The sequence below is a fragment of the Lissotriton vulgaris genome, chromosome 1_1 (assembly GCF_964263255.1).
Source record: "Lissotriton vulgaris chromosome 1_1, aLisVul1.2, whole genome shotgun sequence".
In the NCBI taxonomy this organism is placed as follows: domain Eukaryota; kingdom Metazoa; phylum Chordata; class Amphibia; order Caudata; family Salamandridae; genus Lissotriton; species Lissotriton vulgaris.
In genome coordinates, this window is record NC_141685.1 from 1,401,746,288 (window position 1) to 1,401,878,748 (window position 132,461).

Here is a 132,461-nt window from a genome sequence, read left to right on the forward strand (position 1 = left end):
CAACAGTCTCCAGCAATCCACCAGGCCTAGAGTGTCAATGAAGTCATGAAGCCAATTCTGAGGTCCCTAGGTGGGTGTCTATCAGAAACACCAGATACAACCGCATTGAAATCACCACCCAGTAGCAATGACCCCTCGGGAGAGCGAGGATAACCTGTCCCAAGTCCGCAAAGGTAGTTGACGGTAGGCCAGGAGGGACATAGACGGAGACCAGGGAAAGGGTCCTGCCCTCCCATCGACCTGTAAGAACGACATAGCGCACTCTATCATCGAGGACCGTTGCATCAACTTCTAGCGGGAGAGAGTTCTTAAGAAGGATACCCATCCCCCGGGAACCAGAGGAAAACCCTGCATGGGCAACCAAGCGATACCCTATTCATGGCATGACATGCATTTCCTATCAAGTGAGTCTCCTGAAGTAGGACCACATCCGGGGAGTGATGTTTTAATAGTTGCAGCACTACTCCATGCTTTATCCTATCCCCCAACCCATTCACATTCCAGCTCATAAGCCTCAGCCCCCTACCCCCTTCCCACAAGATAAGGAAAATCCAACCCCGAGTAGAAACCAGCACTTCAATCAGAAAGTCTTGCAATACTGTGCCTTGCAGGAACACAAACTTGACTACCAACAAATCCCCCCCTCGGCCCCCCACCAACAACCCGTTACAAACCCCCCCACCCTGCACCCCTGCGTAAGACTAGAAAACCACCCCAACTTGCAGTGTGCCTATCGCACCCACATCTAAACTAAGCTACAAAAAGTCGAGCAGAGGAGGAAAAAGACCCACCTATGGCCCCTCAACCCCCCCAAATGTTTCACAGAATAATACAACATAATTAGTGCACCACTGTTCGAAGCCCCTTAAAGACCCCAGGAACCAGACAAAGATAGCGCTTATTCCTGTTCCATCGATCCGCCCTCCGCACCACCAGTCTGTTCGTATTGTGGACGATGGGTCGGCAGAGTATCTAGCCAGTCGGCCACCACTTCCGGTCTATTGAAAAAATAGGTCCGCTCTGGATGCTCAATTCGTAACTTGGCCGGAAAAAGCATGGAGTACTTGAGGACCATCTCACGGAGTCTCTTTTTTACCCCAAGAAAACCAAGTCTCTGTTTCTGGACAGATTGGGTAAAGTCCGGATAAAAACTGATGGTAGAGTTCTCAAACTTTATAGGACCACCCGCCTGCGAGGCCTGCAGGATAGCGTCTGTAGCACGGATTTTTAACTTCCGTGATACAATCATAGGCCGCGGTGGGGCACCCGTCTTGGGTTTACCACCCGGAAACCTGTGAGCCCGTTCCACAGTGAAAAAATTACTCAGTCCCTTGGGTGCAAGGTGGCTAACGATGAGGTTCTCCACAAAGAGGTCAGCTGACGGATCCTCCGCCTTCTCCGGAACTCCAATGATACGGACATTGTTCCGCCTAGCCCTTCCTTCAATATCCTCCAGACGATGCGCGAAGAGGTCATTGGAGGCCCTTAAGTTGTGAACCTCCGTATGTATCTCAACAACGTCGTCCGTCAGACTGGAAGTCTTAATGTCCAACGATTTAACTTTTTAATTGGTTTTCGTTAGGTCCGTGCGGATCAGATTCACACCAATTGCCACCGTGTCGAGTTTGTGGGCGAGAGTCTCCATTTGTTTCCCAAGGAACGATCTGATCTCGTCGATAGCGGCCATAACATCTTGTAGGGTTGGCTCGGCTGCTGAAGTCAGTGGATCTCTCGTTCCCTCCAGCGACCTACCCGGTCCACTGGGCGACACCTTAGCCTGGGCATAGCGATCCATGATGTTAGTTTGGGTGTAGCCACCCCGTCGAGTGGTCTTAAACTTCTGTTTGTCCCCCTCCAATTTCCCCGCCATTGCGGGAAGTAGTAAGTATGGTCCCAAGCGAGGGTGGGGGGGACAGAGCGCAAACAAAGCAGCTGAAGAGTGGTAGGCTACGCCCAGCAGCAAACGACGGCGGCCGACTTGGAACAGTCACATTGAGTGAAAAGATGTAGGCATCAAAGGTCCCTCGAGCGGAAGTTCAGAGTCAGCCTGAGAACACGGCACGAGCGTCTCTCTAGAGCAGGTCAATCAATGAAATCACACACTCGAGTACCAAGTCAGACAGTTGTCTTCGGCGAGAGGGAGGCGCTCCCAGTCCCGGGTCTCTCCAGTAGGCAAAACCGAAAGTGGATGGACCGGCCACCCCCGCCACCTCAGGCCGATGTTATTCAATTACACCTCGGGTACCATGCAAACTCCACAGCCAGGCATCATGGAGGTGTAGGCCGCAATGTTCCGAGCACCATAACTCCGGCTCCCGGGGTCCAATCTGGATTCTGATTGCAGTTTTTGCCTCTCCTGTGGTTCGTCTTCATGAAGACATAAATAGGATTCAGGATAGACAACAGGATATATGCGGGAGGTTACGAGGGTCTCGGGAGCCCTGTGCTCATGCGGCCATCTTGGTTACGCGCGAAGCTCCTCCCGACACATTTATTTCTGATAGGCACAGGGAGATTAAGTGATTTGCCCAGAATCACAGGATGACACCAGACATTCCTTCTGTGATGCTGAGTTATCTAATCCTAACCAAGGTGCTTCAATGAAAATTTAGCACAGGAACCCTTTTTAATTTGAGTACACTCTATGTACACTAATTACTGCATTCTGAAGAATTGGTTTTAACACACAAGGATGACTTAAAAAAATAAAAATTGAACACGCACTAGCAAAGCCAATAGCTCTCCCCTTTATAACGCACATGAGCTGATAAAAACATTTACAAACACAAAAAAGTAGCAAACATCTTAAGGTTGTATTAATTTAATATTTTCAATATTTATAAACGTATGGTTTATATTTTGAATGCAGGAAATTTAAAGAGAATCTAATAGGATTGTTGCATGTCATCTAATTAAAAAATAACAACTTTCAGTTATTTAAAAGGAAGTAATAGATGTTTGAGGTAGTTAATAAGGAAGTGCCTGAATTTAAAATAAAACGCTTGCTTAAGGTCATTTACTTTTCACATGACTCTGAACTGGAAAAAGTGCTTAAGCCAACTGGTATGGCAGCCCATGGAGATAATTTGTGAGGCTCTGCCAGACAACTCCAACTGAGGTGAGTACAAAAGACCTCTAGCCTCCTCCTCCCATAACGGCTGCCTGAGGGTATGAAAGCCTGGGCTTTCATGCAACATATGGACCACAGGATATGAAATAACAAAATAAATCAACCCAATAAAGTTTGTTCTTTAGTCAAACCCCGGCAAAATTATATCAGTTGTTGTACTTCGAGGGAGAAACTGCAAGAGGGGTAGGAGGCTACATAGTGTTTGGGGGCAGGAATATTAGGGGGATGCAGCAGATGGGGACAGAGCATGAAAAAGCGTGCGCTCTAATGGAATGTTCAAAGAAAGAGAAAAAAAGTAATTACGGATTTGAGCTGTGCACAACTAAGCTCCGGGGGGGATCAACACAAGAAGAAAGAAAGCAAGGTAGCCATAGTGACAAGCAAGTCTTCGAATGACCAGCAATGAGCAGACTGAAAGCCCACTGCAAAGACTGATGTTGACTTCTGGCTCGCAGATTATCTCCTGCACATCGTGTGAAGGGAGTCCCCCTGAGCTGTTCTCAGTACTTTTTAGGTCTCGCTCGAGACCTATTGCTGCCGAGTTGCTTGTCAAGGGACATAGAGCTGGGCACGAGCGCCGATTGCACATCGTGGACGCGCATGCCCAGCCCCCCCCTCCCCCGGAGCCGTGCACATCTCCAGATTGCCAGCCATGCTTCTCAGTCACGCGCGCACACACACACACACTGGATACACACACGCACGTGCACACACCCCCAACCTACTCACGCGCACACACACGCACACGCAGGCACACACACACTGCATACACACACGCTCACACACACGTGCACACACCCCCCCCCAACCTACTCACGGGCTTACGTGCGCACTGTCACACACGCGCATACACACATTCGAAGTGCCCATCTCCTGTCTAGCTACCCTGATGCACCAAAAAACAATCCCCCTACTCACCGGGCTGACTCAGGACTCTCCCGCTGCTCTCTAGGCCGGTCTTTCCTCCTCAGGTGTGTAGGGTCAGCGGCTCAGGCTCGGCAGCAGGCGGGGCTCTCCATGAGCACGGGAGCCCCGACGTCCTATGTGCATGCTCACGGCACACGGAAATGCACGCAGCGTGACTTTGAGTGTGCGCCCGTACAGCTGAGGTGCATGCTCGCACGCTCACGACGTTATCCTTCACTTGTTTAATCTTTTTTATTTTTTAAAATGGCCTCCGTTTTAACAGGTTTTTTTGTCGCGGGAGACCGTTTCTTACTGCAGAATCCTCTTTATTGGCACAAGTGCGTCACTGAAATACAAATTAAGATAAATATTTTCATTTTGCCGGACGGCACGCGCTCCCGCCCGCCACGCCCCCTCCCGCGCTTGAGGCTGCACAAGGGGGAAGCACGTGGGCAGCTGGTGTTAGGAGCTACAAAGGTGCAGGCGAGCCCGTTGGTGAGATTTATGTTCCTTCGTGGGGAGCCCAGGGCTGGGAATGTTGTCTGTGCGGCTGATTCCGTGGTCTTGTTTGTAGAGAGGCAGATGTAACACCCATGTATCGCTACTCCACGACACTGCTTCGAGAAGTATACACACGATTCACGACGACAATGAAACAGCCCCACAGCTGCTGTCCACGCGTTTACATCTCGGAGCCTCCACTTGGAGTTAAACTACATTTTGTGGACATGTGACTTCGTTATTCATTCCATACCTAGGACGAAAAATACAGATTGCATCTCCCGCTCTGTATTCTTTCTGTAGTATTTTTCTCCGAACTGTAGCACTGTGTGGACCATAGTGTAACCCCCTCCATCCCTCTCACCCCCGCCCTCCGCATTATTATGATATTAGGTCTAGATTTTACTGAGACAAAGATTATGGCACACTTCTTTACCATAAGCTCTAGCAGCAATAATTAATTTTAAAAATCCTTAAAAACAAAGCACATTGTCAGAGTGCAAACCCATACAGTGAATCTCTTTTCGGCGAACTGGCATCGGATAGTGGTGTAGTTCCTACAGGACTTTGGTGCTCCCCGTTGGACCTGTCCCTCTTAATAAACAAACCAAAGAATGTACAGAAGGCACACCCGCCAATATGGGACCAAAACTGGACACTTCTTCAGAGTAAAAGGCTGCTTTATTAGGACAGGCAAGAGGTTGGCCTGTAACATTACATCAAATTGAATAATCTCCACCTCACTAATACATTGAATAAACTATCCTCCACCAACCTTAAACCTCCCCCCAACATGAAATAATCCCCCAACCGAAACAACTCATATTTCGGCAAACCCCTTTCTTCTCACTCATCATCCTTCAACACAAGCCCCAGCTGCTCCCTGCTCCTAGGACGCCCCCCCCCCCCCCCAGCAAGTTTCCAAACCTTTAGCAGTGGTACCTCTGAGGCTGAGGCCCACCTGCACCCTAATAAAAGAGACCACACCTGTTTGTTTGGAAGAGTAAAGGCTGCAGTTGATTGGCTGCTTTCACTTCTAAGCGATCCATTCAATTTGCTTTCCTTTGCATTTAAATAGAAGATAGGTTTGTAATATTTCCTAACTATGAATGTTTATTGCCGGGCACTCTTTTCTCTACCTGCTGACCACTGTACCAATACCAACCAATGATTCCTCCAGTCAGACGTACCAGGTGGCTGTGAAGTTGTTACCGTACAGTAACCATGCTTAATCATTCATGACAAACCAACAGACTGCGTTCATAGTCTAGACGGCGAGAAATTCATACACCTTCAGTTACTCTGGTAGTCGTAATTCATTCAGCCAGGCACACAAAGTGCCCCTTCACTTCCAGTGGCTGTGCTTCAATGGTCGCAATTGTACTCCCAACATGCTTTGTTACCTTCAGTCTATCAAGCTAGCCCATTGGCAGTTCACTTCCAAGAACCTTGCACCAGCAATACAGGTGTACAGTGTGGGCCTTCACTTCAGGTGGTCGTTCTTCAACATTCACCCGCAAGCATACACCCTGTTTCATTTGGCTTTTTGCAATCAGGCATGCCGGATGGTTGTCCACTTACTGTAGCCTTGTGTCAGGCTGTCCAGCACTCGGAGTGGCTTTCCACTTCCAGTGGCCATGCTTCACTCACCTTCAGTTCGAATATGGCTACACTAGGACTGTGCCACTCTCTATCCAAACTTGCCCTTACAGCTGAACGTTCACTGCTGACATTAAATGCCTTGCCCCATCATTTCTGTCATTGTCTCCCTGGCCATGTCATAGTGACTCATTGTATAGGTTGCTGTCCATAGATAAAGAAAAAGGTGAGACCTCTGTAGTAAAGTGAACAGCATTATTATAGGTTCATTTTGCTAACCATACTGTTTCACTTTAATCCTCTTCTTGCAACGCTGTTTGGTAGCTCAAATGTTGAGTTAACTGTCTGTCTGTCCATCCATTTGAGGGTGATAACTAGTAGACAGATGAGCTTGCTTGTTCAACAATTTATATAAGGCAACCCAGAATTTGAAATTAATTAAGAACCTTTATCTGTTATGAAAACTTGTGTCAGTCCATGTAACCAAATTATGATTTTTATTCACAGTTTAGAAGATGGCAACCAAGGAAATTCAATCGAATGTCCCAATTTTGTCAAATGATCAATGGTTACAATAATGACAGTAGAGGCTCTACCGCCCTCACTCTACCGCCCTCACTGTACCACTCTACCGCCCTCACTCTACCGCCCTCAGTCTACCACTCTACTGCCCTCACTCTACGACCCTCACTCTACTACTCTACCGCCCTCATTCTACCACCCTCACCCTACCACTCTACCGCTCTCACTCTACCACTCTACCGCCCTCACTCTACCGCTCTACCGCCCTCGCTCTACCGCCCTCACTCTACCGCCCTCACTCTACCGCCCTCACTCTACTGCCCTCACTCTACCACTCTACCGCCCTCACTCTACCACTCTACCGCCCTCACTCTACCACTCTACTGCCCTCACTCTACCACTCTACTGCCCTCACTCTACCACTCCACCGCCCTCACTCTACCAGTCTACCGCCTTCACTCTACCACTCTACCACCCTCACTCTACCACTCTACCGCCCTCACTCTACCACTCTACCGCCCTCACTCTACCACTCTACTGCCCTCACTCTACCGCCCTCACTCTACCACTCTACCACCCTCACTCTACCAACCTCACTCCTGCACTCTACCGCCCTCACTCTACCACCCTCATGCCCTCACTCTACCGCCTTCACTCTACCACTGTACCGCCCTCACTCTACTGCCCTCACTCTACCACTCTACCGTCCTCACGCCCTCACTCTACCACTCTACCGCCCTCACACCCTCACTCTACCGCTCTCACTCTACCGCCCTCACGCCCTCATTCTACCGCCCTCACTCTACCTCTCTACCACCCTCACTCTACCGCCCTCACACCCTCACTCTACTGCCCTCACTCTACCGCCCTCACGCCCTCACTCTACCGCCCTCACTCTACCACTCTCCCGCCCTCACATCCTCACTCTACCACCCTCACTCTACCACTCTACCGCCCTCACTCTACCGCCCTCACTCTACCAATCTACCGCCCTCACTCTACCGCCCTCACTCTACCTCTCTACCGCCCTCTCTCTACCGCCCTCATGCCCTCACTCTACCACCCTCACGGCCTCACTCTACCGCCCTCACGGCCTCACTCTACCGCCCTCATTCTACCGCCCTCACTCTACCTCTCTACCGCCCTCACTCTACCGCCCTCACGCCCTCACTCTACCGCCCTCCCTCGACCACTCTACCGCCCTCACTCTACCACTCTACTGCCCTCATGCCCTCACTCTACCACCCTCACGCCCTCACTCTACCGCCCTCACTCTACCACTTTACCGCCCTCACTCTACCACTCTACCGCCCTCACTCTACCGCCCTCACTCTACTGCCCTTACTCTACCACTCTACCGCCCTCACTCTACCACTCTACTGCCCTCACTCTACCGCCCTCACTCTACCACTCTACCACTCTACCACCCTCACTCTACCACTCTACCGCCCTCACTCTACCACCCTCATGCCCTCACTCTACCGCCTTCACTCTACCACTGTACCGCCCTCACGCCCTCACTCTACTGCCCTCACTCTACCACTCTACCGTCCTCACGCCCTCACTCTACCACTCTACCGCCCTCACGCCCTCAGTCTACCGCCCTCACTCTACCTCTCTACTGCCCTCACTCTACCGCCCTCACACCCTCACTCTACCGCTCTCACGCCCTCACCCTACCGCCCTCACTCTACCACTCTCCCGCCCTCACATCCTCACTCTACCACTCTACCACCCTCACTCTACCACCCTCACTCTACCAATCTACCGCCCTCACTCTACCGCCCTCACTCTACCGCCCTCATGCCCTCACTCTACCACCCTCACGTCCTCACTCTACCGCCCTCACGGCCTCACTCTACCGCCCTCACTCTACCACTCTACCGCCCTCACACTACCACTCTACCGCCCTCCCTCGACCACTCTACCGCCCTCACTCTACCACTCTACCCCCCTCATGCCCTGACTCTACCGCCCTCACTCTACCACTCTACCGCCCTCACTCTACCGCCCTCACTCTACTGCCCTCACTCTGCCACTCTACCACCCTCACGCCCTCACTCTACCGCCATCACTCTACCACTATATCGCCCTCACTCTACCACTCTACCGCCCTCACTCTACCGCCCTTAATCTACCGCCCTCACTCACTCTATCGCCCTCACTCACTCTATCGCCCTCACTCACTCTATCGCCCTCACTCTTTCTATCTATCTATCTATCTATCTATCTATCTATCTATCTATCTATCTATCTATCTATCTATCTATCTATCTATCTATCTATCTATCTATCTAATTATCTATCTAATTATCTATCTATCTATCTAATTATCTATCTAATTATCTATCTAATTATCTATCTCCCTCCCTCACTCTATCTATCGCCCTCCCTCCCTCACTCTATCTATCGCCCTCCCTCACTCTATCTATTGCCCTCCCTCAATCTATTGCCCTCCCTCACTCTATCACCCTCCCTCACTCTATCGCCCGCCCTCCCTCACTCTATCGCCCTCCCTCTATCTAACGCCCTCACTCTATCGCCCTCCCTCGCTCTATCTATCGCCCTCCCTCCCTCTATCGCCCTCCGTCTATCTATCTATTGCCCTCCCTCTATCTATCTATCGCACTCACTCTATCACATCACCACAGCATCACTCAGCACCACCACAGCATCACTCAGGGGCACAACAACATCACTATGCGTTACCACAGCATCACTGAACGCCACAGCATCACTCGTCGCCACCACACCATCACTCAGCGCCACCACAGCATCAATCTCTGCAACCATTCAACAACAACTGGTTCAAATACGTTCTCTCAATGTTTAAAGCTTTATTACAAATGTCACAAAAAGATGTTAATATTTCACTTCTGTTCTTGGATTTTCGTCACAATAAAACACACTGAACATAATCTTCACAAAAGTTATTTACAAAAGTTTAAGCTATTGCCATTGTAAATTACAAAAACTTTTATTTAAGTATTAATTATTAAAAATTAAAAACCATTGTTATTTGTAATATCAATACATCTAAGTCACGTAAATACAACACATATTGCATTACAAATGCTATAGTTGTCACATTTGCGAAAGTTAAAACTATTGGAATTGTAAATGACAAAGCTATTAATTTAGCTATTTTCAAAACCAACACATAAATAAAAAATGTGTCATTTACAATACCAATAGCTCAAACTTTCCTAATGCGAGACCTATTGCATTGCAGATGCTTGTCTCTTTTGGCCTCCTGAACAAGTTTTATCTTCAGATCAGCATGTCTTCGACTAAGAGGTCTCTATTTAGGCATTGTGACACCTGGGAGGAAGCTCAGGCTGCACTCGGAGGATCCCCACAAAAAGTGTATCTACTGCCTTCACCCTGACCACCAGTTGACTGTAAAATCTGCAGACTTTCTCTGAAAAAGCTTTTGTGGCTTCAGAAGTTAAATACCAAAGACAATCCTTTGTCTGATGATGACCAAGATTCCTCCCTCAAGACTACTGCCTCAAAAAGAGGATAAGTGAGGTGGAAATGGTCTCCCCTAAGGCGGCAAAGGTGCTTAAGAAGCAGAATTATTCATTGAAAACTGATGATCAGCCCTCCTCTTCCAGAAGGGAGTCTGCATCACACAAGGATCACTCTGTCCTCACTACACCTTCTACTACCTCCTCTAAGGTAAAGACAAATTCCAGGTCTCTACCAGGGACGATTTCATCACCTCAGAAAGATGCACAGTCGACGACGCCTTTGTCGGCGAAAGCTTCCGTCACCACTACTACTACGGTGACGTCGACCTTCTCATCTCCTCAGACTAAACTTCTACAAAGACGACAACGAAAAAAGGACTGTTGTTGAAAGATTTTTCGTCGAATATATAATATACCGCTGCGGTTGTCGGTGGTCCTCAAGAACAAGAATCTCTTGTTGATGACAGGTTTGTCGACGGTGGCTCCAGCGACAGACCTAAGGCCTATGTCCACAGACTTGCGTCGAAGAACATCATCGATATTTAAGACGTCGATGGAAGAATCGCCGACGAAGGCATCATCGTTGACAACCTCTGCAACAGTTTGCTTGACATTGACTATTTCGTCAACGTTTACTCAGTTGATGATCCCATCATCAATGATCTTGCTTGCAGCAGAGGGTAAGGGATCTGATGGCACTGTTTTTTCATCTGCAGTTTCCCAGCCTAAACAAAGCTTCTCAAGAAATCATACTGCCTATATTCACACTTCTCCTAGTAAGGTTTCCTCCAGTCCTCCAAAAGAACTTTTTAACTTTTTAACTATGGGGATGAAGAGGATAGGTACTCTGAAGAAGAGGGTATGTTTGGTGCGGCACACAGCTCTTCAGACCTCCGGATAAAATGCCAAGAGGATGACGATGAGTATTATTACTACCCTCAGGATCCCTACCGAGATAGACAGAGGGAGCAAACTAGTCAGATGCCTATTTCCCTAGTGTCAAATCTGCAGCACATGGTAGAAGATTACTACCGCAGATTCCCATCATTAGAACAGGCTACCTCACACCGCCAAACTGTGATTGCTAGGCCATCTTTGATCGTAGGATCTCCTCTTCAATCTCCATCACCTGTAGCACCTCAACTGCAAGAGCATCACTCTACAGACGATGAAGGAGAGGAAGGAGAACTGGAAGATGTATCCCTGCCTAATGAATGGGACGATTGACAGATACAGATGCCATTTCCGTCAACCCCACCTCGAGTAGATTCGTCAACGGAAGACATAGGAGGTTTTCATACCCTTATGGAAAGAGCGGGGAAGAGATTTAAGCTTCCCATGGTCACCAAACAATTGGACTTTTTCCTGTACGATTTTAAGGAATAGGCTCAGAGGCAGGTTCGTTCAATCCCCATAGTAGATTTCATATGAGAGGAAGGCCTAAAGGTAATGCGGACACTGGCTTCCATTCCAGCAGCCTTACCTAAGCTGGAATAGAAATACAAGGTACCTGACAACTCATCTGCCTGCTTCATAGGGTAGCCAAAGCCAGATTCAGTGATTTCCCATGCAGCTCAAGATTGTGCCAGAAATCCTGCTTCACCCCTGTCTGCCCCTCCTGACAGGGATGGGAGACGTCTTGACAGCATTGGCAAGAAATTATCTACTATGGCAGCAACCACGGTCAACCCAGCTAACTCACTCGCTATTTTAGATAGATAGATAGATATGACCACCAAATGTGGTTGGACAGTTCGCTGTTTATTGATCTTCTACCTAAGGACTCCAGGGCAGAAGCAAGAAAAATTCTTCAGGCGGGAGAAAGGAACTCGCTGAAATGTTTGTGCTGTAGGTGTTTCATCAACAGGTTTCCGTCAGTTGGCTGGGGCGTCAGTCTTAAGATGATAGGGATTGTTGAGAGCTACTTCTAACCACCAGGAAGTACAAACTAAGGTCATCAATATGCCTTATGATGGCGAATCCCTGTTTAGCCAACACAATAATGAGGTGCTACAAGCGATTAAAAAGGATACGGATGATACGGATACAACAAAGGCGTTAGGCACCCTGCAATTTAAAAGACAGCCTTTTCGTGGACCTAGAGGCCGCGACTTGTCTTCCTTTCGGGGGCGTTATAACCAATACAAACAGTTCCAGCTGTAAAGACAGCCTTCAGAGGCAGAGACACCTCCAAAAAGCAGTGACTAACCCCAGGTGTCGGTCACAAATCACACAACTCCTTAGAAATTGGTGGAAAGATTTCCTATTTCCTCCCCAAATGGTCTATGATAACAACGGACAGATGGTTCCTAAATATAGTTTCCAAAAGTAATGCATTGGAATTTCAACAGATTCCTCCAAATTGCCCACCTCGAGGTCCTTCGCCTTTTCATGTAACAGAACTAGTCTCTCAGACAAACATCATCTTGCAAAAGGGAGCTATCGAAGTGGTACCAAGTGCACAGTAAAGGACAGGATTTTATCATGATTTTTCTCATAAGAAACAAATGAGGAGAATGGCGCTCTATCTTGGACCTACATCACCTCGAGAAATTCCTGAAAAAAAAAAACTTTTCATATGTTGTCTCTTCAGGAGGCACTTACGTTTGTGAGTCAAGGAGACCACAAGACTACCTTAGATCTTCAACATTCCTATTTCCACATCCCTATTCACCTCAAACACAGGAAATTGTTATGCTTCAAAGTGGTCGACACAGACTATCAATTCCGGGTTCTGCTCTTTGGCCTTTGTTTGGCACCTCGAGTGTTCACCAAGATTTTAGTACCAGTGGTGGCTCATCTACGACATGCAGGGATTCCAATTTTCCCTTACCTGAACGATGGACTTATAAAGGCAAGCTGCTTTACAGAGGCAAACAGTCATACTTAGGCATGCTTATCTCTTTTCCATCTCTGGGTCTGTCCATCAACATTCCAAAGTCTCAACTAATTCCCTCAAGGGACAGAACGTTTTCAGGAGCAACTATAGACACTCTTCAGGCAAAGGCCTTCACGTCAAAGGAAAGGCAAGAAAAGATACGCAGGCTGGCAGCTCAACTCCTCTGAAAAAAGTCAATTTCAGTACGAAAGTACAAATCGCTACTGGGAATGCTGTCCTCCACAATTCCCCTCATTCCCAAATGCCGCTTGCACAAGACTCCTGCAGGAGGAACCAGACAGTCAATGGTTACAGATCTCAGGGTCCTTAGAGGATATAATTGGGATAGCACCACAGATGAAGGATGCGCTTCAGTGGTGGACTCACGTCCCAAACATTGCCTCAGGCTGCTCTTTCTTGATAGACTCTCCACAACATGTAATTACAACAGACGCCTCTCTCGAAGGTTGGGGAGCACATCTACAGGGTTTAACAGTCAAGGGCAAATGGGACAGCCAACATCGGTCCCTACATATCAATTTGTTGGAACTCAAAGCGGTTTTCCTGGCTCTGAAGTCCTTTCTTTCAAAAATCTAAGGAGCATCAGTTTTAATCCAGACAGACAATACTACAAGTATGCACTATGTAAACAAAAAGGGCGGAACAAGAACCACTGCGCTGGCTCTGTAAGCTCAACAAATATGGGAATGGGCAATTCAACACCTGATAATCCTAACAGCGGAATATGTTCCAGGAGTGGCCAATATTGTTGCAGATTCCCTAAGCAGGCCAAGCTTATTCAAAGGCATTCTCCTATCTTCTTGGCCATTCCAGGCGGCTTGATCATGAACTCATCAATGTCAAAAGAGGAGTGTTAAAGGAACCTGAAAATGTCTTCCATTAAACCAATCCTGAAGAAGGAAGCATTGGCCATTCTAAGCAGACAAACTGCATACCAAATCCAATGGTCCACTCCAAGGTGCACATGCAGAAAAGGCAGCTTTTTGCAGATTTCATTCTTCATTATTCAATTCAAATTCTTCTCAGACAGACAAGAGTCAGATCCAAGAACACTGTAGATTATAATAGAGTTGTTGTACTACAGCATTTGAAAATGTAGGCCACCAATTACTAGCCCAAATAAATACTCGAAGACAGAGGAATCCATGACTCAATCCCTCTACTGGATAAAACCCGACCTGTAGGCCCCATGGCAGAGACTTCAGGACGACCCACCTTCCTTATTGAGTCCACAGTAGTAGCAATACAATCAAAAGTGGTAGTAGAGTGTTTTATTTATTTATAAATTACTTTACTGCCACTTTCAATCTCAATCAAAAATCAATGAATGTTCACAACGGAGGAGGTTCTTTGCAAATCGCTTCTCCTGCAAAATTGTCTAAACTTGTCCATTTAATACGTTAGGTTGAAATATTTTTATTGGTTTAACAACGAACACGATGCAGTGAGAAATGAAGCCCAAGTCACAGCACCATCTTATTGCTTCACAGAGCACCAAATTAAAACTGAAATGAACCTTCCCGCTACCCTCCCTCCCTCTGCCCTCTCCTCCCCCTCCCTTCTCCTCCCCCCATTTGAGCTGCTTAGACATAAAAGTGGAGTTTGGGCTCAGCACCTTATTGCTCATTGTGGCGGTTTGTGTGTCGTGTCCTGGTTCTGCGCGGGAAGGCGCAGTAGCCGCAGGTATCTAGGGCAGGATAGTTTGCGGAATTCAGAGCACAGGAAAGTGACAAAGGGTCACCACACATCAGCAAAGGAAACCCCATCCCCTTGAAGCGAGAAAGAAATGAGCTCCATACCTAGCACTTGCCCTAGGCGGTGGAGCCATCCCTGTAGGGTTGGCGTTTTATCTGTGCTCCAGAGAGGATATATACTCTGTAATGCCGCCCCTAGAGATATACCTAGTAGCTTGGCTTTATGAGACTTGAGGGGAAAGGTAAGCCTGTCAGACACCCCCTAGGACCACATATGCAGGGAAGCGTAATAGCGTGGTATCAAAGTGACTGTCAATCTCGTCCAGTACTTGCGTCCAGTTGTGAGGTTGGGGCACTCCCACAACAGGTGTATAATGTGCCATCAGCCTCTCAACCTCTCCAGCAGGTGGTAGAACGGTCAGGGTCACTTTTGTTGAGTCGAGAGGGAGTGAGATACCAATACATCATAAACGTAGTGGATGTCTCTATGCTAGAAGTGTTGCGTGCTGAGTGTCAGGCTCTGTAATGAATATCTGCCTATTCTTTGCGGGTCAGTGTCCGTCCGAGCTCAGCCTCCCATCGTCTTTGGCCCGCTGACTTGACCACCTGTTCTTGGGGACGCAAAATTTGATATAGTTGTGTAATGAGTCGCTTTGTAGATTGTTTCGAGAGCAACCAGCGCTCGTACTGAGTGAGGAGCCTCTCCTCTACCAGACGAACCTGGGGCTGCAGGACTCAATTTCGTACTTGAAAGTAATTATAGCGCTCTGTTTCAGGCATGTGTCAAAGAAATGCCTTATTGTCCTGTGCCCCGCTTTGTCCCAGTGACTAAATGCCTACCAATCAATGCCCGGCGAGAAGTTTGGGTTTTCGGTAATAGGAGTGAGGGGCGATGGAAAGGTTGTCAAGCTATTGCGTATGGCTGTGACATCCCAAGCTTTCAATGCAGCTCATGCCACAGGTGAGCCAAACAGCCCGGGAGGTCTGGAGGTTTTGCAAAGAAAGGTGACCTTCCAGAGAGACTTTCCTGCCAACGCAAGCTCCATAAAGAGACAGTTCTTCTCGGACTCCGGTTGGGCCCATTCTAGTAAGATTCATAACTGTGTCGTTTTGTAATAGCGGTCGAGGTCGGGAATACCCAATCACCTCTTCATGGGGTCTGAAGCTTAGGTCCATATTTATTCGCGGGCTCTTATCTGCCCAGACAAACGCGTTAAATTCGGACTGAAGCGGTTTCAAAACCGCCGAGGGCGGTTCTACTGGAAGCGTTTGAAACAGATATAAGACTTTGGGGAGTATGCTCATCTTGAGAAATGCCACCCTACCCAGCCATGAGGGATTGAACGGCCGTCATCTTTTTTTAGCTCTTGTCTGGTCTGTCACAGTAACCGAGTATAGTTCAGGGATAGCGTCTCGGTGGTGGAAACTGACAGCAATATGCCCAGGTATGGGATGACCTTCTGATCCCAGTGAATGGGGCACGCCAGAGCTAAGTTAGGGACAGTTGTCTTCTGCAAGAAGAAGCCCAACGCTTGGGACTTAGTCACATTGACTTTAAATCCGAAGGCTGCTGAGAATTCCTCTAGCTCGGCCAGAAAAGCTGGAACTGAGGTCTGGGGGAACTCCAGCGTAGCGATGACATCATCTGCATACGGGCTGATGGTATGCCACTCTCCCCCAAAGAGGATCCCTTGGATCCGCTGATTTTCCCCAACCCTTGGAGTGAACGGCTCCATATAGAGAGCAAGCAGGAGGGGTTAGAGCGGACAGCCCTGTTGTGTGCCCATGGTGATATGGAAGGGGTCGGAGGTGAAGCCATGCACCCAAACAGTGGCTGAGGGGCAACTATAGCCGCTGACCCCCCATTGGGGAATTGGCTCCCAAACTCCTCCAAAACAGTCTCTAAAAAGGCCAATGGATCCTATTGATCGCCTTTTCGGCGTCTATCAATAGGAAGACGCGTTTCTCGGACTGATGATGTGACTTATCCAAAAGACATAGTAGCCTTCTGGTATTGTCGCTACACTTCCTAGTCGCAACAAATCCGTCCTGATCCGGTTCTATCAATCCCGGCATCATAGGCCCCAACCTGGACGCTAGGATCCCGTGAAGATTTTGAAATCTATGTTCAACAGGGATATCAGCCTGTAGGAGGCACAATATCTGTTGTCCTTCCCAGGTTCTGCTACAGACGCCAGGAGCATCGTGGGCGGCAGCTCCATGGTGCTGTCGATGGTATTAAAAAGCCGAGTCAGTATCGGGCTAGAATGGAACAAAAGGTTTTATAAAAAATGGCAGTGAATCCATCTGGGCTGTAGGATTTAAGGAGTTTTGGTCAAGCTATGAACGAGATGACCTCTTCATTCCTATTGGGGCTATCCAGGGCAGCCGGCTGGTCAGGTGTCAACCTAGAGTGTGTTAAGCCCTGGCAGTGAGATTCCAAGATGGCTGACAGGTGATGAGCTCTGGCCGGGAGCTCCCTGGCCAGGGATTGCCTTTTTGGCTCTCACTCCTGAAATCTTCCCCCCTCCCTGGATCTTTATACACACCTAGGTGTTATTTGGACTGCAGCCCTTTGACTCGCCAACTCCCGCGATTGAATTCGTAATCTTCTGAGGAACTGTGAATAATATACTGACCGCGGAGCCCGAGCAACATGGCTGATGCCCCGTGGAGCTGCTTAGATAGCTATAGAGGATATTGGCTCTGGTTCACCCCCTCAGAAGTTACCTACCCAGCCAGACATTGGGCACATTTTTCCTCGTCTTTCCGCTGTGTCTCCTTCCTCCCCCGCCTTCCGACGAATAACCGAGATTCCGCCGATGGTGGAGCCAATTTAAGCACGGCCGATGCCCGCTGGAGATGCTTGGATGACTGTGGAGGGGATGGACTGGGGATCACCCCTCCTCGCCGTCTCCTACCGTCCTGCCTTGATTGCTGTTGCTTGATCGCTTGCTTCGCCTCCTGAAAGACGCATGGGACGCGCAAGTCTTGTTTCCCACGGTGGGGGCGTAGCGGCAGTGAGTACCGCGGCACTGCGGACCAGTGCCCCCGAGCTTGTTTTTACTTTTCCCCGCTGCTGCCTCCCTTCCCTGGGGCTGCTGCCTAGGCACCCGAGCAGACTTTCCCCAGACTTTACTTCATGCTTAACAACGACACTGCTGCCCCTGTGGCGACTCGATTTTGATCAGCGATCTCCAGCCCTCCTTCCTTGATCCTGTGGCTCGCCTCTCCCTCCAGCCCTGCTCTGTGGAGTCAGCTCCCTTGTGGTTTCTTTGATTGGATTTTTGTGTATCCCGCCATTTTGTAATAACGCTATCGGTGCCCATGACTTGGGTCTTCCATCTTGACTGTTTTCGACCGATCCTCATTGCCGCTGGACTGCTCCCTGTTCGCCTGACTGTATTTTATATCAAGCCGCCCCCCCTCCTCCCTTAGGTCTTTCACTTTGACCGGTTTTTCCCCCTGAAGTACTTTCCCCCTTGCCCGTGTGTCTGGCGCGATCTGCATTCCTCACCCCTTTTTACATTCCCCCTTTACCTTCTATGCCCCATATGACGTTTGTATTTGTTTATGCTATGCTCTAGTTTCTCATGTTACTGTGTAACACTGTTTTTCTCCTATATTATACTTGGCTCCAGTAACTGATGTAATTTTGCAACTTGTTACTCGCTGATCCTCATGTAAAGAGCTCTTATACCTCCTGGGTCTAGCCAGCGCTATATAAAACTCTGCAAATAAATCAATAAAATAAACAGTACCTGCAAGAGTTCCGATCGGGCAAGGGCTGAGCAGTGTACAGAGTCGCGTAAAAGTCCCGGAATGCATTCGCTATATCCTCCTCTCGTGTAAGCTCCACACCCCCTTCAACAGGAGGAGCGGGACTGTTGCCGCCTGTCGCTGTGCCACGCAACTTATGAGCCAAAAAGTGGCCGCATTTGTCCCCCCTGGTAAAAAATGTATGCTTCAAGCGAAGGGAGGCATAATCCGCTCTATCAAGGTGTAAGCTGGCCAGCTGAGCCTGTGCTGCTTTTAGTTTCCTCCAGATTCGGGGGCCCCTGTCCTCTTGTGAATCCCTTCTAATTCCAATACTTGCTTGGAGAGTTTGTCTCTCTTCTCCCTGCGTGCCCTATTGTCTGCGGCTGATGTGGCTATGAGGTCACCCCGCGCTACTAATTTGAGGGTTTCCCAAAGGGAGATGATTGAGGTGTCTTGAGTGTCGTAAGTGGCTAAGAAGTCTTCTAGTGTTTTGGTAAGGCGTGTTACAACTTCAGGGCGGTGGAGGAGCGTATCTCTGAGTCTCCAGGAGTATGATGGGCGAAAGGTGAGGGGAAACCGCAATTTTGAAGTTAGGGCCTCATGGTCTGAAAGTGCTTTGGGTTCGATTTCTGAGCAATCAGGAGGAGAGACCGAGTCGATAAGAAGTAATCTAGTCTTGCATATGTCCACCGGGCGTGAGAATAGAAAGTTTAGTCAAGTTTATGGGGATGAAAATGTTGCCACAGGTCTTCTAACCCGAAGTCCTGTAACCACTGGCGATTGGTTTCAGAGAGAGCCCATGTTTGTCTCTGCCTCGGTGCTGAGTGGTCAAGCTGACTGTCGAACACAATGTTCAGGTCACCCCCTATAAAAAATTGCTGGTCAGGTGTTGTAGATGTCAAGTCTTCTATCGCCCTATGTAAAAATGTCTCTTGGCCGTCGTTGGGGGCATAAATGGTGGCCAGTGTTAGTGTGTGACTCCCTATGGTCACAGAGAGCGCCAGGAGCCTCCCTCTGATCTCTGACACCCTGAATCCCACCTTCCCAGGAAACATACGTGCGATAAGAATGGCAACCCCAACCTTCTTAGTGGGAAGGGAAGAGAAGTATTGCTGTGGGAAGGCCTTAGAGGGCATCCTATGTGTGTCGCTGGACAGCAAGTGGGTTTCTTGTAGTAAACAGATATGGGCTCAGGAATTTTTCAGATAAGACAGGATAGCTCTGCGTTTAATGGGGTTATTAAGCCCTTTCATGTTCAACGTCAGGATCGTGACACTCATCTACTTAGGTGGGGTGGGATTTGGGCTATGTAGGTGCATTAGGGCCAATCTAACCACTGTGAGCCAGGTCCTCCAGTGTCCCAGACAGAATGTCCATGGTGTGCAAGAGTAGCGCATTTGGGCACAGGTCAAGGTAGATGCAGCAGTGGGGAGGAGACCCCAACAATAAAAACAGAAAACCCCCCATTAAACATAATACAAATGAACAAGAGTCAGTGTCCAGAGCGTCCTGCTCTTAGGAAAAAGAGAGAAGGGTACCTGTGGCCCATGGCTCTCCGCTCCCACCAGGTAGGCATATGAATATATTATCGATACCATCGGTATAGGGCAAGGGTGCAATTTCAAAGTATAGAATGCAATTTGTGCGAGTTATGCCTCACTGGGAAGATGTCCCTGCAAGGGACGACAGAACTGTTTGCCGCTCCTTGGCCATAGTGTCCGGATCAGGGCGATCCGCAGAGCTGGGGGGCTTAAGGGTAGTCCATCCATGGCCGCTCCGGCGTCTGCGGGGGCGGGAGTCCTTGCTAAGCTGGTCTGCCGCAGGTTCTACAATGCCCAGGAGCTTGTAGGCCGCTGGAAGGGAAAGATCAACCTGAACGGGTGTCCCCAAGAGTATTTTATGCCAGATTCATGGAGATGGAGTGTGATTGGCCGGGAGGACTTGCGTTTAAGCAAAGTAGAGGAAGCCAGGTCCTGGAAAAGCGTGGGTTTCTGCCCTTGGTATGCAAAGTTTGGGTGTCGCCAAGACTCGTGAAGGATCGTCTCTTTCAACTGATAGTCGTGAACACAGCTCAGTATGTCTGCAGTGGGCGCAGAGGCTGCTTTCCATGGGCCCACCCTATGAGTACGATCCAGCTTGACCGGGAATTCTGGGGGTTCTTCGAGGATGGAACGGAAGAGGCCTGCCACCAGCACCTCAATATCGCCATCACCCTCATCATGCGCCATACCTCGGATGCGGATGTTGTTCTGCCGGGACCTATTTTCTAGGTCCTCGGTGTGGGCCTGTAAGTCCAGGTTCTGTTCTTGTAGACTGAGGACTTATTGTTGGAGGTTCTCAATTTCCTCGTCGTAGCTTGTTTCATGCTACTCCAGTGTATGGACTCGCTCACCCAGGGAGTCCACGTTGCGGCGTACCTCTCGTAGGTCTGCCAGCAGTTTGTGTTTCATTGTGGACAGATCATCTCGGAGAGAGGGAAAAAAAGCAACTCCAGGAAGGATCAGGTGATCGGAGCCACTGAGCTTTCACTCCCCTCTGTCTCGTCTGCGCGCCCCGCTCCTGGCTGACTCTCTGACTGTTGCGTTGGTTTAACCCTTTCCATGCTCATGACGAGCTCAGCTCGTCATGAGGCACAGTGGAGCTGTGCTGATGACGAGCTGAGCTCGTCATGAAACGATGTAAATCTGAAGTCTTCAGCACCGGAGGGGAAAATGTGCAGCAGCGATGTGGTTAAGCAAAAGGTCCTTCACTGACCTGTCCTTCCTGCCCTTGGGGGCAGCCATGTCTACTGTACATGCGGAATTCGCTGCTGAGTTGAGGGCTGAGTGTATAGGGATCATCAGATGTAAGAAGCTGTAAGAGAGAGCTGAAGGGCGATGTCACAACTGGAGGGCCTCTGTAGCACGCCCCTCCCCCATGGGTCCCCTGCTCTCACCTTGGACCAGGCACTGTGGGGTGTGAGCGATGTGGATATTAGAGGCCTGCCGCCGGGGCCCTGCAGTCCCAGCACCGTCGCAGGGTTGCATTCCTTCTGACAAGGCCGCCCAATGATGAGCTGATTTGTTCCTGGTGTCCGACTGCATACAGGGGATGTGGGCGTAAGGCGCAGTGGCCCCGGGGGTCCTCTTGATCAAGGCCGGCGGATGGGAGGGTGTCGCTAAGGCTCCACACTGGAGCGCCCCAGTCTGCAAATGTGTCTATGCCTGGGACAGGCCACTAAATTGCTCCGCCTGCTCACCCCTTTCACCAGCTTCCATGCATGCACCACCGCTTGTCGGCTAACCAGGACTCCTGGTGATGCACTGTGCCAGTTCAGGCGCTCCGCCTGAGTGTAGAACGTCGGTGTCCGTAGCAGCGATCCCGGGGGGCCCCTCAAGCCAGGCCAGCAGGTGGAGAGGCCCAGCCACGGATGCCTACCAGAGCCGCCAGTCTCTGTGGCCGCATACGTGCCCAAATTGGGCCTCCAGGCTCCACTGTCAACACACGCCTCTCCGCAGGCCCCTCCCCGAGATCAGCTCCAGAGGCTGCACTGACCTGGGCTTAGGAGAGCTGTCGGGCCGTCAGCAATGTGTTCCCCCTCTGGCAAATGGGGGGACGTAGCACTGGGCTCAACGGCAGCAGGACGCCTCGTGGGCAGCAAGCATGATGTCTCCTCCCCCACCTAGCATCCGGAATTAAGGCCTTCTTTCACCAGAGGAGCAGGGGCCTCGCGTGATATTCACTGCCTGAGGCTCCCTTCCCCCAGTGCTATGCGGTCTCGCCATTCGTCCTGCTGGGAGGTACTCTCAGCAGATTTCATGTTGCTGCGGCCCCCAGGTCGTGAAGGGACCGCCGCCCCTAGCCCTCTCCGTCGGAGGCCGCGCAATCCCTTTTGGGCGCCCAGCAACTCTGCAAGTCTCGATCCGCCGTGGCGTCTAACCTGGCAAGGGCCTTTAACGCTGCTGCCTCAGCTACCCAATGGTGCGGCACTGCTTGCGTGTAGACTTCTGCCAGTGCCGGCACCTACTTGCCGCCGATATTGCCGTGGAAGGCCCGGTGAGAGCAGAGAGCTCCGAAGCTGTGTCCTACCAAGATGCCATTTTGGCCACTTCCCCTACCCATTTCATACTTTAAAGAAACTCCTTTTACCTTTACCAGTTATAATTGTATAATGAATCTTCTTCAAGACCTAGATCATGATTCTGGTCATGTGGTGTGGGTGTACAGGGTCATGTAAACTTTCACATATGGCCCCTGCCTCCATAGTGGTTCTACCCTACTGGGACCTGCGCCACCGGTTACCAATCCACAACCCCCGCTGACATCGGTTGGGACTGGCTCAGGGGGCACCTGGATGAACTGGTACTGCTTGAGGTGTCATGATGTTGTCCTTCCTCTTCCCTTCCTGGCTCTGGCGTGTTGTATGTGGGTGGAACTGGCATGGCTGAGGCTCTACGGGCAGCTGAGTATGCTGACAAGAGGACAGTGGGCTGGAAGTGACAGGCGCACGCTGCCATCTCATCATCGGCCTCAGATCCGTCACCCAAGCTAGGCATCTCTGGTGCTGACCGTGTGGACGATGCTCGTTGACTGTGGAATGAGCGCACTGTTTTCCACCTTTCAGTTTCAGTAGCGTAGGTAGTTTCTGGTAATGAAGATAATTCCCTTCTGTGGAGTTACAGGCACAAAACTGCAGCTATAACTCGAGTAGGAGTCCTTTATCAACCGGTAAAGCCCTTGGCAGCTGGCTATAAAGCTATATCCAAGGCCACTGGAATTATGCAGCAGGGGAGGGCCAAATTATGCAACGGTGTTGACTAAATTATGTAGCAAGAAAAGGCAAATTATGCGGCATAATGAGGCACATTACCTGGTAGTTTTATTTCATTATTTTGTCATTTTTACACTTAATGCTGTCAGGGCATAGGTTGCACCTAATTACAACCAGTTAAACGCCCAAACATAGCAATAACCATCAGAAAGGAGACTAGTCAACCAACAGAATGGTGACCAGTCAACCTTTACAAAGTGCTTTTCACTGCGTGGTAACATGTGTTGCTGAGTTTTTAGTAACTTTTGAACAATTACCAGCTATTTTTTTTTATCTGCAGATTATGCAGCATATGATGAATTATGTGGCAACTGCAGCAAATCTATAACTAAGCGAAAAACGCATGTCTCATAATTCCAGTACCCGTGGCTATAGCACAGCTGTGACACCACAGCAAGACGTGGCTCTGAAAACATTTGTAGAATAAGAAAACTCTTGGCTATATAGAATTATATAAAATATTGAAACATGTAAACATTGAACAACTTTTGTTTGATCAGTTGTAATATTTAATTCAAACTTTTTCTATATCACCTTTACATTCTTGCACACTTCAAAAGTGACCCGGTGCAAACTGAAGCGGACTTGTATTGCTGTATTTCACGTTAAGATTGGTTAGTAGCATGTGAAGAAATTACAAACATGTAATGTTAACATGAGGTAATATTGCTTCTTCCTGTTCCACTCGGCAGACCAAGAGCCACAAGGCTACGCAGTTCTTACGGTTCTGTCTTTAAGCCATTTATTGTGTTGTTTTCTCCCGTTTTTACGCAGAGGAGCAGTAAAGCATCTATGCGTGTCCCAGATGTTACAGAAGGACCACACCTCACGCACATTCACACACCTGTGCAGGGCTGATGTTTAATACACTTCGAACAATACAAATGTGCGCGTGCGCAATCATTCAGCATTAACAATTGTGCATTAAAAGGACATTCCTTCTAAAGTGAATTCTTTTTCGAACAAGGCGTTGCAGTTGTGCTTCTTGTATTGGTGAGCTGGTTTCATTTGAAAGTTGCACTTGCTTTCTTTAACTTGTCCTTCCTAGAAGAAAAACAGACAATTGTGAACCCGTTTTATATTTTTAGTACACGTTATGAGATAACGCAGAGCATAGCTGTGCAAAGTGACGCAACTCAAGCAATGTGTCCTTTCACATGGGGCAAGCCCCATGTGGAAGGGCCTGCGTCAGTCTTATGCCTGCTGTGAGGCAGGCGTAAGATATTGATGCATTTGCACTCTAGAAGTGGCGCAGTGAAATCTCGTAGATTTCACTGCGTCACTTCTACAAGGCATACTTACGTGGGAACGCCCCCCCTGCTAACAATATACTTGACGCAGGTATAATGTAGCACAGGGGATTACAAAGTGACGCATCTCCTTAGATGCGTCATTTTGTAAATAGGGCGCAACCGACGCGTCACAAAAAGTGACGCAACGGAAGTGCAAAACTGTCGCAAGGCCTCATAAATAAGGCCCATAGATTTCATTGTGCCAATAGAGAAGTTCTTCCTCCTTGTGATTCCTGTGTCCCTTATTCTGATCCATCATCCACCCTGATCAAACCTTGTTGTCAGTATGGGAAATCGTCCAGGAGCTATTAGACAGCTTAAGATACACTTTTAATACTGGAAGCAAGGTCGTTTCCACGGACCCTCCAAAATGCCCCTGTTGTTTGTTTTGGCCATACCCAAGTCACAGACTCTGGGGAAAAGCGGGATGGTCACCTGGAATGGAAAAGTGGATATTGGGGTGGGGGGTGGGGGGTGGGGAGGTTGTGTTGGAGTGGAGCTCTGATCTGGGTATACAAGACTTGTCACTCACTCCAAGGAGTAACTTGTACTCACTCCTAGATTCACCCCCTTTCATCCTGACTGATGGACAGATTCTACAAATTTGAGTCATTCAATGAAAGGGCTGGCACTAAACACAAAATAGCAGAGGCAAGATTTCATATTAAGCGCCTCAACCAGAACTGATGTTCAGCAAACACTCCTTGCAAAAGTCTGAGGCAGGGCCCAAGGGGCTGCTTTAGAGATCACCTTCAGTGGGAACACTGCAGACAAGATTGAGGCCTGCAATTCATAAGTAAGAATCCGCCTGGGAAAGAAAGCCATATGAAAACAATCTTCACTCTACAATACTAGGAACTCCCAACACATACTGGATGCCTTAGGGTTCTGTTTGCCTTGGTTAGATTTATATGTAATGGAGGTCTTGTCAACTGACTCTAAGCACTCAGTGCAATTCAGAGCGAACCCAAGAGACCCTCTGACATCAAGGTTGTGAAGAATGCTTTCTGCAGCTGGAGAAGGATTCAAAATAAATGTAGGAAGAAGGGTGTATATGGAAATCAGAAAGTGCCTTTAATCAAAAGAATCTATAGGTCCTGAGGACAACTGATCACTGGGTAAGTAACTGGATTCAAATCTGAAGGCCAACATCTCTTTGTTCGATAAGTGGACCATCAAGACACTTAAGGTTCATCAAACTCAAGATCCTATGAAAAAAAAATAAACTTTTTGGGCATGTTCTAAGATTGCAGGCATCGCTGTCCACTAAAGTTATGATCCTTGCAGGGAGTTTTCCCACCTCCATGTCCTCCAGAACCCAAGGAATGTCAGCTGCTTGACCGGTACCAGGTAAGACATTCCCGGAAACCAAGTCAAAGGCCGAGCCTGCCTTTTTATCCACAGAGTATCGTTAGAGAAGGACTTCTTTGTCAAGCAGCTGTCTATGTTGAAGCATATGTGAAAACTCAGACACCTTAAAAAGGCATTCACTCCAATTGTGGCTGAAGAAATGAGAGATTGGAAGGGAGCATATTGTACTGTTCTTACTTCCAACAGCCACACATCTGAAAAATGTCGTGTGTGGGTGCCCAATAAAGATCTGGAAATATGCATCATTCAGCGAAATGATGCAGACAGACTATCCAAATGAAAAATAAGCAGGTGCAGTTTTCCAGAAATGGAGCTTCAGACCTTCGAGCAATCGCTCTGGGGAAAATGGATGAAAATAATTAGGGCAAGAAGCAGCATCAGGCAGCAAAAGACTGTACATCCGATAGACCTCAGACAGAAATAAAGAGAGACTTGCATGATCTGCCTCCAGGATTGATTAACAAAAGCTCCAACCTGAGTATCATGGTCTCTGTTCATCTGAACACATTTGTTTGTTCTCCTACTTTTCTCTTCCTTAAGTAAGCAAAGGGAACAACCCCCTTCAAAGGCCGTAGTACTTTCTTGTTCATTACGTGATCTGTTCTGTTAAAGAGAGGGGTTGGTGAGGCCACGAAATCCATAAGCGGGTCCACTTCTTTCTGTCCTCCAGGACCCCTCCATCCCTAAGAAGGCTTGGCAGAAATGATTACAAGGAATTTTGATGTCAGCATCGCTGTTTTACCTTGGTTAAGCATCTCAAATTCATAAAGAAGTGAGGATGAACTTACCATGGAAGAGCAAGTTCAGAACATGGTCATGGGTCTCCAACCAGAGCTATCACAAAAACTCTGGCGGTCGTGTCTATGTGATCAAAGGCAGATCTTAACTAAAATATGGCTGCTGTCTTATCGTCTGCCTCTCTGCCTACACATTTTGTTTAAGAGAAGTAGAGGAAGTGATCCCGTAATCTCAGAAAATACTTCCACATTTAAAGTTTGCAGTCTGCTAAAACCATGTCTGCGCTGCCATGAAAAAGGTGGCGGTCATATATTTGCTAGTTAAATTTTTCTGTTTTCCTTATGGGATCAATGGGATTCGTTTTCATGTTGGAGGGCAGGTTTTATAGTTGTCACAGTTGGCCCAACATGGCCGCTGAGCAGGAGCTCACAAGGGAAGCTCCGGGGCTCGGGATCACAAGTTTGTGAAAATCCCTGTTTGTGCCCCGCATCCAGCCTCTTGCTCGTTGCCCCTGCGTGGGTGAAGGCTGCAGCAATGCAATATATACATTTGAATCTTTCCAGTGGAACGGCAGTAACGACAAATGGGAACAATTGGCATAACCCTACCTGAGGTCTGCTGATCACATCAAAGCCCCTACAGGGTGCCTGGATATCTCGAAGGGGGATCGGAGCTTGGCAGATGCAGTGTCTTGGTGGAGTATCCACTTGGTGAGCCTCCCCCCTTGCTGGAAATGGCTCTGAGCACCCTGAACTGTGCCGATGAGCCTCGATCTCTATGAAATTGCTTCCTCCTCTTGCCGCCATGAACCTGGACACAGGACGACTGGATGGCTGCTGGCTGGACATAGTACTGAGTTCCCAAGACCGGGAAAATTAGCTTTGGTGCACTACCAGCTGAGCACCGCCCCTGCTGGTTATTGTCCTGTGCTCCCTATACTGCAACGGGGAGCCCGGGTCTTGTTGAGACGTATACCTCCCCTCTGCCACTGAGTCCTGGGAGTCGGGACGGGCTCGTGGGCTCGTACTACTCACCTTTATCCCACGGACCGGACCCCTAACTCCCTGTGGGAAAAAGATCATTTTGATCCTGCATGTCTCCCCGGTCTCCTCGCAATCTTGATCTCTCCCCCCTCGCATAGGCCTATTCTCCCCCCCCCCCACTTGGTTTACAACAGTGACTCCCCAAGTCGCTCTTACTAATCTTCATATCCCCCTTCCTCACTCCCCCTAATCTCCTTCTTTCATCCTAGCCATGCCTCCCCCCCCCCCTATCTTCTTCGGACCCAGCACTCTACAGACATGGCCCGACTCATGGAACATTCTATACCCCTCCAACGTTTCAAAGAATGGCAAGACAATTTTCAAGCACAAATTACTTACTCGTCACCCAGAAACCTTAATAGCCGATACCTTCCTTAGTCTCACCTCTTCCATTAAATCGAATTACATTTTCTGCACCTAACACCCCTCTAAATGGAAAAGCACTTTCCTCCGCCACCTTAAAATCTCTAAATCCACTCACATTCCATACAGTTTTAAACTGTCTACCTCCCCTTCCCCCCTCTTTCCCAGTGATATTGACATTTCCATCTTCAAAACTGGCAACATCATCATACAAGCCCCAGACCACCACCTCTCCCTCTTTGAGAAAAACTTCAGTACCTTGACGTACCAACTCTCTCTACCTACTCCAAACCCCACCCAGACCCAACTACCCGATGACCTCATTCTGTCCCCTCCCCCACTAGGGCTTCCCCTCCCGCCTCTACACATTAACCAAGTTCAGACTGTCATGCCTACTCTCCCGCTCACCCGCGACCAACCTTCACCTATCCTTCTCCCTTCCTCTAACCTCGCTCCTCTTATCCTGCCCTTACAACACCTACCTCATCCCCACCACTCCCTCTGCTAATCTCTCCCTCCCTGAATGGCTCCCCCTTCACACTGAAGTAACCCTTCCCCTCACCCCCAAACCACACTCACCACCTTCCTCTGCCCTAAATGACTCCAATACTAACCAATCTCTTTGCACGCCTTACATCCTGCAAAACTGCCGGAAGGTCTTTCCTACTGCAACCCCGGATCCCCCTCCCCTCCACACACTAGACATCCTCCCCAGACAAAAACGAAACCCACTGCATCCCCCCACACCCTTACAACCGCCGAACTTTCACGGCTCAGAAAGGACTATAACACCATCAGATCCCGGGTCCTCCCTAATTACAAGGACTACCCCTGTGCATGTTCCCGAAGCATGCACCTGCCCAACAAGGAGAAGTACACCCTTCCATGACCGAGCGCGTAGGCCTCTCCGCACTGTGAGCAACTTATCCTCTTCTGACCTCTGACACTTCTGTAATTCCTACCTTCCTAATCTATCGGATCCGACCTCCCCCCCCACATGCAAACATTCCCGTAATTATGGGTATCAACAGAATCCCCTCTGCACATCCTTCCCCCCGTCCCCCTCACCACCATCCAATGCAATCCTACATTAGACAGCTCCAATACCCTCTCCTGCATGCTTGTAAACTGCCGCTCGGCGGTCAGACGTGCAACCGAATTATCTGAAAATATACTCAGCGAAGACATTGACATCGCCTTCCTGACACAAACCTAATTCAAGGACCACTCGATGGCTTTTCTGGACCTAATCATCCCACCCGGCTTCTCTATCCTCAGGAAAGATAGGCCCATTAGGAAAGGTGGTGGTCTAGCTATAATATACAAAGACGTCCTTAATCTCTCCCCTCTCATGGACTCTGACCACCAAACCTTTGAATACCTTGGCACTGAACTCTTGACACAGGGCGCGCCCCCCATCCGACTACACAACATCTTCACCCTCCGGGCGAACCTCCTTTATTTGCCAATGAACTGTCCTACTTCATCTCACTATCCTCTCTTTCCAACTCTAAAAATCTTTTCCTAGGAGATTTTAACATCCACTGGAACAATGTCAAGGATCCCATAGTCATGCGTCTCATGAACCTCCTAGAGATTAACGATCTTAAACAACTATGTCAACATCCAACCCACATCAAAGGAGCAACCCTTGACACTATCATTTCTAGCACTGACCTTGTGTTCCTTTCCAGCATCACCCCCACTGACTGGTCGGACCATCACCTCATTCTTTTTAAGATCGTAACTAATCCCACTCCCCCCACAAAAATCTCCAAACCCTTAAAATGGACCAGAAACCTTAGTCAAATCCCCTCTGACGTACTTGAATCTGAACTCCAAGCCCAACTCCTTCTCACCCTTCTCTCTTACAATGCCAACGAGCTCACTGAGCATTTTAACAAGACAGTCAAATCTTGGTTCAACTCTGATCTGAATAATGAAAGACGTTCTCTTAGACAGACTGAAAGAACACGGAGACTACACCCCTCTCCCTCCCATCTAGCCCTCCTCAGATCAGCAAGATCGAAATACAAGAAACACATGTTCAAGGAAAAGGCCAGTTTTTTCCGAGCACAACTTGATCGTGCCAAAAATCGGCCTAGAGAACTTTTCAATATTGTTAGAAAACAAACATCATCCACCCCCCCCCACCCCCCCACCCTTCCCAGAGCTGAAGGCCTCTTCTGAAAGATGTGCAGAAATTGCTAACTTCTTCTGTGAGAAAATCATCAAAATCGAGCTATCTTTCCTCCCTACCCAGGCCTCGCCTTCCCTTCAACCTGCTGGCGATATCTTTTCAGACCTGCTGCCCACGTCGACCCGGCCCGTCATCTCAACACTCCAACACATTGTCCTGTTTCTACATCTCCTGGTTCTATCCCCTCCATCATACATCTGAAAAATAATGCCTCTTGGCTAAGTTTTCATCCGGTTTCTGAACATGAAGTCCTCAACATCATCTCCAAACTTAACCCCACTACGCACTCAAAAGATCCTCTCCTTTCCAGCCTCGTCCATGACCTCAAACATATAATTGCCCCTTACTGGACTTCAATCATCAACTCCTCTTTTGCCACGGCGTGTGTCCCTGACTCTCTCCAGCTCGGTCAAATCACACCCATCCTCAAGAGCCCATCGACCAACCCGAATGACCCTAACAACTTTCGCCCCATTTCGAACCTCCATCTGCTATCTAAAGTACTGGAAAAATGCGCTCTCAGACAACTCGACAATCACATCTACAACTTCAACCTACTTGACCCGCTGCAATCCGGTTTCAGAAAAGGATGCAGCACGGAAACCACCATGCTCAAGATTGTCAACGACCTCCACTGGTACCTTGACAATGGTGAGTCCTGCCTTCTCATTCTCCTTGACCTCTCTGCTGCCTTGGATACAGTTAACCACGCCTCTCTACTTTACTCACTCAAAACCCATTTTGGCATCAGCGGTCTAGCCCTCAAATGGTTCTCCTCCTTTCTCCAACAGAGAACACAACAAATCAAAATCAAGGACTGCCTCTCTAACCCCACTCTGGTCTCCCTAGGCGTACCCAAGGGCTCATCCTCTCTCCCTCCCTCTTCAACCTCTTTATGGAACCCCTTACCCTCATTCTGAAACAAGCAGGAATTAACTACCATCTCTACGCAGACGATACCAACTGTACTACAAGATCAAATCCCAAGCTGATATTATTCACCTTAACAATGCCCTGAGCATGATCCAATCCTGGTTCTTCTCCAATCACCTCAAACTGGATGTATGACGTTACAACGCATGCATTTACACCGCATGCCTTTACAACGCAATTATTACAACGCAGTCCATTACAACGCATAGTGCTTTGGGGCGCTGGATAGTGAATAGTTTAATTTACTATTCCAACTCCAGTCTCCGTGGACACTAGGGAAGGTTATTGGATAGTAAATTAACCTATTCCCTATCCTAGAGCGCCCCCCAGAGCAATGTGTTGTAATTATTTGCGTTGTAATGGTTGCGTTGTAAAGTCTCTGCGATGTAAAAGTTGCGTTGTAAGTGTTGTTCACCCCTCAAACTTAACCCCAATAAAACCAAAATCATTCTCTTCTCACCCAAAACCAACAAGCTCCCCATCAAGGCTGGCTCCCAGACCTCAATGCCCTTAACTGTTCGCTCTCCTTATCTAACTCAGCAAAATCACTTGGCTTCAACATCGACAACAAACTCCCTCTTACCAACCACATCAAAAACGCGGCAAAAGGAGCTCTCTGCATACTCCGACAGCTTAATAAACTCAAACCCTTCATTCCTGCTGAAACTTTTAAATGGGTTGTCCAATCCCTAGTCCTCTCCAAAATAGACTATGGTAATGCTATCCTCACTGGAATCCCCAAAACACACCTTGCCCTCCTCAGATCTGTGCTCATCTCAGCAGCCAGGCTAATTACCGACTGCTAACGCTTCGACCACATCTCTCCAGCCCTCAAGGCCCTAAACTGGCTACCCGTTGAGGTAAGATCTGCATACAAGACTGCCTGCATTACACACAAAGCACTCCACCAACAAACCCCGCTGGTTCTGTCCAACAAACTCGAAAAAGCTGGATGCCCCCGACAGACGAGAAGCTCAAATGCCCTACTTCTCGTCCCCACCCTATAAAATAGGATTACCACACAATCCTGCTCCTTCTAGGGAAACGCCCCAATAAACTGGAGCGCCCTCCCCAGAGACCTGCGCTGCAACCCCTTGTAACAGAGCTTTAAAAAAGACCTCAAATCCCACCTTCTCTCGAAATACTGGGGTCCTTAATCACTGCATCCAACCCTTTATTACTTCCCCGTTATTCATACCATCCTTGACAGTCTTTTCTGTCCGACTCTTCTCCCCTCCCCTCTCTCTTTCTCTCTCTCCTAGACTTTTATCTCCACTCTAATACCACCCCCCTCTTAACCTTTACCTCTAGCTCCTCCTCAACTCCCTCAAACTTGTTACTTCCTTCTTTTCCTCTTTTTTGCTCCCTTCCACCCTATTTTCACTCGATTTTTTTTCTTCTCTTCCTCACTGAATAGCCCCGATTTCTCCCTCGCCCCCAATTCGAGCGGAGATGCAGGTTTCTGACAATGTATATAGGATCAGCCCCATCCCATTTAACTGCATAAACGAAAGCCCTGTCCCGAATAAACAACCCTTCTTTGGCTCCCTTGCCTTTTCTGTGTAAACGGTCTGTCTGTCGCGACATTTTTGTTCTCCTCATGGCCATAACTATTAGCCTATTTGTTCATTTAAGAAGTGTTTTGTAATATGCAATGTCTGTATATTTTTTTGATCCTGCTGAATCTTTTGTACCGACTGGAATTTTATTGGTCATGTAAAGCGCTCTGCTACCCCTGGGTCTTGCAGCGCTATATAAAACTTTTCAAATAAATAAATTTAGACTGGTTAAGGACTGGTAGGAATACCATTAATTGGGAGGGTTTGAAGAGACACAAACCCATGGTCCTTCGGAGTCCTGGACTTATTGCTGAGGAGGTAAGTTTTGCCAGAACTTAGGAAGCCATTTTTAGGACACCCTTGTGAACCAAGAAGCAATTCTTCAAGGGAATAATATGGGACATAATCCACTTATTATTTGATGAGGTCTGAATTGACTATAATGTTGCCCAATAGAGGCATGGGAATGTCCAACTCCAGCTATGTTGTCCTCAATTCCTTGTCCAAAGCAGTCATCTATGCCCAAAGCCACCTGTTTCCAGCTTAGGCAGAGAGGAACGTCTAACACTAACCAGTAAGACCTGAACAGGATCCATTTGAGGGTCTGGGGAGGTGAGAGCAAGATCCAGGAACCAGATAATAGGTCACTGAAGAGGGCGGACCTGGAAAGCATCTGATAACTGACCTACTTAACAAAATATCAACATATTGGCAGACTTATTGAAAGCTTTAAGGTTTCAAGCAGAAGTCTGTAGCAGGTTTATTGACATAGGGCAGAAGGCTAAGGGTGAATCAAAAGATGCACAGGACGTGGAACCTGTCAGTAAAGGCCGATTTGCAACATAAGATAAAAGAGCTGAGTAACAGACCCAGCAGTCACAGCAGAGCAATACAGACAACTCTTGTCAAAAAACTCATGTAAGAGTAGGCAGAAGGAGGAAGCAGCAACGAGAGAGAACACTATAGGTCTAGAACACTAGACATCCTGCACATAAGCAGTTGAGGCGGAACAGGGCAAGTATCCAAATTCACTACTCCTTTCTGATATTTCTGTGTGAATCCAAGCTGGCTCGGAGCCATGGAGGGCGATGGGGATGGGGATGAGGATGGGATGGTTGCAATAATCCCTTCTTCCCATGAGAATAAAATAATGCCAACATTGATAAAGGAAGGCAGAGGCCCAGGAAAGCATGCTTCCTCTTAGCGACCAAGGAGTGAGGAATCTGATCTACCATATCAGCCATCGGCGTGCATTAGTGGGTGACCCACAGCACCTCAATGAGAGAGCAAATCTCTCTTTGAGGCCTTGAAAACCAAATCCACTGTACGGGATTTATTTTTTCGATGTAAATGGTCCTATTCAGTACTGTCAAATTCTACAGAGGACATACAGTGGTGAACTGGTAAGGTGAAATCCGGTCCTGCATCTATAATAAAAAAGATCTAAGAAGTTTTCCCAATGACTACAGGATCAATTACAAAAATATAGGAGCTTCTCTTCCATGCCCATTTTCTTTCCAGATCACTGATTGGTGTAGTAACTTTAGTTCTACGTTGCAAATGCAATATGCATTGGTTTAATGGTAGAACATATTTTATTTGGGTGATTTTTGCATATCAGCTATATGCAATTAAATAAATACTACTGAGTTAACATGTTTTTGCTGAAAAAGCTCTTAATGTGTTTAAAAACTAGGGGAAATGCACAGGCTGGCATCAAAATTTGAATTTTACCATTGCCCATCATTTGGGTTGCACATTCAGAAGAATGTACCAAGTGCCAACGGAGTGAGGTTTGTAGGACATTTTACTCGGTCATGATAAGCTTCAAAAACCTGAGTCCTACTCTTCCTCATTACTGTCCTTACATCACAATGGTCTGTAGTGTCAGGGAAACAGACAACAAAGCTATCCCTTTAAATGTAACATTTTCAGCCCTGCCTCATTGCCAGGAGCACATCCATACTTGCCCCACTCATCCAGAAGTCCTGTTTGTAATATCCAAGCAATATCGTAATGGAGTGTTACCCATTATTAAAGAACACGAAACCATTCATCCTCATTAGGGTAATGTTAATTATTATGGCAAATTGTACCCTCACAAATCATAGTTTGAAGAAATTAAACAATAAGTAAAAAAAAAATCCCTTTGTGGCTCATTAGTGTGCCAGATATAGGTGTACCCAGATCTCCTTTGCAGCATAGCGTTTCCCAGTTGAGACGCCTTCATCCAATCAAATTTGGTACCTTTGTTTTCTGCAACATTTCACCTATGCTTCAGGAAACAAATTGGCAAAAGCTGTTTGTTTCAATAGTCAATGATGCTGTTGTACAAATCTATGTAGTGATTTCTTTATTTGGTAGGATAAAGGCTGTGGCAGTCAGTTTTCTTCTCGCTCCAGATCCACAACTGAGTTCCATCTTGGCCTTGCCTCTCAAACATAAGCGTGGCATATTCTAGAGTCTCGTATTTTCTCATCAAGTTCCCGCCAAAGGCCAAGTGAGAAAAGAAAGATTTTGAAACCTGTATGTTGCTACCCATACATGCTAATGAAAATGAAAAATAAGAGATTTATCCTCAAGCTCGTTGATGAGGTCATAAAGAAATACATCTTCTAGTTATCTTCTCCAGTGGCATGCCAAAGACCTTTGTTGCACTTTAAACAAAAAATTATATCTGCTTACAACTTTAAGTTGTGAAGAGGGCCGTGGCCAAGATGGAAGCTCAAAAAGTCGCTCTTCAATGTGCTTCGTGTGGAAGCCACAACAATAAGAATCCCGCGACTGCCCGTCTTTTTCCTCTCCGGCTGGCACAGTGAGGACATGCCGCTATGAAGCGGAGTACATCCAGCGGAGTCAGGTGTTGCTACCATCTTATGCTGTAGAGCTCTGGCATGGCCTAGTCCCAGGCTTTTAACCGCAGGCTTCCGTGATTGGCAGGCCGAGCCGTGACAAAGCTGTGGCCTGCTTTTTGACCTGGTGGTACCTGTCGTGTGACCAGTCATGGGGTGCCTCGAGCCTGTATCTCTGTTTCCGTGTGGTACACCTGAGATGCTCTGAAGGGCCCCACGTGTGGCAAGGGGGATGCCGTCAATTCTAACCGGTGTTGCAGGCAACGGAGCAGGACGGCCCCACATGAGCCAACCTTTGTGCTTGCGGACTCAGGTGATCCTGCCTCCCTCCTTTCTCTACCCTTTACCATGGCCACCAGAGGGACTGTGCATTATAGATAGCACCAGACATCCCAGAAGGAATCAGCAGACTCGAGAGGAGGTTGAAGTGGCTTGAGACTGAGGAAAGTTGTGTGGCCTCCAATTGAGAGTGTGTGACAGGACCTGGTTGAGCTGCCTGCCCACTGCTTAGTTGCAGAAACAGGAGCAGAGCCAAGCTGAATCGGAAGAGACCTTCTGCTGTGGAAATTAACCATATGCAACAGGTGCCCGAGTGACTTGAGTCTGTATGTGTTTACATTGGGTGATCTGCCGAGGGACATGGACGGAGTCTAGACCTATGACTGACTACTCCCTACACCCATACACTCACAAAGTGGGCACACAGGTGCTAAAATACCTCTGACACGATGCTCTCTACACATATATGTCCACACATGGCAGTTTAAAATCCAGTTACCTCTTCCAAGCAATGGCATCGTAGGTGGTCGTGCTGGTTTGTGCGAGCTGACCGAACATTCGTCACAGGGTACCAGGGTATCTGGTGAGAAGGCGAGATCATGATGAACACATGAGGCTCTAAACCCGCGGACCCCACTAAAGCCACAGAACACTTGAGTGCAAACGTGAACCAAAGTCCTGGCCCCTCTGCTGGTGTGAAGAAAATGCTCTGGGAACACTTTAGTACATTCGAGGAGATCTGGCAAGCAGTGCTGCACATTATGGCCACATAGGAGCTGAAAATTAACACAATGGTGACCTAGGTGGTACTACTGCACACGGACCATAAAAAACCCACTGAAACAGTGAACATGAATGAGTCCATACCGGCGAAGATGCGCCCATCAGTTAAAGACATGCAACCTCAATTTAAAGAGTTACAGAAAGAGGTGAGGTTTCTGAAGTTGAAATTGGACGACGCAGAGGGCCATTCACACAAATAATCTGTGCATAATAGGACTGCGGGAGTGGGCTGAGTGACACAATATGGAGCTGTTTCTCGAACAGTGGCTTGTCAACACGATGCTAGATGGTAAAAAGATGACTTTTTTCTCTGTGGAGAAAGCTCATAGGGTTTAGCCCACGATACCCCCTCTGGATGCGACCCCGGAGCCGGAGGTGGTGCAGCTTTTCAACCACAGCGACTGAGACCACATCCTACAGGTCACTCGAAGTAAGGGCTCCTGGATGATGGACAATAGCAAAGTGAACATTTCTCCAGACTATACCATGGAGATCCAAAGGTGCAGAGAATCATTCCTGGAAATTAAAAAAGCTGCGCCAAAAGGGCCTGTGCTACTCCTTAATGCTCCTGGCTAAACTTTGTGATGCCAGCAGAGGCTTTAGCCTGGCTGGAGTTCAAAGTTGAAACAGATATTCCGGACCAAAAGGGGATGGCTGGCACTGCAGGTGCACAGGAACAGGCAACGTGCCACTATGAATCTTTGAGAACAGGCTGCCAGGAAGAGGGCAATAGCTGTGGAGGAGCTGGACTCAAAAAGCAAATCCACAAATGAGGTGACAATGGCGGAATCAGATCTGCGCAGTGATCATGCGAACGAGGACCTTCCTTACTGATATCAAACTGGAACTGAGACCGAGTCCTGCTCTCATCCCAATGACTGTGTCCATAGTTATCTGAACGGACTCTGATTATATCCTTTTGAACTGTAATGTGTGACTGAATATTGCGCGATGCGCCGCCACATGGTGGGGGCGGGGGCGCTGGTGTCCTTAGAACTGGGGGAGCCCGTTACGTGAGCCTGTCCTCATTTCCTCTCGGTTTATAGTCCCTCTGTATATAACTCTCTTTTTGGGCTCTAGTGAGCCATGATGCTGTATATGTTGGAGCACATGGCCCCCTAACCGAAAGATTTTTATTGGTGAAAAATGTAGCCAAGTTTGAAATGTTTCTTGATGAGATTCAACCACCTTTAGCGAAAACCTTGTATATAAAGTATAGGTACGGTATACTAAGAACTCGGGAAACCGAGTCTAAATGGGGGACAACCAGTAATGACAAATGCACTTTATGTACAAACAATGCAAGAGAAGACATTTTTCATATCTTGTTTTTCTGTCCAAGTTATGTAGAAACTAGAAAAAAATGGATAGTGCCATTGTGCCGTAATATTGGAACAACTTCATATAAGGAAGCAGGAAGAATATTACTTACGGACACTAGTCAAGTAATAGTGTTTGGTATCAGTAGATTCCTTTTGGCAGTAAAATTCACTAGGCAAAAATCATCACTGGCATTTTAAGTGTCTGGCTGTTATATATCAATTTAATGTTTTTTTAACCTTGTAAATATTTTAAACATCTTTTTAACTATATTTATTGATGATTGTTTTAAAGCTCACTCTCGTGATTTAACTAAGAAGGTTAGGGACAACATTTTGGTCATGCACTAGCACTTTCTGAATTATATATCATGTAAATTTGCTGATGACATTGTGGCCATGTATAATTATGTGTATTATGTATTTTCTTTTTATATGCATTATTACATATACTGTGTTTTTGTATATCTTTTATGATGCAATTGCAACGAAATAAAGATTATTGAATTGAATTGACAGGAGCACATAGTTGGCACATGTTCACAGTGCAGGTATTGTGGCAGGGCTGCTCCAAAAAGCCTGACCTGGGAGTTGGGAGCTTGACGGTTACAGAGTTGAGTTTCCTTGCAACAATACTATACTTTTGTGAAGGGTAGGGTTATGTTATTGGTAGGAGGCTGGACTTGACAAAGAGCTCCAACTCAGGTACAACATTCTTACTTGGAAAGTGCAGGGTTTGGCTTCACCCATGAAAAGGGTACAGGGTATGCCCTTACTTGTGCTGTTGCCATGTGCAGTTTGCACTCCTGTAGGAGATGCACATGACAGCCCAGGAGCTGGTCAAGCTACGTAAGAAATGGAGTGGCGTAGTGGTCAGAACCACGTACTTGAGCTATGCCAGGGAGCTCTCATCTGGTTGACACCTGGGACTCCAATTGTGCATAAACACACTAAGGTGCACTCAGAGGGTAGATTTGTAGTAGTAGGATGCTGTTGGATGGCAAACCAATATCCTTAATGGCAGCATATGTCCCGAGCCGAAATGTTGGTCCTATTCTTGACTATTCCAACCCCATCTTTACTTGACAACACTTGTGTCTGGGGAATCAACTTTAATTGCGCCCAAGGCTTCAACATGGATCGCTCTATGCCTTCAGGTTCGGGCACCTTCTCACCGACACCTCCGGCCACTTAACACAATGTGCAAGAGACCTCATGGGGACTGATACCTGGAGTGCGATGCATCTAAGAGGCAGGAAATATATCCTTTTACTTGGAACTGCATGCTCTACACACTCGGATACATCCGTTTTACTAGCATCTTGAAGCTGCTGTGAGGGTCATTGATACTGAATATTTGGAGCGCGCCCAGTCTGACCAAAACCCCTATACCACCCACATTCAGCTGGGGCAGACCTTCCCCAGCCAAACCGACTTGGAGACTCCAGAAAGGGGCGCTATGTGACCCACTCTTCAGATGTACTGCTAGGGAACATGTAGATCATTACTTTGCAAAGAATTCAGGGACAGTCTCTTTCATGGCCATAGAACGGGACATGTTTAAGGTGGTGTTGCAGGGCTTATGTATTAAGACAGCATACAATGTAAACATGTTCTGCATGCAGAGCTGACGTCATTTGAAGACCATTAGAATGTTGGAGATGAACTCGCTCGGAAATGATCAAGTTACACAAGTATTGCCTTAGGCTGGGGTAGAACACAGGGTATAATTAGACAGATTGGGTAAGGTAGAGTGTAGGGAATATGTGGCTCAACAACACGCTGAAGGAGATAAGACAGGACCAATGCTAGCCTGGCTCGTATGATCTGAGACCCCCAGGACCCCAGTAGTCGCCAGGGCTGGCTCTAGGGCAGTGCGACCGGTGCAACCGCACCGGGTGCTGGCTTCCTGGGGGCACCGTGTTTGCAAGTTTATTATGTTTTTGAAGCACCTGCCGCAACATTCCTTTCCCCCGGCAATTACCAGGCCTCACAAAAATTTCAAGATAACTCCTGTGATTAATTATCTTCCTGGAGAGAGATCAGTGTTTTCTATAGTTGATGTTTTGACTTATTTGAAGTTAGTACAGAGGATTAATATGCCTGCTGCAAAGAACGTGTACCAAGTACAGAGTGTACATAATGTGAACAGATCAGCAGGTTACTGAAAGAGACATCCTTTTGTTACTTGCGATTTATAACTTAAAGTCCTAATATACAACAGTGAGCTATTAACTTTCATCATAGAACTGCATACACACTGCAAAGTATACATTAGAACATTGATTAATGTTTCAAAAAGGGTTAATTTGGCTGGAAATCGATTCTTATTATTAAAGAAAACTCTCAACTATGCTGTTTCTTTTTCGACTCTGAGTTTGTGCTTCTCCACACCAAGCACCCTTAAACAATACTGCCTACCAGTATGAATGCCATGTGACCAGGGCCGGACTGGGAACCAAAACCGGTCCTGGCAAAGTGCTCGGGCCCCCCACCTTCCCCCCTCGCGGGGGTTGCCTCCGAGCACTTTGCCAGGGCCGTTTTTCTGCCTATTTTGTTACAGGGCCGATTTTGCTATGCTGCAAAAACGGCCCTGTAACAAAAATGGCCCCCAGGGACCCAAAACCGGCCACACCCGTGCGGCGCACCGGGGGATTGCCCGGTGCCCGCTACGGCCAGTCCGGCCCTGCATGTGACTCCTACACGTTTTGTCCTTTGGCTTATGTAACATTTCCTGTACACTGATTTACACACGTATGATTGATTGTCTCTGTGTAATGTGTGTGTGATGCTAAGTGCTCTGACACCCTACAATAGTATGCGTGGCGCTATATAACAAATTCAATCCATCTGAGAGAGAGTGGGTATGGAGACTTTGGGCAGGCTTTAGGGCTGGTGGTGTCCTGTCCGACAATGTTTGTTGGCGCCTCCCCCAATGAGCACCTCCACCATGGTTTCTCTCACTAGCACCCTTTAACAATGACCAAGGGCAGATGCACGATGCTTTTTAGCGTGCACAAAAGGGTCTTAGATCCGTTTGCGCACGCTAAAAAGCATGGGCCCATGTACAAACAGTAGTTTGCAACTTGCAAATAAATTGCGACTCGCAAAATACTTTTTTGCGACTCACTATTAGGAAGGGGTGTTCCCTTCCTAACAGCGACCGGAAAGCTATGTACCAATGTTTTGCAACCGCAATTGCAGTCGCAAAACACTTGCAAATTACCACCTACTTCAAGTAGATGGTAATGCATTCGCAAATGGGAAGGGGTCCCCAGGGGACCCCTTCCCCTTTGCACATGCAGGCAATATTATTTTTTAAGGGCAGGGAGTGGTCCCAGGGACCACTGCCTGCCCTTTCATCTTTCTCTTCCAAAATATATTCTTATTTAATGGAAGGAGTAGATGAGATGTAATATCAAGTAAACATGCTCTCTGGAAACACAAGGTGAGAATGAGAAAACCAGTAGGACAAGAGAGTGTTAAATACAAATCTTCCACTGTAAAAACAAATACTAAACGAAAGGGAGAAAACAAGTCATAAATCCTCAGCAAATAAAATAATATAAATATTTTTTGGAAGAAAACTAAATGAACCAGAAGCTCTACTAGGAGATCTCCACATGCTGACTGAAAAAGAATACACTAGCTCTTTTTAGGCTGCATGGCTCTATGTTTTAAATGTTTTTTTGTATGTCACTGGGATGTACCCAACAGTGTGAAAGAGATTTCCAAAGTTTGTGAATCTCAGAAAGATGACTGGATGGGAGAAGTACACTGACAAGGTTAGTGCCATGGGAATTTACTTTGTGTTTCCTTGACGCTGGCATAGTAGAAGTCATTTTGTCCCATGTATGCATGCAGTACATACAAAGTTGTTAAACTCATCTTTCGACCCAGAGTCTTAGGAGCACACACCATTTCTTTTACACATGGACCACTGTTAATGAGTCATATGCACATTGGACAAACAATGATGTGCATAACAATTGTGCATATGTACGCCTTACTTTTACCACATAAGAATAGAACTAATCATTTTTTGGGGGAAATACTTTCATTAATTTTGCAAAAAGATAAAAACATGAACTAATTAATTTTTTAGCAGAAATATTTAGAACATTTCTGCCAATTCCTAAAAAAGTCAGGTGATAGCATTTCCCATTTTTTCTTTTTATCATTAGGCAAATACCATTGTAAAAATAATGTGTTCCAGTACAAAAAGCAGGCGATCTCCACGTTATGAGTTGCTGTACTTAATTCAATTTAAATACACCCCTAAGCCCCAATGTATCTGTCTTATTTGTCATATTCAAGCTAGGTAGGTTTAAAAAAGAAAATATATCAAACCACTGAGAACACCACTTTTGGAATTTTACTAATGTTGTAACCCCTGCATTATAGTAGATGTTTATTAATCTAAGATAACTTACAGATCTTGCTTAAATGTTTCCCGGTTGATACTTTCCTCAGTATCTTCAAATGACAATCCAGTAGTGTTGACTCCCATAGTCGTAAGAGCTGCAGAATGTAAATAAGAAAACAACACCTTTATGTGAATGCCTCACCTGAATATTTGAGAAGTCATATGAGTAAGACTCAATTATTATTGAAATCACATTGACCCCTTCCATGCGGCCGCGATTCCCCTGGTGTGCTGTAAACAACACGAACAGGGGCGGGCCGTGACGAACCCCAGCCGTCATCAGCACACGAGCACCGTAGTGCATGACGGCTGGTGTTCGTCATCAGCATGGAAGGGGTTAAAATACTGGCATTTATGACCACTCACTCAGAGATGAACTCCACAAAAACAACAACAAATCATGAGGTATATTTTAATTTTTAAAGTTATGGTCCCAAAAATGTTACTGTCCTCACACTTTCCAGTAAGAACTGCTTTACTTATTTTTACTATATTTTTTGCTTGGTCAACTACAGAGCGAGAACCTGGTTTAGAGTCCCAGTTTAGGTTTACAGCGTCAGACTAGGATTAGGTTGGGGATGATTAGCTAAATTGACACCTGAAAACACACCAACATTTCTAACTGATTGCTATAAGTAAATAAATCCAGTATTGAAGTCGGAGGGCAGGGTCGTCCTACATGAGTCTGGAGCCATTTCAGTAGGAGGTAGGTTTTTTTTATTTCATGTTAGGCTCTTATGTTAAATCAGCAGCAGGTAGGTCCTGTCACAGTTACATCCTCCCTCACCTAGCTTCCACTCCAGACCATAAACCAAAATATTATTACATAATTCACTCTCAGCATTTCAGGCACAGCTCAGACACAGGGAATGGGGACACATGATCTGGTCTGGTCATTGCTGAGCGGCCATTCTTCAGGCTAACTTTGGTTCAAGGCACAGATTCGAATCCCATACCCCATTCTATTTTTATAATTGTTTGCAACAAGGTAGACATGGGTTTCAGCTGCTTGTATATAACATAATGTTTCATAGAGCAGTTTGATTACGTAACTCTGCGCTAAATAAATGTCCATTTGGGAAAACAGTTTCCCATTAATATCATGATCCACAAACCTAGCACAACACTAGATTTAATATTCTCTGCAATAACCAAGAAAGCCAAACAGTCCAGACTTTCATATGTTAATTAGCGAACAAAAAAGTAAACATGCCAAGATGCATCAATGCAAGAATCACACGAACTCCATCAATGGGTGTCTGAGACCCAGTGATATGGAGGATTCAAGGAAGGCTTCCACATCATTTTCTGTTTAAAAAAAAATATATATATATTGGTTTTTCCCCTTTATATGCAAGGATTCACATACATAAGGCAACAAGGTTATGGTACAAAACTGTAGAAAAAGAAAAAAAAACAACAACAGCATTGGACAATCTACATAATTATAACACAACTCATATAACAAAAACAGTACTGAAATGATAGGTAGATGGGTAAAGAAAGGTAAAGCACTGCACGACAAAAAAGAGAAATAATGACCAATTACATTCAATAACTTGCCCAGAGCAAAACTAGACCAATTTACACCTAAATCCAATCGGTTATGGCAGACAAAATCTTGACTCCCATTGCTCTCTTCCTCCTCCCATTTGTTTTGTAAATTGATAATTCTAAATTATGCATGGCTAACAGCCTTGAGCGCCAGCTCAAGAAGGTTGGTGGATCAGAACTGATCCAGTCCTTAGTAATGCAAGCCCGTAACACCGCCATACAGATAAACAGGAAAGATATAATGGTTCTTGATCTAGTCTGTGCAATAATGTCCGACCCATCCACTATTAAAAGCAATTCTCCAGTTATACTCACAGAGGATCCCATTATTGTACCCAAGAACAACTCAATTTCCCTAAAAAAATCCCCTAACTTAGGACATAAAAAGAACATGTGATTTGAATCCGCTGCATAAAGGCCACATCTATTACATTTAGCACCAACAGATGTCCCCCATTTAGAGATCTTACTTGGGGTATAGTACAAATTATACAGGGCCAAATAGTGTTGAGTGGGCATCCTCCTTGTCATCAGAACCTGATTAGCAAGCCCCAAGGATTCCCTAATATTAACATCCTCGATCCCCAATTTTCTTTCCCATTTTCCTTGACAGACATCTAGATCATCAGGAAATATCTCAACTAGTTGTGCATAAAAATTGACCAATAGATTTTTTTTTGTTCATTTTTCCGATAAGCGGGATCTTGGCAAACTGTTGTGCAAATCCGGATCCTTGCCTATTTAAAAAAACTATGGATTTGGAGATATTTAAAGAACTTGTGTTTGCCTAAACCATATTTCGCTTGCAAGTCTGCAAACAACACTAGTTGACCATCATCACATAAATCCCCTAGGCAATGAATTCCTTTTGATCCCCATCTGTTAGTCACCTGATCCCGGAAAATTATTATCGAAGAAGCCCGGGAGCTTTAAATGGCGTATAAGCATTCAGCTTAGAGACACTTAACTGACGCTTAACTTGCTTCCAAACAGAATAGGCGGCCTCAAGAATTTTGAATTTGGTTTTCTTAAAATAACTTGGTTCTATTATTTTAACTAGGTATTCATTAGTCTTGTCCCCCAGCCCAAATTCATATATTGATGGTCTATGACATGGCAAAATTTCAGCACTGTCACCGACTACCAAGGGACTAATACATTGCTGCATGGCTGCCCAATAATACAGCATAAAGTGTGGAATTCCCCAGCCACCACAAACTTTTGGTAGCACAATTTTCTTGTAGGCCCTTCTCTGTCGACTATACCCCATAGAAATCTAGAGCACATCCTCTCTAATCTCTTAAAACATGATACGGGGAACTCTAGGGGAATTGTTCTAAACATATATAAAAACTTTGGCAATACCATCATTTTTAATACATTAGATCTACCATAAAGAGATAGATGCAAGTGATCCAGCCGCTCCAATGTTGAGTTCACCTTTGTCAATACTGGATTCATATTTAGCTCTGGAATATTCTCTACAGGCATTGAGATTTTAATTCCCAAATATGAGACTTCTGGAACGGTGGCCACATTTACCGGATGGTCATCACCTGAATAGAGGACTTGGGTTTTAGATATATTTAATTTACATACAGAAAAACACCCAAACTGAGTTGCTAATATATTGATCGCAGGAAGTGCAGTAACGATATCTCTTGTAACAACAACAATATCATCAGCATATGCTAATGCGCCATACTCCATATGCCGCAATTGAACTGGTTTTATGTCTGCAAGCTGATTCAATGTATAAAAATAAAAAAATCAATATATAAGGCAAATAATAAAGGAGAACAAGGGCACCCTTGTCCTGTCCCTCGACCTATCTTAAACAAACCTGACTCTTGACCAGAAATTCGTATACTTTCTTCCGGACAGATATATAATGTCCTGACTGCCTGCCGGTACTTAGGGCCAAATCCCTTCAGTCTTAAAACCTTCCACATGTATGGCCAGGAAACCCTGTTGAATGCCTTTTCGGCATCCAACAGGATTACCCCCAAAGTGGTCTTGGGTGCTTGAGTCCAGTCCAAGAAAGAAATCAATCGCCTCACATGATCGGAAGTATCTCTTCCACGGATAAACCCATGTTGGAAATTAGAGACCAGTGCAGAAATAACTGCAGCTAAGAGCCTAGCAATAATTTTAGAGTAACTTTTACTGTCAGAGTTGATTAGTGAGATTGGTCTATATGACAAAGGCAGTAAATCAGGCTTATCCTTTTTCAGAAAAACAATAATGGTAGTTTTGTGCCAGGACTCTGGTGCGGTTCCTGTTTGCACGGCCAAAAATAAGGTCATAAATTCTAGTTTTAAAACTTGGCGAAAAGTCCTATAAAATTCAAGGGGGATACCATCAGGACCGACGGCCTTGCCGGCTGCTAGTGATGTTATTGCCGCTTCCACTTCCTCCCAAGTGATGTCTGCGTCTAATTCTTCCATTTGGTCATGTGTTGATCTTTGAATTTCCATATCCAAACAAAACTCCTCCAATTTCTCTTCTACTCCAATTAAATCATCTGCTGCGTACAGCTGATGATAGAATTTACCAAACACATTAAGCACTTCCTTTGAAGTATCCTGAACCTGCCCAAGATGATCCTGAATCTTATTGATCCTATTGGCTATCTCTTTGTGATGTAGTCTTTTCGCTAGGATCCGACCAGAGTTCTCACCGACTTAATACATTTCAGACCTATATGTGGCGATGTTAGTAGCTAATTTCACAGCAAAATTCTGATAAATCTTAATTTTTTGGACAGCGATATCACTTAAACTTTGTCCATGTTTTGAGCTCTGATTACTGCCCCCATAAGTTCAATTTCTAATAGCCTTAATTTATTCATCCCATCCTGAACCTCACCACGCACCTTTCGCTGTTTATTAATAGAGTAACTTAATGTTTCCCCTCGGACTCCCGCCTCAAATGCATCCCAGACAATAGAATCTGAAGCGGAACCCCGATTAGTTAAAAAAATTCAGAAATCCATCTACACATTTGTTCACAATATACTGAATCCAACAAAAGTTTTCGTTCAAAAGTCCAAGCTCTTGGTAACAGTCTGCTACTAATATCCAGTTCTAACACAATAGGATTATGGTCTGATATAATCTTAGGTTTAATATCAAACCTAGCATTTCTTATTTTCTCAGATGTTATAAAGAAATAGTCAAGACGTAGATGTTTTCTATGAGGTGCAGAATAAAAGGTGTACCCCAAGGCTCCCTTACCATTAGCACACCATAGATCCCCCAGCCCAAATTCTTTGACTAGCACTCTGGTAGTTTTGAAAACTTTAGTCTTCTTACCATTATATAAACGATCACTCGTTATAGTCAAGTCAAGTCAAGTCAATTAATTTATATAGCGCGCTACATACCCAGAGGGTCTCAAGGCGCTTGAAGAAGGGTGGGGAATTACTTGTCGAATATCCAGGTTTTAAGTTGCTTTCTGAATGCTAGGTGGTTCCGAGTGAGGCGAAGGTGAATGGGAAGTGAGTTCCAGGTTTTAGCCGCCAGGTAGGAGAAGGATCTTCCTCCCATGGTGGTTTTGTTGATGCGAGGTACAGCAGCAAGGGCTTGGTTGGAAGAGCGTAGCTGGCGGGAGGGGGTGTAGAAGGAAAGTATATCAAAACCACCCTCCACAAATGATCAACGGAGATGGCCATGCCGCCAATTCAAGACACAAAAAATGCAGCATATCTGGATCTGGACCATAAATTGAGCAAATCGTCATTGGGAAGCCCTTGATCCATAATTTAATAATAACCCAACGTCCCAACACATCTTCTTTAACCCATTTGCAAGCACCCAAACCAAATCTTTTCATGATCACTACCCCTCTAGTGGTCAAACTCTGCAGAGTACAGCCCAATAATTCCAGGTCATTCAACCACTTCCGTTTATTCCATGCAATGTGTGTCTCTTGTATACAGAGCAGATCCACCTGCATTGCAGTTAAAATTTGGGCCATAATCCCCTTTTTCTTTTTATCATTCAGGCCGCAAATGTTCCATGAGCACACAGAATGTTTACCCATCATTACACTGAGCTACATTGGACTTTCCTTGCTTGCTTTGCCCAAACCCTAAGCTATGTTCAAACTGTAGAAAAAGCATGGTTCCAAAAGGTTTATTCACCATAGCCTTGATACCAAACACCAACCCAACCCATACAGCACTGTGCCTTGCCCCTACCCCCCACCTCCCCAAGAGCTCCCACCCCCCTCCCAACCCCCCACCCAAAAGAGGCATAAGGACTGAATAGTCCTTTTGTGATGGAGAGAGAGTTTTGTGTACACTCCCCTTCCCCCACCCCAAAAAGAAAAAAACAAAAGACTGACTACTAAGCAATGTTCCCACTATATTGTGCTTAAAAATTCCTTCGCAGCAATCTCAGAAACAAAAAAAACATTTTGTCTCTGCGAATAATTTTAAGTTTAGACGGATTAAGGAGAAAGGAAATCAGCTGACGCAGATGCCATCTCTGTTGTACTGTAGCCTGGCAAACATCAGGACGAACTAAGAATTTGCAGCCCTTCCCAGCTCTCTTCCAGTCTGGCCTTGCTAGATCATACCAGGACTACCTTAGTAGAAAGTTATTCAGACAAATCAGTATGGCCCTTGGCTTTCCATGAGACCCCCTTGTACCACCCTGAAAATTAAAGGAAAATCTATGCACTCTGCATTCCACTTCCCACTTCCATTGACTCCATTCGGGGAAGGCCTCTTAGAATAAGTCAATAACAAATAGTTGTATATCTTTGCCTTCTTTTCCTTCTGGAACTCCTAGTACACGTATTGTTTTCCTTCTAGAACGGTTCTCTAAATCAACGAGTTTCCAATTAATATCATCTCTCACAGAATGTAGAGAAGTTACATCCGTTTTCTGCTGCACTATCTCATCCTCGATTATAGATATTCTTGCTTCCGCTTCCCCAATCCTTGGAAACATCTCTGTACAAGTCTTAACGACATGGCGCACAATATTTTGAAGCTTATGGACTGCACCCTGTGTGTGAAGACCCTCTGCTTTAGTTTCCTCCAGATGAGTCATTATGGCTTGATAAATAGTAGACAAGGTGATCTCCTTATCTGCCAAAGCTCCAGTACTGTTGGTATCTCCTGTTGCTCCAATGCCGCAGCCCAGACCTGCATTCATCTCCCCAAGCTGTGGTGAAAATGAATAGTCCCACACCAGTGACCCAGCTTTATCGGGTATTTCCTTAGAAGCCTATTTGGAGACATCCCTTGCTGTCCGCACAGTTCCTTTATCAGCAGGGGGATCCAAGCTTGTTTCATCGTCATCCTGCAGGGCAAAGCTAGTGTTGCTTCTATCATCTGCCCACTCTCCTCCAACACTCTCATTGTCCGAGGAATTTGATGGATCTGACATCGAGTAGAACTTTCCACCTGAGTCACCAGAGTCTAAGTCTTTCAAATCTCTATCTAAATTCTCCATCCTAGCTCCAATTTCTTGTTGTACATCTACGGGGTTCCCATGAACCAAAGATGAGGATGGGGATGGAACCTCCTGAAGATTAGCTGCAACTCCCGATGTTCGCTAAGGAAGAGCCACTATTTCAGGCGCCTCTAATAAATCCCCTGATTCCTTCTCCATATTCACATTGATATTGTTATTACTACCAGGGGGTATTATATTCTGATGAATGTCAGATCCGGCACCTTCATTGCTACATCCTAAGTCTGGCACATACACCGTATCTCCATTCACTGTTAGCACTGTTGCCCCTTGCTGCATTGAAGAAGATAGTGACTTTTGTTTCATTCTGGGCTCAGATGTGGCATTTGTTAGTGCGGATGGTGTTGCTACTTTGTTGCCAGATGGAGAAATTACTGAAGCACCCGGTGAAACAGTATCAAGGCTCTTACCTTTCCCTTGCATCTTTTGAAAGATCCCTGGAATTTTTAGTTTCACTGCGGCGCCATCTCCAGTCCGTGTGACCCCAGTAGGAGAATTAGTATTTTCCTGCTGTTAACCAGCAGCGCCGCCTCGTCAGTTGCCAGCAGAGACTGAAACATGTGCAGGGGGGTCGACCTAGTTGAAGCTGCCGCCCGAGTCTTAGGACCCTTGCTGGCATTCTTGGGCGCCATTGCCGTCTGCGCGCTCCGGTCTTGTATTTCCGGCAGACCCTCTGATTGAGCAACAACCGCTGCCTCTGCCTCTCGCCGCCGCCACCGGAAACCAAGCGCTCCGGAGCTCCACCGATATCCATGAGAGCCGCGGTAAAAATCGGCTCGCAGAAACCACGGGGATCCGTCCAAATACAGGTAATGCCAAAGCCACAGCATGCCCAGAAGTTCTTGAGCCGACTCTTACTTCATCAGTCGCCGGGAGGTTGGGCAGGGGGGGGGGTTAGCGCCGAGGAGCGTCCACAGCCTGCTCCACACGGTCACTGATGCAACCACCATCTAGCCTCGTCGCCCTCACTCAGGACTCACAACACATCATTTTTTCACTCACAGAAAAAGAAAGGTTTGCTCCCTGGATGCGGTGGGTTCACCATGGAGGCAAACGCAAACCTGAGAAGCGCAACTCAGGTCAACATGTGGCCAGGGACCTCAGGTCTTATTCTGCCACCATCATAATAAGAATGGAACATAGCTAGCGCTATCGTTTTCTAGTCAAAAAGCTAGAGTTTTAAAACTTGGAATATAGATACATGACCGTAAGGATGATATCAGCTGTTAAAATGCTACATTAATTAAAATCTTCCCATAAAGTACGTCTGATCATATGACCTATGTAAAATTATAGGTGTGAAATTCGAGCCATGTGTCTGCATTATAATATTCTCAGTGTAACGAATGAGGGTTCCAAATGTCATGCAGAACATTGGAATTAAGTCATCTATAAAGCTTCAATAAGTATTTCACTCCCCACGGGTGACTGTGATTTGATTGCATCTAGCTCCCTATACATTTTCTGGTAACTGGTCATAATATCGATTCCATAATATCGATAGGATAAAATATCGAGTCAAAAATATCGAGTATAGGGAAATATCGAAATAAAGAATATCGAGGACCAAAATATCGTTGATATTAACAGTAAAAAAATATTGAGAACAAAAATATCGAATCAAAAATATTGAGTAGTCATAATATCTATTTTTTAGTGTTGGTAAAAATATCGAGAATATAAATATCGATTGTTAATAATGTAATAAAAACCTTTAAAAAAAATAATATGTTTATAAAATGTAGAAATTGTTATATTTAGTAAATATTAGTAATGTTAGAAATGTGTAATTTATTAGAAAAATATATCTTTTATGGACGGGATATTCGGTTATTAGGGGATAAGGGTGGGGAGTAATTTAAAAAATAGTATGCAAATAATAATAAAAATATAATAAATAATTAGTTAGAATAATTTAAAAAAAATGAAATTTTAAAATAATTTAATCAAATATTTAAAAATATAATATGAAAAAAATATAATAGAAAGTTAATTTTTAAGAGCGGGATGTGAGTTACTAGGGGATAAGGGTGGGGAGTAATTTAAAAAAAAATAAGATACATTTTTAAAAAAATCAGAAAATATTTATTTGATTTTAAATAATATAATATTAAGAAAAAAATAAAATAAAATTAATATAAATACATTTTATAAAACAAAAAATTATATGTAATGTTTAGGAGCGGGATGTTGGGTTATTAGGGGATAAGGGTGGGGAGTAATTTAAAAATTATTATGAAAAATTTCACAAAATGGGATGAAATATAAAATAGAAAAAAAATTGAACAAATAAAAATAAAAATTGTAATAAAATGTTTTAAAATTGTTTATAATTTTTTTTATTAAAATTACAATATTTAGGAGTGGGATGTTGGGTAATTAGGGGATAAGGGTGGGGAGTAATTTAAAAATAATTAGGATAAAAAATAAAAATAATTAAAATATTCATTTTTAAAATTTTAAAAAAATTTAAAAAATTTTACAATTTAAATTTGAAAAATAATGAAATAAACACAGAAATTTAAAAATATGAAAGAATATTATGAATTACATATAAAAATAAAAAGTTAAAAACAATATTTAAAATTATAGAAAATTTTATATAATATTGAAAAAATTAAAATAAAATAAATTTAAAATACTAAAATTTGAATAAAACGAAATATAGGATTATCATATTATAAAAATGTACATTTTTTAAAATAATACATATTTAAGATGGGTCAGTGTCCAGCACCTTCCCTGATATTTGTTTGACTGGAGTTGGAATAGTAAATTATCATGGGTCAGTGTCCAGCACCTTCCCTGATATTTGTCTGACTGAAGTTTGAATAGTTAATTATCATGGGTCAGAGTCCAGCACCTTCCCTGATATTTTATAGATTGGAGTTGGAATTGTAAATTATAATGGGTCAGTGTCCAGCACCTTCCCTGATATTAGTCTGACTGGAGTTGGAATAGTAAATTATAATGGATCAGTGTCCAGCACCTTCCTTCATATTTGTTAGACTGGAGTTGGAATAGTAAATTATAATGGGTCAGTGTCCAGCACCTTCCTTCATATTTGTTAGACTGGAGTTGGAATAGTATATTATAATGGGTCAGTGTCCAGCACCTTGCCTGATATTTTATAGATTGGAGTTGGAATAGTAAATTATAATGGGTCAGTGTCCAGCACCTTCCCAGATATTTGTCTGACTGGAGTTGGAATAGTAAATTATAATGGGTCAGGGTTCAGCACCTTCCCTGATATTTGTTTGACTGGAGTTGGAATAGTAAATTATAATGGGTCATTGTCCAGCACATTCCCTGATATTTTATAGACTGGAGTTGGAATAGTAAATTATAATGGGTCATTGTCCAGCACATTCCCTGATATTTTATAGACTGGAGTTGGAATAGTAAATTATAATGGGTCAGTGTCCAGCACCTTCTCTGATATTTGTCTGACTGGAGTTGGAATAGTAAATTATAATGGGTCATTGTCCAGCACATTCCCTGATATTTTATAGACTGGAGTTGGAATAGTAAATTATAATGGGTCATTGTCCAGCACATTCCCTGATATTTTATAGACTGGAGTTGGAATAGTAAATTATAATGGGTCAGTGTCCAGCACCTTCTCTGATATTTGTCTGACTGGAGTTGGAATAGTAAATTATAATGGGTCAGTGTCCAGCACCTTCCCTGATATTTTATAGACTGGAGTTTGAATAGTAAATTATAATGGGTAGGTGTCCAGCACCTTCCCTGATATTTTATAGACTGGAGTTGGAATAGTAAATTATAATGGGTCAGTGTCCAGCACCTTCCCTGATATTTGTTTGACTGGAGTTGGAATAGTAAACTATAATGGGTCAGTGTCCAGCACCTTCTCAAATTTTTTGTCTGACCTGAGTTGGAATAGTACATTATAATGGGTCAGTGTCCAGCACCTTCCTTCATATTTGTTAGACTGGAGTTGGAATAGTAAATTATAATGGGTCAGTGTCCAGCACCTTCCCTGATGTTTGTTTGACTGGAGTTGGAATAGTAAACTATAATGGGTCAGTGTCCAGCACCTTCTCGAATTTTTTGTCTGACCTGAGTTGGAATAGTACATTATAATGGGTCAGTGTCCAGCACCTTCCTTCATATTTGTTAGACTGGAGTTGGAATTGTAAATTATAATGGGTCAGTGTCCAGCACCTTGCCTGATATTTTATAGACTGGAGTTGGAATAGTAAATTATAATGGATCAGTGTCCAGCACCTTCCCTGATGTTTGTTTGACTGGAGTTGGAATAGTAAATTATAATGGGTCAGTGTCCAGCACCTCCCCTGATATTTGTTTGACTGGAGTTGGAATAATACATTACAATGGGTTAGTGTCCAGCATTGTCAATGATATTTATTGGAATGTTTTTTGACTACTATATTGTATTGGGTAAGTTTACATAATTGTATCATTTTTTATGTAATTTTAATGAAGTGGCAATAGTGTGTTATATATATGTTAAATATGTATCTCATAAAGAATATTCTAAAAAAATATAACTAATTTATTTGTTTTCATGATATATGTAATGGTACATGCAGTTTGAAATTTAATTTTTTTTACATAATATATACATTTATTTATTAATACTTTATGCATTTATAAAAAATAAGTAGACATGGACGTTTTGAACATTTTTATTGTCAATTTGTATTTATAATATGCACAGTACAGTATACAATATTTGTTTCATTTTACACAATTATGTAGTTACATATTATATATTAAATTACATTTATTTATATTCATAAATGTTTTTTTTTTTTTTTTAATCCTCATTTGCCAAATCGCCACCCAGTTCACTAACTGTTCCACCTGCTGGGTTTTTTGTATCTCATACGCTAGTATATCGAGGAAGAGACATCAGGCTCACCTCTACCGAGTCCGGCCAGCATATTATCCAAGCCCTTATAGCCATTTGACCCGTCCGGTGTGCCCATTTAATCCTCGTTCCTGGAGCCTGAGTGTCAACCCAAATACTAGCGAGATAGGCGTGGGGCTTAATCATGGGATTGATGTTGCTTTGTTCGATAAACAATTCAAAATTTCCCCATATGCCAATCACCCAAAATGTAGAAGAAACGGTACCCAAAATGCTAGTTTTTTTTTGCTGGTGTGATTCAACATATCTAATTTAGCTGTATATCTCATTGACTTTATCCAGTCCAAAACATTTGGAGAGAGGGGAGAGACCCACAACTTACAAAGTTCTCTGCGTGCCAGTAGTATAGCATAAAAAATCAATTTCACATTGTCATTGATTCTATCTTCCTCTAGGTCATTCCTCCCAGTAATTATAAGTTCGGGGCTTACCTCTATTTGTAGGTTCAGAGCTTGAGATAGACAGTTACTCACATCTTGCCAGAAGCTTCTTATTTCTGAGCAAAAGACAAACATATGGAGGTCATCGGCGTTGGGGGTCTTACATTTTGCGCACTCCACCACTCCACTTGATTTAAGTTTCGCCAATCTGCGCGGAGTCCAGTAGGCCCTGTGGATTGTGAACAGAAGGTTTCTTCTTAAATTCGCGGGTTTAACCACTCTGTATAGTATAGCCATAGATACTTGCCATTGGTTTTCTGTTGCAATCTTTGGCAAGCTTTGCTTCCACAGGACCTCCGGAAGTGAGAAGGGGCCATCTTCCATCTCCAACATTGACCGATACCATAAGGCCACCTCCTTCTTAAAAGACCCCTCCATCGCCAGTTTTGCCTCAAAGTCATTCTGTATCCCAATTCGAATGTCGGTGCCCTTCGCCCAGCTCTGAATCTGTAGGTATTTATACCTTGAGAGGACTTGCCCCCACCTTTGTTGGCATTCACTCCATGCCAACAAATTGCCCTCCTGAAACAAGTCATTCCATCTCCGAACTGAACCCTCTCTCTTCAATGAAATTGCCAATAAGTCCTTTGTCCAAGACGGAGAACCTGGAGAGTCCCATATTGGAGCCATACAACTCAAATAAGGTATCTTTAGGAATTTCCTAATCTTATACCACATCTCCGCCAAATCATATAGAACTTTCAACCTAATCTTTTTAAAAAACTTAGGATCTAAGAACTTATACAAAAAAACAAAATCTGTATAGCCACCATTCTTTAACATCACACCAAATAAATCCCCTATTGGTGACTGAAAGCGGGTACCCAATAGCATCCTACAATTTTTCAACCCAAAAGCCCATGCATAAATTTGCAAGTCCGGGGCAGCCAATCCTCCTTAACAAAGCCTCCTTCTTATTTTTTTCCACGAAAGTCGTGACCCCTTTGATGCCCAAATAAAAGAAGCTATCTCACTCTGAAGCTTGGCTAACCACTCCTTTCGAAATCCAAGCGGAATAACCTCAAACAAAAAAGTTACCTTTGGCAGGATCATCATCTTCACTAAATTTGTTCTGCCATATAACGACAAAGGTAGATTCCTCCATCCTTTAAGCATGGCTGAAACTTCTTGTTTGACTCTAAAGAAATTTGTTTTTGCCAAATCCGCAATGTTTTGAGTAACCCTTACCCCCAGGTATCTCATATCCGCCTTAATGTCTAACCCCTCTGTGGGTAAGTTCCAAGTCATGATCTCAGTTTTTTCTTGGTTGATCTTGTAACCAGAGACAGTTCCAAAATCCTTAGTAATATCTATCAGTGCATCCAAAGAGCCATGCAAATTTGCAGAGAAAATAACAATGTAATCTGCATAGAGGCCTATTTTTTTTACCAATTTGCCACCCCAAAAGGTAGAATCCTGTTTGAGCTCCTTATTCTGCAAGCCAGTGGTTCTATATATAAGTTGAACAATAATGGTGACAAAGGACACCCTTGTCTCGTACCGCGCATAATTTGCACGGGTGGAGTTAATAATCCATTAACCAAAACCCTGGATGTCGGGAAATCATAGAGAGAAAAGATAGAGTCAGTAAACCTCTTTCCCAAATTAAGATGTTGTAAAAGAGTTTTTAAGAAAACAAAATTAACTCGATCAAAAGCCTTGGCGGCATCTAAAGCGATTACCGCCAAGGGAAGATCGTTTGTGACTGCCATATCTATACTGCCAATAAGAGCAAAAGTTAGTTCTTTTAAATAACGACCCCTAATGAAGCCTTTTTGATCTTGGTCTATCAACTTAGGAATCACTAGACTTAACCTATCTGCGAGAATCTTTGTAAAAAACTTATAATCACAATTAAGCAGTGATATAGGTCTATACGAATCTAATGATCTAGGGGATTTGCCAGGTTTAAGTAGCAAAGTAATAATGGCCTCATTCCATGTGCATGGTATAGCTGCTCCACCCATAAAGATGTGATTAAATAAGTTACACAATACCGGAGCCAATTCTTCTACTAAGGTCTTATAGACTTCAGAAGGGAGGCCGTCTGGTCCTGATGCCTTCCCCCTTTTACTCTCCTTAATAACCTTGACCACCTCTTCTACCGTTATGTCGTTATTTAGCACCACCTTCAGATCTTCAGCGAGGGGCTCCACCTCCAGCAGCCATCCCTCTATCTCTTCTAGCCTCGGGTGTAAATCCTCCCTATATATATCCTCAAAAAAGGTGTGGAAGGCTTCTGCTATCCCTTTACTCTCAGTTATCAGAGACCCCGTGACTGAAGTCTTAACCCCCTTAATTTGATTCCGAAGCAAGTCCTTTTTGGCTTTCCAAGCTAGCAATTTGCTGCACCCTTCACCATAAGAGAAATACGCTAGCTGACTTGCCTCCCATTTTTCCTTAACTCTTTGTGACAATATAGTTGTTAGTTCTAGTTTTAACTCAAACAGCTTGTTCTTTACCTCCTCCTCACCCAGTGTCCCCCCCCCCGAACCTAAACCTGCCTCCTCCCATGTGCGGATTTCCATCTCCAAATCCAAAACTTTCCTCCGATATAATCTTCTTTTCTTGGCGCCCTGTGCTCCCAACCTCCCTTTCAAAAAAGCCTTACAGGTGTCCCAAACGACTTCCGCTTTAGCCGAACCCTCATTAACCTCAAAAAATGCTTGCATCTCAGTCCTCAAGATACCTACATATTCCATATCTAAGAGGACTTTAAGGTCCATCCTCCAAGTCATAAATGTTGTACATTTCTCAAAAAGCATATTTTAGAAAATATTTTAACACTCAATGATAAAGAGTTCTTCTTTATATTTGGCCAAAAAATAGTAACATTTAAAACATATTTAAATTAATACTTTTATAAGCATATTATTAATTTATTTAATAATGTTAATATATAAGATATTAATATTATTAAATATATATGTTATCTATAGACATAAATATAAACTAATAAGCAATTCTATATTTATGTTTATAATTTTAAATGCAAATACAATTTGAAATACATTGGTACATATTAAATACAATGTTCATAATCAAAATAAGTTATACAAATAATAATTATTACATGTATATATATATTTGAGGAAACACCATTATTCCTAATGGTATATTAAATAGTACATCATTTAGTAAGTTGGATATAATGTTTCATTAGTCATTTTCAACAATTTACATACATGTTTTAAATTATTAATAATAATAATTAATATAGTATATTAATTATTAAAATTAATTTACAATGTTTGTAAATAATACAATTTTTAATAAAATCACATATATGCAAGGTACAACTATTTATTCACATTCATATTTCTCATTGTATTTATTTACAATTTACTTATATACATTTTATTAATAATAATAATAAATAATATTTATTATTTATTAATATTATTAATTTACAAATGGAATATAGTTGTAGAGTCACTTAAATAAAGGAATAAACAAATATATGTATACATTCACACAAAAATATGTTTAATGTATTTATTGCAATTTTTATATTTTTTTATAATATTAATATTAAATAATATTATTAAAATATTATGTAATATTGATTATTAAAGGGTATTTAATATAATTATCATTTTATATGTGTTACAAAATAGTGTATAAAATTATAAGTGTATTTATATATTTTATTTCAACTGAGAACATTGTATTTTGTATGTTTAACTTCCTAATATTGTTTACAGGGGACTACTTTTTTACCGCGTAAGGTTATTTTGCTTCATTCAGGACTGGAGAAGCTCGCGGTTGGAAGCTACGTCGCGTTGAGGAAGGTAAGGTGTATTTTAAGTAATATATCTTAGAGAATAGTAGTGTTTGAGTGTATATTATAGTTTTGTTGTACTATTGTGTGTATGTAGTAGTTGTTTTGCTATGTTTAAGGTGAAAAATCCTTTTGATGGAGGTGTCGTGTGTGTTTGAGGCGTAGTGTGCTTTAATGTTTTGGATATTATCATATGTGTATTTTAATGCTTTATATTAATGTTTATATATATATTTGGACATGTGTGGATTTTATGTGGGTGGGTTTGTTTTCTGAATGCTTTTTTACAGGTTCCGGTATTACGCTGTTTATTTCCGGAGAAGGAAGCGTTTTTTTTTTAGAAAAGAGTGTATTACTTTGTAATGTAATATTTAAAACTCTCTCTCATTTTTCGTGCTTTCATGGAGCGATTTTTATTGATTTTAATATTTTTCGGGTTTTTAAGGGTATTCTTTTGGAATGGACTTGGAGAAGATAATGCGTTTTTTTTAAGAACAAAGTGTGTGTATGTTCGTTTTTTGGAATTAAGTGTACACACTTTGTTTATTTTCGTGTTCCTGGAGCGATTTATATGTAATTTAACTTTTCTTCGAGTTTTGAGGATATTGTCTTAGATTGGGAGAAGAATATGCGTTTTTATTTTTAATTACGTGTGGGTATATTACTTTAAATTAAAAAGGGAGCACACTTCTTTTTTGGGATTTCTGGGAGCGTTTTTTTCATTTTTTAATTGTTTTCGGGTTTTTGACTGGTACGACAATTGGATTTGTAATGGATTGCCAAAGGATTGGATGGATTATAAGTGGATGTATTACGTCTTCTTCTGTGACATAAATTGTAAGTATTTTCATTTTATATTACTTGGGTGGGAAATGTAATTTTTCTTTCTGTTGTAATGTTTGATATTATAATAATTATTGCATATTTGTTTACAAATTGTTTTGTAAAAGTTTATAAATATGTACTACAAATATGTAATATTTTTTATGATACCAAAATATCAAGATATTTGAAATGTTTAAGTATATATCTGATAGTATAGTAAGTTTTTTTAAAGATATTTTACAGAAGGGTTTTTGCTATTAGGGATAGGTACTCTAGACCTCTTGTTGAAGGATATAGTGTGACCTGGCTTTGAAGTAGTCTGAACATTTGTTTTGTTTTTTTTGTTAGTTTTGGTCCTATTTCTGTTACAGATTGTTCAATGCGTAGTTCTTGGTAGCTTTGTTCTTTTAGTAAAGCTTGTATTAGATTGTTTTAGGGAGTCAATTGATGGCAGTTCACCTGAAGCATGGCTAGGAACTTTCAAAAGTTCCTCTTTTAGGATCTGTGTTGTTGGTTTATCAGTCCCTGTACTTGCTTCTTTGATACTTTCGAAAGCATCCCTGATCTCTATTTCTGTGACATTAGGGGGGTGATTGTGTTCTCTAGTAAATAATACATTTGCTTCTTAAGTAGTAGCCCTACCATAGCATTTATTTGAATAATATTTAGTACATTTCCAAAATACTTTCGTTCCTGTTTGTCTTTCCTGATTATAAACACAGCCCATATAGCATAGCAAACGTTTATTTTTCTGTGACATTACAAATTCAGCACCTTCAGTCATTTTTCTATTACTTGTGCTAGGAAAAAATAGTAAGAAATATATTTTAATGTCAAATATAGTTCTATAGGTGTTTTAGAAATTTATATTTCACAATTTATACTTACAGTTATATTTTCTTGTGAAGAGAAATGCAGAAAAGCTGTTTTCAAAATATTTCTTGTATGTTCTTCTTTTGTTTCTGTTGGTAGGAAGAGCAAGAATGTTAATAAATAATCTTTTATAATAATTGTTGCTTTTTCTAGGGGAAAGCTGTTTAGTAGGTAGCTTTTTAGGGCCTTTTAGGAAGTTAACAGATATACTTACTTGTTAGAATTGTGTAGTCTTTGCCTTAGGTGGGTTTAATTAGGATGTATTCTGAAGCACCACCAACTGATCCGCGCTGCCAAGAAAACTGCATTCAAGGACCGGCTGGACAACAACGCACACAACTGCAAGGAACTCTTCAACATCGTGAAAGAGCTCTCCAACCCCAACGCCGGAAACAACGACATCACCCCATCGCAAGACCTCTGCAACTCCCTCGCCTCCTACTTCCACAACAAGATCGCGGACATACACAACAGCTTCAGCATCCAACCGACGCACGCCACGACCACAGCAACGCCGCCCACCACCGCCCTCCGAGCCTGGACTCCGATCAGCACCGAAGACACCATCCGCATGATGAACTCCGTCCACTCCGGATCTCCGACCGACCCCTGCCCTCACCACGTCTTCAACAAGGCCGACGCTGTCATCGCAACCCACCTGCGGGACATCATCAACACCTCCTTCGACACCGCCACCTTCCCCAAGAGCTGGAAGCACGCCGAACTCAGCGCTCTTCTCAAGAAACCTACAGCTGACCCCACCGAACTCAAGAATTACCGCCCAATCTCGCTACTCCCGTTTCCAGCCAAAGTCATCGAGAAGACCGTCAACAAACAGCTGGCCGCCTTCCTCGAGACGAACGGATCCCTCGACCCCTCGCAGTCCGGCTTCCGAGCCAACCACAGCACCAAGACCGCCCTCATCGCCGCCACCGACGACATCCGAGCCCTGATGGACAACGGAGAAACAGCGGCCCTCATCCTCCTAGACCTCTCCGCGGCCTTCGACACTGTCTGCCACCGCACCCTAGTGCAACGCCTCAGCAACATCGGAATCCAGGAGAAGGCACTGGAATGGATCGTCTCCTTCCTCGACGGAAGAACACAGAGAGTCCCCCTACCACCGTACAAGTCAGAAGCCACCGAAGTCATCTGCGGCGTCCCTCAAGGATCCTCGCTGAGCCCTACCCTCTTCAACGTCTACATGAGCCCCCTCGCGGCCATCGCACGCCAACACAACCTCGACATAATCTCCTACGCCGACGACACCCAGCTGATCCTCTCCCTGACCAACGACCCCGCCGCCGCCAGAACCAACCTGCACGAAGGGATGAAGGAGCTAGCCGAGTGGATGACGACCAGCCGCCTGAAACTGAACTCAGACAAGACGGAGGTCCTCATCCTGGGCTCCACGCCCTCCGCCTAGGACGACACCTGGTGGCCCCCCGCCCTGGGCACCGCGCCCAAACCAACTAGCCACGCACGCAACCTGGGCTTCATCCTGGACTCCTCCCTCTCCATGACCAGGCAAGTCAACGCCGTCTCCTCGGCATGCTTCAACATCCTGCGCATGCTACGGAAGATCTTCTGGTGGATCCCCACGGAGACCAGGAAGACAGTCACCCAGGCCCTCGTCACCAGCCGACTGGACTACGGCAACGCCCTCTACGCCGGAACCACCGCCAAACTCCAGAAGAGACTTCAGCGGATCCAGAACGCCTCAGCCAGACTCATCCTCGACATCCCACGCAACAGCCACATCTCCGGACACCTGAGAGACCTGCATTGGCTCCCCGTCAACAAAAGAATCACCTTCCGTCTCCTCACCCACGCACACAAAGCACTACACGATCAAGGCCCGAGCTACCTCAACAACCGAATCAACTTCTACGCTCCCAAACGCCACCTCCGATCAGCCAGCCACGCCCTCGCCGCCGTCCCACGCATCCGCAGAGCGACAACAGGAGGAAGGTCCTTGTCCTACCTGGCCGCCAAGACATGGAACTCCCTCCCGACCGACCTGCGCCTGACCCAAGACCACCTCTCCTTCAGGAAGAAGCTCAAGACCTGGCTGTTCGAGCAGTGACGGCACCCCCCGTCCTTAGCGCCTTGAGACCCTACGGGTAAGTAGTGCGCTCTATAAATGTCTTTGATTGATTGATTGAATATCTGTCAAGAAGATAGAATTTAAAAAGATGTTTATTAGAAAAAGGCTAAAACTTTTTAGGGCTTTTTAGGAAGTTAACAGTTATACTTACTTGTTAGAATTCTGTAGTCTTTGACTTAGGTGGAGTATAATTAGGATGTATTCTGAATATCTGTGAAGAAGATAGAATAGAAAAATATTTATTACAAAAAGGCTTAAACATTTTAGTGCCTTTTAGGAAGCCAACAGATATACTTACTTGTTAGAATATTGTAGTTTTTGCCTTAGGTGGAGTACAATTAGGACTTATTCAGAATATCTGTGTAGAATATAGAAGGAAAAAAAATCTATTAGAGAAAATATTTAGCATTTTAGGGCGTTTTTGGAAGCAAACCTACATACCTACATTTTTAAATAGTGTACTATTTTCCTTTGGTGGAGTAGAGTTAGGATGTATTGTGAATATCTGTAAAGAAAATAGAATAAAGAAGAAAAGGCTATTATAAAAGATTTCTAAAGAAAAGTATTTTGTGTATTACAAAACATTTATATATACTTACAATGAGTATGTAGTGGATAAGAATTAGTCCTAGGTTATTTGATGATTTTTAGAAATTTTTAGAAATGTCTGTAGAAGGAATAGTAAAGTAGAAATTGGCTGTAGGATTGTAGGAATGTACTCCTTTTATAGTGTGTATTCCATGTGTTAATTCATTTTATTGGATGGTTTAAGAAAGGGAGCATTTCATTGGTTAGTTTGAATTTTTTTACATTTAATTGCTTGGCTTCTTGTTGTGAAAAAGCAAAATTAAGAAGAATTCAGCATTGAGGGTCGTTATTATTTTATTATATTTCAAAATAGGTATTTATAATGTTATAATATATGTTGACTAATTAGTATTTATTAATGTATGTGCTGCAATGTTTTGATAATATGTGGCAAAAATGGTAGAAAAAATTAATGTGTTTTTCAAAATGTTTATATTTCATTTTATATGTATTGCGGAGTGTATATAGTAAAAAAAAGCAAGATTTAAATATAAAATAAAGTATTAAATGTATTAATTCTATTGTCGATAATCATATATTTTCGGTATTTAGGCTATCTATATATATGCTGTCGATATTTTTGTAGTGTGACATATAATTTATCTTAAAACGATATTTTTGTACTCTATATATTTGCTATCTATATTAGTGTAGTCGATATTTTAAATAGTCGATATTTTGTCCTCGATATTTTAGTACTTTCTTAAATCAATATAGGAACTCGATATAATTGTAGTCGATATTTTTTCAACGATATTTTAGCAACTCAATATAGTGTCCGTCGATATTATGTCAGTGATCCACATTTTCTAGGTGCTATATTGGGAAACAAGTCCAGTTATTGGTAACTATATATTTTGGTGTATGAATGCTAATTGAAAGGTTTGGTGACATTTACAAATCACTCCTTTTTGGCATCTTGGTTTATTAACATGGCGCAAGGATGGAAAAGCCTGTAATATTCATAATACGGGTTTCTATAATGTATGTTGTAAATTACATATTTCTATTGGGCTCAATAGGCATGAAAACTAAAAGAAATTTCAAAAGGACATGTTGAATAGAAATAATAAATGACAGTAGTATTTCGCGGTCTGTAGTGGGGGTTAAGTGAAGATGGTTTTGCTGCCTTACCAAGCACATTGGTCTGGAGAAGTGAAAGGATTTGCAGCTGCTGTCTACAATGTTCATCCAACAATGGACCTCAAAGAAATGGAAAGTTGAGGTATTGTTGACCCTACGTTAAGAGAACGAGGATTGGAGAAAGATCAGTGATTAGGCCCGGCTATGTATTTCCAATGCCATCAATATTCAAATGCATTGTCAAGCTTAATCACTAATTACGCGAATTATGGAAAATAGTTCACAGGTATAAGTAACATCAATCCCCTGTGATAAGGGACTTGAAACCAGCATTTCTTGTTAAATAATCATGGCCAGAAGAGCTACATCTCTCTCCAAGGAAAACCTAATATCAGTGTTAAATAGATTTGCAAGTGAATGCCATACAGCCCCCATATTGGAGACATGATCAACTAAGCAAGTTTCCAGATATCACGCAAGAAGATACCTTTGAGATTCTTAAATTTTTTAAGTCAGGCTCTCCGCTGGACCCTGCCCCCCTAGCTATGCTGAAAGGTGGAATGCCAGTGATAACTATGCTAACAGATGTATTCAATGTCTCACTTGAAACTGGAATAGTCCAGCTGAGTTGGAAACTTGCCAAGCCACTACTAAAAAAACGAAAAAACTTTTGCAGACTCCACACAATGTGAAAACTATTGCTCAATATCCCTTCTCCCAGGGGGCTAGAAAAAGTTTAGAAAAATGTGTTAATAGAAACTTCTCAATTTACCTTGAAACCAATGATATTTTAGATCCATCACAAACCAGCTTTAGAGCAGGCAGCAGCACAGAAACAGCATTGCTGGCTGCCACAGAAGAACTCAAAGCCATTTTGGACGAAGGTGGGACAGCTGCCCTAATTCTGCTGGATTTAAGCATGGCGTTTGATACTGTGTCCCACCAGCCAATGCAAGTAAAGCGGTTAGAAGAGGTGGGGATAGGAGCACAAGTTTTAAACTGGATTACCTTGTTCCTCCAGCTTAGAAGAGGCAACTTCATTCTTGGAGAGTTACTCACTGGGATGTGGGGTACTACAAGGGTCCTCCTTGAGCCCCACATTGTTCAATCAGTATGTCCATCCATTGGCAGAAATTATACAGGCCCATGGCATTTCCTCAGTATCCTACGCAGATGACACCCAGATTATCTTCTCCTTTTCTCAAAACATGAATGGAGCCTCCAATCAGCGCAATGACTGCTTGAGAAAAGTTGTAGACTGTATGGCCTCTAGCAGTCTTAAACTTAATGGGGAGAGAACAGAGATCATGGTGGCAGGAAATAATCCTGCCAGGTGCATAGAGCTAAATTGACAAATTTCTATGGGTGAGCAACCCGTACCCAGAGTGGAGGTCAAGAGCTTAGGCTTCTGGATAGAAAACAAGCGCTCAATGACGACACAGGCAAAAAATCTAGCTGCAACTTGCTTTGGCCTATTAGGGTAATGGAGAAAGCTTCTGAAATGGTTACCTGAACCATCTGGCAAAGCAGTAGTGCTAGGTTTGGTCCTCTCACGTCTCAACTATGAGACTTCCCTCTACTTGGGTATCCCCAAGACAGTTGGACACAGACTCCAAGTCATCCAAAACGCAGCTGCATGTATATTACTGATAGTCCCCAAATACCAGTCTGTAACCTAGGCTCCGGCAAACCTGCACTGGCTCCCAATAGTCAAGAGAATTCAGTTTAAGACTCTGTGTATTGTGCACCTCATTATGTACAAGGAAAGCCTGAAGTTTATCCATAGACTACACGCCGTCTATAATCCTAGTAGAACGCTGCACTCTACTGACCAGAAAGTTTTCACAGTATCAAAAATAAAGAGGAGTGGAGGATATTCTTTTGTGTATTTGGCCCTGAAACTTTGGAATTCCATTCCTTTACAAATAAGGAAGACAGAGTCAGAACTTCAATCTCACAAACTACTAAAAACTGCCCTATTTAACAAAATCGCCAGACAGGAAGGATATCTGTAAGCTATTTCAGTGCTGGGAGGCCCAGATGGGTAGCCATGTGCTCTACAAATACCAGTGAATAGAATAGAATAGAATAAAATGCACTGAAATCCTTAGACTACATGGAGTGGCAAACTGGTTCCAAAAATAGTAACTGGAAATGTTGTCTGAAAGGTCTGATAGCGATTTTAACACCAGTATCGCTGGCAATTTTCTTTGGTGGGTAATCTGGAGGAGAAACCATCTAAATATTACTAACATAATCTAGTAATTAAAATATAATCAATGAGTGGATCTAGGAATTATTTTTCCGAACTGTGCTACCCATCCAAGTCATATAAATCTGCAGCTAGGCAGTTCCACTCATGATGCACCCAGATGATTAACTATGCGCAGCTCATTAGCTAAGGTAAAATGATTCAGTAGGGCAAGTCCTGATGGCATGATGCTAACAAAACCCCAGGGTATGAGCAGCACAGCCTGCCTAGTACAGCTGCATGTCACAGCTGGTTCAGTCTTGCTGCTCAGGGTAGGTAAGTGCCCCTGTGGACTGATCAGTGATCATGTGTATATTAGGTCAACCCCTTAACAGCAGATCTTGTCTGCCTCTTATGATAGCTTCATTCTGTTGTTTCTCTTCAAGAAAATGCTACATAATCAGTTAAGCAATTTTCAGCAACACTGCAATTCCTTGCCGATTGAGCTATATAAACTCCGAACAGATGTCCTTGCCCCTCATCTCCGTAGGATGTTCGAGGAAAGTACAGAGCGAGGGGAATTGCCACGGGACCAGAGGCTAGCCAATTTGGTAGTGATTCACAAAGAAGGTAAGACCCGTACAGAGTGCACCTCTTATAGGCCGATCTCTTTGCTTAATGCTGAACCCAAGATTTTGGCTAAGCTCCTGGCCACCCGATTGATCACAGTAATTAATAACTTGGTACATCCGGACTAATCGGCTTCATGCCCCAGCGAACACTGCCCTGAATTGACGCAGAGTACACAGGGTAATGGGGAGGGCAACCACAATCCAAGAAGAGGCGATACCCGTATTGCTAGACGCCAATATGGCGTTTGACATGCTCGAAAGGCCATATCTCTTCACAGTCCTCGAGAAAATGGGGTTTGGGCCCCGGTTCATTCAGTGGGTGCAGCTCCTTTACTCAAAACCTTTAGCCCAAGTGGCGGTTAATAATAAAAAGTGAGAGGTCTTTAGTCTGAGGAAATATAAATTTTTATGGTCAGAAATGTTCCCTAACGTGTACCCCACCGTCTCCATGTACGAGCTTAAAGTGCATGTAACTTCCCTTCTGTGCCAGCTATGAAGACGCAAATACATTTGCGTCCAACGTTAACATGTCCTCTTTCAGATCCACCATGAATGGGTCGGATATTCCGTTCCTAAGTGTGCCTTGCCAACGTCTTTTCATGGTGCACTTTTCACGTTTTCCCTGGCTCAGGCGAGTTAGGCCCTGATTTCTGTCATCAAGTCTTTGCCTGCCTTCTGTCTTTGGATACTGCAGCCTGGACCTGCATCTGTATCCCTGACCTTTGTCTTACTCCCTACGCGGCTAACGGTGCCTGGCTCAGCCTGTTTGCCTGCCAAGACGGTATTTTGCCTTCAAGTTATCTGCTCCGCTCCTCGAAAAATACATTCCTGTCTAGTAGTTTAGGAAAACATCCTTCCCAGCTGCAGAGCAAAGGGCCCGGCCTCACTGTCTCCATGCAAATACTTCATAGCTCCTGTTACCATGGTAGGCCCATGCCCCCCCCTTGCTTTACACGTAGACACGTAGACGCATATGCACGCACTAGCAGTCAGTATAGAATAGCCTCTGCCCGAGAGACCTTTCCTTCCAGATAATACAGTTCCTTAAACACAAGATATTAGATACGATTTGGGATTAGGTTGTTCTGACATCCCAGACTTCTGTCTCCTCATGTAAGGCTAAATGTCAAGTCCCCTTCACCCTCCAGTTACACGTCAATTACACGTCATGCTGCTGCGCGCGCATTTCTGCCATGTATTTCTGCTGACATTGTAGGATTCTCTTATGGATCCACCCACCTGTGACATCTCATAATGACGTTTCTAGTACATGCCCTCATGCACGCCTTCTGTTACACCTTTTTCATTACGTATGTGTATTCTTAGCTCTCCTCTCAGCTGTTATGCCTTCTGCATCTGCCTTTACTGTAATGCATTGACTATATATATGATAACCTGTCAATAAAGTATTGTCTATCCCTTCCTGAACCTTCGTGGTGATGGAATGCGATTTGCCTGGTTCGAACCATATATCCAATTCCTTTTTAAGGAATAAAACCCCTTTTAAAACTCAAATGCCCCGGATTCTGCCTCTTATTTTTGACTGAGTTATTCTTATTGAACTTTACCACATAAATTAAGTATAGGTAATTTATATTTACCACATAATTGGCGCCCGAACAGGGACCCCTCCCCCACCTTACGCGCCGGCGGTGCGTTGCAGGCCCGGTCCCCTGCCACAGCCGGACGGACAACTACGCGTACCCGCAGGATTTCCTGTATCTCCCTCAGGCCAACGGAGGTGACTGAGGCTGCGATCGACACCCAGACGAGGCGGTGAGGAGTGCGGAGGATCCCGACCAGAGCCTAGCTGAGAGAGCAAAGTCCGAGGTATTCAGAGGCCCACCAGGTTCCGAAGTTCTGAAGTACCTACATCACGAGTCGAGTCCAGTCCAGTCCAGTGTCGAGTTTCCGAGGCCTTCTGTTCCGTGCTTCCCGGTGAGTACCGTTGCTGGGGACGCATCTAGACGAGCGCATTAATTTGTGCCGGTCAAGACGGGTTTGGGTACACAGACCCGGTATGCACTGTTTTTAGCGGTGTATCTGTACTGTTTAGCAGTATATCCGGTCTGCACTGTTTTAGCGGTGTATCTGTACTGTTTAGCAGTATATCGAGTATGCAGGTAGTTAGTTTTCTCCTAATTGTTATTGTTCGTTTTACATTGTGGTAATGTGTTTTCAAATGTCGTGGTATGAGTGATTGTTCAATCTTCATTACTGTGTTTATTGTATTAACTGTGTTCAAGTTCGCGTAAGTATCAAGCAGCAGGGTTCAAGATGCCGCTGTTCTCCAAATTAAGACAGATAAAAACTAGAAAAGGGATACTCGAGGAAGCTGTTCCTATTCCACCTAGGGACACTCCAGGGTACTTTATGTACCATAAACATGGCCTAGATGCCGTATTATATCTCGATTTGTGGGTGGATTACACCAAAGATTTAACAGAGAATCAGAGATGGCCCGCTGCTGGGACATGGGATGCTGATTGCATCATGAGAGTAGAAGAAGCATTATGGAAAAAGAAAGCCAGACAGTCACAGAAGGATGCCATTGAATTATGGCGTAAAGAATCGCATAGACGCACAGAGAAAGCACTCAGAAAGGCAGAAAAGAGTAGAGAGGATTCAGACAAAACCCGAGAAAACGTATTAGTGGAGGAAGGTATACGAGTAAAAGCAGAACAAGTAGATAGACAACGAAACACTCTTATGAATGGTATGTATCCTCTTATGGCCGAGGGTTTACCTAAGGCCACCCCGGAAGTACCAAAAGATCTGCCACCTCCATTACTCCCGACTAAATTACATCACAAGACAGCAAAGGATATATTCCTTTCTTCCTATTTAGACGATGTAGCCCCCGAATATGTTAATATTCCGCGCCACATACACCACCTGCTGACGGCACCCCACCCCGAGATAATCTGCACCCACTTCCACAACAACGAACTCCTCCGCCCGGTCTACATCCTGCGCCCGTTCCTCCAGCCCCCGTCCTTCCTGCACCTATTCTCCCTGGCATGAATCCACTAAATCCCTTTTTACCTGGCACCTCAGGAGGTGCGGCAGGAGGTTTCCAGACACCGCCACCAACACATCGAACGACTTATAGGGATTTAGCACAACAACGTCCACCGCAAACAGCGGGTTACGACATGTTTAAAGAGCCTCTTCTAGACTGTAGATATGATCCAGTACCCGGTAAAGACGACAGAATGATGCTATCATCACTACGTCTACGACGAGTTGCAAACTATTTAATGTTACTACCAGGAATGATTGATCATCTAGACCGAATATATCTCTTTGTCCAAACGGGGCAAGGCCCGGAAAGTATTGGCGAAGCTATGGCACACCAGAAAGTTGACACTCAAAAAATGATATTACGTTTCTTCATAAACTGCTTGATAAGAGATCGAGATAGGCCTGATGTAGACCCGGAAGAAATGAAAGCACTTAACAAATGGGGCCAGAATATAGCAGATGGAAAGCATGATAAACAAAGTTGTATAGAAAATATGTATCGACGGATCCGAAAAACAGTAGAGCAAATACACGAAAGAAGACAGCCGGAAAGGGAAATAGATACAGACAAGAATGATTCCTCGGAGGAGGAACAACCAGAAACAGCAACAGGAACAGTGCAGTTACCAGCTAGAGAGATGATAGCATATGTAGGTAAGGGAAGATACTTTAATAATAGTATGCGTCCAGTACGTCCAGAAAGTAAGAGAGTTTTTCAAGCAGCCATGTCAAATCCAAAAACACCTGAATACCTATTTCAGGCTACCGATAAAATACTTCAAGAACGAATGGGGTACCATGTACTCGATTCCATGGATGAACAAGAATTGGCCAGGTCAGCAGTACAATGGGCTGACAGTCCTGATAAATATAGTGATGACACGTTAGCACAAACGTTTTTGAATCTTTCCCCAGGTGAACAGCGTCTAGCTGGTATGTACATGATACAACACCTCCTTATATTGTATAAAAGCCAACACTCTGATCCTGGTCCCCTACCTGACATATTAATAGAACTACTCATGAATAAATGGAGAGGCCTAGGTACCGATTTAATTAAAGTAATTCTAGAACATCGACACAGATATAGCGCCTTCCTGTGTCCACAGTTTGATCCAGCTACACCCATCGAAAGAAAAGCGTATTACATAGACAGACAGAATCCCTTACGAGAAGTGCACCCAGTCAGGAATGATGATAATACTTTTAGACGCATGTTTGTATACACACCCATAACTAAAATAGAACTATTGGAAATGAAGAAATTAGTGCCCAGTCATGACAAAGATCCGGCAGGTTTCCACCGTGAAATAAAAGACATGTTACTCATGGGTGATTATACCTATCCCGATATCATGAAAATATTGAAAGTATTATTGCCTGCCGGTATTTACAAGAAACTCAAAGAAAAAGAATGGGAGGTGGGAGAGCAAAAGATTGAGTGGGCTGCATTAGAAAACGAAGAAAACACTCGAACTCCAGGCCTAGGGCTTGGGGACAAAACTAAAGCATTACCAGGATTGTTAGTACAAGTATTACCACGTTTATTGGCAACGAAAAAGGAAGACTGGGATGCAATCTCAGCCTGCAAACAGAAACCCGATGAAGACACTAGTGATTTTTATTCCCGATTTGAGAAATGTTTTGGTATTAATAGTGGCCTGAAAGCAAGTAGTGAGTCATATCCACATCTTTTTGTATCCAAATTAGTCGAGAATTCCCTGCCCCAAGTTAAGAATCGTGTTCTGAAAGTTGAGAGCACATGGCAGGCTAACACCCCTTCACAAATGTTACAAATGTTACAGTACCACCAGAATAGAATTAGAGAAGAACATGAACACGAACAAAGACGTATGAAAGACACGAAAAGGAAAATGCTAGTTGCTCAGTCAGTCCAGCTGACGGTCAGAAAAAGGGTACGACACAGTCCAATAATTCCGCAGGTCCTGTTAAAGGGACATGTAACTACTGTAAGCAGCCAGGTCATTATATAAACGATTGTGCAGTTTTGAAACATAATATCTCTACGGGTAAAACCAAAGAGAGACCACGTCCACCTAGACAAGACCAGGTCCAACAACAAGTACCACAGAATATCCAGCCTATGCAAGCCTCACAACAGACAGTACAGACCGTAGCAGTGCCACAGTCACAGCCCATCACCGCAAGACAAAACACGACACAACAGATGTACCAGTATGCACAAAATGACTATCCTGACTATCAGCGATACACATGAAACAGCCTAGAGAGGGAGGTTGGCTTGCCTCTTATTGAGGTTCCTGTAGATCAAGAGGGTCCTTATGTACATAGTCAAGTATTAGGGAAAGACAGAAAGTTTTTAATTGATACAGGGGCAAGCAGGACAACTATCAGTCACGACGAGGTTCCAGGGGCACCCCTCTCAGGCTCACAGAATGTTTCCCTTGGATTTTCAGGAAAGCCTATTGTTAACGAAGTATCGCAACCACTTCCCCTTGCAGTTGGTCCATTGACACGTACTACAGACTTACTACTTACAAAATCATGCCCAGAAAACTTGCTAGGTATAAAGACACTGAAAGCTCTAGGAGCTGTGATTTGCTGTTCTCCGGAAGGAGTGAGATTGTTCTTACGTGACTTTAAGGGTCACTATGTGTTGAGAGATATTGATCCCAGATTACAGAATGTCCCTGCACATTTATGGGCGCAAGGCCCCACTGATGTAGGTTGTATGCACATCACACCATATCGAGTTACACTCAAGCAAGGAGTGGTATTACCACAAATGCGACAATACAAGTTACCCCCAGATGCTGTAGTGGCTTTACTGCAAATCATTGACGAGCTCATTGCACAAGGAGTGGTTGTGGAGACCGACTCCAATGTATGTAATTCCCCTATCATTCCAATTCTTAAACGCACCGATCCCAATGCACCTCCAGTTTATCGATTAGTTATTGATTTGCGCGAATTGAATAAATGCATTGTACCACAGTATCCGGTGGTTCCAGATATCTCCTCTCTATTGACAGCCATTGATTCCGAAGCAGCGTTCTTTACTGTAATTGATCTGAAGAACGCTTTCTTTAGTGTTCCAATTGATCCGGAAAGCCAATACTTGTTCGGATTCTGTTTAAATGGACGAAGCTTCAAATTTGCACGCGCACCTCAAGGATTCACAGAAAGCCCCAGCATCTACAGCCAAGCACTGAAAAGACAACTTGACAGTATTCATATGCCCGATAACACTGCTCTGCTTCAGTATGTCGATGATCTGCTGATCACCGCCCGAAGCGAACCTGAATGTGAAAAAGCATCACTGACGGTTTTACATTTTCTGGCCGACAAGGGGCACAAGGTGTCCCCTTCGAAGCTACAATTCTGTGTTCAGCAAGTTGTTTACCTTGGGCACTTGCTGTCCAAAGGGGGGAGACAGCTCACACCTGATCGCATCCAGTTAATTGTACATATGTCACGACCCAAGACACAAAAGGAGGTACGGGCCTTCATAGGCCTCACTTCTTACTGCAGACAATGGATTCCCCAATACGCATTTCTAGCAAAGCCACTCATTCAGTTGACAACCCAGGAGGCAGCGTCTTCGACTGTCCTCCCTTGGACTCAGGAACATACACAAGCTTTTGAAGACTTAAAGAAAGCCTTATGTCAAGCACCTGTTTTAGCAACACCATGTTACAGTAAGCCTTTTACACTTTTTGTCACAGAACGCGAAGGTACTGCCTTGTCAGTACTCACCCAGGAACAAGCAGGCTCACACAAACCGTGTGCTTACTTTTCTAGCACATTAGATCCAGTAGCCCAGGCTCTGCCTGCGTGCTTGAAATCAGTTGCAGCGACAGCTCTAGCAATCAGACAAAGTGATTCTATAGTGTTAGGACATCAGTTGACAGTACAAGTTCCACACTCCGTGGAAGTTCTTTTAAACCGAACACAGACCCAGCACTTGACTATAGCACGACTGACAGGTTATGAATTGACATTGTTTCAGCCACACATAGAGATCAGACGCTGTAGTACATTAAATCCCGCTACACTTTTGCCGTTAAGTGGAACAGACCCATTGGCACATGATTGTATTGAAGTCATTACTATTACGACGAAGCCTAGACAAGACTTGACAGACACTCCATTACCAGATCCAGACCTGACACTTTATGTGGATGGTTCATGTATGAGAACAAGAACAGGAGAGTTAGTGGCCGCCTACGCAGTCACGACAGACACTGAAGTCACAGAAACAAATTGTATTGACACTCTGTCAGCTCAAGCAGCAGAGCTCATCGCTCTGACACAAGCCTGTATTCAAGCCAAGAACAAGAGAGTTAACATATACACATATTCCCGTTATGCATTCGGAGTTGTGCACGACTTCGGTGTATTATGGCGAGAGAGAGGTTACTTAACTTCTCACGGTGCCAACATTCAACACGGACCCCTCATTCAAACTCTGTTAGATGCAATACATCTGCCTACTGCTATATCCGTCATGAAGTGCAAGGCACATACAAAAGTCACCGATATCGTTTCCCAGGGTAACGACCTGGCAGACCGAACAGCCAAGCACACAGCTCAGACTCACGCAACTGACTTGACAAAGACAATAGTTCCGACACCGACACACTGCATGACAGTTAGGGATCCCGCCCATGATGTAATTGACATACAGACACATGCTACACCAGAGGAAATTAAGAAATGGACTGAACTAGGAGGGATCCAAACAGATCAGGGATGGATGACGAAGGGAAAATCTACATGGTTTCTCCCCGACTCTATGGTTCAAGTTATCATTAACACCGTACACAGTCCTGCACATCTAGGAGAAAAAGCTATGCTAGACAGTATTCAAAACATCTGGTTCAATAAACACTTACGAACAGCAGCCAAACAGAAAGTGCGTACTTGCATGATTTGTTGTCAGTTCAACCCAGGTAAAAGCATTCCTGTAGAGCAAGGTGGATTTCATCCTCCCGATCACCCTTTTGAAGTCCTCCAGATGGATTATATCCAGATGGAACGTTGTCGAGGATTCAAATATGTCCTCGTAGTTGTATGTGCACTCTCCCGATGGACAGAAGCATATCCAGTCCCAGATTACACTGCTCCGACCACTGCCAAGCAGCTGGTTTGTGAATTTTTCCCACGGTATGGTTTACCCCGTATCGTATACTCAGATAACGGTCAGCCATTCTCATCCGAGCTTGTAAAACAAGTTACACTCCTGTTAGGCTATCAGTGGAAATTCCACTGTGTCCGACATCCAGAGGCAGCAGGTCTCGTGGAGCGTCATAATCAGACTTTGAAAATCCGACTTGCCAAAATCTGTAGAGAGAAAGGAGTTGATTGGATAGTAGCTTTGCCAGTCGCACTCTTTTACCTAAGAATGGTCCCACACTCCAGAACAGGGCTATCCCCGTATGAGGTGGTCTTTGGTAGGCCACCGAATATGTGGGGGACGCCTTTGCCTCGAAAAATTACCGATGTTGATTGTATTATGCTGACCGATTACCTTGCCTCCTTGATGTCTGCACTACAATCTTGTCGTTCACAGGTAGCTGCAGCCTTTCCCGACAACACCGAGGTGAAGCCCCATGAAGTTGTTCCAGGCGACTTTGTCTTCATAAGAAATTTCGAGTCCGCTGGAGCCCCGCTGGCAGACGCCGAAATTAGTACTTTTGACGACGAGGACAGCAGTGAAAGTCGAAGGCCGTAAGGGCTGGCTTCACTCGAGTCACATAAAAAAATATCATGGACTGCCTTCTGATTTGAATTCTCAGCCCTGCCCTCCTCCACAGACTGACTCAAAACTCCCCCTGGTTGAGAAAACCGCTTCCCAAGAATATAAACAGAAACTAAGGTCTAGCAAGTCAGACAGTTTAATTGTTTAAGTCCTCCCCTAGGTGAATCGGTTAAATTAGTTTCTGACATGTATCCCCTAGACCGAAATAGAGAGAGAGATAGACAGAAACAGCTCAAGAAACGTGAATATTGTAAATCACTTCGTAGTCACTGTATAGTGACACTATTGATTATGTTTTTTCTAAGTCTTTTGATTATTGCTGCAAGTCTACTGTTACACATATACTACCCTATTTTCAAGCGTGAACATTCTGCTTTCAATGCTACTGCTGAACATTCTTTTAGTGAATTACCCCCGCATGAATTGTCTTACCGACTTGCGCTGCGCAACAACACCTTCATTAGTATGTTACATCACTCTCATCAGACCAGCAACGCTACAAATTGTTGGATATGTGGCCGACTCCCTCCCTACCAGAAATACAAGGGAGTTCTGCCCCTCTTTCCGTACCCGTTCACACATAATGGTTCCTGTGGCGCATGGTTTAGTTTGATTAATTCTTTAGATTCAAATACCGTAGTTTACCAGGGCAACTGTGTATGCGGAAACCTGAACACAGTTCTGCATAAAGTATGTTTCCCTGACAAAGAGGGACTTCCCAAAAGGACAGGGACTGATCTAGAAAATGAAGTATATGGATTAGGTAACTTTACACTTAATCTCATGATTCTGAATGTTGAATCCGAATCCGAGCCAGTCTTGCCTGCTATGTCAGTATTACCAGTCAAAGGTGAATTATGTGTTAAAAAGAATGGTTCAGTACACCTGGGTCATAGTAAATGTACTACTGTGATCGAATTCAGTGATAAGGGCAAGTCTGCGTTTAAAGCTTCACGACATTCCTACTTCATTTGTGGTCATACCGCATATATACGTTTACCTCTAGATTGGGATGGTACCTGTTACATTGCATTCCTTCTGCCACCTGTTTTCCTAGCCCCTCCTGATTACCATAGGAATACCCATCTAGTACACACTAGACCCCAGAGAGATCTCCCGATTGTCGACTACACTGAAACGGCATGGGAGCAATACACAGATTTCAATAAAGGTTTCTTTCCCTACTTAGGTGCTATCTTTAATAGTAAACTGATACGCAAGTTAACCAGAACCCTCGAAGCAGTAGTGAATGAGACTACTTCTGCCCTAGGCAACTTAACAGAGGAGCAGTCTGCGATGCGGATTGTTGTTCTTCAAAATCGTCTCGTCCTTGACGTCATCCTGGCCGATAGGGGCGGAGCCTGTAGAGTCATCGGATCTAGCTGCTGTGTTTTCATTCCAGAAAACGCGCCATCAGTATATAGAGCCATCACTCGTCTTCACAAAATTGCAAGTTTGATACACCAGAATCCAGGCACCTGGACTTGGTCCGGTTGGTTCTGGACCACGTTGTCAGCCTGGGGATGGAAGGTCCTATCCTTCCTAGGTATTGCCCTTCTCATAGTATTCAGTTGTTGCTTATGTCTACAATGTGGGCCAGCGATTTGCGGCTTGTGCGCCACATCATGTATTCCTCATTCAAGTTCTCATTCAAAACGACATACGAAGAAAGAAGAGCAAATGATACTACGTGAACAGATTGATAGATTTATGAGTATCGATATATCATGAAGGGTCCGTAGGGAACAAGGAGGGAATGAGGAAATATAAATTTTTATGGTCAGAAATGTTCCCTAACGTGTACCCAACCGTCTCCATGTACGAGCTTAAAGTGCATGTAACTTCCCTTCTGTGCCAGCTATGAAGACGCAAATACATTTGCGTCCAACGTTAACATGTCCTCTTTCAGATCCACCATGAATGGGTCGGATATTCCGTTCCTAAGTGTGCCTTGCCAACGTCTTTTCATGGTGCACTTTTCACGTTTTCCCTGGCTCAGGCGAGTTAGGCCCTGATTTCTGTCATCAAGTCTTTGCCTGCCTTCTGTCTTTGGATACTGCAGCCTGGACCTGCATCTGTATCCCTGACCTTTGTCTTACTCCCTACGCGGCTAACGGTGCCTGGCTCAGCCTGTTTGCCTGCCAAGACGGTATTTTGCCTTCAAGTTATCTGCTCCGCTCCTCGAAAAATACATTCCTGTCTAGTAGTTTAGGAAAACATCCTTCCCAGCTGCAGAGCAAAGGGCCCGGCCTCACTGTCTCCATGCAAATACTTCATAGCTCCTGTTACCATGGTAGGCCCATGCCCCCCCTTGCTTTACACGTAGACACGTAGACGCATATGCACCCACTAGCAGTCAGTATAGAATAGCCTCTGCCCGAGAGACCTTTCCTTCCAGATAATACAGTTCCTTAAACACAAGATATTAGATACGATTTGGGATTAGGTTGTTCTGACATCCCAGACTTCTGTCTCCTCATGTAAGGCTAAATGTCAAGTCCCCTTCACCCTCCAGTTACACGTCAATTACACGTCATGCTGCTGCGCGCGCATCTCTGCCATGTATTTCTGCTGACATTGTAGGATTCTCTTATGGATCCACCCACCTGTGACATCTCATAATGACGTTTCTAGTACATGCCCTCATGCACGCCTTCTGTTACGCCTTTTTCATTACGTATGTGTATTCTTATCTCTCCTCTCAGCTGTTACGCCTTCTGCATCTGCCTTTACTGTAATGCATTGACTATATATATGATAACCTGTCAATAAAGTATTGTCTATCCCTTCCTGAACCTTCGTGGTGATGGAATGCGATTTGCCTGGTTCGAACCATATATCCAATTCCTTTTTAAGGAATAAAACCCCTTTTAAAACTCAAATGCCCCGGATTCTGCCTCTTATTTTTGACTGAGTTATTCTTATTGAACTTTACCGCATAAATGAAGTATAGGTAATTTATATTTACCACAAGTCTTAGCCGAGGAACCCGACAGGGGAGTCCTCTTTCCCTCCTCCTGGTTGCTCTGTCCCTGGAGCCTTTAGCATCCTTGGTACAGAGAGATCTAGTAATAAAAGGTCTTAGATGGGTGGACAGGATATTGTTATATGCTGACAATATACTGCTGTTCCTTAGTTCCCCAAAAGCCTCCGTGATTCCGGTGCTAGACATCTTTTCCCTTTTCGGCAGGTACTCTGGATATTCGATCAACTGGGCTAAGTCAATGCTGTATGTTCTTCGGGGGCCACTCACAGGCCTACCCAGGTACTGCCCAATACAGATTACCATGCAGGGTTTCAAATACCTTGATATTTACATCACAGCTGATCCCACTAGTAGATATGTTCACAACCTGCTCCTACCCCTACGAAGACTCGGAACGCTGGAAGGCGTGTCCGCTTTCACTGTTGGAAAGGGCATTCTTATTCACAACCATGTCCCTCCCCTGGTTTCTTCAAGTATTGCAGAACTCACAAGACCTTGTCCCTGCAAGTTATTTTAAAGAAATTGAAAGCCTGCTACGGAGCTAGCTCAGTAGCGGGAAGCCCCGCATAGCACTGCACAAATTGAATCTTACCTAGTACCATGGTGGAATCGGCCTTCCCAACCTAAAGAAATACTATTGGGCAGCACATCTGGCAACCATTAATCGGGGTACGTATAGACAAGCAAATGATCCGGGCTATGCCATGGATCGGTGGTTACTACCAATGGGGAACTACAATCGGGCGCTCTACTCCGCTGCCGGGAGGAGCCATCTGAATGGGCCCACGAGACACTTGGCGCAAATATGGCTGGCAGCTAACAGAAGCTTGGGCTGGGACCGTAAGGTGACACTGGCCACCCTGCTGTGGGACTCCGAATTGCTCGGAAATCTTTGATCCACTAGAGGCTTCGACAAGTGGGACCTGATAGGTATTTCGAAAATTGGCGATCTCTGGGGGAGGTTAAATCATTTCCAGGGCCGGACTGGCCGTAGTGGGCACCGGGCAATCCCCCGGTGTGCCGCACGGGTGGGGGCCGTTTTGGGGCCCCTGAGGGCCGTTTTTGTTACAGGGACGTTTTTGCAGCATAGGCCCTATAACAAAATCGGCCGAAAACCGGCCCTGGCAAAGAGCTTGGCGGCACCTCTAACCCCCCGGGGGGGGGGGAGGGCGGCTGTGCATTTTGCCAGGGCTGGTTTTGGTTCCCAGTCCGGCCCTGATCATTTCCCGCCTTGCAACAGGAGTATGATCTATCCCCTACTGAATACTTTCGGTACATGCAGGTGCGACATGCACTGCAATCTTGTCTCCAAAAAGGCGCAACCCCTCTGTAGGCCTCCCCTTTGGAGGACCGTAACTTAGACTGCCATTTGCCAACAAAGGCCATCTCGCTTACCTACAAGAAGCTAGTGAACCACATCGGCGAACCCCTTCAGCAGCTCCGGGACAAATGGGAAAGGGATGGCATCATACTAGATGATGAGGATTGGGTGAATGGCTATCACCTCTCCACGTGCAGTGGCTATAGCAGCCAGACTGAGGCTAGTGCAGCTAAAGATCCTACACTGTATCTATATTACGGGGACAGGTCTGGTGCCTATGGGGAGGGCAGGAGACAGTACATGTAGAAGGGGCTGCGGCTCGGAAGGAACATTTCTCCATACATTATGGGAATGCCCACACGTACAGAGATACTGGAGAAAGGTACATGAAGCGATGAGCAGGGTGCTCCCACAAGACATCACTGTGGAAGTGAAAAGGGCCTCCTACATGTATGAGAACCCACAGACCTAAATCGCACATGTATCACCTGGGTCACGTTGGGATTAATGATAGCCAAACGTAACATTGCACAGAAGTGGGGGACATCACAAGCACCTACAGTATTAGCTTGGAAGAGGGATATGGACTGGTGTATGTTCTGCAAAAAGACTGTATACATAGGCTGGGGATGTCCGAAAATGTGGATTTGAATTTGGCAAGACTGGAATGAATACAGAGGGAACATCTGTACTCCGCCAATCATACCAACCCACAACGATCATATATAGACAGGAGGATAAAATCTGATCTCAAACCTAAAATGCATGTAGATCTGGACTTTACGAATGTGTTGAGGTACGATAATGTAAACTGATTGACTCTGTGATTTGCCTTGTGACGTTGATTCATCTGTTAATAAAAATAATTAATTAAAAAAAAACACTGCAATTCCTTGCTTGCAGCTTGCAACCATATGGAAAAGTGATATATGAGAGTCAGACATAGGCCACTGTTGGGGCCTAGGAAGTTGCTGCTGGAGGCCAACTACTCTTAGCGACACTGAGGCAAGTAGGGTCTCTGAGCCTAAAACTAGCCAGCTCACATGAAGATGAAAAGACATCCTAAAAGGGAATTAAAAGGTGACTTGGAAGAGCAGTCACAGACTAGAGGGCAGATGTATTATAACTATCATTTGTGATTCTCAAATAGCGATTTTTTAGAAATCACTATATGAGAATTGCAATTTGGGATGTATGTAGAAAATCGCTATTTTTTAGCGATTTCTTAAAATTCCTTAATTGCGATTAGCAAATTGCTAATCGCAATTAAGGAATAATTTCCCATTCATATCTATGGGCCAGGAGGCCCATAGGAAGGAATGGGAAGTTATTCTCAATTTGCGATTCGCAATTTGCTAATCGCAAATTGAGAATACTTTCAAGGGTGCACGGGTGTCTTAAGGACACACTGCTGCACCCCTGAAATTTGCATGTGTGCACATATGGCGCACATACATGCCCTAAGGGCATGTATGAGCGCCACATAGCACCTTTACAAATGTAAAACAGTACATTTGTAAAAGAATTCGCAAATTACCACCAACTACAAGTTGGTGGTAATTTGCGATTTCTTAGTGTGATATCGCAAAACTTTATTGTTTCTTATATAGCATTTAAGGAATCGCTTTTTGCGATTCCTTAAATGCTAGCGCAAAATTAAGGAATCGCAAATTTTGCGATTCCTTAATTTTGCGATGCGATTTTCTTCATACATCGCATTTGCCGATTTTTTTTGTTGCAAACGCAGCTTTTTTAGGAATCGCAGCGTTTGCGAGAAAAAAAACTGATGATCCATCTGCTCCTAGGTTTCCAGTCTCAAATGATGAAGACTTTGCACTGACCAGATCTTATCACATCTCCAGGAAATGTATGTCAATTCCATGTGTCTGAGGTTGTTCTGCTAGGAAGGGCATTCGGAGGACAGGCTCACCTTTTTCTGTAAAGCAGACCTGTGATCAGTGAAAGAAATGAGCAGTCTCAGCCTACTCTGTAATGGACCATCAGTCATCCATTTTGTCAGAGTTATATACTGTCTGGGAGTAAGTGTCAGATGTAAAAGAAAAGCACCGTTGAACAATGTCACAACAATGTTGCATGGCCTGAGCAGTCCAAGGCTCCCTCTTAAAGAGACATTCTGAGAGAAATCCATCAAACGTTTTATGTCTGCTCAGAACAACAGCAGATATTTTGTCACAAGGATCCTCCTTTGGGTGTCATGATGTTGTCTCCCCAGCTGTCTGCACTTCCAGGGGAGCGAGGGCAGGCACGTCTTTATGAATTGCTTAGCTAACAGATTTTGGCCTAATGAGGCATGGGTATAGGTGCTGCTATGTTCTGGTGCTTGTTACTGCTGGAGCACTACTTTCAATGATTTGATCAATTATAATGTATTTTATTGGGTTACTCAACAACTCTAGCCTGCATATCTCTATCAATCAATCAATCAAAGACATTTATAGAGCGCACTACTTACCCGGAGGGTCTCAAGGCGCTTGGGGGGGGGGGTGCTGCTACTGCTTGAACAGCCAGGTCTTGAGCTTCTTCCTGAAGGAGAGGTGGTTATGGGTCAGGCGCAGGTCGGGAGGGAGGGAGTTCCAGGTCTTGGCGGCCAGGTAGGAGAAGGACCTTCCTCCTGTTGTCGTTCTTCGGATGCGGGGGACGGCGGCGAGGGCGTGACTGGCTGATCGGAGGTGGCGTTTGGGAGCGTAGAAGTTGATGCGGTTGTTGAGGTAGCTCGGGCCTTGATCGTGTAGGGCTTTGTGTGCGTGGGTGAGGAGACGGAAGGTGATTCTTTTGTTGACGGGGAGCCAATGCAGGTCTCTCAGATGTCCGGAGATGTGGCTGTTTCGTCGGATGTCGAGGATGAGTCTGGCTGAGGTGTTCTGGATCCGCTGGAGTCTCTTCTGGAGCTTGGCGGTGGTTTCGGCGTAGAGGGCGTTGCCGTAGTCCAGTCGGCTGGTGACGAGGGCCTGGGTGACCGTCTTCCTGGTATCGGTGGGGATCCACCGGAAGATCTTCCGTAGCATGCGCAGGATGTTGAAGCACGACGAGGAGACGGCGCTGACTTGTCTGGTCATGGAGAGGGAGGAGTCCAGGATGAAGCCCAGGTTGCGTGCGTGGTCTGTCGGTTTGGGTGCGGTGCCCAGGGCGGGGGGCCACCAGGAGTCGTCCCAGGCGGAGGGCGAGGAGTCCAGGATGAGGACTTCCGTCTTGTCTGAGTTCAGTTTCAGGCGGCTGGTCGTCATCCACTCGGCTACATCTTTCATCCCTTCGTGAAGGTTGGCTCTGGCGGCGGCGGGGTCGTTGGTCAGGGAGAGGATCAGCTGGGTGTCATCGGCGTAGGAGATGATGTTGAGGTTGTGTTTGCGTGCGATGGCCGCGAGGGGGCTCATGTAGACGTTGAAGAGGGTGGGGCTCAGCGAGGATCCTTGAGGGACGCCGCAGATGACTTCGGTAGCCTCTGACTTGTACGGTGGTAGACGGACTCTCTGTGTTCTTCCGTCGAGGAAGGAGATGATCCATTCCAGTGCCTTCTCCTGGATTCCGACGTTGCTGAGGCGCTGCACTAGGGTGTGGTGGCAGACAGTGTCGAATGCCGCGGAGAGGTCCAGGAGGATGAGGGCCGCTGTTTCTCCGTTGTCCATCAGGGCTCGGATGTTATCGGTGGCAGCGATGAGGGCGGTCTCGGTGCTGTGGTTGGCTCGGAAGCCAGACTGTGAGGGGTCGAGGGATCCATTCGTCTCGAGGAAGGCGGCCAGCTGTTTGTTGGCGGTCTTCTCGATGACTTTGGCTGGAAACGGGAGGAGCGAGATGGGGCGGTAATTCTTGAGTTCGGTGGGGTCCGCTGTTGGTTTCTTTAGTAGAGCGCTGAGTTCGGCGTGCTTCCAGCTCTCCGGGAAGGTGGCGGTGTCGAAGGAGGTGTTGATGATGTCCCGCAGGTGGGGTGCGATGACAGCGTCGGCCTTGTTGAAGACGTGGTGAGGGCAGGGGTCGGTCGGAGATCCGGAGTGGATGGAGTTCATCATGCGGACGGTGTCTTCGGTGCTGATCGGAGTCCAGGCGCGGAGGGTGGTGGTGGGGGGCGTTGCTGCGGTCGTGGCGTGCGTCGGTTGAATGGCGTGCGTCGGTTGAATGCTGAAGCTGTTGTGTATGTCCGCGATCTTGTTGTGGAAGTAGGAGGCGAGGGAGTTGCAGAGGTCTTGCGATGGGGTGATGTCGTTGTTTCCGGCGTTGGGGTTGGAGAGCTCTTTCACGATGTTGAAGAGTTCCTTGCAGTTGTGTGCGTTGTTGTCCAGCCGGTCCTTGAATGCAGTTTTCTTGGTGGCGCGGATCAGTTGGTGGTGCTTCCGGGTGGCAAGCTTGAGGGTGGTCATGTTGTCCGGTGTTGGTTCCCTTCTCCAGACTTTCTCGAGGGCTCGGCAGTTCTTCTTGGAGCTCTTGAGTTCGTCGGTGAACCATGGGGCTTTCTTGCTGCCGGGTCTGCTGGGCGGGGTCCTCAGTGGGGCGAGTTTTTCCGCGCAGTTGCTGATCCACTTCGTGAGGTTGTCGGCGGCCTGGCTGGGGTTAGCTGAGCTGGCGGGAGGGTGCTGGCTCAGGGAAGCGGCGAGCTGGTCGGCTGTGATCTTGTTCCAGCTTCTTCGGGCAACCTGTTGCTGGTGGTGGTGGATCGACGTTCTTCTGAAGGTGAAGTGGACACAGCTGTGGTCCGTCCAGTGGAGTCCTGTGGCGTGGCTGAAGGCGATGTCTTTGCTGGATGAGAAGACGGCGTCGAGTGTGTGTCCGGCGAGGTGGGTGGGGGTGGACACCAGCTGCTTGAGTCCGAGGTTGGCGAGGTTGTCGAGCAAGGTGATGGTGTTGCGGTCGCTGTTGTTCTCCAGGTGGAAGTTGAGGTCCCCCAGGAGGATGTAGTCAGCGGAGGGGAGGGCATGCGGGCTGACGAAGTCGGCAATGTCCTCGCTGAATTGTGTGCGTGGTCCCGGGGGTCGGTAGATCAGAGTGCCTCTGAGGGTGGTCTTCGGGTCGGTGTGGATCTGGAAGTGTAGGTGTTCGGCGGTGGTCAGGGTGTCGTCGGTGTTGGTCGTGATGTGGATGGTGTCCCTGTGGATGATGGCGATGCCTCCTCCCATCTGGTTGGCGGTGCGGTCCCTCCGGGTGCTCTTGTAGCCCTCTGGGATGGCGATGGCGATGTCGGGCGCTGAGGAGTCTTTCATCCAGGTTTCCGTGAGGAAGGCAACGTCAGGAGCTTTGGTGTCGAGGAGGTTCCAGAGTTCGATGGCGTGTCTGTGGACGGAGCGGGTGTTGAGCAGGATGCACTTGAGGTGGTTGCTGCTGGTGTTCGGCTTGGCAGGTGCTGGTGCGAGGCAGGTCCGGATGCAGGTGAACTTGCAGGCGTGGCAGCTGAAGGGTCCGTGGGTGCGTCTCGGGGTGGCTCTGTAGCATCCCGGGATTCGGCCGGTGTTGAGTGCGTTGAGGGTGGCGGCGGTGTACGTCCGGCGGGTGGGCTGGGGTCCTCGAGGGCCAGGGGTCCTGGCACTGGGCGCGGTCCAGGCACGGACGGGCGCAGACGGGCTTACCTTTGGCGCGCCTTCGGCGCTCAATCGGTGCTCCCGCTGCGCGCGTCCGCTGCGCGGTCGCTCTGGGGGCGTCATAAGAGAGGAGCCAGGAGGGAGGGTCTGTGGGGAGGCGGATCGCGCGGCAACCAATCGGCGGGCGGGGGGCGGGGTTTTGCGGGAGTCCGGCGGGAAAAGGAAAGCCTGGGGGCTTGGTGGCGGCCCTGCGGTGGCTGGGGCGGCGCTGGGGCGGCCCTGCGGTGGCTGGAGCGGCTCAGCGGCGGTCCTGCGGCGGCTGGGGCGAGGTGTAGTGCGAGGCACAGGCACAGGCAGCAGGTAGCAGCAGGTGAGGAGGAGCAGGTGGGGGCGACCAGGCCACGGGTGCAGTGGTCACTCCTGGGCGGCGCAGTGGGTCCCCTTAAGAGGGGAGCCGGGAGGGAGGGTCTGCGGGGAGGCGGGTAGCGCGGCAACCAATCGGCGGGCGGGGGGGCGGGGTTTCACGGGAGTCCGGCGGGAAAAGGAAAGCCTGGGGGCTCGGCGGCGGCCCTGCGGTGGCTGGGGCGGCGCTGGGGCGGCCCTGCGGTGGCTGGAGCGGCTCAGCGGCGGTCCTGCGGTGGCTGGGGCGAGTCTGTAAGTGTTAGAAGTCCTTTCAGAGGGACACAGGACATGCGGAGCTTACTGGGCCCAACCGTGGGGTTGAGGCCTTTTACTCTTAATGATCCAAGGCCCTACTTACTACGGATCCTAGGCCAAGTGCCACTTCCCCACTTGATTCTGAGGGTTGTATGGTCCGAGCCGTCTAAGGCTCCCACGAGGGGGAAGTGCTGATACAGATTAGTAAACACTGGCTTGCACCTCAATATGTACGCAGCAGCAGCAATACATCATTGTCTAGCCAAATACTCACTTTTCATTACCTGGTGTAGAGTATTTTCAAGCATTCCTCCCATTATCTTTGGGGAGTCTGATATAACGGCCTAAGTGGCCAAGCGTAAGGTCATACATGTGTCTCTTGCTCACTGTGTCCCACGATCCATGCTATACCTCAATAACAAGGCTGAAACCGGTTTGGGGTTGCTTATTGTCTCTTCTGGAGGGGTCCTTACCAGACAGTCTGGATAAACTATTCTCAGGAGGAGTAGAGTCAGGACCGATTGGCACAAGGTGAGCCTATCTCTACCGTAGCACAGTGGGCGATAAACAATGGGTTGGGATGTTATCCTGAGTGACTGCAAGTGGTTTAGACTATTTGCAAGCATTCCTCTAATCACTTTTCAAAACCTTAAACTAGTCTCCCAGCTTAGGAATATTATTAAAAAAGTAATTTCTTTTGTACTTATTTCCCACATGATGAGAAACATCTTGCCAAACACTTTTCAATCTGGTTTAGCACCAACTGAAGCACTGAAACTGCAGTCCTTCAGATACTCAATCACCCCAAATGTATCATGGATGAATGCTGATGTCTGCCTTTTGGTGTTTGCAGGTTTGGCAGAACACAGGCAATCACATCATCATTTCCTAAAGCAACGGATGGAAAGCCAGGTATTGAAAAGGCTGCCATCCTTCATCACATCAAGATCACAAGTTGAAAAAAGGCCCCTTTCAGAGTCTCGACTGTGGCATACCAAAGGGTTCCCTGCATTCCCACTTTTCTGCCCATCTTGACAGGAACCTCTTAGCCGATACTACTAAATAAAGTCCTCCCACCATACACCAGCACGATCAGGACATCCAACAATACCTTTGTCTCTAACCCTTCCAACATATGATTCTAAAAGAATTTCTTGTAAAACGTATAAAATGGAAGATCTGTCTCCATATAACTGCATCCCTCACATACAAATATGGCTTGAACATTTCTCTGACCTTGGCATGCCACACCCACAGTGGTTCCATCTACCAAAATCACCAGGATTCACAATCGACCAAAATATTACCATGATACCATATATCTCCAAACTTATAACATTTGCCTCATTAAAAGATTATGGAATATGCCCGCATTGGCCCTCACAATTACTCCAATCTGATTTCCTTCCAGAAACAAAATAGAAAAGTTACCTTTTTAAAACCTACCTCAAAGACTAACTTTACTCTGAGTTAGCTGTTATTTAGATGTCTCCAGATATCTCTGTAGCTCGTGTTTATTGTGAGGTGCTACACTGCTGATCCGGCTAGGACCGTAATATATACATATCTTTAATTAATAGAAAACAATTGGGGTCACATCGTAAGCGGGACATGACCATACCAGTATATTGAGGCCTTAGCAGCGGTTATCACCCCAAGTACCAAAAATGATACAGACTACAAAAGGGCATTATAACAGATATGACAGGTCTTCTAAGTCCTTGCCTTTAAGGAACATTAGTGGTGGTGTGACATGGTGCTGTAGATCGTCTCCTACACCGCGACACCCAGCTGATCCTCTCCCTCATCAACTAACCCTTGGCCTCCAGAATCAACTTCAACAGCGGGATGAGGGCAGTTGCCTCCAGGATGAAGGACAGCTGCCTCAAACTCTACTCGGACAAAATGGAGGTACTCATCCTCAAGCCCACCCCCTCTGCTAGGACGACTCCTGGTGGCCTGCCATACTGAGAACCGCTACGGACCAGGCATGCAACCTCGCAATCATACTGGACTCCTCGCTCACAATATACCGCCAGATCAATGCTGTATCCTCCTCATGCTTCTACACTCTACGCCTGCTTTGGAAGACCTTCAAATGGATCCCCACCACAGCAAGAAAGACAGTCACCTATGCACTCATCACCAGCAGGCTACACTACGGCAACGGCAACGCACTCTACGCTGGCCAGAAACTCCTCAGTTAACGACAGAATGTTCAAAACGCTGCAGCAAAACTGGTCATCAACATCCCTCGCTGAAACCACATTACCGAACACCTTCGGGAACTGCACTGGCTCCCAGTCAACAAAAGAATCAACTTCAAGCTCCTCAATCACGCCTGTAAAGCCCTCCACAACCCTGGACCAGCGTACCTGAACCACCGCCTCACATTCCACGTACCTGCCAGACACCTCTGCTCCACCCAACTGACCCTTGTCTTTGTCCCTTGGATCTACAAGACAAGAACCAAGGAAGATCCTTCTCCTATCCCGCCACCAAGACCTGGAACACCCTGCTCCTCCAACTCAGGCAATCCCCGTTGATGACCCAATTCAAGAAGGATATCAAGACCTGGCTCTTTGACTGAACCCAGACGGGGCACCAGTCCTTCCCCCTACCCCACCCAGCGCCTTGTGGCCCTCATGGGTGAGTAGCTGCACTTAACAAAGCCCTGATTGATAGAAGACCTTACAAATTAGAAAACCCACTGTATGGATGAGGCAGGCCATGCTTTCTATGCCTCAAGCCTCCATAAGGCCCTGATTACGAGTGGGCCAGTAAATTCCAACCTTGCGTAAACCCCTGTTTACACATGGATCGGAATTACGAGTTTAGCTCTATTTAAAGCGTCTAATAATTATCAATGCCTTAAATACCTCAGCTAACATTAAATATCAGCAGGTACTGTGCAGATTTTGGTGCTGTAAACACCAGAATCCGCATGTAATTCCCCACAAACTTGTGATAGGTGTTATTTATCGCACACGACCATGCCAGAGTATTGAGGCCTTAGTAACGGTTATCACCCTAAGTAGCGGAAATTACAACGACTACAAGAGGGTAGTATAACAAATATCGGTCTTCTGGTCCTTGCATTTAGGGAACTTTTGCGGTGGTGTGACATGCCGCTGTAGATGACATTTCAAATGAGATAATCCATGAAGTGGATGAGGCAGGCCATGCTTTACATGCCTCAAGCCCCTCCATGGCCCTGATTATGAGTGGGTGGGTAAATTCCAACATGTGAGTAAATACCTATTTACACACAAGTTGGAATTACGTGTTTGGCTGCATTTAACACATCAAATGATTACCGGATAATCGGAAAAGACCTCCGTTGTCGTTAAATTTTGACACCTTGTGGATTTTGGGGCGTTAAACACCAAAATCCGCTTGCTATACTCCCAAGCTCGTGATAAGTGTTATTTATCGAACACAATAAATAACGTACCCCGTGGTATCGTTATTTATAATGTGCGAAAAATAAGACCAAAATTCGTAATCAGGGTTTATGCTTTGTGCGCACAGCACATCCTCTGGCCATGCCCTATGTGTGCTCCACACAGTCCCCAGTTCTTGCAGGAGAGCTCCATGTGTCTGTATGCTCATAATTAGAATCTGAATGTCTTGCTCTGTGGGCACTAGATCCCGGCACAATACAAGGGAGGTGGCTGAAGCATAAAATCTTCAAGTATATGTCTCTTAGTGCTAGAGCATTCCGAGGCCCAGAGGAGGACGGCTGAAGAATCAGGTCTGGTGATATTGGTCCTGTGGAAGTTTCAGCCCTACAGTACTCTAAACCTCAGATCACAGGCTTACACTTTCTAGTTTAAAATAAGATTAGAGGGCTCCCCTACTCAAAATTGTGCCAGCACCACAGGACTTAAGAAGATCGTAAATTAAAACTTTCCTATACAGAAAACAGCAGCATTAAAACACAAGCTTTGTACCTTCTTGATACTGTGCCTTCGTTATGAAGCCCTGTCCCATTGGGTCTAAAATCCCAAAGACCGCATCCAAATTGGTTTCATCAAAAAGGCAAGGGTAGTCCATGTCAGTTAGTCGTGCAACTTTCAGTTTCTCAAGCTGGTCAATCAAAAACTCTCTTGGCCTTTCTGCAAGAAAATGGAAATATATACTTAAGCTGACTATTAGACCCAAAAAACAGGATACGTTGGCATCAAATGAATCAAGAGATCGTACAGCGATTGATGGTCAAAGGGTACATAATAAAGCACTGATTCATATCTATAACATCTGCACAGAATGCAAACACTCGGGGTCAGAATCCAGACCTCCTTTGACCCAACACAACCAAAAGGCTCTGATGACCACAAGTGCATATTGGAGCACCGCAAAAATGCATGCAAGTGAGAAATACAGCATGCAACAACGCTCCTCAAAAACGATACCTCATTCCATCTGAGAAGCGAGGAGCCCCGAAGTCCACGGAGCACTGTGCCTTAGTATATGCACGATATTGATTGTATTGTATATATGGAGATTTATCAATTTTTTTGGTTTCTTCTTTGTTATAGATCCTTCCCATGTAGAAAAAGTCAAGCCTTCAAGTGCAATCTATTTGTCACAGCTCAAGCCCAGAGTAAATCCTAAGAGATCCTTTAACAACCCCTGCTGACCACCATCTTTTCTTAATGCTTTGGCCTCTCTAGAGATGCCTGTAACCAGGGCCTCTGGGATTATACGGCAGGGCAGGGCCAAATTGTGTGCCAGAGTAAACTAAATTATGCGTCAAGAAAAGGCAAATTATGCGATGTATTGCGACTCATATTGTGATAGTATTACTCAATTATTTAGTCACTTCAATACGTTACCAATGGCTGGAGAAAGCTTTCACCTCATATGTACCGATTTAATACCCAAAACAGTACAAAGCAATAGATGGGTGACCAGTCAACCTTTGTGAAGTGCCTTCCACTGTGCAGCAACACTTATCGCTGCTTTTTTGGTAACTTGAGCTAGAAACAATTTTGTTGTTAAAGTCTGCAGATTATGCAGCAGATGATGGATTATGTGGCATATGCGGAAAATCCACATTTATGAGGAAAACGATCTGTTTGCAAAATCGGTCAACTTCAGTCGTTCTTCCTATAACAGACTTTTGGGATCGTCCTTAAATCGTGGTACGGCACTGCTCAGTATGGTAATGAAAGGCAATCCATGCACTGAGTTTATGCAATGTGGTAAAGTGAGAGGTACAGGATGACCTTTTCCTGGTCCTGAGATGTACATAAGGCCTGGGATTTTGGGTTCAGATTAAAACTATACAAGGTGGAATACCACACATTATTACCAAGACAGCCTGAAGGGAAGCCATCTTAGAAACACTAGCTGATGTCGTAGTGTCCAGTGTTTCTATGTTACCTTCATTTACCTCAGGCTTCTCCACGTTCATTGCATCACCTCAAAGCACTGTATGGAAAAGCCATATTGTCATGAAAAGATAAAATACTAGAAATAATGAGGCGTAGGTAACATGAGTTGAAGGCTGATGCACCAGGCAGTCCACGCAGTTGAGTGCCCTCACCCCAACCATGGAAAAACACATTCAAACACTTCAGTACTAGATAACAGTACTGTCGAACAAAACTGGACACTTAAAAAAGTCCTTAGAAGCAATTATATCTAGATATAAGCCGTATCCAGGAATATGCCTAGTTCCGTCAGGCCCCGGACTGACATCTTAGCCAGACATTAAATCTCCTACGACAATCGCAAATGGGCAGGTGCTGCTAAGAGTGCCAATAAATCAAGGACAGAATGTATATCTTTCTTTTTTTATTCAGGTCAGCAATATGGTAACAGATAACCCAAACTGTGACACATAAGCATTCCCTTCTTAGGGAGGACCCTACAGCCTGCCAGAGGTTTAGACCCCACTTCACCATTTTAATGTAGATTATGTGGGACGTGTTTCTAAATAGAGATGCATAATGCATGGAAATTGGGTTTTCACTAACTTAGGACAACTTTGTTCTGTCGTCCATGTGCAACACCTTGGTACACCACGTGACCATTGCTGCTAATATGCTGCTGTCATAAAGAATTATAGGCTTTGGTATGAAGGACTGAGACTTTGCCAACTGCAGTGAGTGAAATGTACCTTTCTAAGGAAAATTTGACTGTCTCCGACGAGACAACACATTATGTAAGGAGCCATGTTGCAAGTGCAGACTCGAGGAACACCAGAGTTCAATGTAGTCAAATGGTGAGAGAATCCCTGAATGTAGTCTGTGGTAAATGCTTCGTTCTGCTTCTTCTTATTGGTGAAAAAGCCCGTGATCCATGTACTCATGTAGTAAATGTGTAAAATTCCCGATTTAGTATCCTATAAAGGGATGTGGTTTATCCATGCTAAGGAAAGACTCTTTCCTCACTTTTGAAGGCGAATCTATGCTGGATTGCTGTTTTGAGAATCCCTATAGTCCTTGGGCTTATACTTATTACTGATTTGTGTGCCTATTGGGCTAACTCATTGATGGCCCAGCCTATGCATTTCTGTAACTGACACCCTTAAGTAAATCTTTAAACTTGCATTGGTCTGTCGTTCTTTAATTTTACAGAGCAGCTTTCAGAACTTTAGCCCTGAAGTTCAAAGCTGCCAGATTTATTAAATCCTAGTGGTAGCGCTTTTCAAAAGTTGAAGGGACTGCCCATGTTGCTGCACAACAAATATCCTCAACAGAGCCATCTCCCGCCTCAGACCAAGATGCTGCCTCCTCCCCCGTCCCCCCCCCCCACCCCTAGCAACTGGGATATTCTACATCAGAGGGTGCTTCTGTGAGCTGTTTAAACTGTATTTACTGGGGCCTGTGCACTTCGTTTTTTGGCCAGCAGGGGGAGTAACGTTTTATTCAAATAGTATTGTTAGATTTCGAGTTAGTGAAGCCTTTACCTGCAGAAGTCCAAAGTGTGGATTGAGCCTGTCTGTCTCCTAGGAGATGCTGAACAGGAGAAGCAGCTTCCAACTCCCTGGCCAGCAAACCTTGTCTGAGGTCGCTGGGACCTTCTATGGTCTGCTAGTGGTTGGCACATGTGTACACTGATTGGTGGTTGTATCTGGTGTTTCTATTGGGTTAGGGTTAATGTCCTCATTGGTTGGGTATTTGAGGGTTCTTATTTGTTTCTGGGTCTGTGATTCAATCATTGTAAGGTTGGGTCTAGGGCTAGGGTTAGGATTTCTATTGGAAGTAGGGACTAGGGCTTCCTATGGTATTGGTTGTGGGGAGTAGGGTGGGACTAGGGCTAGGGTTAGACCTTTAATTGGAAGTGGCTATTTAGGGCTTCTGGTGTGATTTGTTGTTGGACTAGTTGTGGGACTAAGAGTAGGGTTAGGCTTTCTATTGGAAGTAGGGACTAGGGCTACCTGTACCAATGGCTGCTTGGACTTGAGTTGGTACTACTGGCAGGGCTAAGGCCTTTATTGGACGTAGAGATCAGGGTTTTTGAACTGATTGGGTGCTTGGACTAGGGCTATGATTGGCTGTAAGGTCCTGGTCTCCTATTGGTTCAAGATTTTAGGGCTAGTGTCGTGATTGGATAATGTTAGGGCTAGGGTTCCCATTGGCTGAAAGGGTCACCTGATAACTTGGGCTATAGAAGGCCAGGTTTAGGGCGTCTCAACCCGGGCGTCGAGGCAAAGGGCAGAGAGGACAAGGGTAGTTGCCTGTTTGAGTCTGTTAAGGGCAGAGAGGACAAGGGTAGTTGCCTGTTTGAGCCTGTTAAGGGCAGAGAGGACAAGGGTAGTTGCCTGTTTGAGCCCGTTAAGGGCAGAGAGGACAAGGGTAGTTGCCTGTTTGAGCCTGTTCGAGACTGACCAGGACCAGGGCCAGAAATGCTGCCCTTTTTCTCATTTAGCAATACCCAGCCCACACCATCCACATCCACATCCACAAACAGAGCAACACACTCACACCAAATGTACACCACGCACAACACTATGCACAGATTAATGTACCAGCATGCACCATCAACCCAACCAAACCACATCTACACTCCCTACTATCCCAACTGTAGTGTAGTTCCTATATTCCCAATAGGCTCTGCGCATTGGAATAACATAAACAGCAGTGTAGACGTAGGACTGAGGTCATCTAGGTCTCTACTGACTATGTTAGACTTAATTAGTTTTTGCCAGCTAGCTCAGAGGTCACTAGAAACTTTTTTTTTTTTTTTTTTTTTATTAAACCTTTATTTGTTGCGGTCAACAGAGATACATGACAGTTACAGCATCAACATCCAAAAAAGGGTATTACACTTGTGGTACATGCATTTAAAAAGCATACAGTTACAGGGGCTGGCTTATCCCTCCATGTCTCAACAACAATACATTCCCCGGCAGTCGTTGAGGTGAAAGCGTCAGAATCAAGGCTTAGTGCCCCAGGTTTTTCGGGTTGCATGCAGTGGGAAAGTAGCATACCCTTCGCACCACTCACAGTGCGCATATCAGAGGCCGGGTAGCGCGCCGTTCGTGTATTGTAGCTGACCCCATTCCCCCCCCTGGCAATCATCAGATATCCTACGTGTACTAGCATGTCAGGCGCGCAGTAACCAGTGTGGGCCTCCCCTCCGCCTGGGTGTATGCGTTGAATGTGGGTGTTCTGAGTGATGGCCGTCCTGAGATGGCAGCAGATGTCCAGCCCCACGAGGGCCATCCCTACATGTAACTATTAGCCTTATCCAGTGTGTATGCATATCCCCGACCTGACCACAGCTCTAGTATATCGGAGGGACCTTCTCCGCGAGTGCAGCATATGGTACTAGCTGAAGTGCAGGTATCTTATAGTCGCTTACTGCACGCCGGTCACGAGCACCCCGTTCCCTCTTGATCCGGGAAACCCTGTTATCAGGTCACTAGAAACTTTCTCGAATGAATAGGGAGGGGTTAACTTCCCAGATTTAGACAAGAAGGGATTAGCTTCTGACTACCATATAACATGACAACTTTGCTCCCCCAGAATAAGGAGTGTATCTCCAGAGTCGTGTGAAAACAATAGACAGCTATTTCACTCAGTCAATCGTGCATGCTTAGTTCCACCAGAGTGCAGAGAAATAGAAAGACGGGCGTTTTCAATAAAAGGTGTTATTTTATTGAGCAGTCTTCTTTCTCATGCAAGAGAAATGAATTGCCACAATTGTAATACTTATCATGAAGTAAAGTGCGTACAGTGAAATGAGTATTATAAAATAATACTGTAAAAGCATTGATATGGTTTCTTAGCCATATGATTCTTTAAAACGGATAACATATTTACATACATAAAAACATTGACTAACAAACTCAACTGGTGCTTCTAAGATATGCCTACCCCGGTGTACCTGACCTAAGCCTAATACGTGGGAAGAAGTAAGTAAGTTGCAGTGTTAAGTTAAGTTGGGTTTTGTTTTGCCAAAAATCTGAATCAAGAATTCTCTCTAAGGTTTGAATCAGCTCCGTACCTTGGTTATAGAATGAAGGAGGTCTTGTATCTCGTTTCTCAGGACTCGATCTCCCAGTAATCCGCAAGGGTGACTGGAAACACCGGAGCTGGATTTCTAGGCGTGAGAAAAGGCAGCTTCTCCAGTGTGTCAAAGGGGAGGGGCGGCTTCCTTCGGCTCTTGTATCAGCTGGGCTTCGGATAAGTAGATAGCCGCTCTGCTCCACACCACTGTGTGTTTGCTTAAGGCAAGTGTTGGTATATTTATACCTGGAAGGTGCCGTGTTTGACGTAAGGTTGGACATAAGACGTCAATAAAAGATGTCACTAAGAACTGACTGTTCCTTTAGTGCTCGCAGGAGTTCAATGACAAATCAAAACAAAGACATGGGGAATTCCCAGGTTGCTGAAGGTTTGGTGTGTCGAAAGAACTCGTTGTGCTCTCTAGGAATCTAAGGAAGTAGCCTTGCCGTATTTGGGCTGCGTGGGCTATGACTGAAAATGGGTAAGATTTGTATGCCTTCATTAGGACATGATTTATCATAACCGCATAGGGGCATGAATCAGGAATATTTAATTAGGGTCCTAGATACATTCACAACACAACTACCACACATATCCACCATCACCCACAAACAGACACAACTCTATCCTACACCACTAACCAAAACACTCATCACTAACACAACGCCCATCAGCACCATACATAACTACATCCCATTCAGACACACTGTCCCTGCTGTAATTACACCTAACTGACCACTCCTACTCTACCCCTCCTTGCATCATCTGACACCGCTTTTACTATACCGATCCCCTAAAACAAACCTTTCTAAACACTTTCCTCTGAGTCCTCCCCCCAAAACTCCTTTTACTCATCCAAAAGCCTCCTCCTATTGCTAAGACCTAAAAAAATGTTTTTAAAAGAATCTTTCACTCTTTTATCCCTCCATTATCCTTTTCAATCGAAATTAACAGACTAACATGGTCACTTCTCAAATTCCATAATAAACTATACTAATATACTACCCAAATAAATGATTAACATATCCACTAATCAAATTACTTCCTATTTTTTACTATACTAATTTTCAACAGAAATCCTTTAAGGGTTCCGGAGTGGCATGCTACTCGCCAGGTATGGTACTGCAGGCATAACATTTTCAATATGTGCTAATGTATAGCGCTCTTGGATGCACTCACTTGCTCGCGCATCTATCCTTCTACATTTCTTTTGAAATATTTATTTGAATCATAGAGTCAATTGTTGTCCTGTCTGTTGGCTGCTGTACCACAAAGTGTGGGCCCTGCAAATAAAGTACCTTTTAACTTATATGTTGATTAATTCTTACCAGAAAGGGCGGACCTATGGTTCGCTGTGGCATTATATAGTTATGTACTTGCATATATAATAGTTATGGCCAACAATGATTCTAAAACAATAATACACAGTGGTCAGTAGCCAACTGTAACTTATACTTCAAATAAGACATCTGCTATGAGGGTTGCCTATCACCAGTTCTGAACAGCTAAACAAACAGATATCAGCAAATGAACTGGTATGGAATACTGAGGAGATTTTTCACACACTGCTGGATAATTCGGAGGACTTTAATATAGACCACCACTGCAGGCCTCAAATATCTATTCACTTTGACCACTTCTTTACATTTCACAGTGACATACAGATATGGAATGATAATAACAATGCCCATCCTAATAGATCTTGCCACTTCTCTCTCCCTCCAACCATGCCAGTTCAGGATCACAACTATACACACAATCTCAGATTAGGAAACCCAGTGCTCTAACCAGCTAAGTGGACTATAATCATAAGAAACATCATAAAGGATCCTGCAGAGGGTTCAAAGCTACCAGAATACTGAAAATCATAAAACTATGTGTTTGCCTCTCTTTCACACTTCACCAACCCCTACACTGCTACGCACTGCGTCCCATATAACAATAACCACCCCTCAGTGGTTATCACGCACAACATGGAAAACGTTTCACATAGCATCAAATCAAAGGCAACATCCTTCCAACCACACGCTCATAGATTTCAAGAACGAGAAGGCAGGTCAGAGCTAATTTTTGGTGGCCAGGCATAGACTGTTTTTTTAGAACTTAACCCCTTCGCTGCTCATGACGAGCTCAGCTCGTCATGAGGCACAGTGGAGCTGTGCTTATGACGAGCTGACCTTGTCATGAACAATGATACATCTTACTTTCCAGCACAGGAGGGGAAAACCTCTAGCAGCCAAGGTGTTAAAGTAAGGATGTGTGGTGATTATTCCTCAAGAGATAAGTCCAACAGATCATTGGTTTCAGATTTCCAACCGGTCGAGTTGCCAGTGGGACCAAGGAGGAAACTAGGGTTGGATATAATTGGTACATTTGTGGTCTACCAAAGCAGGAAACATTTGGCATTGTCATGGTTGATTACTTTTATAGATGGCCGGGATTTAAGATGGTAAAGGAGGTTACATCAGAAAGTGTTGTGGAGGTTGAGGGGGCAAGATGGCCGCTGACTGATTGCAGCGGACAGTCGCATTCGGCCCACCCTCCTTCCAAGGAGTAATCTGACCACATGACGGTATGAACAGGTCTATTGAGCTCTCCTACCTTCTACAAGAACTGGCTCCAGTACGTTGGCTGCACAGAGTTGGAAAATATCTCGCAACGCGGCTTCTGAATCCCTTCTCTCGGAAGACTCGTCATATCAAAGACGGTGATGCAATGGCACCGAAGGGCATCAAGCAGCTGAAGGAGGGGGACCCCTCAAAGCGACCGCCGGCAGCGAGCGCCGGCAGGAACAGTAAGGATGCACCAGCCCTGGCTTCACGCACTTCAGTCCAACTACGAAAGAACCTCGGGAAACAAACAGAGCCATCTCGTGACAATGGCGCTGTAACAGAGCCGCGAGCCGCAAAGGAATCGGCCAAAGACATCGCAAGTAGCGGTACCGGGATGAAATCGTTGGGCATAGGCATCAAGGATCCGGCTCTCCGTCAGCCAACACTGATAGAAGCATTCTCATCAAAAACCCTGGAGCTCCAAGCGCTGATAAGCGGCACAGCAGAAAGCGAGACAGAGCGAACCGAAGACGCCGGGAACATGGTTGCTGGGCAATAATCGAGACAGAGCCAGAACATGCAAGGAGGTGAGGTTGTAGCTTTCGCTAATTGAGATGCAGCGGTGGACAAACGCAAGTAGGATACAGCTGGAACCATGAAGGACGCACAACTCCAGCATGCAAGTAAGGGGGCAGACACTACAACGGCGTAACAACATAAGACTTCTGGGGGTAGCGGAAGGATTGGAGGGACAGGATGCCAGGGCATTTGTAATTAAACTGTTAAAGGGAGCGTTTCATGATATCACAATCTGGAACTGGGAAAGCGAAGTGCAAAGGGCACATCGATTTCCTCTAGTGCAGAGAAAAACCTATTGGGCCTCACAAGATACGAAGCCCAGAGCCATCCTTGTATATGTTGGCAATTTTCTCGCTAGACAGGATATAATGGACAAAGCAAGACCGGAGGCAAGGTGCACTTTTGAAGGGGTATCTTTTTTTGCACGACCTGATTTCTGTCAAGTCACTGTGGAGAGAAGGTGGTGGCTCAGACAGCTGATTATGCCACTTCAGAATTTAGGGCATGAGGCATACCTGTTATACCCTGCAAGATTGAAGACTATTGTAAAGGGGCATGTAAGGATGTTTACTTCCGAAATCAAGGTCCAAGAATATATTAATGAGCTGAGAAAGCAGAAGGGTGGTTAGATAAGTGAAGTCTCAGGTGCCTCAAAGATAGGACTCTTTTTTTTTTTTTTTTAGTTTTGAGGTCAGAAACTAAATACTTGGGAGTTACACGGGTGGAGGGTGGGCGGCGGCTACTGCACTCAAAAGTTGCCACACATAGGTCATGAGTGACCTATTTGCCCATTGGAAGGGTGGTGGGGTGATGGGGGGGAGGGAGGGGGCCAGGGGGCAGGGTGGGGGGAATAGAGGGGAAAGGTTAATCACGCACAGGTCGCACAGTACAGCACTAAGGGCACATACTCCACAGTATAACTTAATCTGCTTTTTTTTTAGTTCAGATATGTTTGAAGTACCGTTTGCAGTGGCTGGCCACTCGTTTGTTATATTTTAATGAGTTGCAGAATTGCGACAATTAATATATGTGGACTTAATGATGTTAACAAGAGAATGAGATTTGCTGCACTGTAAAAACCACTTCGCTTGGATCTTCTTTGTCTACAAGAAACACACATAGAGGGGGCAAAGGGTTATCTATTGGAGCAGCTGGGGTTTTCGTTATTGGCAAATTCTAAACAGGGATCAAGGAACAGAGGAGTGGTGGTTTTAGGGAAAATCAGAGATGTGGTGGTCAATAGAAAGAAAGAAGATCAATGGGGTAGATGGGTGTTGCTGGAGTTAACCTATAAAGGGGAGAAATTCACGATGGCTTCTATATATGGCTCCACTGAGGATGATCAAGACATCTTTCAATTTTTAGACTCTGAGTTGGCTCACTGGTCGGAACCCATAGTCTGTTGTGGGGATTTTAACATCCATGACCCATCAGGCTCATTCACACAAACTGGGGTGCAATATACAGTGAGGAATAAGAGAACACATAGAGCGTTGACCGCTTTAGTATTACATAACTCTTTGATAGACCCATGGGTTAAACTCCACACACATAAGGATGGCAGCAAATTTTTTTCTGCTCCCCATAAAGTTTTGGATCATAATCCTCTGATTTTAATAGTTAAACTGGGACAGAGGCATAGACAAGTCACACAGAGGACATTTGAGAGAGCATTGCTTAAGGATGAACTATATATAAAGCATATGAATATCTGGATAAGGAATTTCTGGGAAGAGAATAGAGGGACAGCAGATCCAGGTATCGTGTGGGATGCTTTTAAAGCTAGTGCTAGGGGATAGACGCTAAGTTATGCACTCCATAAACAGGAGATGGAGAAGAAGTGGGCAGAGGAGCTAATTAAAAATGTGATTAAGGCTGAAGAAGAGTTAAACCTTGGCATTCAACAACAAGCACCATTAGAACAGCAGCTCCTAAAAATTGTGGCCCTCAAATCAGAAACTTTAGAGTGTATTGCCAGTAAAGCCACAGTGAATTATCTAATTAAAAGAGAAAATGCGTATGAATTGAGTGAGAGAGTGGGCCATATACTAGCCATTCGAACTAGACAGACGCTCTCTACATCCGATATTAAGGAGATCATAGATGAACAGGGCAACGCCGTTTCACAATCTGAAGAGGTGAGGGAAGTCTTTAGACGGTTTTATACAGATCTTTATAGTCCAGATAACGGAAATGAATCAGCGGATATATTAGGGTACTTGAGTAATGCTCCACCACCTGCTCTCCCCGTGGAGGAGAAGGTGGCTTTAGATAGACCATGTCAACTAGAGGAAATCACAGAAGCTTTGAGTAACCTGCCCTCTAGAAAGGCTTCTGGCCCGGACCTGATCCCTGTGGAATTTTATAAAGTATTCCAAGGTGTGTTGATCCCAGATATTTTTAATACACTGACTCAGGCACAGCAAGGGGAGTCGATTTCTAGTTATTGGGGGGGGGCGGACATCATGGTAATGCTGAAGAAAGGGAAACCCCCATTAGTTTCTGGGTCCGACAGACCAATTACCCTAATGAATGCTGCCGCCAAAATGTTTTAAAAAATATTAGCTATAAGATTGGCAAGAATTATTGAGAGCTTGGTCAGCCAATTTCAACATGGTTTTATTCCAGGCAAAGGTACTACCCAGCACATCAGACAAGCAATTACTTTGTTTGACGCTGCGGGGATTCCGGGAGACCCTATGGCAGTATTATTTTTAGGCGCAGAGAAGGTGTCTGATAGGGTCTCGAGGGACTATCTCTGGGTCGTAACGAAGTGGTACGGCATAGGGGAGGGCTATATAAGGGCTATTCAGTCCTTATATAAAGAACCGACAGCTAGAATTAGAGTGAATAGAGGGCATTCTGCGCTCGTCAAGATTAGCAGGGGGACTAGGCAGGGTTGTCCCTCTTCTCCCCTATTGTTTGCACTCTATATGGACCCATTGCTCCGAAGTCTAGAAGCTAATACTAATATTCCTCCTCTAAGCGTGAGCGGTAAGTAGTTTAAAACTTTGGCTTACGCGGATGACGTGGCTATCTTAACTTCAATCCCGACTATAGCACTCAGGGAGGTGGAATCCGAAGCTGAACGATTTGGGCGGGTCTCAGGGTATAGAATTAACAGGACCAAGACCCAGGTTGTTAAAAACCCTCATGTAGATTGCAATGATGTTCGGGTAGTTAGCTCAGCAATATACCTAGGGGTTGAGATATCCGCAGAGCTGGACAGGGTCGTGGAACTGAATATCTCTCCACTAATGACAAGAGTAAAGTTAGATCTGGAAAGAATGAATAACCTTCATCTATCCCTAGTTGGATGTACAAATGTTATCAAAATGTTAATTTTGCCCAAATTTCTTTCTTTTTTCAGAGCTGTCCCCCTATTTTTTGAGGGTAAATGGTTTCATGCACTAGAGTTAATTTTAAATAGGTTTATCTGGGCACACGGGAATACCAGAAGGGCATACAGGTTTATTTCCCTTCCAAGAGAGAGATGTGGTTGTGGGGCCCCGGACTTTAGATTATACTATTGGGCGGCGGCACTGCAGTACATGCAGGGTTTGATCGGAGGTGGTGGTGTAGACCAAAGGATCACCAGCACTTCCTCAGATGTCTATGCAGTGGTTTTGGGAACAGAGATTGAAAATAGTTTTTTTAATTGTACTAATTTTGTATATTTTAAAAGGACCAGGTTCAAGACAGTTAATGCTGCCGTTAAGATCTGGACTGCATTTCTGAAAAAATGTGGGCTGGGGAGATTTAATAGGTATACGCGCCTATACAAAAATAGATCCTTCCCGGAGGCAGTTTTTGCGGATGCAGCTATGGCGGGGTCGGCCGGTAAAGTACTAATACAGATTGGGGATGTTATGGATCTAGAGGGGGTAGTTCAATTTACAGAATTAGATACCAAATATAATATAGACAGTAGGAGTTTTTTTTTAATATCTACAAGTTAGAAGTTTTTTGAGCACTAAGCAGGGTGGACCTGCAGGATTTGGCAATAATGAAATTCTTGACAAAATAAGGAAAGGGGGTGATTGCACGATTCAGAGTTTTTATGCTTGTTTAGCAGCAGGGAAATCGGACGATCTTTGTATACAGGGTAATAAGTGGGATCAGAAACTGAGCATCGAAACACACTGGTTTCAGGAATCGCTGGACTTAGGTGGTACGATTCTCTGCTCTGCCTCGCTTCAGGCACGGCATTACAAAACAATATATTCCCTCTATTACACTCCTGCCAGGTTAGCACAATGGGGCAGCACTTCGGGGACTAATTGTCCACGATGCAATTTCACAGAGGCAGATATTGTACATATCTTCGCCATCTGCCCACAACTGCATACACTGATTCAGGATCTAGAGGTGTTTCTAGCTAGACTACTAGGAATACAAATTGTACTCTCACCAATTTTGATATTGCTAGGGGTTAGTTCAGACCCGGACATGCCTCAGCGTGAATTTATGTTCGTAGCTATGGCAGTGTACAGATTAACTATAGCCAGGGCCTGGTTAGACGTTAGACCCCCGGTACTTCAACAATGGCTGGCAAGCCTTCTAGCGGCTTACAATCTAGAAAAAGCAATATATGCAAGAAAAAGTAGGCGAGGGAGGCTATTAGGGTTGAGAATCTGGGACCCTATACGGAGGTGGAAGGAGGGATTTGAGATGACCTGATTGTCGGGACTTAATCCTCTAATATGTCCTTTACATTCTATATCTGGATATTCCTTTCTTTCTTTTCGTATTCTGCTTTTTGTTATTCTCTTTAATTCTTCTTTTTTCCCGGAGATTTATTGCTTATGGGGTAATCCGAATTATTGGTAATCTTACCTTTTATTGTACAAAAGGTTATGTCTAATTGACTGTACTCTGAGTATGTTGTACTGTGATACACAATGATTGTTGGAAGAAAGCAAAAAAATTCTTTTAATAAACATAATTAAAAAAAATTAAAAAGAAAGTGTTGTGGAGTTTTAAGATAAACTTAGGAAAGATGTGGTATTTTGCACAAAAAAGTCTCTGTTTTCCACCTTGGATCAAAAGGTCAAGTGAAAAGGCTCAACAGAGTCGTAAAAGAAGCGAATCAATTGTCTGTTAAGAGGGGATTGAACTAGAAGAAGTCCTTGCAGTCCATGTTACTGGCGCATAGAACCTCTCCCAATTCTGTGACGTCTGTGAGTCCATTTGAGTTATTGCGAGGAACAAAGCATTGGTCCTGTGGTGGTTGAAGAGTAAGAAGAAAGGAAATACGGAGGTGTTGGATGTTGATTTCAGAGACATCAGGTGTACAGTGGAAGAAAACAAGTTAAAAACTGAAAGACACTTTCAGGAAATGGAAAGTGCCTCCTAGCTGACAGAGTTTTCATTTTGGTGATAAGGTTCATCTCAAAAAAGGGAAATTTGTGTGAGTGACTGGGTCAGACACTTTTCGTTTTGTTGAGGTGTTCAAGAACGTTGTTCGTGTGGATGGAGGGAGTTTTTGGATCTTGACTAAGGTCTTGTTGTTCAAAGATGGTTTTGCCAAAACGAGCTGTGGTGGTGACAGTGCAAATGTGTTTTTAGATGTGGGAGAAAGTGCTTGGGAGAGAACACCTGTTGTGAATGGAGCTTCTACCACTAGTGATGTTGCTGACACTAGCAATCCACATAGGACAGCTAGGACACACAGAATGCACATGAGGCTCCAAGATTATGTGCTGTCATAAATGCACAGTTATTAGTAGTTTTTTTTAAAGGGTGGAAGATGTGTTACATATCAATGTGTATGTGCGAGTGCGCTTGTGCTTCTTACAAATACTTCAAATTCTGTGGGTAGCACGTGAGAGCAGAATTGTCATGCTGTGCTCGTAACGTTATCATATAAAGTACATATCAAATGAAGCTTCCTTGTAAACAGATACAATGCACTTATCTTTGCTGTGTTATTGTTTGAGGGAGCCTGGGATGGAATGCCGGAAGAAGATAATAGATGGTGGGAAAGGATCGCTGGTATTCATTGTCTGGATCATCATTGTACATGAAGGCTGAATTGTGGATAAATCAATGAATCAATGAATCAATGAATCAAGTATTTGTAGAGCGCACTACTCACCCGTGAGTGTCTCAAGGCGCTAAGGGGGTGGGGAAGCAGCTGCTGGTCGAACAGCCAGGTCTTGAAAGTCTCCTGAAGGTTAGCAGGTCCTGGGTCTGCCGAAGGAGGATGTGGAGGGTGTTCCATGTCTTTGCGGCGAGGTGGGAGAATGATCTGCCACCGGTGGTTGTTCGTCGGATGCGTGGGACGGTGGCGAGGGCGAGGTCGGCGGAGCGGAGCTGGCGGTTCGGGGTGTAGAAGGACAGTCGTTTATTGAGGCATGCAGGTCCGGCGTTGTGGAGTGCTTTGTGTGCGTGGGTGAGGAGTTTGAAGGTGATTCTCTTGTTGACCGGGAGCCAGTGCAGGTGTCTTAGGTGGGTGGTGATGTGGCTGTGGCGAGGGAGTCCGAGGATGAGGCGGGCGGAGGCGTTCTGTATTCGTTGGAGTCTCTTCTGGAGTGTGGTTGTTGTTCCTGCATAGAGGGCATTGCTGAAGTCCAGCCTGCTGCTGACGAGTGCTTGGGTGACCGTTCTCCTGGTTTCGGTGGGGATCCATCTGTAGATCTTGCGGAGCATTCGGAGGGTGTTGAAGTAGGAGGAGGAAACAGTGTTGACTTTCGGGGTCATAGAGAGCGTTGAGTCAGGATGGAACCCAGATTGTGTGCATGGTTTGTGGGTGTTGGGGGTACTCCCAGCGAGGTCGGCCACCAGGAGTCGTCCCATGCGGGGGGTGGCGCCTAAGATGAGGAGCTCCGTTTTGTTTGCGTTCAGTTTCATTCGGCTGGTCTTCATCCAATCTGCGACGGCCTTCATTCCCTTGTGGAGGTTGGATTTGGCGATGTCCGGGTCTTTGGTGAGGGAGAGGATCAGTTGTGTGTCATCGGCATATGAGACGATGTTGAGGTGGTGCGCTCGGACGATGTTGGCGAGCGGTGCCATGTAGATGTTGAACAGGGTCCGGCTGAGGGATGATTCTTGGGGTACGCTGCAGGTGATCGTGGTGGCTTCGGATCGGAAGGGAGAGGCAGACTCTCTGGGTTCTGCCGGTGAGGAAGGTAGTGGTCCAGTCCAGGGTTTTGCCTCTGATCCCGGCGTCATGGAGGCGTGTGCGCAGGGTGTGGTGGCAGACGGTGTCGAAGGCGGCCAAGAGGTCCAGGAGGATGAGGGCCGTGGTTTCGCCCTTGTCCAGTATGGTCCTGATGTCGTCGGTGGCGGCGATGAGGGCGGTCTCAGTGCTGTGGTTGCTGCGGAAGCCAGATTGTGAGGTGTCCAGGACGTTGTTCTCCTCCAGGAAGCGGGTCAGTTGTCTGTTGGCAGTCTTCTCACTTACTTTTGCCGGGAACGGGAACATGGAGATGGGTCGGAAGTTCTTGAGGTCCTTTGGGTCCGCCTTAGGTTTCTTGAGGAGATTGTTGATCTCGGCGTGTTTCCAGCTTTCTGGGAATGTGGCGGTCTCGAAGGAGCTGTTGATGATCTTTCGGAGCTGGGGTGCGATAATGGAGCTGGCCTTATTGGAGATGTGGTAGGGGCAGTGGTCAGAAGGTGAGCCGGAGTGGATGATGTTCATGATTTTGATGATGTCTTCGTCCTTGACATTGTTCCAGGAAAGCAGAAGGTCGGTGCGTTTGGTGGGTGTTGGGTCGGGGGTGTTGGCGTTTGACGTAGGTGCCTGAGTGTCGAAGCTGTTGTGAATGTCTGCGATCTTGCAGTCGAAGAAGGTAGCCAGGGAGTCGCAGCGTTCTTGTGACAGCAGTACGTCATTGGAGCTGGAGCTGGGGGTGGCGAGTTCTTTCACGATGTTGAATAGCTCTTTGCTGTTGTGTGCGTTGTTGTCGATGCGTTCCTACAATGAAGTTCTTTTGGCGGATCGGATGAGTTGGTGGTGTTTGCGTCTGGCATTTATGAGGGCTGCGTGGTTGTCTGATGTCTGATCATTGCGCCATTGCTTCTCGAGTTTTCAGCAGGTGTGCTTGGAGTTCTGGAGGTCGGCGTTGAACCAGATGGCTCTCATGTTGGTGCGCCCATTGGAGGGTTTCTTGATCGGGGCGAGGGTGGTGGTGAGCTGGTCTTCAGTGACTCTTTTCCAGTTACGTGTGGGATACGTTGCGGTTGGTTGTGCGCGGTGTGTTTCTCGAAGAAGAAGTGGATGCAGTGGTGGTCGGTCCAGGGGAGTTCGGTGGTGTGGCTGAAGGTGACGTGGTTGCTGGCGGAGAAGATGAGGTCGAGCGTGTGTCCAGTGGAGTGGGTGGGTGTCATGACGAGTTGTTTGAGTCCGAGGTTGGCGAGGTTGGCGATCAGTGTTGTGGAGTTGCTGTCGTTGGTGTTCTCTAGGTGGAAATTCAGGTCTCTGAGGAGGATGTAGTCTGTGGAGGCGATGGCATGCGTTCTGATGAGGTCAGCGATGGATTCGCTGAACTGTGATCGGGTTCCTGGAGGTCTGTATATGAGGGTTCCGCTGAGGGTGGTGTTGTTATTGACGTGGATCTGGAAGTGTAGGTGTTTGGCCATGCTGAGGGAGTCCTTTGTGCTGGTTGAGATTCTGATGGTCTTGTTGTGGATGATGGCGATTCCTCCTCCTGGTTTATTATTGTTCCGTTCCCTGTGTGTGATCTTGTAGCCATCCGGGATCGCTATGGCTATGTCCGGTGCCGAGGAGGTGTTCATCCAGGTCTCCGTCAGGAAGGCGACGTCCGGGGCGAAGGAGTCGAGCAGGTCCCAGAGTTCGACGGCGTGCTTGTGGACTGCGCGGGTGTTGAGCAATATGCAGCTGAGATGGTTGTGGTCTGCAGTGTAGGGATGGGCAGGACGTGCTGGTGTCCGCTTGCTGGTGTAGCTGCAGTTTCGGCAGGTGAACAGTCCGTGGGTGCGCCTCGGCGTGGCCTGGAAGAAGGTGGAATTTCGGACGGCATTGAGTGCATGGAGGGTGTTTGAGTGGTAGCAGCGTCGGGTCGTTTGGTGGTCGCGGGAGCCAGGGGGTCTGGTGCTGGGTGCGGGCCAGGCACAGATGGGCTTGCCTTCGGCACGCAAGCGGCACGCCAACTGGGCACGTCCGCGCGGTCGGCATTAGCAGGGGAGGGAGGAGCGGGCGGGGCGGGAGGAGTCAAGCAAAGCGGTGGGAAATCGGAGGGAAAACAACTAGAGAGTGAGGGGCACAAATGGAAAAGATAGACAATAATCAGTGGCAGGCACAATACTATTTAAATATAGGGGAACAAAACGTAAGCAGTACCAGGCAGAATTACAGTGAGCAGGCGCAAGGTGGAAAAAAAAGGAGCAGGGAAGACTCGAACCCTGCACAGGAGGGCTGGCTGGACACAAGACGGTGCAGAGCACCGCTGTGCTGCCGGGGAGAGTAAGATCCTGGGACCAAGGTCTGAGGACTACTTTTGCTCCAGAAGTCCTTGGGTCTGTGGAATTATTTTATTCAACAATCTCATCTGATTACCTTACAGGAATGATTTGTGTTTTTTTAGAGTTATTTAAACATCATGATATAGAGTGCAGGGAGGCGCTACAGAACTTCACAAAGGGATAGTAATAGGTATATAAAGGCAACAATTACAATACAATCTACTGCCAAACACTATTAGAAGGGCCCCTATCCCATATAATCTACCAAAAATAATCTTCAAACACAAAAAAGAATTTACCCTGGAAAGTTGATTTATGTGAGACTGGGGCAGCCATAGTGTGTTTTTTTGTAAGCATGCACCAATTGCAAACTTCATCCTTGCGCAAAGTACGAGAGCGTTAAGCTGTCAAAAGGCCTATAAAACCTAACACAGGAAACGGCTGAGGCGATTTATGGGCTGCGTTGAACATCTGAGTGGGAGAAAGATCACCTAGCATAAAATATCACGTTGTGAAAGAAAGGTCTAGAATCTTTTAACACGTGATTAATGCATTGTAGTGCGATGATGCAGGAGCAAGCACTAAAGTCCGTTAGTCTAACCCCTGATGCGTGGTAGTTGGCAGAACTGACACCCTACCCATGTAGGTAAGCACTTCAACTCCCCACAAGGGGGCAGAAATCGCTATATAAATGCTGCAATACAATACAATTAGCATTCACAAAGGGGGCAAAATGAAATCCATGCCATTTTGGATCTTCAAAAAAACAATCATCGTGATGTTTAAAAAGTTGGGGACAGCGAGACCTGGCAAGTGCTCTCTGAGGCTTTCTTGCCAGGGTGCGCATTACCGGGTCGGTGGTAGAGTAGCAGACTGGTCAGGTTGTCCATCAGTTCCAGCACTTTGTTCTCTCGCAGATACTCCTCTGCCTCTTGCACTCTCGGGGAAGCCATGTTGCGGGCTACCGATTCAGTGTGGCGTCGCCGGTTGCCAGGCAACCGCGAAGCCTCTGGTGACGTCATAGCTCTTCCCACTTGACTCTTCGCAGGAGCAGAATCAGCTTCCTGTGCGTCTCCCGCTCTGCGCGTGCGCACTGTCGATGTGCCGGTGATGTGCTTCAAGTCGTTTGTGACGTTCATAGAAATATTTGACCCACAGTGTTGGCTATTCGGTCCTTGGTTTGGTTTTCCGCTGAGTGTTTTAAGTGAAGGCTCCATCCAACATATGTTCTGTCTCTGAAGCAACAGCATGTTTTTTTTGTGAACTGCTCATTTCTAAATTCATTGCCGTGGCGAAGAGGCCATTATTAGCTGATGTGACGCAACCACCCGTTAATAGATGGGGTACGAGATCGATTTTCTCAAATGAAAACGAGAAATACGGTCATTGTAAGACATATTTGTCAATTTAAAACGTATTTGTGTGCTTCGCTCAAAAGGCTGATGTCGCAGGGGTTTCCTTCCCTGGACTATATTTATGTCCGTGCATCTAAAAAATAAATAAATGGGAAAATCAATTGATAGAATGTGACAGTTATTAATGCCTTCCTTTGAAACATAAATCTAAAACAACAAAAACTTGATAAAAACACTTAAAAGTATTTGATAGCTGTGTGAGTTATTTCTAAATAATTATTAAAGCAAATATGATGTAATCCAAAAGAAGTCTGGAGGTAGCCATGAAGTAGGCTGTAGGTAAGAGGTTTATTAGCTTAGTTGCAGGATGGTAGTTCCTAAGTTGAGTTCTACCAGGAGCAGTATCCTTGCTGCTCAGCCCACACACCATCTGTCTCTTTCTCCACTCCACCAGGCACTCCAGCATTCCACTCCCTCGTCAAGCATTCTAACATTTCACATACACATCACACTCATACTGGCTGAGCAGCAGGGAATGGGTAATCAGGGAAGCGATGCAATATAAGAAATCAAGGTATAACACATCCCCCTCCATTGGGAAAACAATAAATAATGATTTCTACAACACTAAGGGGCAGATTTACGAGTTATGGCGCATCTCTGCATATCAGCAGAGATGCGCCAGAACAAATGCGTCACGCAAAACTACCCTTGGGTCACGGCAGATGCGCTGCATTTACAATGCGATACAAAAGGGGATGATGGACGGAGCGTTTGAGCAAATCAAACACTCTCCCCCAGTCAATAGATCTGGGTTTAATCCATGACCATTCTTTCGCTCACTCAGCCAGCCCAGTTCAGACATGGCCATATGCAAATCAGTCTGACCCTGTGCCTCATGGGAACAGTCCAGCCTGAACTGCCAAGCCATGTCTTGCCTGGACGGGAAACAAGCATGCTGGGACCGGTTTCGGATTCATAATCCTCATCCGCCAGGCTATCTTGAATCCAGTGGCCAAGTGAGCAAGGGACTCACGTCTGAGCATACCCTGCCAACTTAGGGCGAACAAAGCAATACAAAAGAGAATGAGGGACGGAGCGTTTGAGCAAATCAAACACTCACCCCCAGTGTATGACATTGTTCTGCATTCTTTCCATCAACTGTTTTTGCATTTGTCACCCCGAGTGGGATGGGTATGCTCAGACGTGAGTCCCATGCTCTCCACTCCGCTGGAGTCAAGCTATCCTGGCTGAAGACGGCTGATAGCCAGAAACCGGTCTTAGGATGCTTGATTCCGGTCCAGGAAAGACATGGCTTGGCAGTTCGGGCTGGACTGTTCCCATGAGGCACAGGGTCAAGGCTGATTTGCATATGGCCCTGTCTGAACTGGGGTGGTGTGGAGTGCAAAAAACGATGGATTTAGGCCCAGATCTCTGTACTGGGGTGAATGTGTGACATTGTTCTGCATTCTGTCCATCAACTGTTGTTTTTGCATTCCTCAGACGGATAGTCCTGAAACAAGGACGAGTGCACGCTCCACCAAAATCACTGGACAGAACAAGGTTGCGAGACAGCTCGCGCTCAAAGAGCTCAAAGATGCTTCACGTGACACCAATAAGAACGGTAAGGGGTGCGCGCCTCGGTCCATTCAAATGCCGCGCGGAACAACGGCAAACAACCTGCACCTCCCCGATAACTCAAAAAGAGACACTCACCAATGCAAACAGGTGTCCCAAACAGTTTTTGATGTGAAAAAATAAAGTTTGTGCTGCCACTGGATGCTGTCACTAGCTCTGCCAAAGCACTTCCCCAAGCCCAGATTCACGAAGTGCTCGCAGCAAAGAAAATTCACACCACCTCTGTGGTACCTGTTTGAATACACCGCCAGCCTCTGTAGATGGAGTTGCTCATATACACTGCCAGTCTCTGCAGATGAAGCTGTTTAAATACACTGCCAGTCTCTGTTGTTGGCAAATTCACACCCTGGTAGTGGGTTGTTCAGAGGTTTGCCAGTCTTTGTGGTCTTTGTTAATGTCAAGATCACACCCTGGTAGACAGGTGTCTGAAGGTTTGCCAGTCTTCAAAGCAAACTGGTTAGCGTTCAATGAATGTTCTCATCCAAAGTTGAAAGGAAAGGTCAAACGCCCTAGGCAGGCTGTCCAGGTGGTAAAGGACAATAGTGGGGCTAGCGAGGGCATTCTTTTCTTTCAAGTTTCAAGATTCTTTACCTCAAGTTTCCTTAGTAGTTTCCAGTACAGTTCAAGTATCTTCATCTCAGGTCTTTCAGTAGCTTCATGTACAGTTAATCTTTAAGAACACGTAGCTTTTTTCTCCAAATCGTCGCCATTGATGTAATCCAAAAGAAGTCCAGAGGTAGCCATGAAGTAGGTTGTAGGTAAGAGATTTATTAGCTTAGTTGCAGGATGGTAGTTATAGGATGGTAGTTCATTAGTTGAGAACCATTAGGAGCAGCATCCTTGCTGCTCAGCCCACACACTCCAACTGTCTCTTTCTCCACTCCACCAGGCCTCTTTCGCCACTCCACCAGGCTCTCCAGCTTTGCACTCTCATCAAGCATTCTACCATTCCGCATACATATCACATTCATACTGGCTGAGCAGCAGGGAATGGGTAATCAGGGTAAAGATGCATTAAAAGAAATCAAGGTATAACAAAATATATGGATAATTGCCATGTCACAACGAATACTGAGAAGTGTACACAAGTCTTTTTCACCTGTTCTTGGCCTTTCCAGAATAGCAAAATGTAAATAAGCGTTCGGAAAAGTGAAAACCATACATCGGGAGAGGACGGGGCTAACACTTTAAATACTGAAGGCAAAGACAAATTTAGAGTCTGACAAAATTGTCTGTATTTGATCCCTTCACTGCCGTACAATCCACGTTGGAAGAGTTTGGGTGCTAGCCGACTTCAAGAAGGTACCAGCGATTATTCCCACTGATGTGCTTGTAGGTGTCGGGAAACAGCAGTGCCGGACGCACATTTACTGTGTGACATCGTCTCAGCTTATAAAGGGATGGATGCGCATTATGGGCAATCAACTCGTTCGGTGGAGTTGTGTTCTGGTCAGGGAGCAGCTGTAGCTCAGAGCACAGCTAGAGTTTAATGCCTTGCCAATAAGTAGACAAGAGACAAGTTGGGAAAGTTTCTGTAGACCAGGGGTCTCCAACAAGTCAATTGCGAGCTACCAGTCGCTTCATAGCTACTGAGTAGCTCGCACATGATAATTACCTATCAGCTGGTTTGGAAATATGCAGCTGCCGAAACGGTACAGCTGCATTTTAAAACACAATTCACCGCTTTCTGTAGGGCCTGGATAGTTGAAAAAGAAAGACCACGTAGCCCAAACGCTTCTGAAACATTCTTTGTTTCTTTCCTTTTGAATTTCTTTCTTTTGCTAATTCTTTGTTTCTTCTTTCATTGTTCTTTTTCTTGTTTTGTTCTGCCCATCTTTGTTTAATTTCTTCCTTTTTTCTCCTGCTTCCTTTCACTCTACTTTCTAAATGTTTATGTTCTTTTTCCACCTCTTTCCTTTCTCCTTCTTGCTTCCATTCTCATCTTCATCAACTTTTTTTTCTTTCTTTTTTCTTACTGTCTTGATTTTCAATTTCTTGCTTTCTCTTTTTTCTTACTTTGTCTTCTTCCTTCTACTCCTCACTCTCCTTACTTTTTTGTTACTTTCTTTTTTCATCCCCTTTTTAATTCACTCTTGCTCTTGGACAAGACCCCAACAACAAGAAACAAGTTCACCGTCTGCTTGACTGAAGTTACTAGATGAAAGTTAACTGCCTCAGGCTCAACATGGACAAGACATAAGCAGTGATATTCTGCAAGAACACCTTAACATGGGACTCCAACTGGTGGTTGGCCAAACTCCGACCCACAACCCAAACCCACATCAGGAACCTCTGAATAATCATCCACAGAAAACTGGACAGGACTGCACAAGTCAACGCCATCACTGCATCCTGCTTCCACACCCTGTACATGCTGAAGACGAGCTTCAAATGGCTTCCAAGCAACTCAAGAGAAACCATGACTCGCACCCTAGTCACCAGAAATACTTTGGGAGCAACCTCTATGCCAGGATCGCCAACCAGCTCACTTAAAACTACAGACCATCTAGAACTCATCCTTAACCTCACACACAGAACTCTCAGTACACAACACCTCAGGGAACTACACTTGTTTCCAATGCACAAACACGCTGAATTCAAACTCCTTACACACATTCAAGGCATTTCACAACCCAGGCTCAACCGAACTGAAAAGTCACATCTCCTTCCACCAACTATCCAGACACCTCCGCTCCACAGGACTCCTACTCACCAACATCCCAAGTATACACAGAAGCAGATCACGAGGACAAGCATTCTCTTAGGTTGCTCCTAAAGGTTGGAACGACTTCCCTCTCGAAATCAGAGCATCCTCACTTTTTGAATTTTGCACAAAGCTAAATACCTGGCTTTTCAATTAACTATCCTACCACGGGTAAGGCTAGGCACACACACCTTCTCAGCACCAGGATACCCTCACAGGCGATAATGCGCTTTTCAAATACACATAGCATAACACCGATTCCTCTTCTACTTTCCTTTCCTGTTTTTCTTTCTTTCAGTTTCTGTTTTTTCTTAATGGCTCTATTTTGTCTGTGTCTTTTCTTTTTAACTTGCTCTCCTTTTCTTTTTCCTTTCTTTTTTCTGTCTGACTTGCTTTTTCATTGTTTGAGATGTATCTTTTTCTACCTCTTTTACTTTCTTTTTAATCTCCTTTTACTTCTTCCTGTTTCTTTTTTACTCCTTTTTTGTTTTCTCCTTGATGTCTTCTTTCTTTGATTAGCTTGTTTCTTTTTAATTCCCTTTTTCTCGCTCTTTCTCCTTGTTATTCTGCCTTCTCTCATGTTTGTTTCTCATTCTGTCATTTGTATTTTCCTCCTTTCTTCATCTCCTTTTTTCTTTCATTCTCTTTTCTTCTTATGTCTCTCATACTCACGCCCCACTTTTTCCTATTTCTTCATTCCTTTCTCTCCTTTTCATTCACTCCCCTTTCTTACTGCTTCTCTCTTTTTGTATCCTTTTCATTTTCTCTGGCTATCTGTCTCTTTTCTTTCCTTCTTTCTCTCAATCCCCCCTTACTTTCTGTCTTTTATTGGACCATGTTGCTTTCCTATCATCTCTATTTTCTTCCTCACATTTGCTATTCTTTCCTCTTCTACTTTCTTTTTATATCGTCCTCTCCTTCCTTTCTGCTCCTTCGTGTGTGTCTTTTGTATTATGTTATGTCTAATCTCCCATGAGGGTATCCAGGCTCTTTGCAGGTGGGTAGGTGGCTGTCTCCCAAGTGAGATTATTTGAAAAGCCAGCTCTTCAGCTTCTTGCAGAACTCAAGAAGCAATGAGGAGGCTCTGATGTGATGTTGGAGGTTGTTCCATGATTTGGAGATGTACTAGAAGACGTGACCTCCAGCTTTGTTTTTCTGTATGTGGTATACATGTGCTTGTGAGAGCCCGGCTGAGCGGAGGTGCCTGGGAGGTTGGTGTAAGTGAATGTAACTGTTCAGGTAGGCAGGCGCTATGCTATGTATTGTTTTGTGTGTGTGTTGAACCAAGTGCATATGTGTATAGGGAGCCAGTGAAGTTCCTTGAGGTGTGAGGTGAAGTGTGTGCAGCAAGGAAGGTTGCGGATGAGTCTTGATGCAGTGTTTTGGATGGTTTGGAACCTGTTTAGGAGCTGCTTAGTGATTCCTGCTGATGGAGCGAGGTGAAGAAACAAAATGTTGTATACCCCTCGTGAAGTAATTTCCTCATAACTGTAACCTTTATTAATTGTGTGGTTTGGAAAAACTAATCAACGTAGTATAGAGTGCACACAAAAATACACGTGTCAATATTAATCTGCTTGCATGGAAAACTATAACTGACTAATTTAGTAATGTCATCATGTTGTTTATTAATGCAAAGCTTTAATTTAATCAAAATCGGCATAAATGTGCTTTCTGTTTATGTATTTTGTGGCAAAAACATGGAGTTAGGTGAGTATATCATGCATATGTGTTGCTTATTTGCTAGGTAACAACTAACAGGGAAACCCTTAGTATGGGGGGAGGTAAACAGAAGGGCTATATTTCAATATTTAAAATTTGTTTGTGTTTGTTTCTATGATAGTTCCCATTCTGGCTCGTGAGGCCTACCTAAAAATGGAGGCTTTCGATTACTGTGACAGATACTGCGCATGCGCGGCTAAAGCCGAGATTGAATGTGAACTGCCTGTGCCTAAGCAAGAGCAGTTCAAGGACGGCTTTCCCTGGAAGTCTTTAAATTCTGCTGATGCCCCAGAAATTGAATATTAGAATGATGAGGTGATGCTCATACACCCTCAAATTGTCCAATCAGAACTTGAGTTTGTTCTGGCAGTTACTTTTGTAGATAGATAAAGTTAGTGAATAGGGTATAAAAAGTTGTGACTTTTCTTAAGAAAAAACTCTTTCGATTTCCTCCTGAGATGCTGTCGGTATGCTGATTTTCCTGAGATGTAAGATTCTTGAATAAATGTTTTATTTCTTTGAGAGAGAACTGAGCTTTAGATGAGGTTATTAGTTAGGGAAGTTAGGAGAAAATGGAATTTGGGAACTATCTGTCCTTTTGCTAATACTTGTGTTCTGAGACCTAAATAATAATGTTTATTTCTGAATCTCTGAAATAAAATGAATATAACTGCTTGAGATAAACCTTTTACTCTTTAAGGTTATTTTTGAATAAAGAAATACATAAAACAAATTTACTGTTAGACCTGCTAAACTTTGCTTTGAATAAAAATTAGATACATGGAGAATTACTCTGGTCTTGTATTTTCCTAAGCCTAATTTTTTACTAGCAGATTCATCGACTATAATGGTGGTGTGTCTGAATAAAATGTCTTGTTAATAAAAACCATGGTAAAACTCATTCAAACTGCAGATGTAAATAGTATAAATATTTAGTTTTGATTTAGACACTCCGCTTTGATACAGCAGCTCTCCTTTGAATCTCACCGATCCATGAAGTAGGATGGAAGTTTTTTGTGAGTAACTCGCAGTGTTATGGGCCCCACTGATGAGTAGATGTATGATTTGGTACTTCAGGGAAAGGTGATATGGTTTTAGAAAATATTTCCGGAGTAGCGCTGCATCAGTTATTAGCTTGGTAGCAGAGCATTGGTTGCTATAGAATTAGCTAGGATTATGTATAAAATGATATATAAGGGTTTTGATGTACAGAATTATGACTAACATCTGTTGAGTTTGTATTACATTATATGTAGCCCTGAAAAGGCTTCAGGAGGATTGCGTGAAGCTGGTGCCTCTGTCTTCAGGCAGAGGAAGTGTGGCAAGTGAAGTCGCACATCCCATAGTCTGTTTCAAAAAGTAGTATCGTCGTATACTACGGTGCTATCGTCGTATATCACAAGTGGTGTTGTCGCACATCACAAGTTAAGGGACCTTTACATGTGAAAGGATAAATGCATATCGAGGACAGTCTATAAAATCTTAGCTTTCAAGTACAGGGTTCATGGCGTATCCTGATTTAAAACGTACTGGGAGAGTAATAGAGCTTAACCCGAGCTTGTGAGAAGGGTAAAGGTATAGGTAAGCGCTGCTTTATCGGCGAGTGTAAAAATTCTGTGGTAGAGAAGAGGTAAGCGCTGTCTACTGGTAATACAGAGTACTTGTGTGATTGAGAAAACTCTATCACTTTGTTTATCGAAACAGATGAATGGAGTTGTTTTGTGTAAGTAACCCCCAGGATATAGCGGCATGGATTAGCAAATTTAGCGGCACAAAAATGGAAATTTAGCGGCACAAATATGGAAATTTAGCGGCAATTTAGCAGCATTTTATTTGGCGGTTTTTCCTTCAACAAACACAGATATCTTAGTTTTTAGTGTTTGTGTTCTGTGCGTGTTGGTTCCTGGTGTGTTTGTGGTCTGTGTGAGGGTGTCTGTGTGCAGGGAGGGTTGTTTATGTACAGGAAGGTGCCCCTTCCTATACATAAACAATCCAAAAGTACCATTTTGTAACTTTCATGTGTGCTGCTTCATACAGCACACATCAAAGTTACAAAATGGCATTTCGGAAAAGGTTTGTTCATGTACAGGAAGAGACACCTTCCTGTACATCAACAAACCATGGCATTTTCCTTTTTCCATGTGTCCTGCACAAGGCAGCACACATGGAAAAAGCAAAAACGAGGAGAAATCAAGCATTTCTCCTCATTTCGCCCCCTTAAGACCAGGATTTTTCTGGTCTTAAGTTCGGCGCTGCGAACTATTATTGCCGCTCTTAATAATAGGTGGCAGCGTCGATCAAAATAGGTGTTGCAGTGGAACGCCTACCGCAACACCCACCGCACGCCCCTTTCACGCTCAATTTAGCCTGAAAGGGGCCTTATTCTCAAGGTAGCATTAAGCCACTTAAAGTGGCTTACGGCCACATTAAGTGGGTTAACGCTGCCTTGAGAAGAAGGCGCAGACCCTATTGCCACGGGAACACAGGAAAAAGTGACGTTCCCATGGTGATAGGGTCTGCGCCTTATTCTCAAGGCAGCATTAAGCCACTTAACGTGGCTTAAAGCCACGTTAAGTGGGTTAATGCTGCTTTGAGAAGAAGGCACAGACCCTATCGCCACGGGAACACCGGAAAAAGTGACGTTCCCATGGCGATAGGGGCTTGAGAATATGCCCCTTCATCTTCACAATCAGGAACTTCTCTTTGAGATATCCTTGCAGAATATCTCATAGAGAAATTTATGGTTGCAAAGATGGAGTCTTTTTTCACCTGTACCAGCAAGGATCTAAGATTTTCTAGCTAGAAATAGCAGTAGTCTGTCGCCCATGTTCATGCCTAGGAATCAAGCCACAGAATCCGTTTTGCTGTGCTCCATATGAAGAAATTGTTTTTATTGGTTTTATTATGTTAACACCAACAATAACTTCACATTCCTGGCTGTTCTATTGAAGAATGTACAGCCAATCAGTGCATCTTGTCTTTATTTTGATCGTCGCTAATTTATTAGAGATGTGACCAATTAATTTACCGATTTTTCTGCTTTTTAGAGGCATTTACAGTGCCATTCACTGGCATAATCTATATTGTGTTACGGTTTAATAAATCATTAGTATCTCACCGGTTACCTTTGTTTTTGATAAACTAAAGTTGTCTTTTGTTGTTTAAACAAACGAACATGTACCGGCATCACGTTTAAAAGCCATCCTGTGGTTGTTCAAGTGGCCATGTAATTCTCTCTTATTTTGCCGTACAAAATGCCACAAGCATTTTTCTTTAACTCACAGTTTTCAGTATCCCATCTTGTGGTGATCCACTCCACCTTCCGTCATGGCATGTCTGTGTATTGATTGGGATAGGTCGAACGTGTGCTGGGTTTATTAGTGCAGTGGAGATACACAACCTGCCGGTGTGTGTTCAAAGATAAAAGGGGCAGATCACAAAAAAACGAGACTGGCTCTATTCCAAGTACTTGGTGGTAATGCAGTGCCTGGTGCTAGTAGCGCCTTTTACCACCGCAGCAGCAAATACGATTTGTAGAGGTGTCAATGCGTGGAAAGAATATTTTCACATTTTATATTGCGTTTTCAGATGGTGGTCATGTGTTTTGCTCGTATTATGCAGTGTTGTGTTTTTATGCTGCATTATTTTATTGATGTATTGCAACAACCGACCCACAGGGTGGATGCCAGGACAATGCAAAACAGGACGCATGCGCCCCTTCCCCCTTCCCAGACTCAGAAAATACTCAAATTAGAAGCAGTGCTTGACCTGTGTCGGTAGGACGTGATGAGAAAAAGTCAGCGCTCATCTGTGAAGATTCGATCGGGGCCTCCTCCCTCCTCTTCCCATTCCCATTCTCACAGCCAGGGATATCTAAGAAAGACACTTGTCCTGTTATGTACAGGTCTCAAACTCTTCGTCACAGACGACACGCCCGAGAAATACATGCAAAGGGGAGACGTGTCTTGTATTCATTCTTCCTAGTAAGTGCCCGCACTTTCCCTTCTTTCACCTCAGCTTCCCTTTGGGCCCTTCTTTTTGTATGGTGGCAACATATCGCTAGACATCACGTATACTTGTTAGTTATATACTGCAATGTAGCAGGGAGCAGCTAGTATGGCTGTACGGGCGCACGTAATGACGTGCGTGTGAGTACAGCAAATAGGAACTTCCCATTTTTTTCTGCTAACTGCCGAGAGACCATTTTTCCCGGCCATAATGGAAAAAATCGCGGTCATCGCGTTTTTTTGCCGATTTCGCGGTAATTTCGTGAATCGCGAAATCGCGAAATGCTGGAGGGTCTGACTAACCAATATAGTTGTATATCTTGTAAATACGGCTTCTCGATAAACCTTGTAAAGGAGGGGTCAGTCAAAGCTGCAGAAGCCGGAACAGGAGCTGACATCAAAAGTGTCGCGCAGGGATTGGTCCTCGTGACCAAGACAGAGTAAGGGCTGATTTGTGCATCCTGAAAAACAGCAAAATTATTGGTTAAGCACTAAGGAGACGTATCGTGCTCTAATTGGTACGCTAGTGTAAACCGCGCTGTGATAGGTTGGTGTTACGAAACAGCAACAGAGAAGTACGCTATCTTTTGAAAGACAGGGAATTTACAGTGGTGGCAACATATCGCTAGACATCACGTATACTTGTTAGTTATATACTGCAATGTAGCAGGGAGCAGCTAGTATGGCTGTACGGGCGCACGTAATGACGTGCGTGTGAGTACAGCAAATAGGAACTTCCCATTTTTTTCTGCTAACTGCCGAGAGACCATTTTTCCCGGCCATAATGGAAAAAATCGCGGTCATCGCGTTTTTTTGCCGATTTCGCGGTAATTTCGTGAATCGCGAAATCGCGAAATGCTGGAGGGTCTGACTAACCAATATAGTTGTATATCTTGTAAATACGGCTTCTCGATAAACCTTGTAAAGGAGGGGTCAGTCAAAGCTGCAGAAGCCGGAACAGGAGCTGACATCAAAAGTGTCGCGCAGGGATTGGTCCTCGTGACCAAGACAGAGTAAGGGCTGATTTGTGCATCCTGAAAAACAGCAAAATTATTGGTTAAGCACTAAGGAGACGTATCGTGCTCTAATTGGTACGCTAGTGTAAACCGCGCTGTGATAGGTTGGTGTTACGAAACAGCAACAGAGAAGTACGCTATCTTTTGAAAGACAGGGAATTTACAGTGGTGGCAACATATCGCTAGACATCACGTATACTTGTTAGTTATATACTGCAATGTAGCAGGGAGCAGCTAGTATGGCTGTACGGGCGCACGTAATGACGTGCGTGTGAGTACAGCAAATAGGAACTTCCCATTTTTTTCTGCTAACTGCCGAGAGACCATTTTTCCCGGCCATAATGGAAAAAATCGCGGTCATCGCGTTTTTTTGCCGATTTCGCGGTAATTTCGTGAATCGCGAAATCGCGAAATGCTGGAGGGTCTGACTAACCAATATAGTTGTATATCTTGTAAATACGGCTTCTCGATAAACCTTGTAAAGGAGGGGTCAGTCAAAGCTGCAGAAGCCGGAACAGGAGCTGACATCAAAAGTGTGGCGCAGGGATTGGTCCTCGTGACCAAGACAGAGTAAGGGCTGATTTGTGCATCCTGAAAAACAGCAAAATTATTGGTTAAGCACTAAGGAGACGTATCGTGCTCTAATTGGTACGCTAGTGTAAACCGCGCTGTGATAGGTTGGTGTTATGAAACAGCAACAGAGAAGTACGCTATCTTTTGAAAGACAGGGAATTTACAGAAAAATGGATTACTATTACGGAGAAGAAAAGGAGAAACCTTAATCGTTTAAGAAAGTAAAAAATGTGTTATATGTTGTCAAAATATAGTTACCATACATGTGTCTGGTTAGAGAATTGGGAAAGGTATACCAGGAATGATGGTGCGTTAGCTTTTCCAGAAGTCGGATCTTTTAATTTGGCAGTTTTGCAAAACTTGAGAGAGAGGATGATGATGCTTGAGCCAAGACCTGGACAGACTCAATTTGAAGCCCCAGTTGAATGGGAGGATGAGATGCATGAAATGGAGAGGTCAAAAAAACATCTCAGACCAAGAAGTAGATTACGCGGATTATGGGGAGAGACACATGAGAGTAGAATGTGCAGATGGAGAAATGCTGACATATGTGATGGAATGCATCCAGTTAAATTAGTGGATGAATACGAAGGGCGGAAATGTACAGAGAAGAGGAAAAATGTGGAAACAGGGAAAGAAAGTTATGGTGATGGTGAATCAGAGGATGCTGTACTGGAAGAAATATTAAATAGAAGACCGCCACCATATCAACCGGGTTCTTTATGGACCTCACCTAATGCTCCACCAGTAGAAGAAAGAATTAAGAAACCCCAAGATAATTTTCTAATTTTAGAGATATACCAGAAAGAGTAGAAATGAGATATAACCCAAACGCCTCAATGACAGAAACAAGACTTACCGGTACTCCCAAGCAGAATAATGAAAGAGGAAGTGTAAATGGAGTAAAAAAACGAGTTGAAGAACAAACAAGTACTGCTGAATATATACGATCTACAAATGAATTGACAGAAAAGATAAACGAGCTTACCAAAACATAGAAGTAGTAACAGTCCCAGTAATGATAGGACCTGTAATCCCAGTGTTTGAAAATCAAAGAATAAAGGAGCCAAGTTTGACAATCCCTTTACAGCAAAGTTTGCAAAAGGTAAAAGAAAATATTTATCCAGATTTGTCAGAAATTAGGCGAGTGAATAATGTGAATCCGCCTGATTTAACCTTTAATCAGAGTTTACCCTATAAGTATTCAACCGGAGCAGAATCTGACTCTGCTACACCTGAAAAGAGCATTCAGAAAATAGATTTAAGCCAGACTCCTATAGGACCATCGGAACAAGAATTTTCACCCACATGCATCAAGCAGAATTGCATTCGCAAACGGTGCGAATCGCAATAATCGGCCGTTTGCAAATGCAATTTCTGTTTTTGAGATGCATCATGAAGAAAAGTATTTTTTGCATTTTGCAAAATCGCAATTGGGTTTGCGATTCCTTACAAAATCGCAAATTTAAGGATTCGCAAAAAAATCTCAAAAAAGTGTATGCATCAAAATTCGCAAATTGCGATTTTGTAAGGAATCACATTTAAGAATTCCTAAATTTAGAAGTACTGAGAGCAGGTGGTATTTTTTTTTTCTTTTGGGAAACATCTAAAACCAATTTGTACGGTACTTGAGGGGTTCCACAGTTGAGCTAGACCTCTTTGAGGATGGCAGCAGTCATTGTCCTGGCACGTCGTTGGAGGTTGAGAGCAGCAGGAAGGAGAAGGAGGATACTCAGTGAAAGTATATTTAGATTGCGCATCACTTTGTTTGGTCAGACACAGGCTGAAATATATGACAAGTATAGGCTGAATGCTGACTCCATAACAGATCTCATTGCTGAATTAGACCCTATTTTGCATAGAGAAACTCATAGGACCCTAGCCATACCCACCCATGTGCAGGTCTTATGTTGTCTACACCTTCTAGCCTCAGGTTCCTTCCAGGGAGGTATAGCAATTGCTGGGGGGGTGTCACAGAGTGCACTTTCTAGATTTTTTAATGATTTCCTTAATGCAATGCTGCTAAGGATACCGCATCACATTCATTTTCCCAAAACTCCTCAAGAGTTGTTGGAAACAAAGTTGGACTTCTATAACATGGCTAATTTTTCTGTCATAGGTTGCATAGATGGAACACATGTTCCCATTTGTCCCCCATCTGTAAATGAGTATATTTTTCGCAACTCAAAGAATTATCACTCTTTAAACATCCAAGTTATTTGTAATTCAAAATCACTCATCACAGACTTAGTTGCAAGTTACCTTGGGAGTGCCCATGACTCCTACATTTTCAAACATAGTGCCATCCATGGGCGACTGTTATCAGGTGAATTTGGAGATGGATATTTGCTTGGTAAATACTGTTCTCTTTGCCTAACTACATTTTACTCACATGCTGTTGCATGATATGTTAACTGCAATTGTACCATTTTACACCCCCATAGGTGACAGTGCATATGTTGTGAGATCATATATACTTACACCATACCTTAATCCATCAACCCGTAAAGAGCAACACTACAACCATGCCCATATATCCACCGGAAATGTTGTAGAGAGGACCTTTGTGGTCATGAAGTCTAGGTTCCGGATACTGCACAAAACTGGTGGAGCACTGCAATATCGCCCTGATGTGTGCTGCAAAATCGTAGCGGCATGTGCCATCCTGCACAACATTGCCACACGGAGAGGCTTGGAACTGGATGTAGATGACATGCTACCAAACAATGACAACCAGCCACAACAACCACATGCAAGACTTCATGGACCAGATGCAGCAGAAGGAAGGCGAAGGAGAGAAGAAATCACAGAGCATTATTTTTAAAAGAGGTAAGAAACCAGTTCATATTCAGTAAATCTGAGTGACATTTATTTGAAATCAAAAAAGGAGTAATGATAAACAAAGGTCACAATAATTAAAAAAAAGTGTAAATTATATCAACATGTAGTTTTTGACTTTCAGCAGTGTCTGGCCAGTATTGTCATGATGTCAATCCTTTAAAAGGCTGTCCATTCATTTCCTCCCTTTCACACCTAAAGCTTTGCTTTTTGTATTTCTCTGAGCTGAAGATGTGTTGCTTTGCAGTGCGACATGTCTTGAGCTGCGGCGTCCAACAACTGTATCTGATTTTGATTCACATGTGGGTTTTGCACCTTCATTTTTATTGTCTCCATGTATTGATGGAAGCACACTCATGTCTTCCTGCATGACATCCTTGGTAGTTGTGTTGGCAACCATTCCTTCTGAAAGCTTAGTGCAACATTTACTTAATTCCTTTTGCATGCACAGTGTAGTTGTTATCATTTTAGCATTGCTATTGCACAAGCGATGAATAGCTCTGGTATAAGTGTGCATGCTTGACATTAATCTCAAGTGCCTATTGCAATTGGCAATGTTCTGTGCTTGTATTGCTTCACACATACTTTCCATGGCTGTTGCCATGCGCTCCAATATATTACTTGACGCCATATGTGCACTTTCTATCACATTTGTCAATCTCACAAGACTGTTACTCATGGTACTGATGTTGTTACTAATATGGTTCAGTTTGCCCTTCATTACCCTGATATCTTTGCCTTGCAGCCTTTGGACTTTCAGGAGCTTCTTTTCAACTACACTGGCCTGGCACTCATCTTGTGAGGATGACCTCTGGTTTGCAGGACGTGCCCTTCTTCTGTAAAATTGTTGCAGTCTACTACGTTGACTTATATTTTTCTTTGAAATGACATTCATTTGAACTGTTTGCTGCAAATGTGCAGGTGCATTGGGCTCTTCATCAGTGTCTGAGTCTTGCACTTGCTGAATCCTTTTCCTAGTTTTTTTCTTTGCAACTGTGGGTGAGGATATCTTTTCATTTTGTACTTGTGTGTTCTCTAAGTCAGTATTAACTGTGTTGTCCAAATCAATTGTTTCACTCTCTTTTTCAATATCTACTAAAGAAAAATGTATGTAAAGTTTACTTTTAAAATGTCTGTAAATTTAAAATAATTGTGCAAGTATGCATTTGTGATTCTAAATAAACAACTACTTTGCTTAAAACAATTTACTCACATTTGTGATAACTAAGTTTGCATTTGGAAATCATTTTCATCAGGAAGTCAATTTTTTTTACGTTGAGAAAAACTACATCTCCCATGATGCATTGCTTCAATGCTAAAATATTACTATTACCTCAACCTTTTTGTATGCGCTTGAGGTTAAATGCTGGGGATTAATGAAATCATTTGAAGTTGAATGAAAAGGCAACTATCTGAAACATATTTGCACAACAAAATAAAACAATTACACACTTACCTTGCGAAGTACCAGCATGCTCAGAGGTGTCTATGTCAATCACTCCAATCACTGCTTCAGTGACCAGGGTCCCCTCAACCATGTCCTCCAGTGGGGTATTTGGTTTATCCTTTGGGGGTCCTCCACCAGTTTTCTTTGCACTTATTATCCTGCAAGCAATTTTCTCCTTGGCACGGCTGAGTAAATCATACCAGCGTTTTTGGAGTTTTGTAATGTCTCTGTGGGCAACCCCCACAGCATTCACTTTGGATTGAATAGCCAGCCACAGTCTTCTCTTCACTCCTTCAGGGACCTTAAGGGAATCTTTGCCAAAAAGCTGATCATGCCTCAAAGTGACCTCTTCTATTAAAATCTCAAGTTCCTGGTCACTAAACTTTATTTTCCGTTTTCTGGCATGCAGATCTTCAACATCAGTTTCAGTAGCCATTACTCCTTCAAGAGCACACCAAACACACTCCTCCTGTTGCTGCAAGCAGAGCTCCAACTGCCAAAAGCCACTCCTGCAGTTTGAACTGGGCTTCAGGTGTGTGTAATCAGTGACTGGCTTCCTGGGTGTGTCCTCATTGATATGCATTAAAATACGAATTCGCAAATTGCAAAATCGCAAAATGCAAATTCGCACTTCAGAAATCGCATTTTTCTTGCGATTCGGTAAAAATCGCGATTTTTACCGAATCGCAAAAAAATTGCCGAAAAATTGATGCATATCATTTTGCGATTCTTTATTTGCGATTCGGTAATTTACGCAAATTAAGAATCGCAAAACCTATGTTTGATGCATGTGGGTGCATGTGATTAGCTTAAAACTTTGAAATTAAAAGACCATGAACCTAAAATATTAGATGTGGCAAGATTAAAAATCGATATGGAGGAATTCATTATTGGAACAATTGGAACGGACAGATTAAAAACGTACCAAGATGATGAACTTATGTTCACGTGCAAAAGTATAACATGGAGAGCAAAGTCTGTACATGATCGATTAGAGAATGAATTTGAAGTAAAATTTGCAAAGAATAAAACACTGCAGAAATCCTACAGAGTAGACTTTTCAAAGAGAAGCATCAGAATCTGCGTTCTGACCTGCTCTTGCATTGAAGCTGTTAACAAGGTGAAATACTTTGCTGACCTTGCCTGACATCGAGGAATCAACGTTGTGGCCGCAGAGGAGGAAGAGGCGCCGGCCCCTGGACTGCGAGGACCAGCAAACAACACTCCCTGCTGGATCCTCTTCCTGTGAGAGCCGCGCCCCCTTCCAGTGCCACACCCCCAGCCAGCACCGATAACTTCTCGCGGCCCCCGCTTCGCGGGCGCCGCTCGTCAAAGAGAAGCATCGGAATCTGCGTTCTGACCTGCTCCTGCATTAAAGCTGTTAACAAGGTGAAATACTTTGCTGACCTTGCCTGACATCGAGGAATCAACGTTGTGGCCGCAGAGGAGGATGAGGCGCCGGCCCCGGGACTGCGAGGACCAGCAAACAACACTCCCTGCTGGATCCTCTTCCCGTGAGATCCGCCCCCCTTCCAGTGCCACACCCCCAGCCAGCACCGATAACTCCTCGCGGCCCCCGCTTCGCGGGCGCCGCTCGTCAAAGAGAAGCATCGGAATCTGCGTTCTGACCTGCTCCTGCATTGAAGCTGTTAACAAGGTGAAATACTTTGCTGACCTTGCCTGACATCGAGGAATCAATGTTGTGGCCGCAGAGGAGGAAGAGGCACCGGCCCCGGGACTGCGAGGACCAGCAAACAACACTCCCTGCTGGATCCTCTTCCCGTGAGAGCCACGCCCCCTTCCAGTGCCACACCCCCCATTCTAACACAGTTCATTACTCAACTCAGCCTCGCGCACGCGGGACGCGCGCGGGCGAAGCCCGGGCAAAGGGCGGGCCGTCTGTGGCCGTCTGTGGCCGTCCGGGGACGAACGAGGACGGGACGGGCCACCCCACTTTCGTTTTTTGCTCTGGACTTCATGAGTAATGGGAACAAACAGCAAATACCCAAGGTGAGACGTGTACATTAATAACTGTCTCATTTAGGAGCTGATACAGGTTAAGGAACCCGGATTACTATATTACTCACTCTTTGTTAGCATAATTCATTCTCACTCTTCCAACTGGTTCTAACCTGTCACCTAAGTCAATCTCAAAAATCTTTTTCCGAAACAAGAGTAATTCCACAAACCCACAGTGGACTTACCGGTCTCCTTAATGGCACTAAAAAAGTTACGATCACGCACAATATACATGAGGCGTATGGGCACTGAGGAAGCTGTAAAAAAATCCTCCGATAAAGCACTAAAACCCGGTCAATTATCTTGTACATCAGCTATAAATAAATATTTTTCCACTCTACCTTCGAAAAATCATTCACCTATTATCACTCCTGAAGTAGAAAATAAGCTCAAACTCATGGATACTAAGGTCGAAAATCAGTCGCTACTCTCCTCTCACCAATGTAACCACAACCAAAGCTTCATAGCTTCTGAGAGTAACCAAATAAAGATCTCTCTAGCCGAGGATCCTCAAAAATCGGTCCATGAGATGTCTCAAATAAAATCCTTAACCCCTATAAAACCTCTCGATAGTCAATGCTGCCTAGAGGATTATGCATGTAATATCACGAAAACAGAAAATGAAAAACCAGAATTACCATTAAGCCAAAAACAGCCATTTACCAGTTCTCCTGAAAAATCATCCCATCATTATTCAAATCACGCGACCTTTACTGATCCTTTTTTTCCAAACTTAACTTCTGCAAACTCTGTTTCTCCCCTGTCAAAAGCTCTTTTTTCCCTGCAGGAAATTTTGGAATCGGTACTCACTCATCTTGGTCAAATCCTAGCAAATTCAGATGACACTCTCGATGTACAAATAGGTATACTTAAATTCCTAGTGGAGGAAAAAAGGAAAAAAGATCTAATTAACGTATTGACAAAACAATACGATACAGATAATACGTTACATTTGGAAGGTGATCCAAAAAACCGAACTTTGTCTCCAATAAAACGAGAAACAAGTTCACAAACCCCGGAAGTAGTAATAATGGAGTCAAAAACGAAGGAATTAAGAAAAAAGAAAAAATCTCCTATCACTTACTCTCTTAAGAGACTATTCAGAGAAGATCCTAAAAATACAACTAAACAGTACCCCATTTTCTCAAAATACACTAAACACACCGACTTAGATCCAATTGTCCGCGATAATAAAGTAGAGATAACTAGAGTCCACATTGAACCGGATTCAAACCAAACGGAGAAGGCTCCAAGAACTAATGAACTTGAAGAAGCCAGGGGAAATAAAAGGAGAAGAAAGCCATTAAGAAGAATTCACAAAAAAAAGGGCGCAAACTTAAATTCCAAAAATCTACTATCTCCATCAATCCCGCCAAGGTCCAAAACGCCGAATCAATCTCTTCTACTCCTATACTGGCGGAACCCTCAGTTATTCAAACAACACCGATTTTGAAATCTTTGAATCCCAAAGCAGAAGTTTATCTTCCGGCCCCAATAATAAAAACAAGAGGGCCAAAGATCAATGTCGCAAAAGAAATACAAGATAACAAATCCCAGCCTTGGGAAGGAACAACATCTAAGCATGTAATAATTGAAGAACTTTTCCCTACAGACAATTTGCCATTTAATCGAGGCAGAATAATCAATCTCCTGCAACAAATACCATCTCTACAATCCCTTACAAGTAACGAAATAGACTTGGTGTTCTTTCCGAATAAAGAAAATGATAAACTAGCACTAGTCTCATTTCTGTCTCCAGTACTCCCAGGAATAATAAATAGAGAGAAGGAAATCCTACATAAAAACGGCTATGATGTGATTTCAATATCTGAACCTAGAAAAAGCATTCAAAATAACGGATCAAATGGACTATTCGATCAAAGAAAAAGTAATTTTCATACCAAATGGGGAGACCTCGCACCAAATGTTATGGGAAATGACATACTAAAAATTCAAGTAACTCAAGGTGAAAGGACAGTATGGTCCCAAGAGTCAGAACGAAGTGACGTTGGAAAAACAACAAAATCTTGGGCATGGATATCGGAGACTTTAAACTGTAAAAAAACGGCTAAACTTCAACAACACTTGGTTTAGCAAAGGTTTGACGATTGCTACATGGAATATGGCCGGGAAAACTGCTAAAAAAATGATAGAAGCCACAAAAAATCATCCGGATATCCTTGCCCTACAGGAAACATGGTCAACCATAACCTTCTCTCAAAAAGGATACTATGTTTACGACATTCCCGCAAAAAAATCCAACAGGGGTCATGCAAAGGGTGGATTGGCAATTTTACTATGCAAGGAATATTCATGGTCTCAAGAAATCATTGATACAAACTCAGATAATTTGCAATGCATTAAGGTGTCATTTAAAACTCATTCAACAGCTGCCCATAACAAAATTTTGCTTTTTAACATCTATGCTCCACCCAGTAACAAACATGATGCCCTATTTGATCACTTAATGGAAACTATTAACCACATACTTGACGATCGCTCCTATATGCCATACATAATAATGGGCGACTTGAATGGTAAAATTTCAAATAGTGAAATCGGTAAATGGGCAAAACTGTTTAAAGAAGAATCTTTTGAAATGTCCCTCCCACAACTCCCCAAGGGAGCCAAATCAGACAAGAGAGGAAGATCATTACCATCACTCCTCCCCAGCTTAAACGGGACAATCCTAAATGGTAATACCAAAGGAGATATACCAGCTTCACATACTAGACAGGGAAATGGAACTTCTTCTACTCTCGATTATTTCATCTGTGGGATGGATGAAAAGGATCAAATTACTCACCTCACAATCCATTTTACAGAAGAGAGCGATCACGCTCTTTTACATCTAACAACCCTTTGAACGGCACCCACCACTTTCACCAACCAGCCAATATTTCAAAAATCTACAATCGAAGTAAATACATCCCAGCGGCGGATTTATTGGACCTCGGAAAACTTGGACTATATAAACGCTTTAGTCGCCCACACCCAATTGCTGACTAACTTCTATTCAGATGATCCTATAATGAACTATGAAAATATAGTCTACAATCTTAAAAACGCGCTCGAAAATAAATTACAACAGGATAGACACTCGAAAAGTAAAAACATCAATAAGAATAAAAAACGGAATCAACCAACTGTAAAAAAACTTAATAGACTTATCCGAGCCCAGTATCTGAATTTCTCTACGGCAACTAAGGTGGAAATTAACAAACTAAAAAATCAAATACGAAGAGAGAAAACTAAACATAAAAGGCAGGTCCAGGACTGTAACTGGGTTGATATCCAATTAGCAGCCAAACAACGTAAGCAGCGTAAATACTGGTCTCTGATTGCCAAAATGACTGGATCTAAAAAGAAGCTGGAAGCTATCCCCGTATCATCGGAGGACTGGGACATTTACCTGTGCGACCTATATAAATCTAATTCATCTTTCCCTGAAAGGAAGGCTCTAGATAATAAGATGGAAAGTAAAGACACCAAAATCATTAAGACTTCGGCAGTTTCCATTGCCACGAATATAAGAAAGGCAAGAAGCACGGGTGCGTCAGGCCCTGACCAGATCCCTATTAAGGTCTTCCAAGCAGACCCTAAGGAGTGGAGCCTGATGCTCTCGCCTTTGTTCAATTACATTTTTAACACTGGCAAAATACCGAAGTCCTGGCAGGGAAGTACAATTATTCCTATATATAAAAAAGGAAATAGAAATATAGCGGGAAATTATCGACAAATAGCGCTGATGGATGCTTCCGGGAAAATCTTTGCAGCGGAAGTACTGGACCGACTAAAAACCTGGGCATTTTCACAGGGTCTAATACCCATGTTTCAGGCAGGATTTCGACCCAATCATTCTGTTATCGACAACATAGCAATTTTCCAGACTATCTTAGACAAATATACAGTAGGGAAATCACAACCCATATACGCAGCATTTATTGATTATTCCACCGCCTTCGACCGAGTGGACAGACCAACCCTGTGGAATAAATTAAGGAGGATGGGAATCCCTGAACCATTACTTCAAGTGATTATGAATCCCCACAGTAACACATGGTGCCGTGTACAAATGGGGAGCGACAAGGGTTTGTCTAAGATAATACGTACGTCTAATGGCCTTAAACAAGGGTGTCTTTTAGCTCCGATTTTATTCTCTTTGTACTTAAGCGACCTACCCTCTTATCTGCAACAAGGGTTATGTACGCCTCCGAAGATCGCTGCTCAACGCATACATGCTCTGTTATATGCGGACGATATAGTTATGTTTGATCTTACGCCTTTTGGATTACAACGCCTTCTAGATATCCTACATAACTATTCTAAAGACAATTTTCGAATTCCCAATATAAATAAAACTAAAGTGGTTGCATTCTCAGGAAAGAAAAAAGGCGTTAAGTACTGCTGGAAGTTGGGTGGAGAGAGGTTAGAACAGGTAGAGGAATATACCTACCTAGGCAGGATATTTTCACATAATATGAAAAACACCAAACAAATAAACAATCTAAAAAGGAAATGTGACTTACATGCTGGGGCCATTTCGCGATTGTACTCAGCTACTGGAAACAGGCATTTTTCTGCACTTATAAAAGTTTACAGAGCAAAGATTCCTCCGGTTCTGTCGTATGCCTCCGAACACATTGCCTTAAAACAATGGTCTTACATGGATTTAAAAGAAGGCAAAATACTAAAGAAAATACTGAAAGTCTCTACATCCACACCAGTGCAGGCACTAAGACTCGAATTTTTGATTACCAGCGCTTACGCTACAGCCGTAGCAAACATCATCAGGTGGGCTTATAACCTTCTCCACTCTAAAGAAGGAACTCTACGATCCCTGATAAAGATCAAGACATTTGATAATGATACTTCACACTTTATCTTCTTCAGAAACATGACAGCGGCATTCCAATTAGCAAAAATTAGCTCTGAA

At 44.7% G+C, this 132,461-nt stretch overlaps 1 protein-coding gene across 1 annotated transcript; it reads right to left on the reverse strand.

Moving 5' to 3' along the window:
* Positions 1–23,779: 23,779 nt before the first annotated feature.
* On the reverse strand, positions 23,780–109,211 carry EFCAB10 (EF-hand calcium binding domain 10). Its single transcript, XM_086936589.1, has 4 exons — positions 109,057–109,211; positions 90,139–90,303; positions 42,459–42,546; positions 23,780–24,337 (listed from the first exon to the last, which is right to left on the reverse strand). Exons 1-4 carry the CDS (start codon positions 109,157–109,159, stop codon positions 24,298–24,300), a joined length of 396 nt encoding a protein of 131 aa, XP_086792715.1. The 5' UTR covers positions 109,160–109,211; the 3' UTR covers positions 23,780–24,297.
* Between the last annotated feature and the right edge of the window lie 23,250 nt (positions 109,212–132,461).

Bases quoted from the DNA above. Each gene is read 5' to 3' on its own strand.
- EFCAB10 (XM_086936589.1), bottom strand. From the start codon at position 109,159: ATGGCTTCCCCGAGAGTGCAAGAGGCAGAGGAGTATCTGCGAGAGAAC. The intron at 90,304-109,056 runs GTAATGCGCACC...ATTTTCTTGCAG, and splicing joins GCTACTCTACCACCGACCCG to AAAGGCCAAGAGAGTTTTTG. The intron at 42,547-90,138 runs GTACAAAGCTTG...TACATTCTGCAG, and splicing joins GAAGGCACAGTATCAAGAAG to CTCTTACGACTATGGGAGTC.